The following is a 144,179-nucleotide window of genomic DNA, read 5'->3' as shown; positions in this document are numbered from 1 at the left end:
TTAACTTGGAATCACCCATAACACAATTGCACTACTCTTCAACTCTTCTTTTATCTGACTCAACTTCATATTTTTCCTTGTCATCTCTCTCAAGCCACACCCATGCATCATCACATCTCACTTCCTTCTTTTTTTCATGTCTTTGCAAGTGACTTTATTCCTCCTCCTTTAATGTTCATCTTTTCCCTATAAATCTTGCCTCTTTCCTACACCCTCTCTGTCAGATTTCATCCCATTCGAAGTTGTTTGGGTCAGGTTTAAAAATGATTGAAGTTTGAGAATAATTCAAACTCTAATTATTTTTCTACCTTCTAAAAATGCCAGAGAAATTTATTCAAACCTACATAAATCCAGGTTCGAGGTATATATTTATATATCTCATATCCCTAACCAAAAACCCCTGGATTTCCCCCTTTGTTGATTGTTTATTTATATAAACAATAAATTAAATAAACGAAAGAATTTGGAGGGAGTGGAGAGCCCAGGAGCCTCCCTCTCCTCTGGGCCAGCCAGCCAGTCCGCCCTGCTCCCCTCAGCCCACCAGAGGCCCAACCGGCACCCCCCATCCTAACCCTAGCCTGTCTCCCACGCTCCCTCTCGTCCTCCCGATATCGCCGCCACCCACGCACGCAGGTAGCCCAGAACCGCTCGATCTCCTCGATCCCCATCGCTCTCTCCCTCACCTTCTCTCTCACACACGCAGGAGCCCTCGTGCTCGATCCCGATCCCACAGCAACCGCTCTTCCTTCCCGAGGCCGCCGCCGGTGCCCCAAGTTTCCCCTCGTCCTCGACCCCCATCTCTCCCTCGACCCGGCTCACTATCGACGCCCTTCACGCGGCCCCCTTCCTCTGTATCGCCTCCCACTGCGCCCTGCTGCTGCATCCATACGCCGCCGCCATCAAGCTCCGGCCTGGAGGTCAACTCCGGCGCCCTCTGCCTCGCGTCGTCCCACCGCCTCCGTCGCGCCGATTGTGACGCCCCCGATTTGACCGTACACTAATCATACACGCAAACGTGTACAATCACGATCAGGGACTCACGGAAGATATCACAACACAACTTACAAATAAAATAAGTCATACAAGCATCATATTACAAGCCAGGGGCCTCGAGGGGTCGAATACAAGAGCTTGATCATAGACGAGTCAGCGGAAGTAACAATATCTGAGTACAGACATAAGTTAAACAAGAATGCCTTAAGAAGGCTAGTACAAACTGTGATACAGGTCGAAAGAGGCGCAAGCCTCCTGCCTGGGATCCTCCTAAACTACTCATGGTCGTCGTCAGCGGGCTGCACGTAGAAGTAGGCACCTCCAGTGTAGTAGGAGTCATCATCGACGGTGGCGTCTGGCTCCTGGGCTCCATCGTCTGGTCGCAGCAATCGGGTATAGAAAGGGGGAAAAGGGGGAACAAAGCAACTGTGAGTACTCATCCAAAGTACTCGCAAGCACAGTGCTACACTACATATGTATGCATTGGTATCAAATGGAAAAGGGGGTATCATATGTGGACTGAACTGCAGAATGCCGGAATAAGAGGGGGATAGCTAGTCCTGTCGAAGACTACGCTTCTGGCAACCTCCATCTTGCAGCATGTAGAAGAGTAGATGGTAAGTTCACCAAGTATCATCGCATAGCATAATCCTACCCGGCGATCCTCCCCTCGTCGCCCTGTTAGAGAGTGATCACTGGGTTGTATCTAGCACTTGGAAGGGTGTGTTTTATTAAGTATCCGGTTCTAGTTGTCATAAGGTCAAGGTACAACTCCGGGTCATCCTTTCACCGAGGGACACGACTATTCAAATAGATCAACTTCCCTGCAGGGGTGCACCACATTTCCCAACACGCTCGATCCCCTTTGTCCAGACACACTTTTCTGGGTCATGCCCGGCATCAGAAGATCAACACGTCACAGCCCTACCTAGGCACAAAAGAGAGGTCAGCACGCCGGTCTAAATCCTATGGCGCAGGGTCTGGGCCCATCACCCTTTGCACACCTGCACGTTGCGAACGCGGCCGGAAGTAGAACTAGACCCTTAGTACAAGAGCAGGCTTCCAGTCCAATCCGGCGCGCGCCGCTCAGTCGCTGACGTCATGAAGGCTTCGGCTGATACCACAACGTCGAGTGCCCATAATTGTCCCTGCATAGATGGTTAGTGCGTATAGGCCAGTGGCCAGACTCAGATCAAATACCAAGATCTCGTTAAGCGTGTTAAGTATCCGTGAACGCCGACCAGGGCCAGGCCCACCTCCCTCCTAAATGGTCTCAACCTGCCATGTCGCTCCGCCACAAAGTAACAGTCAGGGGCCGTCGGGAACCCAGGCCCACCTCTACCGGGATGGAGGCACCTGCCCCTTCAGCCCCCATCTCCCAACAGTATCATAAGTAATGTAACAGTATAAAGTATATAGCATATGCCCGTGATCACCTTCCGAAGTGATCACGGCCCAGTAGTATAGCATGGCAGACGGACAAGATTGTAGGGCCACTGATGGAACACTAGCATCCTATACTAAGCATTTAGGATTGCAGGTAAGGTATCAACAGTTGTAGCAGCAATGACAGGCTATGCATCAGGAAAGGATTAACGGAAAGCAGTAACATGCTACACTACTCTAATGCAAGCAGTATAGAGAAGATTAGGCGATATCTGGTGATCAAGGGGGGGCTTGCCTGGTTACTCTGGCAAGAAGGAGGGGTCATCTCCGATGTAGTCGAACACACGGACATCGGCACCGGTCTCGGAGTCTACCGAAAAGGAGTAATGGAGAGGGAACACAATAAATAATAGAGCAATCAAATGTAACACAAAGCAAGTCGCGGCAATACGTTGTGCTAGGGGTGACCTAACGTAGGGATAGGCGATACCGGCGAAGGAGGGAAACATCCAGGAAAGTATTCTCGGTGTTTCGTGTTTTCGGACAGATGAACCGGAGAGGGAAAGTTGCGTGTTCTCTATGCTAGGGATGTGTGACGGACGAATGGGCTGCGTATTCGGATTCGTCTCGTCGTTCTGAGCAATTTTCATGTATAAAACTTTTTCATCTGACTTGCGGATTATTTTATATGAATTTTTAAAGCTTTAATAATATTCTAGAATTTTTGGAATTGTTTTGAATTTGAAAGTTAATTTCTAAAGTGCAGTCAACCCAGTCAACTTTTGACTAGTCAAAAGGGATAGCATGACCCACATGTCATGGTCATAGGTGTAGATTACTTAAGCTAAATTAATTTAAACTAGGCGGCCATATGTCATTGTTTATATAGACTAATTAGCACTAAATTACATCATACCTAAACTAGCCCTAATTAAGCCTAGCCTAATTAAACCATGGGCCGTCCGGTGGCATAGCCAGCCGTGGCTGTGTACACACACGCACACACGGAACACAATAGCGAGGGGTTACTTCTGTTCCCTGTTAACAGAATAAAACATTTTATGATTTTTATAGAATTTAATCCATGTCGTATTTGAATTTGGTCCAATGAAATAATTTGGAGGTTGTCATGTGAACTCCTAACACAAATTAATTTCAACGAAGTTAGACTTTATACGACCATAGTTTTGTCGCCATCTAGAGAGCTAAGAAGGTAGAAATAGAAAAAGCCAGCCAGCGCTACAGTAACATTCAGTTACTGTAGCAGCGGCAGCAGAGCAGCGAAACGCAGCGGCATGAGCGGCGAGGGTGCGGCGGCAAGCAGGCAAGCAGCAGCAGTCAGCGGCATGGCGCGTACGCGGCCAGGCAATGCCGCGCACGGCCGGGATGCGGCCCGGGCAGCGTTGCCGGAGCCAGTGGTAGGCGGAGGCGACGACAACGCCGAGCGTGGGCGGGAGACTGCGGAGGCGCGCGCGTGGCCAGGGGGTGGCGCGGGGATGGACATGAGAAGGAGCAGACGCGCACCGGAGCACGAGTGCGGCCACGGCGTGGTCCGGCCACGACGGCCATGGGCGGATGCACGGCTGGGCTCTTTCGATCGGGCATGACGAGCTGCGTCGAACGATGGCAGCATCAAGGCAGAAGGCAACCGAAACTATGCCGACGACGTGCTAAGGCAGAGGCAGGGGCTCCGGTTCAATGGAAATCGAGGACACGACCATGTTGTTGACGAACCAAAGGAGCTACGCGTATGTTTCACTAGAGCACCAGAAGCACGGCAGTAGTTTCAACTCATCCCGAGGTGGACAAGGACGACGACGGTGAGCTCGACAACGGCGGCGGAGCAGCAGTAATGGCGACGACAACTAGAGGGCAAGATTGATGGCGCTAGCAGAGGGGAAATGTTGGGGTGCTTACGTAGGAGCACACGGTGGCTCATTGGAAGGTTAGGAGCGGCAGAGGGCGACGGGATCGTCGACGAACGCCGGCGACAGCAGAGGAGGAGATCGGCTCGATCCGTCGACTTGGGACTCTCCTGCTCGATCTGCTCCTCGAGGAAGACGTACTGGACGACGAAGGAGCGGCCGGGCATGGCCTCACCGCACGGGGACGACAGCGGGGGTGAGGATGACGAAGGCCATGGCGGGCAGCGCTTGGGCGCGAACAAAAATGACGATGACGGCGCGAGAGAGGGAGATGATGGGGACTAGGGTTCATGTACAGGGTCGAGGGGGCCTTATAGATGTCAGGGAGGGGCTGGATGCTCGGCACGTGGCCATCCATGGCCACGGACGTGGGCGCGGCGTCCACCCAGCCTCTGATGAACAGAGAGGTTGGGGACGAGCTCTAGGTGGGTTGGGCCTTGCCTGTTTATTTCAAGGCCCAGGTACACAGTAGTTTAGTTTCTGTTTTCTTTTCCTTTTATTGCTCCTGTTTTTTTTCAATTAATTTTTGTATCAAATGAATTTTGTTGCCATTAAAACTTTGCCCAAAAACACTTTGTATTATTAGGAGCTATCACACAATTTTTGGTCGCAATTGGAGTTAAATAAATAATTGCTTATTTTGAAAAGGCTATTTTTATTTTCTGTTAGAATACTTATTAATTTCCTAGGAATTTATTTGTGAGCCCAACAAAGTTGGTTTCAACATCAAGATGATCAGGGAATTTATAGAACTATTCGAACATTTTAGTTTTACTGTTTGAAGAACTAATTATTTTGACTTGATTTTAAAATTTGAACTTGAACTCGGTTTGGACCAAAGTGCCGTTTAGCAAATTAGGTGCAATGACATGGCACCGTTAGGGTGTGATTACTGTAGCTTATCTACTATGGTGTTACAAATCTCCTCCACTACAAGAAATCTCGTCCCGAGATTTAAGAGGTGGAGTAAGGGGAAAGTGCTGGTTACGAAATTCTAACGAGTGTTCCCGGTCTTGGTTGCTCTTCTCGAATAGGTCGACCCACTACGTTGATGTCTTCATTTCCCTACTCCGGGTCATCATGATAAAGTCGTCATCCTATCTTCGGAAAACTCCATCGTACTTACGGAAGAATAAAGGGTGGGCATTCTGGGAGAACAGACCTCTGCGAGGTCGACTTTATGGTTGATAATATCGAGGAAGGTGGTGGAAGTAACTCTCGAATTGAAACTTACAAAAATATCGAGAGCAAAGTAAGGAGGTATCATGGGAAGTTTCGAGCGGGCAGGCAATCGTTCGATGCCTGAAACAGGGCGTGAAAAGGGGTTCAAAGCAATGGGAATAAGTATTGTGTCTGATACCAGAATTGATGATCTCTCGGAAGGTGGCTCGTGAATCACATACGAGGCCAAGTGTGAGGAATTAACTTTGGAAACCGGGGGTGTATAGGAGAGTCAGGTTTCGATCCTGTGGAACTGTGGGTTATGGGCCCACCATGTGGTTAAACATAGGGAAGGCATTGACACCTTGCACGGTCATGATAGCAAGACATGTCAAAGGGTAGCCTATCAGTTATGTCGACAACAATGTCGATACCAAGGGCGAGGGACGAAGAGAACCATTTTCCTACTCGTTGAACGAGGCGGACCATTAGGCAAAGTTCTCGTCCATCGGTGGCTATCGGAATGTAATCAACAAAAGTAACATGGTCTTTCTGGCAGAGTGGTACAACGAGGTGTTTACATAAGCAGGGATATATTACTGCTTATATAATATAGATCACAAGAAGGTTTAAACAAACCAATGGAAAGGAAAAGTGATTATCAGGTTTAAACAGAACAATGGAAAGGAAAATGTGTTTAGACACATATTTCAAGGGTATATCCTTCCCAAGGACAAGCAGAGCATGATATCCATGAAAGGATATAATGTAGAAAACTCTTTAGGTAAGGTGAGAGAAATTTCATGACATTACCCATACAATGGTGTTTGGATAATTGAGCAAGAAACATTTAGCATTGGGATTCAAATGTTCTTTGTTGAAAATTGGAGTACCATAGACATGCTTCGAGATAGCGTTGGCGTGGTCTTCAAGCAAAGGTTAGACTCAGGATGCCTGAGAAGAGGTGCGACAAAAATCGACGAGATGACATTATAAGATTCTCAGGAAATGAACTATAGGAGCAAGTTCCGAAACAAGGGTTCATCAGTAAACCATGGAGAGGATGAGGAGGTGGCGGATGGACACAGCGGCAATTCATCGAGGCTTCCAAAAATATGGATTTCCACAATTAAGTGAACAAGGTGATAGCATTGGACACATCGAAGTATATAATGAGGTATGTTTGATGATAACATCCACAATTAAATATTGAATGAAAATGCACCTGGAAATATGGACTAAGTAGGACGATCAAAGTTAGAATGGTGATTTGATAACTAAACTATCGGCCATTCACTTCTAAACAATAGGGTTGCTAGAAGTTTCGAAGTCGCACATCATAGATCAATTGTCGGTTTTCCGGTTAGAAACAACACGGTGAACAAGGAGCGAACGGATATGGCAAGGAGTATCACCTGTATCAAGAATTCTTAAGAGGTGGTGAAATTCTCACGACATTCTTGACATAAAAAATGGTAATACTCCAAGGTAAAGAACAAATGCTGGATAGTAAGGATCTCAAGGTATATCACGAAACACGAACAAGTTTGTGTTGAACAGAAGGCAATAAAGTGGTCGGTGATAACACAAATCATTGAGGGCAAGGATGGTACTTCTCATCATGAATTCAATTGATATCCTGGAAGGAGTCAAAATGTTGACAATGATCACGACAAATTTGTCGAGAGGTTTCAAGAAGATATAGTCGATCGGTGATGACATCAAGTCAATAGAACGATGAAGCAAAAAATTATTGGAACCATGAGTACGACACAAACTCGAAATCAGGCTTGTTGTTCAAGACGAAATGATATGACGAGGAAAATCGACGTAAGCTTAGCTCATCGTCAAAAGTGGTGCTCCGGGGATAAGGCCCAGGTAGCATAGTTAAAAATTAGCCCAATAATGGTATAGCCGATCAGGCTAGGAATGACGGGAAGGATTATTAAACTCATAAGCAACGAAAATTAACTAGGGTTATCAAACCGGAATGAGGAATCGGTTCACATATCGGTGTTCTCGGTTGACGACAACCCAGAACCCAGAAAAATTGAAATCGGTGAGAAATAACAGTTGATGAAGAACCCATAAGAAGTTATGCAGTTCCATGACATTATCAAGATATCCTAGTGTAATACTCGATGGTAGATGAAAGTAAAGGTTGGACAGGTGCAATGATCTACACAAGACAAGTACTTAACTTGTCCGATAAATGGTATTAATGAGAAAATATGGTCGGAACCATTATTGCAAAGGACCAAACATAGATACAGGATGAACTTATAACAAGGGGGTTAATATCATTTACAAGAAGCTTCGATGATAAGTTTCACATCGGGTCCATGGGCATGAACGCAAAGGCTCAAGGTCCACTCCCACTTCTTCCGTGCATAACCTTTCATTTTACTTCTCGCTTTTGATGAAGTTGTGTACAAATTTTATTTAGCAAAATACCATAAGAGTATGGAATGAATTCAACAATATAACCATCGCATAAAGCATTCTTTTCATGATCTACAAGCATAGAATATTTACTACTCTCCACATAAGTAAAATTCTTCTTATTCAGAATAGTGGGAGTATCATAAGAAACTCGAATACTATAAATTGTTTCCACATTAAAAGAGTAATGTTCAGGAAAAGGGTAATCATAATCATGACAAGTTTTATAAATATAATCATCACTACTTTTTATAGCATAAGTATCATCACAATAATTATCATAAGTAGCAACTTTGTTCTCATCATAATCGATTGAAACCTCTTTCAAGATAGTGGAATCATTACTAAATAAAGTCACGACCTCTCCAAATCCACTTTCATAATTGTCAAAATAATATTCAACATCCTCCAAAATAGTGGGATCATTACTTCCTAAAGTTGACACTCTTCCAAACCCACTTTCATCAATATAACCACGTAGAAGCTTCCGGGTTTACACGGATTAGAAAAGGCATAGCTTCAACCCATCGGGGCATCATAGAAACATATACCACAATCTTCAAGAGTAAATAGCACCAGCTCAAAAGCAGAGAATGGTTGGCCAAACACAGAATAGGATTTACTAATGGCATTATATATCATAGGAAGAACTTCCAAAGTGATTGAATATGAAGGACGTTGTCGGGTAAAATCTAACAAAGGATCCGATGGTCCTCAAGGGATCTGATGTAAGCATCGGTATTCAACCAGAGGAAGAAAGAATCCAAGGAGATCAAATTATAGAAACAACTGACTTAATTCAAAGCTCAATTGCAAAGGAAGTATGAATTCCAAAACAAGGGATCAGAAGCAATGCTCTGATTAGGGATGGATAAGTTGAATAGACTTAGGGGTACATTCGACGACAACTTGATTGGTCGAGGACCAGCTCATGTTCAAAATGACGTCTGAGCCAGAAGGATGAATCCTGGGGTCTGATTAAGGAATGTGAGAATTCCCAACATAATGATTCAACAGACTCAAACTGATAATGACTAAGGATGCCAATAAGATTACCGGACTTATGAGGTTAATCATAATGCAAGCAAGCAAGAATTTCAAGAGCAAATAGGTTGTTGAGGATTTTCAGGGATCGAATGGTATTTCTAAGACTTTTGTGAAATACATGAATCAACTGGGGATGAGCGGATACTTGATAACTGCGAGAAATTATCCGCAAGGGTATGTCTGCGGCAAAGAGCTGCAAAGCGGTGGGCACAAAGGATTCTCGAATTATCGAAGAAATTTTCAGGGTATCAAGTAATAACAGGGGAAACTAGGAACAAAAGTAAGAACGACAAGTGTAAGCAGTTATCCATAAGGATTTATCGGTGGTCGGGAATAGCAAAAGTGGTGGGCACAAGGTCTCGAAAGAATAACGGAGAGTATCTTCGGAATCTTCTGGTGAAGCAGGCCATCATCTGGAATGAAGGGGCTCTTCGGGAGAAAGTATTAACGAGAACCTAGAGTTAGAGTTAGCAAAATCATTTAACCCAAATAGAAGAGAGTTCAGAGTCCCAGAGTAAGGATCGAGGACTAAAAGATCCTAATACCACCCAAATGGTGACGTGGTCCCGTAAGACACACAGCCATGTTAGTAAAAAGTTTTATAATGTCTAGACTCGACTTCGGCCAAGGAGTGTGGAAGGGGGATTCCTACAGGCAGTCGGCTCTGATACCAACTTGTGACGCCCTCGATTTGACCTTACACTAATCATACACGCAAACATGTACCATCATGATCAGGGACTCACGGGAAGATATCACAACACAACTCTACAAATAAAATAAGTCATACAAGCATCATATTACAAGTCAGGGGCCTCGAGGGCTCGAATACAAGAGCTTGATCATAGATGAGTCAGCGGAAGCAACAATATCTGAGTACAGACATAAGTTAAACAAGAATGCCTTAAGAAGGCTAGTACAAACTGGGATACAGGTCGAAAGAGGCGCAAGCCTCCTGCCTGGGATCCTCCTAAACTACTCCTAGTCGTCGTCAGCGGGCCGCACGTAGTAGGCACCTCCAGTGTAGTAGGAGTCATCGTCGACGGTGACGTCTGGCTCCTGGGCTCCATCGTCTGGTCGCAGCAATCGGGTATAGAAAGGGGGAAAAGGGGGAACAAAGCAACCGTGAGTACTCATCCAAAGTACTCGCAAGCACGGAGCTACACTACATATGTATGCATTGGTATCAAATGGAAAAGGGGGTATCATATGTGGACTGAACTGCAGAATGCCGGAATAAGAGGGGGATATCTAGTCCCGTCGAAGACTACGCTTCTGGCAACCTCCATCTTGCAGCATGTAGAAGAGAGTAGATGGTAAGTTCACCAAGTATCATCGCATAGCATAATTCTACCCGGCGATCCTCCCCTCGTCGCCCTATTAGAGAGCGATCACCGGGTTGTATCTGGCACTTGGAAGGGTGTGTTTTATTAAGTATCTGGTTCTAGTTGTCATAAGGTCAAGGTACAACTCCGGGTCGTCCTTTTACCGAGGGACACAGCTATTCGAATAGATCAACTTCCATGCAGGGGTGCACCACATTTCCCAACACGCTCGATCCCCTTTGTCCGGACACACTTTTCTGGGTCATGCCCGGCCTCAGAAGATCAACACGTCGCAGCCCTACCTAGGCACAACAGATAGGTCAGCACGCCGGTTTAAATCCTATGGCGCAGGGGTCTGGGCCCATCGCCCTTTGCACACCTGCATGTTGCGAACGCGACCGGAAGCAGAACTAGCCCCCTTAATACAAGAGCAGGCTTACGGTCCAATCCGGCGCGCGCCGCTCAGTCGCTGACGTCACGAAAGCTTCGGCTGATACCACGACGTCGAGTGCCCATAACTGTCCCCGCGTAGATGGTTAGTGCATATAGGCCAGTGGCCAGACTCAGATCAAATACCAAGATCTCGTTAAGCGTGTTAAGTATCCGCGAACGCCGACCAGGGCCAGGCCCACCTCTCTCCTAGGTGGTCTCAACCTGTGACTCCCGGATAATCTTGCTACAGTAATCCCATGCTAATCGTGCCATGACACCTCAGTTACTGTTGCTATCCTCGCAAAATTCGAAACCGTTCAAAATTCAAATTCAAATTAGTACAACAATAAAAGTTTTCAAAAATTGAAACAAAAATGTTCAGTGGTTGCCGAATATTACCAGGGTAATTATGATGCAACAAACACATTTTTATAAAATGGCTAGATGGTTTGAAGTTAAATAAAAGAAAGAAAATACAAAAGGAGAAAACAGAGAACAAAAATAGAAGGAGAACACCCCCTTCCCTGGGCCGTGGCCCAACTGGGCCAACCCACCTAGCCCAGCCGGCCCACCCCCGGCTATAACCCCCCCCCCCCACTACCAGAAACCCTAACCCCATCCACCCCCACTCCCCCCCCCCCCCGCGCAGAAATATCTCCCTCCCCCCCCCATCTCTCCCGATTGGATCGGGAGGAGACGGCCGCCCCGACGCCCGTCGTTGCCGGCCCCGCCAATCGCCGCCGCCGCCCGACGCAGCCCGCTCCGACCTCGCCGCGCCGCCGCCTGCCATCGACGCCCGCCTCCTCATCTCCTCCCGCACGGCCGCGCCCGACGCAAGCCACCACTCCGGCCACCGCAGCCGGCGCCGGTGCCGCCCCCAGGGCCTCCTCTGCGCCCCTGCGTCCTCGTCGCCAACCCCGCCGACCTCATCGCCTCCCCATCGAGAACGGCGCATCGGTCCCGTTGCCAACGTCGCCCGTCGCCGAACCTCCCCGCCGGATCGCCGCCGTCCTCCTCATCCTCCTCCCCAGGCCGCTTCCTCGCGCCTCACCGCCCCTCTCCTCGGCAACGAACGTGAGCCGCGCCCCCTCCCTCGTTCCCCCTCGGTCGCTATGCCGCTCCCCGCGCCGCATCGCCCGCTGCCCCGCTACGTGACCACCGCCGCTGTTTAGCTCCTCCCCGCGTCGCCCCCCTTGCTGCTTGCTGCGGCCCCGCTTCCCCTGGCCAGCGCCTCACAGCGCCCGGTGGCCATCACCGTCCACGACCTCGCCGCTGCCACCTCAGGCGACCGGCCTCGCCGTGCCGATGGCCGCCCCTGTTGACCCGGGTATATGCCCAATCGGGCTGGGTGCCCGCGCCCACAAGGCCCCTCTGGCCTATGACATGTGGGGCCCTACCCTCCCACAGAACGTTTAAATAAAAATAAAAATAAAAAAATAGAAAAAAAATTAATTAATTAATTAATTAAAGAATTAATTAACTTAATTAATTTTGATTATTTAAACTAATCAAATAACTAAACTAATTAAGCTGTTAGTCAATTAATTAATTAGTATGACCGTGGGCCCCCCACCTAATTAATACTAATTAGGTTAATTAATATGTCTAATTAAAATGTGTCACTGGCCAGTGGGACCCACTGGTCAGGTTGACCAGTCAACCCTGTTGACTGCTGACATCAGCATGACATCATGCTGATGTCATAAATCCTTTTTCGAATTAAATTAAATAATTAATTAAATTCCAAACATTAATAAAATCTTTAAAAAATCATATCTTTTAATCCGTGACTCGGATTAAATTATTTTCAACATGAAAGTTGCTCAGAACAACGAGACGAACCCGGATACGCAGCCCGTTCATCCGCCACACACCCCTAACGTATCAAACACGCAACTTTTCCCCCCTCCGGCTCCTCTACCCGAAAACGTGAAACACCGGGGATACTTTCCCGGATGTTTCCCCCCTTCACCGGTATCACCTCATACCGCGATAGGGCACCCCTAGCACCGATACTTGTCATGTCATGCATCACCATGCATCTGTTTGCTTAAATATTTATTGTTTCTTCCCGCTCTTCTCTCGCTAGACACCGAGACCGACGCCACTGCTACCCAGTACGACTACGGAGTTGACGACCCCTCTCTCTTGCCAGAGCAACCAGGCAAGCCCCCCCTTTGATCACCAGATATCGCCTACTCTTCTCTATACTGCTTCCATTAGAGTAGTGTAGCAAGTTACTGCTTTCCGTTATTCCTATCCTGATGCATAGCCTGTCCTTGCTACTACCGTTGTTACCATTACCTGCTATCCTACTGCTTAGTATAGGATGCTAGTGTTCCATCAGTGGCCCTACACTCTTGTCCGTCTGCCATGCTATACTACTGGGCCGTGATCACTTCGGGAGGTGATCACGGGCATATACTATATACTGTACACAGTTACATTACTTATGATACTGTTCGGAGATGGGGGCTGAAGGGGCAGGTGGCTCCATCCCGGTAGAGGTGGGCCTGGGTTCCCGACGGCCCTCGACTGTTACTTTGAGGCGGAGCGACAGGGCAGGTTGAGACCACCTAGGAGAGAGGTGGGCCTGGCCCTGGTCGGCGTTCGTAGATACTTAACACGTTTAACGAGATCTTGGTATTTGATCTGAGTCTGGCTACTGGCCTATACGCACTAACCATCTACGCGGGGACAGTTATGGGCACTCGACGTCGTGGTATCAGCCGAAGCCTTCGTGACGTCAGCAACGGAGCGGCGCGCGCTGGATTGGACTGGAACGCCTACTAGGCTAGGTCTGCTTCCGGCCGCCCACGCAACGTGCAGGTGTGCTAAGGGCGATGGGCCCAGACCCCTGGGCGCTTAGGTTTAGACCGGCGTGCTGACCTCTCTGTTGGTCTAGGTGGGGCTGTGACGTGTTGATCTTCCGAGGCCGGGCATGACCCAGGAAAGTGTGTCCGGCCAAATGGGATCGAGCGTGTTGGGGTATGTGGTGCACCCCTGCAGGGAAGTTAATCTATTCGAATAGCCGTGATCTTCGGTAACAGGACGACTTGGAGTTGTACCTTGACCTTATGACAACTAGAACCGGATACTTAATAAAACACACCCTTCCAAGTGCCAGATACAACCGGTGGTCGCTCTCTCACAGGGCGACGAGGGGAGGATCATCGGTTAGGATTATGCTACGTGATGATACTTGGAGGACTTCAGTCTACTCTCTTCTACATGCTGCAAGACGGAGGCTGCCAGAAGCGTAGTCTTCGAAAGGATTAGTTATCCCCCTCTTATTCTGGCATTCTGCAGTTCAGTCCACATATGATACCCTTATTCCATTTGATACCCATGCATATGTAGTGTAGCTCCTTGCTTGCGAGTACTTTGGATGAGTACTCACGGTTGCTTTCTCCCCCTTTTCCCCCTTTCCTTTCTTCCTGGTTGTCGCAACCAGATGCTGGAGCCCAGGAGCCAGACGCCACCGTCGACGACGACTCCTACTACACCGGAGGTGCCTACTACTACGTGCTGCCCGCTGACGACGACCAGGAGTAGTTAGGAGGATCCCAGGCAGGAGGCCTGCGCCTCTTTCGATCTGTATCCCAGTTTGTGCTAGCCTTCTTAAGGCAAACTTGTTTAACTTATGTCTGTACTCAGATATTGTTGCTTCCGCTGACTCGTCTATGATCGAGCTCTTGTATTCGAGCCTTCGAGGCCCCTGGCTTGTAATATGATGCTTGTATGACTTATTTTATTTGTAGAGTTGTGTTGTGATATCTTCCCGTGAGTCCCTGATCTTGATCGTACACGTTTGCGTGTATGATTAGTGTACGATTGAATCAGGGGCGTCACACAACCTGCCCTGTCGCTCCACCGCAAAGTAATAGTCGGGGGCCGTCGGGAACCCAGGACCCACCTCTACCGAGATGGAGCCACCTGCCCCTTCAGCCCCCATCTTCGAACAGTATCATAAGTAATGTAACAGTATAAAGTATATAGCATATGCCCGTGATCACCTCCCGAAGTGATCACGGCCCAGTAGTATAGCATGGCAGACGGACAAGAGTGGAGGGCCACTGATGGAACACTAGTATCCTATACTAAGCATTTAGGATTGCAGGTAAGGTATCAACAGTTGTAGCAGCAATGACAGGCTATGCATCAGGAGAGGATTAACGGAAAGCAGTAACATGCTACACTACTCTAATGCAAGCAGTATAGAGAAGATTAGGCGATATCTGGTGATCAAGGGGGGGGCTTGCCTGGTTGCTCTGGCAAGAAGGAGGGGTCATCTCCGATGTAGTCGAACACACGGACATCGGCACCGGTCTCGGAGTCTACCGGAAAGGAGTAATGGAGAGGGAACACAATAAATAATAGAGCAATCAAATGTAACACAAAGCAAGTCGCGGCAATACGTTGTGCTAGGGGTGACCTAATGTAGGGATAGGCGATACCGGCGAAGGGGGGAAACATCCGGGAAAGTATTCTCGGTGTTTCGTGTTTTCGGACAGATGAATTAAAGGGGGAAAGTTGCGTGTTCTCTATGCTAGGGATATGTGACGGACGAATGGGCTGCGTATTCGGATTCGTCTCGTCGTTCCGAGCAATTTTCATATATAAAACTTTTTCATCTAACTTGCGAATTATTTTATATGAATTTCTAAAGCTTTAATAATATTCTAGAATTTTTGGAATTGTTTTGAATTTGAAAGTTAATTTCTAAAGTGCAGTCAACCCAGTCAAATTTTGACTAGTCAAAAGAGATAGCATGACCCACATGTCATGGTCATAGGTGTAGACTACTTAGGCTAAATTAATTTAAACTAGGGGGGCCACATGTCAGTATTTATATAGACTAATTAGCACTAAATTACATCATACCTAAACTAGCCTTAATTAAACCTAGCCTAATTAAACCATGGGCCGTCCGATCGCATAGCCATCCGTGGCTGTGTACACACTAACACACACGGAACCCAATAGCTAGGGGTTACTCTGTTCCCTCTTAACAGAACAAAGCATTTTGTGATTTTTATAGAATTTAATTCATGTCATATTTGAATTTGGTCCAATGGAATAATTTGAAGGTTGTCATGTGAACTCTTAACACAAATTAATTTTAACGAAGTTAGACTTTGTTTGATCATAGTTTTGTCGCCGTCCAGAGAGCTAAGAAGGTAGAAATAGAAAAAGCTAGCCAGCTGTAGCAGCGGCAGCAGAGCAGCGAAACGCAGCGGCATGAGCGGCGAGGGTGCGGCGGCAAGCAGGCAAGCAGCAGCAGTCAGCGGCATGGCGCGTACGCGGCCAGGCAACGCCGCGCACGGCCGGGATGCGGCCCGGGCAGCGTTGCCGGAGCCAGCGGCAGGCGGAGGCGACGGCAACGCCGAGCGTGGGCAGGAGACTGCGGAGGCGCGCGCGTGGCCAGGGGGTGGCGCGGGGATGGACATGAGCAGGAGCAGACGCGCACCGGAGCACGAGTGCGGCCACGGCGTGGTGTCCGGCCAAGACGGCCATGGGCGGATGCACGGCTGGGCTCTTTCGATCGGGCATGACGAGCTGCGTCGAACGATGGCAGCATCATGGCAGAAGGCAACCGAAAACTATGCCGACGACGTGCTAAGGCAGAGGCAGGGGCTCCGGTTCAATGGAAATCGAGGACACGACCATGTTGTTGACGAACCAAAGGAGCTACGCGTACGTTTCACTGGAGCACCAGCAGCACGGCAGTAGTTTCAGCTCATCCCGAGGTGGACAAGGGCGACGACGGTGAGCTCGACAATGGCGGCGGAGCAGCAGTAATGGCGACGACAACTAGAGGGCAAGATTGATGGCGCTAGCAGAGGGGAAATGTCGGGGTGCTTACGTAGGAGCGCACGGTGGCTCGTTGGATGGTTAGGAACGGCAGAGGGCGACGGGATCGTCGACGAACGCCGGCGACAGCAGAGGAGGAGATCAGCTCGATCCGTCGACTTGGGACTCTCCTGCTCGATCTGCTCCTCGAGGAAGACGTACTGGACGACGAAGGAGCGGCCGGGCATGGCCTCACCGCACGGGGACGACAGCGGGGTTGAGGATGACGAAGGCCATGGCGGGCAGCGCTCGGGCGCGAACAAAAATGACGATGACGGCGCGAGAGAGGGAGTTGATGGGGACTAGGGTTCATGTACAGGGTCGAGGGGGGCCTTATAGACATCAGGGACGGGCTGGATGCTCGGCACGTGGCCATCCATTGCCACGGACGTGGGCGCGGCGTCCACCCAGCCTCTGATGAACAGAGAGGTTGGGGACGAGCTCTAGGTGGGTTGGGCCTTGCCTGTTTACTTCAAGGCCCAGGCACACAGTAGTTTAGTTTCTGTTTTCTTTTCCTTTTATTGCTCCTGTTTTTTTTATATTAATTTTTGTATCAAATGAATTTTGTTGCCATTAAAACTTTGCCCAAAAACACTTTGTATTATTAGGAGCTATCACACAATTTTTGGTCGCAATTGGAGTTAAATAAATAATTGCTTATTTTGAAAAGGCTATTTTTTATTTTCTGTTAGACCACTTATTAATTTCCTAGGAATTTATTTGTGAGCCCAACGAAGTTGGTTTCAACATCAAGATGATCAGGGAATTTATAGAACTATTCGAACATTTTAGTTCTACTGTTTGAAGAACTAATTATGTTGACTTGATTTTAAAATTTGAACTTGAACTCGGTTTGGACCAAAGTGTGGTTTAGCAAATTAAGTGCAATGACATGGCACCGTTAGGGTGTGATTACTTTAGCTTAACTACCGGGGTGTTACACCGGTGACCTTGGCCCGCCATGGATGGCCGGCTCTGCCAGGCCAGGACTCCCTCGCTGTCGCTCCTGCTACCCGCCTCTGCTCTGCACGGACGGCCCCTGCGTCCGTGGCTTCGCCTCCGCCGAGCTCGCCCCGCCGCCTCCATTCTACTCCGTCCAGATCGCAAGGCCGGCCTCCTGCAGCTCGTCGTTGCCGGAGTTCTCCACCACCAGCAAGCAGCCGCGCCATGACCCTCCTCGCGTGGCGTCTCCACCTTCCGGTCCATCCGCGAGCAAGCTGCCCCTGTTGCCTCTTGGTCTTGGCCGCAAAGATCCTTCGACGACCCGTGTACCTTGTCGTGACGCTGGTGGAATTCCTTAATCCTTCGGCCGCCAAGACCGCAAGGCCGCCACTAACCGAAGGAGCCCACGACCACCACATCAACCTGCCCCTCTTGTCGTTGCCAAAACCACCAGTCCAGGAAACTCCAAGACCAAACGTTTTTGTTTTTGCCAAGTTCCGTCAAACTGACTGTGTATGTCTACCGTCGCCGTGGGTTCTTTTTTTCATCAAGTTCGACTACAACACGAAGATGTGAACAACTACGCGGAGTCGCGGAGAACGACTACACATGGGACCCATCAAGTTCTTCTACGCGCGTGTACGACTACACATCTGAGATGCGTTGAGTACCTCTACGAAAGACCCGAACGTCTACGATCCGTGTACCACGACCGTTGCCAAAGACCGTCAAGTGAACAACTACCCTCATCGTGGACTCGACAAGACAATGTGTACAACTACTTCCACGACGACCGTGCTCCACTACCGTCGCAAGAACGAGATCGACGAGTCCGAAAACCCCTAGTATCATGACAACCCCGAAGGGACTCGGATTCTTCAAGTTCATCTTCGACAAGTGTACCACTTCTTCCTACGACCGTCCCGAGAACGTCTACTTCCTCTACGCCGACTTGATCCGTTCCGAAAATGCACGCTTCAAAGGTATAAACACCGAGACGACCACCAGTGGACCGAATGCATGTGACATGTGTATGAGATGGTTTCATGTAACTGTTTCTCACCGCGTACGATGTGTCTCTTGCGCATTATCCGTTTTTGAGCCATCGACACGTGGGAACCCAGTAACCGGGAGCACCCCACCGTTCATCGCATGATGCGCTCCTGTCACCACTTTCTTTTGCACCGGCATCTCAACTAGTTGTCGGATCATCGGAACGTTGCCGTGGCACCATTTCCGTTTTCGCCGCCATGACACCCCTTTCTTTCCGTCGTGGTGAACAAATGTTCGCATCATGCTCTTATCAACACTTTCATAAAACTTGCATAAACTTGCACAGGTCATCCGCTTCATGATAACAACATCAAGTATGTTTACAATTGTTGTTGCATTTAATTGCTAATGCATATGGGGATTTACCAGAATTGTTGTTTGTTCCGACCTCATTTTAAACTTGTTTAGATAGAGATTTTGCTTTTGCTTCTTCTCTTGCCATGTTTAACAACATTTAATATTGTTGGGTATCTAATCGAGAGAGAACTAAATAATTGATGTGGTGTTCCGTCAATATGCATCCCTATGCATATTGGGCTCCATTTAACTTGTAGTGTTGTTTGTGCACTTTGCCATGCCATGCATATTTAAACCGGACATGCATCATACTTGGTTGTGCATCATGCCATAATTATGTGATGGTCATTTACCATGTTGTTTGCTTCTTTCCGGTGTTTCTTCTTCGGGTTAGTTCTTGTAACATCACGTTTGTGAGGATTCATTCGACTTCGTCCGTTTGTCTTCTTCATGGACTCGTTCTTCTTCCTTGCGGGAGCTCAGGCAAGATGACCATACCCTTGAAATCACTTCTATCTTTGCTCGCTAGTTGCTCGCTCTTTTGTTATGCCGCGATACCTACCATTTGCTATATAGTGCCTCCCATATTGCCATGTCAAGCCTCTAACCCACCTTGTCCTAGCAAACTGTTGTTTGGCTATGTTACCGCTTTGCTCAGCGCCTCTTATAGCGTTGCTAGTTGTAGGTGAAGATGAAGTGTGTTCCTTGTTGGAACATGGTTATTGTTGGGATATGTTTATGTTGGGATATCACAATATCTCTTATTTAATTAATGCATCTATATACTTGGTAAAGGGTGGAAGGCTTGGCCTTATGCCTGGTGTTTTGTTCCACTCTTGCCACCCTAGTTTCCGTCATACTGGTGTTATGTTCCTTGATTTTGCGTTCCTTACGCAGTTGGGTTATAATGGGAACCCCTTGATAGTTCGCCTTGAATAAAACTCCTACATCAAGGCCCAACCTTGGTTTTACCATTTGCCACCTAAGCCTTTTTCCCTTGGGTTCTGCAGACTCAAGGGTCATCTTTATTTAAACCCCCGGGCCAGTGATCCTCTGAGTGTTGGTCCAAACTAGAGCACCGTGCAGGGCCATCCCTTGGCAACTTGGGTTACGCCGGCTCCTGTACTCTTAGCTTATCCGGTGTGCCCTGAGAACGAGATATGTGCAGCTCCTATCGGGATTTGTCGGCACAGCAGGTGGTCTTGCTGGTCTTGTTTTACCATTGTCGAGATGTCTTGTAACCGGGATTCCGAGTCTGATCGGGTCTTCCTGGGAGAAGGAATATCCTTCGTTGACCGTGAGAGCTTGTGATGGCCTAAGTTGGGACACCCCTGCAGGGTTTTGAACTTTTGAAAGCCGTGCCCACGGTTATGGGCAGATGGGAATTTGTTAATGTCCGGTTGTAGAGAACTTGACACTTAACTTAATTAAAATGCATAAACCGCGTGTGTAGCCGTGATGGTCTCTTCTCGGCTTGGTCCGGAAAGTGAACACGGTGTTGGAGTTATGCTTGAACGTAAGTAGTATGAGGATCACTTCTTGATCACTTCTAGTTCACGACCGTGCTTTGCTTCTCTTCTCGCTCTCATTTGCGTAAGTTAGCCACCATATATGCTAGTGTTTGCTGTAGTTCCACCTCACTACCTTTTCCTACCCATAAGCTTAAATAGTCTTGATCGCGAGGGTGCGAAATTGCTGAGTCCCCATGACTCACAGATTACTTCCAAAATCATTTGCAGGTTTCGATGATACCAGTGCAGGTGACGCAACCAAGCTCAAGGAGGAGCTCGATGAAGATCGTGTGCGTTGTGTTATTTCGTTTCCAGTTGATCAGTAGTGGAGCCCAGTCGGGGCGATCGGGGATCTTTTGCTTTAGGGGTGGTCTTTCTTTATTTGGTTCCGTAGTCGGACCTTGATTGTAACTGGATGATGTAATGCTATATTTACGTATTGTGTGAAGTGATGATTGTAAGCCAACTCTTTATCTCTTTCTTATTCAGTACATGTGATGTGTAAAGATTACCCCTCTTGCGACATGCCTACAATGCGGTTATGCCTCTAAGTCATGCTCCGACACATGGGAGATATAGCCGCATCGTGGGTGTTACATCTATATGCATATTTGGCTGGTGGAGGCTCTAAGTTTAATTTTGCATAAAGCTAATTTTTCCCTACAACAAAGGAATACATTTTTATTTACTACTAAGTTAAATTACCCATATTGAGAAAGGTAACCCCAACTCAATCCCAAAACTCTAACCCAATAATTTCATTAAATAGAGTGATGAGATCAACCAATAATTCAAATACCAGATACTCAAAATGTCCATAATCGGGGACACGGCTAATCATGATTAGTTTGTACACTCTGTAGAGGTTTGTGCACTTTTCCCCACAAGACTCGATCTCCTCCGTTGAATTCCTCGCACAACCAGGGATAGTCTTTCCGAAGAGGTCCCCTTAACCGATAGATAGGCCGGTACACCTACAATTCCCCTACATCTGCTAGCCCATCATGGAAAGGTTTCCCACAACTTTCTTAACTATTCCAGAACCCATAATGGCTTATGGCTGCACATGGAAGCGTCTGGGCATGAAGAATCTTATGATTCCTTTCAGCCTGGGTGGCATTCCATAGGATGATCACACGGGTAACCCGGGATCTCCTAGGACAACACTGAATTCCTCAGGTGCATTGAATCTGCTTAGAAAGTTGTGTAACAACTCTTTGGTGGACTAGTACAGTAACTGGCTAGGATCAAAATTATATGTTGGAAAGATGACACTAATTGTGTGAACAGAAAGATTACTTCAATACGAATCTGATGCAGTTGGGTTTATCGGAAACAGAGCTACGGATAAAAAGATATGATAAAAAAATTGAATATGAATCTGAACAAATTTCAAAATTTGAAAATTGCAAAAAGTTTATTTGATAGATTTACTAGATAGGTGAAATCAAGACGAAAATGTAGACGTTGGATCTATCTAATTTGGATGAACGAGTAAAAAGTTATGGCTATTTGAAAAATCAGAACCAAGCTGTTTTATGGACGAGAAATAGCTATTGCTAAAAGATTTCTACGCCTAAAGTGTAAATACAGAGACTAATTAATAATCTAATTATTCTATCGTACTAGTCTAGAAATAATAAGTTATGGGAGTATATAAAAATACGAAGAAAGATACCTTTATAAGGTAGAGAAAATAAGACTTCGGAGAGTGGAGACAACTTTTACAAGTCCCGCAGGGGAGAAGAAATATATTTTTCTTTAGTGGATCGAGTCAAACCAAAATATTTATTTAATCCGAATTGGATGATTTTTGGAGGCTATATGGATCTATATTTATACGTGGAAAAGAGGCTTAGGGTCAAAGTCTAGGCAGTGTGGGGCTAAACATATACATACATGGAAGACATTGAAAAAGATCATGCGCATGGGCTAAGAGTTCAGCCCGCCCGCGCGCATACACTGTGCGGCAATTTTTTTATTTTCTTTCACTTTTCATAAATAAATAAATAAAATAACATAAAAGAAAATTGTAAACCTTAACGAAAATAGAAAGAGAAATAGAAAAATACAGGCTGTCCTATCTACTATGCTGCGCATGTGGGTGACAGATAATTATGAGCCGCACGTACAGTTTTTCTTAATTAGAAACAAAAAGGAAAACTGAATAAGGAAAAAAATTATATAGGCATATTATATATAAAAAAATTCATAAAAAGATTTCGCAAAACATGAACATATTTTTAGCGGCAAATAAATTCCACAAAAATTTAGAGAAAGCAAATAATACTGCTTGTTCAATTAAAAACCAGATAAAAATATTTTTAAAATATAAAATAATTTCAAATTTATTTCTCTCAATTTTTATATTATAGGGAATCATTTTAACCTATTTTCCATATATTTTATTTTTGTATAAAAATAATTTGAATAAGAACCAAATATCTCCAAATTGAAAATGAGTTTCAAAATAACTTCAAAGGACTTTCAATTTGATTCTTTGAAACTTCCAACTCTCTTTCTTAGAATTTGCAGAAGTCATTTTATCTTCTCTCATGAAACTCATTGGGTTGCATAAATTTTCTAAATTTGAAATATTTTCAAATGGAATTCAAACCTTTTCAAAACCCCTTTTTCATTTAATTAAATGGAAGAAGTCATATCGTCTTCTCTCTAGGGTTTTGTGATGAAATGAATTTGAATTCATGGAGATCATAAATGCAAGGTGAAAGTTTTGGGAAAGTCATTTTATTCCCTCTCATTCAACTTCCAAAAAGTTTCAAATTCCACTCAATTTCACAAAAGCAACCACACCACAATCAAACAATCGATCAAAACTATTTATTTAATATAACATTCCAAAATTTAGAATTTTGGGATTGTAACGCCCGGATAATCTTGCTACAGTAATCCCACGCTAATCATGGCACGTCATCCCGATTACTGTTGCTATCCTCGCAATAATTCGAAACCGTTCAAATTCAAAATTCAAATTGATGAAAACAATAAAAGTTTTCAAAAATTAAAATAAAATTGTTCGGTGGTTGACGAATATTACAAAGGTAATTATAGTGCAACAGACATATTTTTATAAAATGGCTAAATGGATTAAATGATTTAAATAGAAAAGAAATAATAAAAGAAAATACAAAAGGAAAGAAAAACAGAAAATCAAAAAAGAAAAAAAAGAGAACACCCCCTCCCCCCCACTGGGCTTCGGCCCAGCAGGCCACCGGGCCGCCTGGCAAACCCACCCCTCTCTCCTTATTCCCCCCGGGTGAGACCCCGAAACCCTAGCCACCCCCCACTCGCATCCACTCTCCCCCCTCCCTCCCGATTGGATCGGGAGGATAACAGCGCCGCGCCCCGGCCTGCCCCCGTCCTCCTCGCCGTGGAACGACGCCGCCGCCCGGAGCTCCTACCCCGCCGGCCTGCTCCCCGTCGCCCGCTCGTCCCTGGCGGCCTCCCCAACCTCCCCCGAGCTCGCTCCCGAGACCCTACGCGTCCCTCCCCGTGAGCTCCTCTCCTCCCTTTCCCCTCTGTCGCCGGCGACGTCCGCACCCAGTCGCCGCGCCCGACGGCGTGCGCCGCGCGCCCCTCGCGCGTCCAGGCCACGCGCCCGACGCCTCGACCTCCTCTACCGCGCGCACGCGCGCTCACCGCGTTCGGGCCGCGCCCTGGCCGCGCGCCGTCGCCCCGTCCCGACGCGTCTCGCCTGGTCAACCGCCCGCACGGGCGCCCCTCCTCCCTGCTCGCCCCCCCCTCCGTGCCGACTGCGCCATGGCCTCGCGCGCCCCGGCCGTCCTCCCTCGCCGTGGCCCGCGTCCCGCTTCGTCTCCCCTCGCCTTGGCCTCGCCTCTCCACGCCGGCCTGCGCGTGGCTTTGGTCGCCGACGCCCGCGGCCGGCCACCACCGCTACCTGCCGGCCTCACCCGCCTGTGCCCCGCCTCCTCTGCACACGGCGCCCGGCCCCGTGGCGCCCCTGTTTCCCCCGCTCCGCCCTGTGCGCCGTCGCCGCCGCCGGCGAGCCTGCGCCCCGGCTCGCCGTGCCCCCCCTTCCCCGTTGGCCGCGGACGGGCGCCCGCTGCGCCAGTTCGGGCGGGTGCCCAGCGCCCGCTAACACCGAAACCACTCTGGCCACTAGTGCCAATGACATGGGGGCCCCACGGCCCCAGAACGTTTTATTAAAAAAAAGGAATTAAAATTAATAATAATAAAATTAATTAATTAATTAATTAAGGAATTAATTAAGTTAATTAATCATAATTAGATTAATCAAATTAACTAATTAGTCTAATTAAACTGTGATTAGTTTAGCTAAAACCTGATTAGCCTAAACAGGGTATGACAGGTGGGCCCCGCTGGACCCACACGTCAGTTTGACCAGTCAACGCCCCTGTTGACTGCTGACGTCATGCTGGCGTCATGATGACGTCAGCAAACACTGTTTTGGATAATGTTAGATTTAAATAATTAATTAAATTCCAGAAATTATTAAAATCTTTAGAAAATCATATCTTTAATCCGTAACTCGGATTAAAATATTTTCAACATGAAAGTTGCTCAGAACGACGAGACAATTCCGGATACGCAGCCCGTTCGTCCGCCACACATTCCTAACCTATCCAACTCGCAACTTTCCCCCTACGGCCCCTCTGCCCGAAAACGCGAAACGCCGGGGATACTTTCCCGGATGTTTCCCCCCTTCACCGGTATCACCTCATACCGCGTTAGGGCACCTCTAACGCCGTTACTTGTCATGTCATGCATCACTATGCATCTGCTTGCTTAAATATTTATTGTTTCTCCCCCCCTCTTCTCTCGATAGACACCAAGACCGACGCTGCTGCTGCCCCGATCGACTACGGTGTTGACGACCCCTCTCTCTCGCCAGAGCAACCAGGCAAGCCCCCCCCTTGATCACCAGATATCGCCTACTCTTCTCTATACTGCTTGCATTAGAGTAGTGTAGCATGTTACTGCTTTCAGTTAATCCTAAACTGCTGCATAGCCTGTCCTTGCTACTACTGTTGTTACCTTTACCTGCTATCCTACTGCTTAGTATAGGATGCTAGTATTTTCATCAGTGGCCCTACATCCTTGTCCGTCTGCCATGCTATACTATCGGGCCGTGATCACTCGGGAGTTGATCACGGGTATATACTATATGCTTTATACATGATACATGTGGTGACTAAAGACGGGTCGGCTTGTGGAGCACCCGCGAGTGATTCACGGATTGGGGGCTGAAAGGACCTTTGTCCCAACGGCCCTCTGTGTGGATCTTTGAGGCGGAGCGACAGGGCAGGTTCCGACCACCTAGGAGAGAGGTGGGCCTGGCCCTGGTCGACGTTCGCGGATACTTAACACGCTTAACGAGATCTGGGTATTTGATCTGAGTTTGGCCATTTGGTCTATACGCACTAACCATCTACGCGGGAGTAGTTATGGGTATCCCGGCGTCGTGGTATCAGCCGAAGCCTTCGTGACGTCAGCGACGGAGCGGCGCGCGCCGGATTGGACTGGAACGCCACTAGGCTAGGTCTGCTTCCGGCCGCCCACGCAACGTGCAGGTGTGCTAAGGGCGATGGGCCCAGACCCCTGGGCGCTTAGGTTTAGACCGGCGTGCTGACCTCTCTGTTGGTCTAGGTGGGGCTGTGACGTGTTGATCTTCCGAGGCCGGGCATGACCCAGGAAAGTGTGTCCGGCCAAATGGGATCGAGCGTGTTGGGGTATGTGGTGCACCCCTGCAGGGAAGTTAATCTATTCGAATAGCCGTGATCTTCGGTAACAGGACGACTTGGAGTTGTACCTTGACCTTATGACAACTAGAACCGGATACTTAATAAAACACACCCTTCCAAGTGCCAGATACAACCGGTGGTCGCTCTCTCACAGGGCGACGAGGGGAGGATCATCGGTTAGGATTATGCTATGCGATGTTACTTGGTGAACTTACCTTTTGCTCTCTTCTGCTTGCTGCAAGATGGAGGTGGCCAGAAGCGTAGTCTTCGATAGGACTAGCTATCCCCCTCTTATTCCGGCACTCTGCAGTTCAGTCCACATATGATACCCTTACTCCATTTGATACCCATGCATATGTAGTGTAGCTCCTTGCTTGCGAGTACTTTGGATGAGTACTCACGGTTGCTTTCTCCTCCTTTTCCCCCTTTTCTTTCATTCTGGTTGTCGCAACCAGATGCTGGAGTCCAGGAGCCTGACGCCACCGTCGACGACGACTCCTACTACACCGGAGGTGCCTACTACTACGTGCTGCCCGCTGACGACGACCAGGAGTAGTTAGGAGGATCCCAGGCAGGAGGCCTGCGCCTCTTTCGATCTGTATCCCAGTTTGTGCTAGCCTTCTTAAGGCAAACTTGTTTAACTTATGTCTGTACTCAGATATTGTTGCTTCCGCTGACTCGTCTATGATCGAGCTCTTGTATTCGAGCCCTTGAGGCCCCTGGCTTGTAATATGATGCTTGTACGACTTATTTTATTTGTAGAGTTGTGTTGTGTTATCTTCCCGTGAGTCCCTGATCTTGATCGTACATGTTTGCGTGTATGATTAGTGTACGATTGAATCGGGGGCGTCACAAGTTGGTATCAGAGCCGACTGCCTGTAGGAACTCCCCTTCCACACTCCTTGGCCGAAGTCGAGTCTAGACATTGCAAAAACTTCTACTAACTTGGCTGTGTGCCTTATGGGCCCACGTCGCCATCGGGTGGTACTAGGATCTTTTACTCCTCGACCTTTACTCTGGGACTCTGAACTCCCTTCTACTCGGGTTAAACGAATTTACTAACTCTGACACTAGGATCCCGTTATGACATTCACCCCAAAGTTGGATAAGCCCTAGTTATTCTTTAGAGTAGTACTTGAACATTATCCACATTGTCATTTGACTCCTGTGAAAACAACTTTGTTTTCAGATGGAACCCACGAGGCAGGTCGTGCGCCACACGACGGCCATTTGTGCCTCAGGATCACCTGCTGTGTTGGCTGAGATGATGACCTATCTGGGTTATCGCTGGCACCCTGAGTACACCGTCTATGAGGAGTATCAGGACTTCAACCAGGAGTAGTACCGTGCCATCGTCCACCTCTACTCTCGAGAGTATGACTCCACTACCGTGCTGCACACTGCTCATGGTGTTGGAGTGACTATCGATATGGCGGTCCACGATGCTGCTTATGCTGCTCTGACACGTCTCCGTGGAGAGTATCAGGAGTTGGACACCTCCCCCTTCAGGCACATTGCTATTGCATCCGATGTTGGTGCGGAGGGTTACTACACTGCTGCCTACTCCACTGTCACCCGAGAGCCATTCTACCATCAGAACCTGGTTCTGCATGCTGATGGGCTGGATAGAGCTAACCGAGCTCTTCGCCACGAGTTGTACACCACCCGTCAGCACCTGTATCGTGCTCTGACGCTGTTGCACCCCTCTGTCCGCTCTGGTAATCTGTCGCGTTCTGCGATCTACCCTGCCCGGACCGTGATGCCCCAGGGCATCGGCTGGCCAGATGTGGGAGGCTACTCTCCTGCATTGGGCCCTCTCCTGCCACCTGCGCAACGGGTTCCGCACCAGAGTATCCGCGGACCCCAGGCTACTCGCGTGGAGGTCTTCCCTTCGCGTCACTACCAGCTGTCGGGCTACACCTACCTCCGCAGTACCGCGTGGGACTGATGTAGACTTGCTTGTTAGTGTTAGATGCATTCGCCGCGAGCCTGCGTGCCGCCTATGATGTCTTAGTCTATGTACCAAAAACTCTGTGTAACGAACTCCATGCATGATCTCTTTTGTAAGATATGCCGACTACTATGTAGTATCTATCGTGCTGCTTTCGTTGTGCATGTTTCATCATGAATGACTCTTGTTATTTTTGCAAATTTCTCAATGCTGAACTATCCCTGTTAAATATTAGCAGGATGGTTAGACCAGGTGGTCGTGGTCGTGGTGGCAACGCCCCACCACCGCCTGAGTACATGGCTGGTATGATCCAACAGCTTGAGATGAATCGCCAGTTCATGGAGAATATGATGGCTCAGTTTCCTCGCCCCAATATGAACCAGCAGCCAACCCCAGTGACTCTGCAGGATTTCATGCGCCTGAACCCAACTGTGTACCGCAGCTCAACTCAGCCTCTGGATGCTGATGACTGGCTCCGTGACATCACCTATGAGATGGAGTCTGCTGATGTAGCCCCTGCCAGCTATGTCACCTTTGCTTCCTTCTTCCTGAAAGGACCCGCGGCTCAATGGTGGGACAGCCACAGGCGTACTCTGCCAGCTGGAACAATCATCACCTGGCCAGACTTCCAAGCTGCCTTCCGTGCTCGCTTCATTCCTCAGGGAGTTATGGACCGGAAGAAGCGTGAGTTCCGCAACCTCACCCAAGGCAACAGAACTGTGGAAGCTTATCAGCGGGAGTTTCTGGACTTGTCCCGCTATGCTGAAGAAGACATTGCAACTGATGCACGCAGACAGGAGAAGTTCCGTGATGGCCTTCAAGCTGACATCAAGCTCGCACTTCTAGTGCATGACTTTACTGATTTCGCCACCTTGGTGAACAAAGCCATCAACGTCGAAACTGGTCTGCAGGAATACCAGAGCTCTCACAGGCGCAACCGTGACACGGGCTCATCTTCGGGCCCGTCCTCGCAGAAGCGCAAGATATGGATTCCCAATAGCTTGTACCAGCCGGATGCACCTACCCCAAGGCAGACCTATGCTGCACCTCGTCTGCCTACTCCTCCGACTAGGCGGCCAAGACTCCCAGCTCCACCACCACAAGCTCCTGTTCCCACTCCCAATAATGGATTGTGCTTCAGGTGTGGACAACCAGGGCATCGTGCTAGGGAATGCAACCAGAACCCGAATCAACTGGCCCTTCCAGCAACTGGCCGTGGAAGCAACCAGCCCCGCAGCAACAATGCCAAGTCTTATGGTCGTGTTCATGCCAACCACGTTGATCTGAGCGAAGCTCAAGACCAGCCTGCTACTGTGATGGGTACCCTCCTCGTAAATTCAGTACCAGCATCCGTTTTATTTGATACAGGTGCATCGCATTCTTTCATGTCAGAAGGTTTTGCATGCTTGCACGACATTAAATGTGAGAACATGGATGCTTCACTATTAGTACACACCCCTGCGGGCCAATGTCGAACCTCCATGATTTGCAACGACGTCCCTGTAGAAATCCAAGGACTGGAATTCCTTGTCTCTCCCATCGTACTGAAGTCCTGTAGCATTGATCTCATTCTGGGAATGAATTGGTTAAAAGCGCATACTGCTTCTATAGTTTGCGCCACTAAGGTCGTCCATTTGCTACACCCTTCTGATGAAATAATAGCTTATCAAGCTCATCTAGTTCAGAACGCCGAGGCACGACTTTATGCCTTGAATGCGTTGAACGCTGCACCACTCGAGGGCATTGAAAACGTTCCCGTCGTTCGTGAATTCCAAGATGTATTCCCAGAAGAACTTCCAGGGATTCCCCCTGCTAGAGCTGTCGAATTCATCATCGACTTGAAACCCGGCACTACCCCTATAGCTAAACGACCCTACAAGATGCCGCCGCATGAACTCCTTGAGCTTAAGGAGGAAATCGACAAATCTCTTGTCAAAGGTTTCATTCGCCCAAGTTGCTCTCCTTGGGGAGCACCTTCTCTCTTTGTTAGGAAGAAGGATGGGACAAACCGATTGGTCCAAGACTACCGTCCTATAAACCAAGCTATCATTCAGAATAAATACCCTCTTCCTCGGATCAATGATCTTTATGATCAACTGGCTGGTTCATCAGTGTTCTCCAAACTCGACTTGAGGTTGGGTTACCACCAGATCCGTGTTCGTGAAGAGGACATCCCAAAAACCGCCTTCGTGACTCGGTATGGGTCATATGAGTACACCGTCATGTCATTCGGCTTAACGAATGCTCCCGCCACCTTCTCTCGTCTGATGAATTATATATTCATGGATTACCTCGACAAGTTCGTCGTGGTTTATCTGGACGATATCCTTGTATTTTCCAAGAACGAGGAAGAACATGCTGGACATCTGCGTCTTGTGCTAGAGAAGCTTCGAGAACATCAGCTGTATGCTAAGTATTCCAAGTGTGAATTCTGGCTTCCCGAAGTAACCTATCTTGGGCATGTCATCTCCAAAGATGGTATTGCCGTCAACCCTGAACGAGTTCAGGCTATTCTCGATTGGACTCCTCCGAAGAATGTGAAGCAAGTCCGAAGTTTTCTCGGTCTCGCCAGCTATTGCCGTCGATTCGTCGAGAACTTCTCCAAGATTGCCAGGCCTCTGACTAATTTGTTGCATAAGGGTGTCAAGTTCGACTGGACAGACAAGTGTCAGGAAAGTTTCCAGGCGCTCAAAGACAAGTTGACTTCTGCCCCCGTGCTTGCACCACCTGATACTAAGAAGGACTTCGTCATTTACTGCGACGCTTCCCGCCAAGGATTAGGCTGTGTCCTAATGCAGGAGCGCAGAGTGATTGCTTATGCCTCTCGTCAATTGCGCCCTCACGAAGAAAACTACCCGGTTCACGACCTCGAGCTTGCTGCTGTCATTCATGCACTGAAGCAGTGGCGACATTACCTTCTCGGTAATCGTTGCGAGATCTTCACCGACCATCAAAGTCTGAAGTATCTGTTTACTCAGCCAGATTTGAACCTACGCCAGTAGAGATGGATGGAGACTGTTGCAGACTTTGACGTGGATATATCATATACCCCCGGCAAGGCTAATGTGATGGCTGATGCCTTGAGCCGCAAGTCTTACTGCAACCACCTCCAGGTTCATAAAGTTCAGTCCTCGCTTACCGAAGAATTTAGAAGGCTGAACCTCCATATTGTTCCCCCGGGATCACTCGCTCCCCCTCCCGAAGGTTTCCCCAAACAGAACCTCCATGTTGTTTCCAAGGGTTCTCTCAATACCCTGGTTGCGAAACCAGATCTTGTGGACACCATCAAATGGTTACAGAAATGTGACGATGAAGTCCTCAAGATTAAGCGCGACCTCAAAAGGGGAAAGCCCTCATTCTTCACGATCGCCGACGATGGCGCCTTGTATTTCAAAGGCCGCTTAGTGGTACCATGTTCGAAGAAAAACCTGGATAAGACTAAAAGGGTTATGCAAGAAGCCCATGATACGCCTCTGTCCATCCATCCTGGTAGTACAAAGATGTACCAGGATATTCGTCAAAGATTCTGGTGGTCTAATATGAAGCAGGACATTGCTTGTTATGTTGCTGAGTGTGACATTTGTCGCCGAATCAAAGCAGAGCATCAAAGGCCTGCTGGAACTCTGCAACCTATCTCTATTCCTGAATGGAAATGGGACCATGTTGAGATGGACTTCGTCACTGGTTTTCCCAAATCGCAGAAAGGTAATGATGCTATTCTTGTCGTCATTGACCGGCTTTCCAAAGTTGCCCATTTTCTGGCGGTCAAAGAGACAATCACGGCTAGTCAGCTTGCTACTCTCTACATGGCCAGAATTGTTTCACTTCACGGTATCCCACTGGTTATCAGCTCAGACCGTGGCAGCTTATTCACTTCAAGGTTTTGGGCGAGTTTCCAAGAAGCTATGGGAACTCATCTGTCGTTCAGTACTGCGTTTCATCCGCAGTTACAAGGGCAAGTTGAACGTGTCAACCAAGTTCTCGAAGACATGCTTTGAGCTTGTGTAATCTCATTCGGCAAGAAATGGGAGGAATCTCTTCCATATGCCGAGTTCTCTTATAATAATAGCTATCAAGCTAGTCTGAAGATGTCCCCCTTCGAAGTGCTTTATGGACGAAAGTGTCGAACCCCTCTGAACTGGTCAGAAACTGGGGAACGCCCACTCTTCGGTCCGGATATTATCCAACAGGCCGAAGAACAAGTTCGCATTATTCGCGAGAATCTCAAGACTGCTCAGTCACGACAGAAAAGTCAGTATGACCGTCATCACCAAGACATGGTCTATCAACCTGGCGAAAAGGCTTATCTTCGAGTTACACCAATGAAGAGTGCTCACCGCTTCGGGATCAAAGGCAAGCTAGCTCCTCGCTATATCGGTCCCTTCACTATTTCGAAAGGCGTGAAAAGGTGGCATATCAACTGGAGCTTCCGCCGAACCTTTCTCAGGTTCACGATGTGTTCCATGTGTCACAACTCCGCCGTTGCTTCAAGGATCCAATCCGAACGGTGGATCATGAAGTGCTTGAATTGCAGCAGGACCTCTCCTATAAAGAGCATCCGGTCCGCATTCTCGACCAAGCTGAACGCCGCACACGCCAGAAGGCGATCAAGTTCCTCAAGGTCCAGTGGTCGAATCACTCTGAAGACGAAGCCACCTGGGAACGCGAGGATCGCCTGCGTGATGAATACCCCGCACTGTTTCCTTCTACCTCCTAAAATCTCGGGACGAGATTTCTTGTAGTGGAGGAGATTTGTAACGCCCGGATAATCTTGCTACAGTAATCCCACGCTAATCATGGCACGTCATCCCGATTACTGTTGCTATCCTCGCAATAATTCGAAACCGTTCAAATTCAAAATTCAAATTGATGAAAACAATAAAAGTTTTCAAAAATTAAAATAAAATTGTTCGGTGGTTGACGAATATTACAAAGGTAATTATAGTGCAACAGACATATTTTTATAAAATGGCTAAATGGATTAAATGATTTAAATAGAAAAGAAATAATAAAAGAAAATACAAAAGGAAAGAAAAACAGAAAATCAAAAAAGAAAAAAAAGAGAACACCCCCTCCCCCCCCACTGGGCTTCGGCCCAGCAGGCCACCGGGCCGCCTGGCAAACCCACCCCTCTCTCCTTATTCCCCCCGGGTGAGACCCCGAAACCCTAGCCACCCCCCACTCGCATCCACTCTCCCCCTCCCTCCCGATTGGATCGGGAGGATAACGGCGCCGCGCCCCGGCCTGCCCCCGTCCTCCTCGCCGTGGAACGACGCCGCCGCCCGGAGCTCCTACCCCGCCGGCCTGCTCCCCGTCGCCCGCTCGTCCCCGGCGGCCTCCCCAACCTCCCCCGAGCTCGCTCTCGAGACCCTACGCGTCCCTCCCCGTGAGCTCCTCTCCTCCCTTTCCCCTCTGTCGCCGGCGACGTCCGCACCCAGTCGCCGCGCCCGACGGCGTGCGCCGCGCGCCCCTTGCGCGTCCAGGCCACGCGCCCGACGCCTCGACCTCCTCTACCGCGCGCACGCGCGCTCACCGCGTTCGGGCCGCGCCCTGGCCGCGCGCCGTCGCCCCGTCCCGACGCGTCTCGCCTGGTCAACCGCCCGCACGGGCGCCCCTCCTCCCTGCTCGCCCCCCCTCCGTGCCGACTGCGCCATGGCCTCGCGCGCCCCGGCCGTCCTCCCTCGCCGTGGCCCGCGTCCCGCTTCGTCTCCCCTCGCCTTGGCCTCGCCTCTCCACGCCGGCCTGCGCGTGGCTTTGGTCGCCAACGCCCGCGGCCGGCCACCACCGCTACCTGCCGGCCTCACCCGCCTGTGCCCCGCCTCCTCTGCACACGGCGCCCGGCCCCGTGGCGCCCCTATTTCCCCCGCTCCGCCCTGTGCGCCGTCGCCGCCGCCGGCGAGCCTGCGCCCCGGCTCGCCGTGCCCCCCCTTCCCCGTTGGCCGCGGACGGGCGCCCGCTGCGCCAGTTCGGGCGGGTGCCCAGCACCCGCTAACACCGAAACCACTCTGGCCACTAGTGCCAATGACATGGGGGCCCCACGGCCCCAGAACGTTTTATTAAAAAAAAGGAATTAAAATTAATAATAATAAAATTAATTAATTAATTAAGGAATTAATTAAGTTAATTAATCATAATTAGATTAATCAAATTAACTAATTAGTCTAATTAAACTGTGATTAGTTTAGCTAAAACCTGATTAGCCTAAACAGGGTATGACAGGTGGGCCCCGCTGGACCCACACGTCAGTTTGACCAGTCAACGCCCCTGTTGACTGCTGACGTCATGCTGGCGTCATGATGACGTCAGCAAACACTGTTTTGGATAATGTTAGATTTAAATAATTAATTAAATTCCAGAAATTATTAAAATCTTTAGAAAATCATATCTTTTAATCCGTAACTCGGATTAAAATATTTTCAACATGAAAGTTGCTCAGAACGACGAGACAATTCCGGATACGCAGCCCGTTCGTCCGCCACACATTCCTAACCTATCCAACTCGCAACTTTCCCCCTACGGCCCCTCTGCCCGAAAACGCGAAACGCCGGGGATACTTTCCCGGATGTTTCCCCCCTTCACCGGTATCACCTCATACCGCGTTAGGGCACCTCTAACGCCGTTACTTGTCATGTCATGCATCACTATGCATCTGCTTGCTTAAATATTTATTGTTTCTCCCCCCTCTTCTCTCGATAGACACCGAGACCGACGCTGCTGCTGCCCCGATCGACTACGGTGTTGACGACCCCTCTCTCTTGCCAGAGCAACCAGGCAAGCCCCCCCCTTGATCACCAGATATCGCCTACTCTTCTCTATACTGCTTGCATTAGAGTAGTGTAGCATGTTACTGCTTTCAGTTAATCCTATACTGCTGCATAGCCTATCCTTGCTACTACTGTTGTTACCTTTACCTGGTATCCTACTGCTTAGTATAGGATGCTAGTATTTTCATCAGTGGCCCTACATCCGTGTCCGTCTACCATGCTATACTATCGGGCCGTGATCACTCGGGAGTTGATCACGGGTATATACTATATGCTTTATACATGATACATGTGGTGACTAAAGACGGGTCGGCTTGTGGAGCACCCGCGAGTGATTCACGGATTGGGGGCTGAAAGGACCTTTGTCCCAACGGCCCTCTGTGTGGATCTTTGAGGCGGAGCGACAGGGCAGGTTCCGACCACCTAGGAGAGAGGTGGGCCTGGCCCTGGTCGACGTTCGCGGATACTTAACACGCTTAACGAGATCTGGGTATTTGATCTGAGTTTGGCCATTTGGTCTATACGCACTAACCATCTACGCGGGAGTAGTTATGGGTATCCCGGCGTCGTGGTATCAGCCGAAGCCTTCGTGACGTCAGCGATGGAGCGGCGCGCGCCGGATTGGACTGGAACGCCACTAGGCTAGGTCTGCTTCCGGCCGCCCACGCAACGTGCAGGTGTGCTAAGGGCGATGGGCCCAGACCCCTGGGCGCTTAGGTTTAGACCGGCGTGCTGACCTCTCTGTTGGTCTAGGTGGGGCTGTGACGTGTTGATCTTCCGAGGCCGGGCATGACCCAGGAAAGTGTGTCCGGCCAAATGGGATCGAGCGTGTTGGGGTATGTGGTGCACCCCTGCAGGGAAGTTAATCTATTCGAATAGCCGTGATCTTCGGTAACAGGACGACTTGGAGTTGTACCTTGACCTTATGACAACTAGAACCGGATACTTAATAAAACACACCCTTCCAAGTGCCAGATACAACCGGTGGTCGCTCTCTCACAGGGCGACGAGGGGAGGATCATCGGTTAGGATTATGCTATGCGATGTTACTTGGTGAACTTACCTTTTGCTCTCTTCTGCTTGCTGCAAGATGGAGGTGGCCAGAAGCGTAGTCTTCGATAGGACTAGCTATCCCCCTCTTATTCCGGCACTCTGCAGTTCAGTCCACATATGATACCCTTACTCCATTTGATACCCATGCATATGTAGTGTAGCTCCTTGCTTGCGAGTACTTTGGATGAGTACTCACGGTTGCTTTCTCCTCCTTTTCCCCCTTTTCTTTCATTCTGGTTGTCGCAACCAGATGCTGGAGTCCAGGAGCCAGACGCCACCGTCGACGACGACTCCTACTACACCGGAGGTGCCTACTACTACGTCCTGCCCGCTGACGACGACCAGGAGTAGTTAGGAGGATCCCAGGCAGGAGGCCTGCGCCTCTTTCGATCTGTATCCCAGTTTGTGCTAGCCTTCTTAAGGCAAACTTGTTTAACTTATGTCTGTACTCAGATATTGTTGCTTCCGCTGACTCGTCTATGATCGAGCTCTTGTATTCGAGCCCTCGAGGCCCCTGGCTTGTAATATGATGCTTGTACGACTTATTTTATTTGTAGAGTTGTGTTGTGTTATCTTCCCGTGAGTCCCTGATCTTGATCGTACATGTTTGCGTGTATGATTAGTGTACGATTGAATCGGGGGCGTCACAGGGATGTTACAAGAATAGGACGGAGAGAGTCTTAGGGCATATTTCTCCCTTTGTGGTTTTGGTGACTGACGATAATACTTTTGCGGACTAATCGTGTGCATTGAGCATTTCAGATATTCTATCATATGGCATGACGATTAGACCCCTCTGAGTTTTAAAGTGAAGATGGTTTATTTTCCTTCATTTCAGTTTTGGTGGACTTTAGTCGTAGGAAAAATTGTACTATCAGGAGGGGGTTCGCTTCGGAAAGGTTTGGGTGGAATCAACACGTACACGTCTCCATTTGCACCCTACATATCTTTCCGCTTCGTTGGAGTTTCACCTACCGTTACTTGAGTGCTTTGGTGAGCCGCCAGCGGTAGTACCGCGGATAGCAGTGGTAGTACCGCTCCCAGTACCGTTGGTATTGCCGCCTCGACTCGGGTCTCGATTTTTCGTGTCGGGTTCAGAGGTAGTCCAGCGGTGGTCCCACTTACATACGACCGCCGGTCCCACTTTGACCTAGTTGGGCAAGTAGAGTGCAGTGGTTGGCGGAAGTACCGAGGTCTCTGATACGTCTGTGACGTATCTACTTTTCCGAACACTTTTGCCCTTGTTTTGGACTCTAACTTGCATGATTTGAATGGAACTAACCCGGACTGACGCTGTTTTCAGCAGAATTGCCATGGTGTTATTTTTGTGCTGAAATAAAAGTTCTCGGAATGACCTGAAAATCAATGGATATTATTTTGGAATATATAAAAAATACTGGAAGAAGAATCCACGTCAGGGGCCCCACACCCTGTCCACAAGGGTGGGGCGCGCGCGCCCCTACTTCGTGGGCCCCCTAATGCTCCATTGACCTCAACTCCAACTCCATATATTCGTGTTCGGGGAGAAAAAAATCAGAGAGAAGGATTCATCGCGTTTTACGATACGGAGCCGCCGCCAAGCCCTAAACTCTCTCGGGAGGGCTGATCTGGAGTCCGTTCGGGACTCCGGAGAGGGGAATCCGTCGCCATTATCATCATCAACCTTCCTACATCACCAATTCCATGATTCTCACCGTCGTGCGTGAGTAATTCCATCGTAGGTTTGCTGGACGATGATGGGTTAGATGATATTTATCATATAATCGAGTTAGTTTTGTTAGGGTTTGATCCCTAGTATCCACTATGTTCTGAGATTGATGTTGCTATGACTTTGCTATGCTGAATGCTTGTCACTAGGGCCCGAGTGCCATGATTTCTGATCTGAACCTATTATGTTTTCATGAATATATGTGAGTTCTTCATCCTATCTTGCAAGTCTATAGTCACCTACTATGTGTTATGATCCGACAACCCCGAAGTGACAATAATCGGGACCACTCCCGGTGATGACCGTAGTTTGAGGAGTTCATGTATTCACTATGTGTTAATGCTTTGGTACGGTACTCTATTAAAAGGAGGCCTTAATATCCCTTAGTTTCCAATAGGACCCCGCTGCCACGGGAGGGTAGGACAAAAGATGTCATGCAAGTTCTTTTCCATAAGCACGTATGACTATATTCGGAATACATGCCTACATTACATTGAATTGGAGCTAGTTCTGTGTTACCCTATGTTATAACTGTTGCATGGTCGATCGCATCCGACATAATTCTCCATCACCGATCCAATGCCTACGAGCTTTTCATATATTGTTCTTTGCTTATGTACTTTTCCGTTGCTACTGTCACAATCACTACAAAACCCCAAAATATTACTTTTGCTACCGTTACCACTACTATCACATTACTTTGCTACTAAATACTTTGCTGCAGATATTAAGTTTCCAGGTGTGGTTGAATTGAAAACTCAGCTGCTAATACTTGAGAATATTCTTTGGCTCCCCTTGTGTCGAATCAATAAATTTTGGTTGAATACTCTACCCTCGAAAACTGTTGCGATCCCCTATACTTGCGGGTTATCAAGACCATTTTCTGGCGCCATTGTCGGGGAGCATAGCTCTATTCTTTGAGTCGCTTGGGATTTATATCTGCTTATCATTATAAAGAACTTGAAATATCAAAGAACCAAGATTTTTCCCTCAACTACGAGGGGAGGTAAGGAACTGTCATCTAGCTCTGCACTTGATTCACCTTCTGTTATGAGTAAACTTGCGACACCTACACATGCTATTGATTCTGATAGGTCGCATGTTATTGATGATGCCACTTCTGCTTTGCATGATAATTATGATGAAACTACTTCTATGCTTGATACTGCTGTGCCACTTGGTGAATTTCTTGATGAACAACTTGCTAGGGCTAGAGAGAATGAAATTATTGAAACTGATAATATTGATGAAAGTGATGATGAAGATTCTCCCCCTAGATATGAATTGCCTATTATGCCTGAGGGTTATGTTATGGATGAAGAAACTGCTAGAGACTTTCTTGCCTGCAATGATAGAAGTGATCTTAAGAAACTATTAACTAAGCTGAAAGAAAAATCTCTGAATGCTAGAATGAAATATGATCCTACTTATGCCACTTCACCTATCTTTATTACTGATAAGGATTATGATTTCTCAGTTGATCCTGATATAATTACTTTGGTTGAATCTGATCCTTTCTATGGCTATGAATCTGAAACTGTTGTGGCACATCTTACTAAATTAAATGATATAGCTACCGTGTTCACTAATGATGAGAAAACTCGCTACTATTATATCCTTAAATTATTTCCGTTCTCATTAAAGGGTGATGCTAAAATATGATTTAATTCTCTTGATCCTGGTTGTGTGCGTTGTCCCCAGGATATGATTTATTACTTCTCTGCTAAATATTTCCCCGCTCATAAGAAACAAGCTGCTTTAAGGGAAATATATAATTTTGTGCAAATTGAAGAAGAGTGTCTCCCACAAGCTTGGGGGAGGCTCCTCCAATTACTTAATGCTTTGCCTGATCATCCTCTCAAGAAAAATGAAATACTTGATATCTTTTATAATGGACTAACCGATGCTTCCAGAGATTACCTGGATAGTTGTGCCGGTTGTGTTTATAGGGAAAGAACAGTTGATCCAGCTGAAATTCTATTGAATAATATGTTGACCAATGAAAATAATTGGACACTTCCTGAACCAACTCCTAAGCCAACTCCGAAGAAAAGGGGTATTCTATTTCTCAGTCCTGAAGATATGCAAGAGGCAAAGAAATCTATGAAAGAAAAAGGTATAAAAGCTGAAGGTGTTAAGAATTTACCTCCTGTTGGAGAAATATACGGGCTTAATTCATCACCTATTGAAGAAACACATGGTCTCGATAACCCGACACAGGTAGTAAAGGTAAACTCTCTCTATAGATATGATAAAGCTGGAATCTCTCCTGCTAGGTTTGCTAGCCAATGTTTGGATGAATTTGATAACTTTATGGTTAAGCAAGAAGATTTTAATGCTTATTTTGGTAGACAGCTGAAACGCAATGATTATATGATTGAACACTTGAGTTATTATATGGCTAGTGTTAAAGGTGAACTTAAGCTTATTAGTAAACATGCTTCTATGGTTACCACTCAAGTAGAACAAGTACTTAAAGCTTAGAATGATTTTCTCAGTGAATTAAATAGTAAGAAGAATGATAATGTTGTTAGAGTTATGACTAGAGGTGGTAAAATGACTCAGGAGCCTTTGTATCCCGAGGGCTACCCTAAGAGAATTGAGCAAGATTCTCAGAGAACTACTATAGATGCACCTAGTCCTTCTAAAAGGAAGAGAAAGAAAAATGATAGGACTTTGCATGCTTCTAGTGAACCTGTTGTTGACACACCTGAGAAACCCAATGATATTTCTATTTCTGATGCTGAAACACAATCTGGTAATGAACATGAACCTAGTGATAATGTTAATGATGATGTTCATGTTAATGCTCAACCTAGCAATAATAATGATGTAGAAATTGAACCTGTTGTTGATCTTGATAACCCACAATCAAAGAATCAACGTTATGATAAGAGAGACTTTGTTGCTAGGAAGCACGGTAAAGAAAGAGAACCATGGGTTCAGAAACCCATGCCTTTTCCTCCTAAACCATCCAACAAAAGGGATGATGAGGATTTTGAGCGCTTTGCTGAAATGATTAGGCCTATCTTTTTGCGTATGTGTTTGACCGATATGCTTAAAATGAATCCTTATGCTAAGTATATGAAGATATTGTTACAAATAAGAGAAAGATACCAGAAGCTGAAATTTCCACCATGCTTGCTAATTATACTTTTAAGGTTGGAATACCAAAGAAACTTGGAGATCCAGGAGTACCAACTATACCATGCTCCATTAAAAGAAACTATGTTAAAACTGCTTTATGTGATCTTGGAGCCGGTGTTAGTGTTATGCCTCTCTCTTTATACCTTAGACTTGATTTTGAATAAGTTGACACCTGCTGAAATATCTTTGCAAATGGCTGATAAATCAACTGCTATACCTGTCGGTATTTGTGAGGATGTGCTTGTTGTGGTTGCAAACGTTACTATTTTAACGGACTTTGTTATTCTTGATATTCTCGAGGACGATAGTATGTCTATTATCCTTGGAAGAACTTTTTTGAATACTGCAGGGGCTGTTACTGATTGCACCAAAGGCAATATCACTTTTCATGTTAATGGTAATGAGCATACGGTACACCTTCCAAGGAAACAACCTCAAGTCCACAGTATCAATTCTATTGGAAAATTTTCAACAATTACTATTGGAGATTTTGAATTTCCTCTTCCTACTGTCAAGAAGAAATGTGATATTCTTATTGTTGGGGAGATGCATATCCCCATTGAGATAACCTAGTGTTATTCAAAATTTCTCCGGTTTCATGTTACTCGAAATGAGTTTGTTAACAAGACTTGATCAACCTTGTTAGTGGATTCCTTTTGATGAGCATGATATGGGTGAATTTAGAAAACACAACTCTCTGTACCCTCTTTTTACTTTCTGTCATTTATATTAAATAAATCAAAAATAGTAATTTCTGCCAGTTTTTTGAATTATCCATGCAATAAAAAATACCCCGAAAATAAAAGTTCTCCAAATGCCCTGAAAATTAAATATGATTTTTTCTAGAATATTTGAGAATATGTGGCACTGAGAACACTTCAGGGGGAGCCAGCACCTGGCCACGAGGGTCCAAGGCGCGCCCTACCCCCCTGGGCGTGCCCCCTGCCTCATGGGCCCCTGGTGCCCCCCGTCCACTTATTCTAACCACCACACACTCCTTCTTCCTCCCAAAAAAATCACCAACCAACTCAAGCACGAGTTCTAGCTCATCTTGCTGCCATTTTCGATCTTCTAGCTCAAATCTCCATTCACAAAACTGCTTTGGGGGATTGTTCTTTGGTATGTGACTCCTTCAATGTTCCAATTAGTTTTTGTTCTAGTGTTATTTATTGCAAATTTTTACTACTTAGGTGACCTTGTTCTTGAGCTTGCATGTCAAATTTATGTGGTCAAAAGTAGTTTTAATGCATGATATGGCCTCTAGGCACTTGTGGGGGTAGTTGCTATCAATTTTGTTGAGTTTGGTTCACTTTTATTTTGAGTTGCTAAAAATTTCAGAAATTTTTCAGAGGACGAAATATGTTTAGGAAAATGTACCAAGGTGGTTCTTCAAGGAAGCAAGGACCCAGGCCCGCAATCCGTGAGCCGGACGATGAACCACCGAGGGACGCTCAAGTGCGGCCCTGTGAATGGCCGTCAGAAGATTTCATGGTCCAAGCAGGAATCAAGGAGGAATTTGACGCATATGTGCGTAACGCCGATCTTGAGAGCTTTGTGGCAGATAAGTGCCGTCAGTACCACTACCTCACTGATTCCTTTGTGCGAAGGCAAAAGGGAGATATGTTATAACCAGGGAGGAGGCGACCGAGTACGAGAGGAGGACGGAGGCAGCCCGCCTCCATGCTGCAGCTCTTCAGGCAGTAGCTGATGCATCTCAGTACGACCCCAGCTTCAACTTCGGATATCCACCAGGCCATCCATGGGCATATACCAACTTAGGCCAAAAGCCTAAGCTTGGGGGAGTACGTATTTCTCACCAACATTACATTCATGTTCACACACTCATGCTAGTTGTCGGTGCTCATACTTTTTCATTGTATCATCCATGCTAGTTTATTTTCGTTTTCTTGCTTTCTTCTTGTGTGTTTGAAAAACCTTAAGAAAAACCAAAAAAATTAGTTGTAGCTTTTAGCTAGTTTACTTTCCATGACTGTAGTAGTAGTAATTAAAAAGAAAACCCAAAAATATTTCTCGTTCTTCTTTTGCTTGTTGGGAGCTTTCCTGGGTAAATAGTTTTGTTTCTTTTCTTTGGGGGTCGAGAGGAGAAGACCATAATGAAAATGTTGTGTGGCTCTCATGTGCATTATTGTTGATATAACAAAGAGCCCATATTACCTTGTCTTCTCTCTTGAATTGAATGCTTGCAGATTCCAGCTTAGTCCAATGCACATGCACTATTATTATTATCCACACTATTCGGTCGTGCAAGTGAAAGGCAATAATGATGATTATATGATGAACTTATTGAGATGAGAAAAGCTGGTATGAACTCGACCTCTCTTATTTTTGTAAATATGATTAGTTAATCATTCCTGATTCAGCCTATTATGAAAGAAACATATTTGCAATGACAATTAGGGATTATAGTTGCTTATGCCATGCTTAATTAGCTAGGAGCTTATAATGGTTTACCTTGCATGCCAACATGCTATTAAAATGGTTGTGATGTGGTATGATAGGGTGGTATCCTCTTTTGAATGATTCGAGTGGCTTGACTTGGCACATGTTCACGCATGTAGTTGAAACAAAATCAACATAGCCTCTACGATATTTATGTTCATGGTGCATTATATCCTACTCATGCTTGCATTCGGTGTTGATTAATTTTAATGCATGCTCATGACTGTTGTCGCTCTATAGCTGGTCGCTTCCCAGTCTTTTTTATAGCCTTCACTTGTACTAAGCGGGAATACTGCTTGTGCATCCAATTCCATAAACCCCAAAGTTATTCCATATGAGTCCACCATACCTTCCTATATACGGTATCTACCTGCCATTCCAAGTAAATTTGTATGTGCCAAACTCTAAACCTTCAAATAAACATTCTGTTTTGTATGCTCGAATAGTTCATGTATCAACTAGGGTTGTATGTATCCTCCATGCTAGGCGGGTTATTCTCAAGAGGAGTGGACTCCGCTCCTAACTCACGAGAAAATGGCTGGTCACCGGGATGCCCAGTCCCATGCTTTAAGCAAATCAAATCAAAATAATTGCAAACAAAACTCCCCCAGGATTGTTGTTAGTTGGAGGCACCCGTTGTTTCAGGCAAGCCATGGATTGATGCTTGTTGGTGGTGGGGGAGTATAAACTTTACCATTCTGCTTGGGAACCGCCTATAATATGTGTAGCATGGAAGATATCGAGATCTCTCGGTTGTTATGTTGACAATGGAAGTATACCGCTCAAAATATTATTCATATCTATTTCAAAACCGAGCTCTGGCACCTCTACAAATCCCTGATTCCCTCTGCGAAGGGCCTATCTATTTACTTTTATGTTGAGTCATCATCCTCTTATTGAAAAGCCCCAGTTGGAGAGCACCGCTGTCATTTGCATCCATTACTATTAGTTTACATTGAGTATGACTTGACTGGATCTCTTTTACAATGAATTACAATGGCTAGTCAGTCCTTGATCTTTAAAGGTGCTCTGCATTTATGTGTTGCGGTCTCATAAAGGGCAAGCGAGATACCATCTTGTTATATCATATTATGATTGTTTTGAGAAAGTGTTGTCATCTGAGATTTATTATTATTGCTCACTAGCTGCTTATGCCATTGATATGAGTAAACATGAGACCTAAATGTTATTGTGAATATGCTTAGTGAATATGGTTAGTTCATAATCTTTGCTGAGAACTTGAATGCTGGCTTTACATATTTACAACAACAAGAGCAAATAGAGTTTGTAAAAGTTTTTCTTTATCACTTTCAGTTTATCAACTGAATTGCTTGAGGACAAGCAAAGGTTTAAGCTTGGGGGAGTTGATACGTCTCCGACGTATCTACTTTTCCAAACACTTTTGCCCTTGTTTTGGACTCTAACTTGCATGATTTGAATGGAACTAACCCGGACTGACGCTGTTTTCAGCAGAATTGCCATGGTGTTATTTTTGTGCAGAAATAAAAGTTATCGGAATGACCTGAAAATCAACGGAGATTTTTTTGGAATATATATAAAATACTGGAAGAAGAATCCACGTCAGGGGGCCCACACCCTGTCCACGAGGGTGGGGGTGCGCCTAGCCCCCTGGGCGCGCCCCTGCCTCGTGGGCCCCCTGACGCTCCACCGACCTCAACTCCAACTCCATATATTCATGTTCGGGGAGAAAAAAAATCAGAGAGAAGGATTCATCGTGTTTTATGATACGGATCTACCGCCAAGCCCTAAACTCTCTCGGGAGGGCTGATCTGGAGTCCTTCCGGGGCTCCGGAGAGGGGAATCCGTCGCCATCATCATCAACCTTCCTCCATCACCAATTCCATGATGCTCACCGCCGTGTGTGAGTAATTCCATCGTAGGCTTGCTGGACGGTGATGGGTTGGATGAGATTTATCATGTAATCGAGTTAGTTTTGTTAGGGTGTGATCCCTAGTATCCACTATGTTCTGAGATTGATGTTGCTATGACTTTGCTATGCTTAATGCTTGTCACTAGGGCCCGAGTGCCATGATTCCAGATCTGAACCTATTATGTTTTCATGAATATATGTGAGTTCTTGATCCTGTCTTGCAAGTCTATAGTCACCTACTATGTGTTATGATCCGGCAACCCCAAAGTGACAATAATCGGGACCACTCCCGGTGATGACCGTAGTTTTGGGAGTTCATGTATTCACTATGTGTTAATGCTTTGGTCCGGTACTCTATTAAAAGGAGGCCTTAATATCCCTTAGTTTCCAATAGGACCCCGCTGCCACGGGAGGGTAGGACAAAAGATGGCATGCAAGTTCTTTTCCATAAGCATGTATGACTATATTGGGAATACATGCCTGCATTACATTGATGAATTGGAGCTAGTTCTGTGTCACCCTCTGTTATAACTGTTGCATGATCGATCGCATCCGACATAATTCTCCATCACTGATCCAATGCCTACGTTCTTTTCATATATTGTTCTTCGCTTATTTACTTTTCCGTTGCTACTGTCACAATCACTACAAAATCCCAAAATATTACTTTTGCTACCGTTACCACTACTATCATATTACTTTGCTACTAAACACTTTGCTGCAGATATTAAGTTTCTAGGTGTGGTTGAATTGACAACTCAGCTGCTAATACTTGAGAATATTCTTTGGCTCCCCTTATGTAGAATCAATAAATTTGGGTTGAATACTCTACCCTCGAAAGCTGTTGCGATCCCCTATACTTGTGGGTTATCAGGCTTCGGTGAGGCAAGGCTTCTGGCTGTGATTGGGCGGTGTCTCCGGTGAGTCCCCAGCATCCGCGAGGTCTCCAGTCAATGCGGCAGAGCTGACGGTCATGTGTGTGGCATTGGGGTGGGATTAGGGGGTCAGAGTTGACGGTGAGGGAAACAATGGTGCGGTGGCAGAGGTGGAGCTCTAATGAGAAATAGCGGGCATAGGAAGGCGTCGAGGGGGAGGGGGGTGTTCTAGGGTAGGACCGAACGAGGGGGAGAGGATTTTATAGGGGAGGAAGCTTGGACGAGGGGCATGATACGTCTTTGTCGTATCTTTAATTTTTTATTGTTTCATGCCAATATTATACAACTTTCACATATTTTTGGCAACATTTTATATGATTTATTGGACTAACATATTGATCCAGTGCCCAGTGTCAGTTCCACTTTTCTGTATGTTTTTATTTCAAAGAATATCCATATCAAACAAAGTCCAAATGCGACAAAAATTTATGGAGAATTATTTTGGAATATTTGTGATTTTGGGGAGATGGAATCAACGCAAACTAGGGCCCACAGCCACCACAAGACACCTAGGCGCGCCAGGTAGCACAGGTGCGTGGAGGTGGGTTGTTCCCTCCTCGTAAGTCGGCTGGAGCTCTACTTCGAGTGCAAGGAATCTTATATCTAGAAAAAAACTGCGTTGAAATCTCAGCGCAATCGGAGTTACGGATCTCCGGGAATATAAGAAACGGTTTTTGGCTAGAAAAAAGAAGATGAAACAGAAGAGAACAGAGAGGGAGATCCAATCACGGAGGGTCTCCTGCCCCTCCGCCGCCATGGAGGCCATGGACCCAAGGGAGAAATCTCCTCTCATCTAGGGAGGAGGCCAAGGAAGAAGAAGAAGGATGGGGGCTCTCTCGCCCTCTCCCCCGATGGCGCCGGAACGCCGCCAGGGCAATCATCATGTCACGGCGATCTACTCCAACAACTCCGTCATCTTCACCAATATCTTCATCACCTTCCCCCATCTATCTACAGCGGTCCACTCTCCCGCAACCCATTGTACCCTCTACTTGTCCATGGTGCTTTATGCTTCATACTATTACTCAATGATATGTTGCCATCATATGATGTCCTAGTAGATTTTTGTTGTCCCATCGGTAATTGGTGAATTGCTATGGTTGGTTTAATTTTCTTGTGGTTATGTTGCTGTCCTTTGGTGCCCATATATGAGCGTGCGTGTGGATCACACCATAGGGTTAGTTGTACGTTGATAGGACTATGCATTGGAGGGAAAGGGTGACAGCAACTTCAGCCTAAGCATAGAAATTGATACGTACGGGATTGAAGGGGGCCAATATATATATCTTAATGCTATGGTTGGGTTTTACCTTAATGAATTTTAGAAGTTGCAGATGCTTCCTAATAGTTCCAATCATAAGTGCATAGAATTCCAAGTAAGGGACGACATGCTAGTAGTGGCCTCTCCCACATAAAAACTTGCTATCGGTCTAGCAACATAGTCAATTGCTAAGGGACAATTCTGCAAATCCTACCACCACTAATCCACACTCGTTTTTAGTAAACTTAATTGTTTCTTTATTTAAACATAACTGAACTTTTATTTTCACATTCTTTATTATCTTGCAAACCTATCCACACCTACAAAGTACTTCTAGTTTTATTCTTGTTCTAGGTAAAGCAAATGTTAAGCGTGCGTAGAGTTGTATTGGTGGTCGATAGAACTTGAGGGAATATTTGTTCTACCTTTAGCTCCTCGTTGGGTTCGACACTCTTATTTATCGAAAAAGGCTACAAATGACCCCTATACTTGTGGGTTATCACGGCACGGCCAGAATCGGAAGGAGATCGGCTCGGGGTGGGTTTGCCGATGCGGTGCTCCGATGAGGAAGGAAGGTAAACGGGAGGTTGGAAAAGGTGAGCACGGGCAAGGGGCGATCGGACGGTGGGGTCCGTGTGTAAGAGAGAGAGAGAGAGAGAGAGAGGGATCCGATCGGATCGGTCGACCAATCCGATCCAGATTCGGTGTGGGCGCGCTTAGTTGGTCCGGATCCGTGAGGTGGGCTGCGGGCTTATTTCATTTTAAAGGAAATTGCCTTCCTATTGTAAAATAAAATAGAGAAAGGAAATAAAATAAAGAAAAGAAATAAAAACTTTACCTAGACATATTTTATACCAAAATATTCAGAAAAGTACAAAGAATAAGATGGACTATTTTTCAAGTTCAAATAAAGTCCACAAAAATTCAAACAGTGCTAATGTTGCAATAAAAACCAATGACAATATTTTTACAATACCAAAATGATTTAAATTTATTTTCTCCTAATTTTTCATTGAAGGGAACCATTTTACTCTTATTTACATAGATTTATTAATAGGAGAATTTTTTTGAATAAAACTTCAAATGAGTTTGAATTTGAATTTCAAACCACTTGTAATACTTTTCTCTTTTTCATTGACCAAATCTATTCCTAATTACCTCTGAATTTTGAAGTGGCATATACCTTCTCTCATTTTAAATATTTCCAGAGAATTTGAATTTTGGAAAGTCAAATAACTTCAAATTGAAAATGGGTTTTTAGAAAACTTGAAAAGGGACTTTCAGAATGGTTCCTTTAAACTTCCAACTCTCTTTCTTATAATTTGAAGGAGTCATTTTATCTCCTCTCATGAAAATCATTGAGTTGCATAAAGTTTCTGAATTTGAAATATTTTTAATGGAATTCAAGTCTTTTCAAAAAAAACTTTTTCATTTCAAATGGAAGAAGTCATGTCATCTTCACTCTAGGGTGTTGTGTTTTAAATGAATTTGAATTCATGGAGATCAAAATGTAAGATGGAAGTTTTGGGAAAATCCTTTTATTCCCTCTCATTCACGTTTCAAAACTTTCAAGTTTTCACTCAATTTCACACAAGCAATCACACAACAATCAAACAAACAATATAATTATTTATTTAATATAACATTCCAACATTTAGAATTTTTGAACGTTACAAACAACCACCCTTAAAATGAATCTCGTCCTCGAGATTCGGAGAGGCTAGAAAGAAGGTTAGGTTTGGAGGGTTCTTCTTGAAAATTCATTGATCATCACAAAGGTTCAGGATGCTACCACCCTTAGAAGCATGGTTACGGTTCCAACAAAACCCATGTACTATATCCTTAGGGTTGACGGTGTCAGTCTTCTCATTTTCTCCGGGGTAACTCTTTCACTGGTGCTATTCCGGTAAAGGCATGACCCTTTTCTCAAAATCTCGAGTCCTTACATCAAAATAAGGTCCTTTCGAGACTGGATCTTCTTGGCCGACAGATCAGTCGCTAATACTAAACAACTATCAACACTCTCATGGTGGTCAACAATTACTAGTTCCTGCAAGAAAAATGGTTTGGGTTTAATCTCATCGTATATCCTATGATTTGCAACCGTTTCCAGTACATGGATAAATCGTCCTACCATTCTAAGGTTTTTCACATCGTCGTCTCTCTACTATGGGTTAGTCACTCTAGATTTACCATTCTAAATAGCAAGAGTGAATGACAAGAGTAAGTCGGTATGGTGATCAATCCATTCCGCACCCAAACTGTTACCATGTATAAGGTTTAGCGAATCTCGCTTGCTAACACTCGAGCATTCTCACAAGCATTGCAGAATTTCTCTTGTCCATGAACTAGGTTCGGATAAAACCCATTGATTCCTGCAAGCCAACAAATCATCTATCGTTTCTTCACAACTCATGGTTTTTTTGCGTAAACTCCTATGATACGTCTGCCGATGAAATTACAGATTCTTCCAGATTTCTTCCTTCAACAAGGTTATGTCTACTCCTTATCAAATCATGGGCATGTGGGTTATGGACCACTTCATACTTGTACATCTCTGTCTTGTGTTCGAGAATTATCTGTTCCATATTCCAACATTTAACTTTCTTAGTATTCTTAATTCCAATTGTACTCCATTCCTTCATATTCTTGGAGAAATCATCATATCAAAACAAAACTCCAGCTTATTTGGTCCAAACACCGCTCTATGGATTAACATTTTAGTTTTTATTGGTCAAGTGTTCTCACAGGGTACTAACGCCCTTAAAATGAAATGCACAAATTCATCCATAGACTGTATTTATCATATCCTCGAAAATTGTCGAAATCTTTGTTTATAGAGTAATAACTCTTAATATTTACACATATGAGGTTCCAGACACATTAACTTTATTTATTCATGAATCATTACAATCTCCAAGACTTCCATTACATAACTCAACTCCACATTCTCATGACTATAATAGTGCTTCCTACTACATTTATTATATTCTTTATTCCAGTAATCAAATCTGAAATACTCAGTTCAAGCATTCTTCTTGTCTGGACATTCCTGGCAAAATGTGCTGTTTCGTGGCAACATAAACAGATGACTTCCGACAAGTCTTAGGGCTTCTTGGTGATTGTGTCTGCTCCTTGGGTTCTTGCCCTCTTGGCTCCTTTCCTGGGCACGTACTGGCGTAGTGACCCGAGGTCTTGTACTTGAAACAAGTGATATAACTCAGGTCCTTCCGTGTAGGAATTGGGTGGTTCTTGGTATACTTTCTCTTCTTCTTCGTCGATGTATTCGTACTGATCAAGGCTTCTATTTCCTATGGGTCATACTCAAACTCCACTATCTGGAACTCTCCCAGATACTCTTTACACTCCTTCGGGCAATTCTGAGAGTATTTCCTTCTTCTCCACAGGAATAGCATGTCTTCATGCAGTGCTTGGTTGGTTTGTCTTCAGGTGTATCTTTAACTTCTTCCTTTATAATAGGTACTTCCGGTTGGTTCTAGAGGGATTCTTTTATTCCTTCTTTTTGTTGCCGGATGATTTGTTGTACCTTGGGGTAAATGTGACAGTGAGTAGGGTAGTGTGTAGTTCCTTCACACAGGAAACAAGTAACCTGCCCAGTCGAGCATTCTTCAGCTGGGTGATTTCCTTCACAATGAGGGCATCCATCCTTTTGTTCTTCATGGGTGTGTGCTATTTATCCACAGATCTTGCATGCACAAGGTTTCTACATTTTACTATCACGGGGCTTCTGGATGAGATGAGATCTTAGTAGAGTCATCTTGAATTCCTCTCGGGTTTTTGCTCCGTTCCATCCTTGTATAGCTTGATGCATCTTTCACCATGTTAAAGCACCTTGTGTGAAGTACCATAGGGAGTACAGAATCATATACGCGCTTCCAACACTGTATTTCCTTCATGTGATCTAACATGTTCTGCACCCACTCTTCTACCTCCAGCTGAGTCATTGATCAAGGAAATACGAGTCCATCCCCATTCATCATTTATTGGGTCCAAGGGCTTTGGGGTGAGATAAGAGAGAGAGAGAGAGAGAGAGAGATACCCAGACAAACAAACTATTTTTGAAAATTGGTTTTATCCGCGGTTGTCGAAAAAACATCACAAAATGACAGCTCACAAATCATCATATCTAACGTAAGTATATAACAGGGGTTTGATCTTCTAAAGGTCATATAAGTATTGGGATTCTCTAGGGTCTTCGGAGTCTTCAACTATTGTAGCTGCAATTCTGCATGATGGAATCCTTTTACTCCGAAGTGATCCTTAATTAGTTGATTCTCTGTGAGGTGAAAAGGGAAAGGGGTATATTCTAACTATCTGAGGTAAGAGGGATTATTTATAAAATTAGAGAAGACGAGAAATAAAGGATTTTTTGAAAAATAAAGTTTTGGAGATATCTTGTCCTAGGGGCTTTCCAGTTTCTAGGGTCACGTCCTACAGTCAACATGTTATCCAGTACCATCTCTGTAGCGACCCGACCCAATACGGTCAAGTCTCCGTGCTTTCTATGCCATCCCAGGATCAGTATGCTGACACACACAGTACTTTGATGAAATACCATAATATCACATGTAAAATAAATACCATAGATCTAGAGTATACCTTATATATCACAATAGAAACAAAGCATAAGGGTGTGGGGTCTCATCAACACCAACGGCAATTTGAGTGTAGATCGTAACCGTATATCGTAACTCTTACTCGACATAGAGATATCTTCAACATGATAAGTTGCAGCCATCTAGGTCAGTACATTGAATGTACCGGCAAGATCACAATAGAAAGCATATGAAAACTCTATACTATATGCAGTATGGCCGTGGTAGCTCTAAGTATGAGTTTTTTTTGCGTAAAAGCTGGTTTTTATTTTTCCTACAACAAAGGAATGTCAGGACTATCCACTATAGAGTTATCTAATATGTCATGGTTCCGCCAACCAATTCTCATAGCCCATAATTATCGGTTGCCCACAATTAATTATCAGTCCGGTGTTGGGAGTTGTGAGATAGATCCGGGTCCAAAGGCTCCAATTGTCCCTAACCTGGGACATGGCTAATCGATTAGGTTTTACTCTGCAGAATTTGGTGCAATTTACCCACAAGATTCGATCCCTCCTTTTTCATTCTTGCACTAGATGGTGTTTGAGAACATGATGACTGAAACATGGTCTTTCAAAGAGTTTCCTGATAGGTCTCCAAATCTATAATTTTTTTATTGTTCCATGCTGTTATATTATCATTCTTGGATGTTTTACAATCATTTTATAGCAACTTTATATCATTTTTTGGGACTAACCTATTGACATAGTGCCCAGTGCCAATTGCTGTTTTTTTTTCTTGTTTTTTACTTCGCGGAAAATCTATACCAAACGAAGTCCAAATGCAGGGAAACTTTTTGGAGCTTTTTTTTGGACAGAAGACACAAGATGGGTCAAAGAAGTACCAGAGGGGTGCCCCGAGGGGGGAACAACCTACCTGGGCGCGCCCTGGTGCCACCTCGTCCGACTCCCACATCGCCTCTTTGCTCTATAAATACCCCGAAAATCCAAAATCCATAGGGGAGTCGACAAAACACAATTCCAGCCGCCACAAGTTTCAGAAACCACACATCCAATCTAGACACCATCTCGGAGGGGTTCATCATCCTCATTGGCGCCTCTCCGATGATGCATGAGTAGTTCATTGTAGACCTACGGGTTCGTAGGCAGTAGCTAGATGGCTTCCTCTCTCTCTTTTGATTCACAATACAATGGTCTCTTAGAGATCTATTTGATGTAACTCTTTTTTTGCAGTGTGTTTCTTGGGATCCGATGAACTTTGAGTTTATGATTAGATCTATTTTATTCATGAAAGTTATTTGAGTTTTGATCTCTTATATGCATGATTGCTTATAGCCTCGCATTTCTTCTTCGAATCTTTGGTTTAGTTAGGCCGACTAGATCGATTTTTCTTGCCATGGGAAGAGGTGCTTTGTGATGGGTTCTATCTTACGATGCTCAATCCCAGTGACAGAAGGGGACATGACACATATGTATTGTAGCTATTAAGGATAACAAGACGGGGTCTATTCCTACATGAATAGATCTTTTCTAAATCATGTCATTGTTCTTATTACATTACTCTGTTTTTCCATGAACTTAATACACTAGATGCATGCTGGATAGTGGTCGATGTGTGGAGTAATAGTAGTAGATGCAGGCAGGAGTCAGTCTACTAATCTTGGACGTGATGCCTATATAACGATCATTGCCTGGATATCATCATAATTATTTGAAGTTCTATCGATTGCCCAATAGTAATTTGTTTACCCCATATGCTAATTTTCTCGAGAGAAGCCATTAGTGAAATCTACGGCCCCTAGGTTTCTTCTTTATCATATTTGCCTTTGAGATCTATTTTTATTCGCTTTTATTTTTAGATCTATTAATCCAAAAACCCAAAAATACCTTGCTGCAACTTTTTGTTATTTATTTAATTTCGCGTTTCCGCAAGATCTATTTATCCAATCTACTGGAAATTTATCTATCCTTTTACCCGGGAGGGATTGACAACCCCTCTTACACGTCGGGTTGCAAGTATTTTTCTTTGTGTACAGGTACCGTTTACATAGTGTTGCATTGTTCACCTACTGGTTCGATAACCTTGGTCTCATTACTAAGGGAAATACCTACTGTAGCTGTGGTGCATCATCCCTTCCACTTTGGGGAAATATTGACGTAGTTGAAGCCGCATCAAAAGGAATTTTTGGCACCGTTGCTGGGGAGACATCGTGAACATCTATCAGGTTCCTAATCACAAATCTCATCTCCTTGCAATTTACATTATTTGCCATTTTCCTCTCGTTTTCATCTCCCCCACTTCACAAAAATTTGCCATTTTATTCGCCCTCTTTTTCATTTGCCTTTTTTTCTGGTTCGATCTTATGTTTTATTGCAATGATCATGATTGGGGTGATAATGATTCTTATGATCTTGAAAATATATTTGAACCTCATGATGAATATGTTTGTGATAATATTAAAAGTGGGTTTGGAAGAGTGTCAACTTTAGCTAAAAATAATCCCACATATTTGGAAAGTGTTCAATCTTACGATTTTTTTTAATAAAAGTGGGTTTGGAGAGGTCAAGACTTTAGTTGATGTTAATCCCACTATTTTTGAAGAGTGTCAACTTTGCATGCATGTGGATCACGAAGAGAATATTTTATGTGATAGTTATATTGTTGAATTTGATTATGATCCTACATGTAATCATTATGAGAGAGCATAATATGGTTGTAGAAATTTTCATGCTACTAAATTACCTCTTGTTATGTTGAGATCGTCAATATTTTATCCTCTTCTTTGCATATGTTAGATGTTTCTTGTCTTGATAATTTGTTTGCATATAAAACTCCTATGCATAGAAAGTATGTTAGACTTAAATGTGTTTGTCATATGTTTTATGATGCTCTCTTTGTGTTTCAATTCTTATCTTTCGTGTGAGCATTTCTACTTCTTGAGTTTGCGTTGTTTTTTCCCTTGAAGAGGAAAGGGTGATGCAGCAAAGTAGAGTAAGTATTTCCCTCAGTTTTGAGAACCAAGGTATCAATCCAGTAGGAGACAACGCACAAGTCACCGAATACATGCACAAACAAGCACCAACTTGCACCCAACGCGATAAAGGGGTTGTCAATCCCTTCACGGTTATTTGCAAAGTGAGATCTGATAGAGATGGATAATCGGTAAAGTAATATTTTTGGTATTTTTGGTTTATGGAACAAAAAGTAAAAGATTGCAAAGGAAGTAAATAGGAAACTAAAATTGTAGATCAGAAACTTATATGATGGAAAATAGACCCAGGGGCCATAGGTTTCACTAGAGGCTTCTCTCAAGATAGAAAATATTGCGGTGGGTGAACAAATTGCTGCCAAGCAATTGATAGAAAAGCGTAAAGTTATGACGATATCTAAGGCAATGATCATGAATATAGGCATCACGTCTGTATCAAGTAGACCGACTCCTACCTGCATCTACTACCATTACTCCACACATCTACCGACTCCTGCCTGCATCTAGAGTATTAAGTTCATAGAATAGAGTAACACATTAAGTAAGATGACATGATGTAGCGGGATAAACTCAAGCAATATGAAAACACCATCTTGTTATCCTTCATGGCAACAATACAGTACGTGTCGGTTCCCCTTCTGTCAGTGGGATCAAGCACCGCAAGATTGAACCCAAAGCTAGGCGCTTCTCCCATTGCAAGAAAAACCAATCTAGTTGGCCAAATCAAATCGATAGTTCGAAGAGACTTGCAAAGATATCAAATCATTCATATAAGAATTCAGAGGAGATTCAAATAATATTCATAGATAAGCTGATCATAAATCCACAATTCATTGGATCTCGACAAACACACCGCAAAAAGAGTATTACATCGAATAGATCTCCAAGAACATCGAGGAGAACATGGTATTGAGAATCAAAGAGAGAGAAGAAGCCATCTATACTAGCTATGGACCCGTAGGTCTGTGGTAAACTACTCACACTTCATCGGAGAGGCAATGGTATTGATGTAGAAGTCCTCCGTGATCGAATCCCCCTCCGGAAGGATGTCGAAAAAGGCCCCTAGATGGGGTCTCGCGGGTACAGAAGGTTGCGGCAGTGGAAAAGTGTTTTCGTGGCTCTCCTAGTTGGTTTGGGAATATTTGAGAATATATAGGCGGAAGAAATAGGTCGGTGTAGTCAGAGGGGCCCACAAGGGTGGGGCGCGCCCTCCGTCCTTGTGGCTGCCTCGTGGCTTCCACGACGTGTACTCCAAGTCCTCTAGATATCTTTTGGTCCAAAAAAATCACCGCGAAAGTTTCATTCCATTTGGACTCCATTTGATATTCCTTTTTTCCGAAAGTCTAAAATAAGGAAAAAAACAGGAACTAGCACTGGGCTCTAGGTTAATAGGTTAGTCCCAAAAGTAATACTCCCTCCGTTCCTTGATGTAAGGTGTATAGATTTTTGAGAAAAAGTCCGAAATATAAGGTGTATTGCATTGCACCACTCGTTTGGATATTTTTTAGGGGTTTGATTACATTTTCTTATATCGAGCAAGCTCCTCTATTTCCTCATGTCAATTAGTCAGGTGAAATCTTGCCCAAAACTTGTGAAATTTTCCCTCCACATGCGTTCTTTAATTTCCATGCCAAAAACTATACACCCTATATCTAGGAACGGAGGGAGTATAAAATAGCATATTAATGCATATAAAACATCCAAAACAGATAATATAATGGCATGGAACAATCAAAAATTATAGATACATTGGAGATGTATCAAGCATCCCCATGCTTAATTCCTGCTCGTCCTCGAGTAGGTAAATGATAAAAATAGAATTTTTGACGTGGAATGCTACCTAACATATTTATCCATGTAATTTTCTCTATTTTGGCATGGATGTTCAGATCCGTAAGATTCAAAGCAAAAGTTTAATATTGACATAAAAACAATAATACTTCAAGCACACTAACAAAATAATTATGTCTTCTCAAAATAACATGGCCAAAGAAATCTCATCCCTACAAAATCATATAGTCTGGCTATGCTCCATCTTCATCACACAAAATATTCAAATCATGCACAACCCTATGACAAGCCAAGCAATTGTTTCATACTTTTGATGTTCTCAAACATTTTCAACTTTCACGCAATACATGAGCGTGAGCCATGGACATAACACTGTAGGTGGAATAGAAGGTGGTTCTGGAGAAGACAAAAAGGAGGGAGATGGTCTCACATCAACTAGGCTTATCAATGGGCTATGGATGCCCATTAATAGATATCAATGTGAGTGAGTAGGTATTGCCATGCAATGGATGCACTAGAGCTATAAGTCTATGAAAGCTAAAAAAGAAACTAAGTGAGTGTGCATCCAACTTGCTTGCTCATGAACACCTAGGGCAATTTGAGGAAGCCCATCGTTGGAATATACAAGCCAAGTTCTATAATGAAAATTCCCACTACTTTATGAAAGTGACAACATAGGAGACTCTATATCATGAAGATCATGGTGCTACTTTGAAGCACAAGTATGGAAAAGGATAGTAACATTGCCCCTTCTCTCTTTTTCTTTTTTCTTTCTTTCCTTTTTTTCTTCGTTCATTTTTTTCTTTCTCTCTTTTTTTCTTTCTTTTATTTCCTCACGTGGGACAATGCTCTAAAAAGGAAAATCATCATACTTCTAATTACTTACAACTCAATACTAGAACAAGATATGACTCTATATGAATGCCTCCGGTGGTGTACTGGGATGTACAATGAATCAAGGGTGACATGTATAAAAAATGAAGAACGGTGGCTTTGCCACAAATACAATGTCAACTACATGATCATGCAAAGCAATATGAGAATGATGATGCATGCCATAAAAAATGGAACGGTGGAAAGTTGCATGGCAATATATCTCGGAATTGCTATGGAAATCCATAATAGGTAGGTATGGTGGCTGTTTTGAGGAAGGTATATGGTGGATTTATGATACCGGTGAAAGTTGCGTGGTACAAGAGAGGCTAGCAATGATGGAAGGGTGAGAGTGCGTATGATCCATGGACTCAACATTAGTCAAACTCGCATACTTCTTGCAAAAATCTATTAGTCATCGAAACAAAGTACTACGCGCATGCTCCTAGGGGGTAGATTGGTAGGAAAACACCATCGCTCGTCCCCGACCGCCACTCATAAGGAAGACAATCAAAAAATATCTCATGGTCCAACTTCGTTACATAACGGTTCACCATAGGTGCATGCTACGGGACTCACAAACCTTAACACAAGTATTTATCAAATTCACAACTACTTACTAGCATGAATCTAATATCACCATCTTCATATCTCAAAACAATCATAAGGAATCAAACTTCTCATAGTATTCAATGCACTTTATATGAAAGTTTTTATTATATCCCTCTTGGATGCCTATCATATTAGGACTAATTTTATAACCAAAGAAAATTACCATGATGTTTAGAGACTCTCAAGATAATATAAGCGAAGTATGAGAGTTCATCAGTTTCTGTAAAATAAAACCACCACTGTGTTCTAAAAAGATATAAGTGGAGCACTAGAGCAAAATTGCCTAGCTCAAAAGATATAAGTGAAGCACATAGAGTATTCTACTAAATCATGATTCATGCGTGTGTCTCTCAAAAGGTGTGTACAGCAAGGATGATTGTGGCAAACTAAAAATCAAAGACTTAAATCATACAAGACGCTCCAAGCAAAACACATGTCATGTGGTGAATAAAATATAGCCTCAAGTAAAGTTACGGATAGACGAAGACGAAAGAGGGGATGCCTTCCGGGGCATCCCCAAGCTTAGGCTCTTGGTTATCCTTGAATATTACCTTGGGGTGCCTTGGGCATCCCCAAGCTTAGGCTCTTGCCACTCTTTATTTCATAGTCCATCAAATCCTTACCCAAAACTTCACAACAAAACTCAACAGAAAATCTCATAAGCTCCGTTAGTATAAGAAAATAAATCACCACTTTTCGTACTGTTGTGAACTCATTCTTTATTTATATTGGTGTAATATCTACTATATTCTAATTTTTCCATGGTTCACACCCCCCGATACTAGCCATAGATTTATCAAAATAAGAAAACAACACAAAGAAAACATAATCTGTCAAAAACAGAACAATTTGTAGCAATCTGGCTGTTTCGAATACTTTTGTCACTCCAAAAATTCTGAAAACTTAGGACGACCTAAGAAATTTCTTTATTGATCTTCTGCAAAAGGAATCAATATTTTTATCACTCTTTTGCTAAAAATGAGAATTATTTTGCTGAGCGCAAAAGTTTTTGTTTTTCAGCAAGATCAAATCAACTATCACCGTAAGCTATCCCAAAGGTCTTACTTGGTACAAACACTAATTAAAACACAAAACCACATCTAACTAGAGGCTAAATGAAATATTTATTGCAAAATAGAACCTAAAAGTAAAAAATAGGGTTGCCTCCCAACAAGCACTATTGTTTAACGCTCTTAGCTAGGCATAAAAAACTAATGGATATAAGTATTATCATCTTTGGCATGCAATCCATAAGTGACTCTCATAATAGATTCATAAGGCAATTTAATTTTCTTTCTTGGGAAGTTTTCCATGCCTTTCCTTAACGGAAATTGAAATCTAATGTTTCCTTCTTTCATATCAATAATTGCACCAATCGTTCTAAGGAAGGGCCTACCAAGAATAATAGGGCATGTAGGATTGCAATCTATATCAAGAAAAGTAAAATCTACGGGTACATAATTCGTATTTGAAACAATAAGAACATCATTAATCCTTCCCATTGGTTTCTTAATAGTGGAATCCGCAAGATGCAAATTTAAAGAACAATCATCAAATTTACGGAAACCTAACACATCACATAGTTTTTGGAATAGTGGAAACACTAGCACCCAAATCACACAAAGCATGTCATTCATAATCTTTAATCTTAATCTTAATAGTAGGCTCCCACTCATCATAAAGTTTTCTAGGAATAGAAACTTCCAATTCAAGCTTTTCTTCAAAGGATTGCATCACAGCATCAACAATATATTTAGTAAAAGCTTTGTTTTGATTATAAGCATGAGGATAATTCAACATGGATTGCAACAAGGAAATACAATCTATTAAAGAACAATTGTCATAATTAAATTCCTTGAAATCCAAAAGAGTGGCTTCATTGCTACCTAAAGTTTTGACCTCTCCAATCCCACTTTTATCAGTTTTGGCATAAGATCTAAAAACTTCGAATCATTGGGACGCCTTCTAACTAAAGTTGACTCATATCCAGTCCCATCTTTATCAAGATTTACATTTGAAAACAAAGATTCAATAGGAGTCACATCAATAACTTTAAGATCTTCATCATTATTTTCATGGAAACTAGAAGAACATGCTTTTATAAACCAATCTTTTTTAGCACGCATCTTAGCGGTTCTTTCCTTGCACTCACCAATGGAAATTCTCATAGATTTGAGAGACTCATTGATATCATGCTTTGGTGGAATAGATCTAAGTTTCAAAGAATCAACATCAAGAGAAATTATATCCACGTTCCTAGCCAAATCATCAATCTTAAGCAATTTTTCTTCAATCAAAGCATTGAAATTCTTTTGCAAACTCATAAATTCTTTAACACTATTCTCAAATTCATAGGGCATATTATTATAATTTCCATAAGAGTTGTTGTAGGAATTACCATAATTATTAGAGGAATTACTAGGAAACGGCCTATGATTGAAATTACCTCTATACGCGTTATTACCAAAATTGTTCCTACCAAAAAAATCACATCCATAGATTCATTATTATTCTTAATAAAAGTAGACAAAGGCATATCATTGGGATCAATCGTAGTAGTCTTGCTAGCAAATAATTTCATAAGCTCATCCATCTTTCCACTCAACACATTAATTTCTTCAATTGCGTGCACTTTTTTACTTGTGGAAGATCTTTCGGTATGCCATTGAGAATAATTAACCATAATATTATATAGGAGTTTAGTAGCTTCTCCTAAAGTAATTTTCATAAAAGTACCTCCCACGGCCGAATCTAAAAGATTTCTAGAAGAAAAATTCAATCCGACATAAAAAATCTGTATAATCATCCACAAATTCAAACCATGCGTAGGGCAATTTCGTATCATCAACTTCATCCTGTCCCAATATTGTGCTACATGGTCAAGATCAAGTTGCTTAAAATTCATAATATCGTTCATAAGGGAGATGATCTTAGCGGGAGGAAAATACTTGGAAATAAAAGCATCTTTACACTTATTACATGAATCAATACTATTTTTAGGCAAAGATGAAAACCAAGTTTTAGCACGATCTCGAAGTGAGAACGGAAATAGCTTCAATTTAACGATATCATTATCCACATATTTTTCTTTTGCATATCACACAAATCGATGAAATTATTAAGATGGGATGCGGTATCTTCACTTGGAAGGCCGAAGAATTGATCTTTCATAACAAGATTCAGCAAAGCAGCATTAATTTCACAAGATTCCGCATTAGTAGCGAGAGCAATCGGAGTACTAATAAGATCATTATTATTGGTGTTGGAAAAGTCACACAGTTTGGTATTCTCTTGAGTTATCGTAACAAGCAAGCAATCCAACACACGAGCACACAAAAGGCAAGCGAAGAAGACGAAAGGAAGAGGGGCAAAGAAAAGGCAAATCTTTTGAAAAATCGTTTTAGAAGTGGGGGATAGGAAAATGAGAGGCGAATGACGAATAATGTAATGCGAGAGATGAGAGTTTGTGATGGGTACTTGGTATGTGTTGACTTGGCATAGATCTCCTTGGCAACGGCGCCGGAAATTCTTCCTGCTACTTCTTGAGCTTGCGTTGGTTTTTCCCTTGAAGAGGAAAGGGTGATGCAGCAAAGTAGAGTAAGCATTTCCCTAAGTTTTGAGAACCAATGTATCAATCTAGTAGGAGATGCACAATTCATCGAATACCTACACAAACAAACACCAACTTGCACCCAACACGATAAAGGGGTTGTCAATCCCTTCACGGTTATTTACAAAGTGAGATCTGATAGAGATGGATAATCGATAAAGTAATATTTTTGGTATTTTTGGTTTATGGAACGAAAAGTAAAAGATTGCAAAGGAAGTAAATAGGAAACTAAAATTTTAGATCAGAAACTTATATGATGGAAAATACACCCATGGGCCATAGGTTTCACTAGAGGCTTCTCTCAAGATAGAAAATATTATGCTGGGTGAACAAATTACAGCCGAACAATTGATAGAAAACGCAAAGTTATGACGATATCTAAGGCAATGATCATGAATATAGGCATCATGTCTGTATCAAGTAGACCGACCCCTGCCTGCATCTACTACTATTACTCCACACATCGACCGACTCCTGCATGCATCTAGAGTATTAATGTAACACCCTGGTAGTTAAGCTATAGTAACCTCACTCTAATGATGCCATGTCATCACCGTTTTATTAAGCTAATTGTCACCTGATTAAAATTCAAGACAAATTAAAATTGAAATAACAAGTCAAGTTATTAATTCTTCAAACATTAAAATAAAAATGCATGTTAGGTAGCAAGTATTCACTAATTAATTTTCATGAATAACACAACATTTTTGGAGATGTTTAGAATGCCCCGGGCAAATAAAACAGTGCCCAAAACAGCCCCATTAATCCGTTTTCATTTGTATAAAATTTAAATGAAATCTCATTGCCTCCAAACTTTTGTGGCGGTACTAAATAATCCCTAGTACTTGTTTTGTCAAGTGTGATTTTTTACAAAATTCATTTGGTGGCTCAACTTAACACAAAACAGTAGCTAATAAAAGAAAGGTTTAAAGAAAATGAAAGAGAGGAAAAGGGCACTATGCTCTTACGAGGCCCGGCACACACTGTGCTCATAAAGCCTATTGCTACAGTGCATAAGGCCCAACTCGCGTTGGCCTTTTCCCCAACCTCTCTCACCAGAGGCAGAGAGGCCATGGCGCGTACGCCGTCCACCCGTCGATTGCCTCGCTGTCGAGCATCCCGCGGCCCTCTGGTGGATAAGGAGACCGTCCCCGACGCCGCTGTCGAACCCTACCCTATCCACTTCTTCCCCCTCGCTCTCGTCCCTGATCTGGAGAGGCACCCGTACGCAGCCGTCGACGCCGCCTCGTCGTTGACACGCTCCGACACCACCCCTTCCCGCTCGAAGGCGCCCAGGAGCTGTGCCTCGACGTCCTCTACCTCCACGACAACACTCACGAGCACGGACGTACTGTACGGTAGCCATCGAGCTCACCTTCGCGTACATCGTCGCCGTCCGCCGTCGTTTGCCGCTACTCCGGTCCGTCCCCGGCCACCCCGACCACGTTCCGGAGTCCACTGTGAGCTCCTCTGCCCGCTCCCCCTTCTCACCCCCTCGATTCCGTGCCTACCGTTGCTGCTGCCATGGCCGTCGGAGCTCAACACCGCCGCCGTTTTAACTGTCGCTGCTATTGTGCTCCTTTGGCCCAGCCAAGCGCGCCGCCCCGCTCGTGGCCCCGCGTAGATGTTGCCCGTGCCCCTGGTGAGCCAGCTGTGTGCCTATGGCTTCGATCTACATCGAGCCCAGATGCGTGCACTGCTCGCCCCGCCGCTCATGCCCACCCGTGGCCGCACCCGACCTCGAGCGCGCGGCATGTCCTGCCCATCTCTGCGCCCACGCGCGCGTGCCTGCAGCCACCTGCTGTTGCCTTCCCGTCGCTGCTTGCTGCTGCACTACCGCTGCTGCTGCCTTCGCTTGCTGATGCCGCTGCTTCGTACTGCTCTTGCTGCTGCCTTCTATCGCTTGCTGTTGCCCGTGCTCGGCCGCCCGCTACCGCCTGCTGCCGTCAATTGCATGATGCCGCCGCCGCTGCTCGCCGGCCCATGGCCTTCTGCTTGCGCTCGTCGTGCTATGCTTCGGCCATGGACGACCATGCATTCGTGCACACGAGCATCCAACGCTTCTGCATATGCGTTGCATGCTCTTGTGCATGCCTACAGCCCGCCAAAACTTTGGTTTAATACTAGGATTTGTTTAGTACCCCCGTATTAGGTAGACTTAGTTGGCCCAATGACATGTGGCCCCCTCTAGTTTATTTTAGTCTAACTACTTTTGATAGCACATGTGATACTTACATGCAGTAGCGGTCCCAGGTAAAAGTGACGCCCCAGGCAAACAACGTATGTACAGTGTCAAACAGTGAAAATACTGTAGCTATGCCTGCATCCGACGAAGCAACGGCCAGCCACGCCCCAGGCCGAGGCCCTGGCTGCCTGGGGCCTGGGTCGGCCACTGCTTACATGTGGGCCACCTTTACCATTTTGACCAATCAACATTAACTGGTCAACTGTTGATTAACCCACCTGACTGGACCACCCCTGGCCCCACTGTCTTACACATAGGCCAGGGTAGCACTGGGTGACAAAAGTGTTTATTATTTTATTTCGAATTAAATTGAATCAGGAATTTCAGAATATTGTTAAGACTTTGAAAAATCATATAAAATAATCTAAAATAATCCGTAAGTCGGATGAAAATAGTATATATATGAAAGTTGCTAAGAAAAATAAGGTGAATCCGGATATGCGCTCCGTCCATCTATCACATGCCTCTAGCATGATGAACATGGAACATTTTCCCCTCTTTCGTCTGTCCGGAAAATGCCAAACTCCGGGAAAACATTCCCGGATGTTTTCCCCTCCGTCTATATCAAGTAGTACCGCGTTAGGTCACCCCTAACGCAGCGTATTTCCATGTCTTGCCTTATGATGCAATTGTTTGCTCTGTTATTTATTGTGTTCCCCCTTCGCTACTTCTTTTCCGGTAGACGCCGAGACCGTTCTTGATCCGGTGATCGACTACTCCACCGTCGATGATCCGTATCTGTCTGTAGAGCTTCCAGGCAAGCCCCCCTTTTGATCACCAGATATCGCCTACTCTTCTCTCTACTGCTTGCATTAGAGTAGTGTAGCATGTTACTGCTTTCCGTTAATCATATACTGTTGCATAGCCTGTCATTGTTGCTACAACTATTGATACCTTACCTGCCGTCCTAGATGCTTAGTATAGGTTGCTAGTACTTCATCAGTGGCCCTACATTCTTGTCCGTCTGCCATGCTATACTATCGGGCCGTGATCACCCAGGAGATGATCACGGGTATATACATACATATATACATGCTATACAGGTGGTGACTAAAGTCGGGTCGGCTCGTTGAGTACCCGCAAGTGATTCGTATGTGGGGGCTGAAGGGGCAGGTGGTTCCATCCAGGTAGTGGTGGGCCTAGGTTCCCGACGGCCCCCGACTGTTACTTTGAGGCGAAGCGACAGGGCAGGTTGAGACCACCTAGGAGAGAGGTGGGCCTGGCCCTGGTCGGCGTTCGCGGTTACTTCAAAATAACACGCTTAACGAGATCTGGGTATTTGATCTGAGTCTGGCTACTGGCCTATACGCACTAACCAACTACGCGGGAACAGTTATGGGCACTCAACGTCGTGGTATTAGCCGAAGCCTTCGTGACGTCAACGACTGAGCGGCGCGCGCCGGGTTGGACTGGAACGCCTGCTCTTGTATAAGGGAGGCTAGGTCTGCTCGCCGGCCGCGTACGCGACGTGGAGGTGTGTAATGGGCGATGGGCCCAGACCCCTGCGCGCATAGGATTTAGACCGGCGTGCTGATCTCTCTGTTGTGCCTAGGTGGCGCTACGACGTGTTGATCTTTCGAGGCCGGGCATGACCCAGACAAGTGTGTCCGGACAAAGGGGATCGAGCGTGTTGGGAAATGTGGTGCACCCCTGCAGGGAAGTTAATCTATTCGAATAGCCATGATCTTCGGTAACATGACGACTTGGAGTTGTACCTTGACCTTATGACAACTAGAACCAGATACTTAATAAAACACACCCTTCCAAGTGCCAGATACAACCGGTGATCGCTCTCTCACAGGGCGACGAGAGGAGGATCACCGGGTAGAATTATGCTATGCGATGATACTTGGTGAATTTACCATCTACTCTCTTCTACATGCTGCAAGATGGAGGCGGCCAGAAGTGTAGTCTTTGTCAGGACTAGCTATCCCCCTCTTATTCCGGCATTCTGCAGTTCAGTCCACATATATTACCCCCTTTCATTGATACCAATGCATATGTAGTGTAGCTCCTTGCTTGCGAGTACTTTGGATGAGTACTCACGGTTGCTTTGCTCCCCCTTTTCCCCCCTTTTCTATACTCGATTGCTTCGACCAGACGATGGAGCCCAGGAGTCAGACGCCATTGTTGATGACGACTGCTGAGGGAGTCCTGAATTAGGCGGTGTCCGGATGGCCGGACTATACCTTCGGCCAGACTCCTAGACTATGAAGATACAAGATTGAAGACTTCATCCCGTGTCCGGAAGGGACTTTCCTTGGCGTGGAAGGCAAGCTTGGCGATACGGATATGTAGATCTCCTACCATTGTAACCGACTCTGTGTAACCCTAGCCCTCTCCGGTGTCTATATAAACCGGAGAGTTTTAGTCCATTGGACGAATAACAATCATACCATAGGCTAGCTCCTAGGGTTTAGCCTCTCTGATCTCGTGGTAGATCTACTCTTGTACTACCCATATCATCAATATTAATCAAGCAGGACGTAGGGTTTTACCTCCATCAAGAGGGCCCGAACCTGGGTAAAACATCGTGTCCCCTGCCTCCTGTTACCATCCGACCTAGACGCACAGTTCGGGACCCCCTACCCGAGATCCGCCGGTTTTGACACTGACATTGGTTCTTTCATTGAGAGTTCCTCTGTGCCGTCGCCATCAGGAAGGATGCCTCATCCCGTCTTTAAAGACGGCACTGTTGCTAAGGGAGCTTTGGGTGTCGGCCAAACTCTCCGGCTAGGCGGTTTCCTTATGACCGCCTGTTCGGCTGCTGCGCCGACGATGACCTCTCGGGTCATCGAAAGCAATCTTCACGTCAGCTCGGAATTCGCCGAGCAGCTAGATCCAATGGAGCTCTCTTCCCTAAACGAGCTCTTGGATCGCATCGCCGCCCTGGGAGTCGCTACGGATTACGACCAGATTGGGCCTAAACCCGATCTGAGAGAGATTAACTCTCCCCAGGTCACCCATCACGTTGCCGTGGTAGAGGGACAGTGCGGCGACCCTTCATCTATCTTAAGGACTAGCTATGTCCGGATTCCCGATCCCTCCAAGCCGGATACCCTCGGAGGGGAGGATATCACTCAAGTCCTGAACTTAAAGTCAGGCGATGGACTATATTCATTGGGCCGCATCCAAGAATCCCAACGCCCGAGTTCAGAAACTCCCTGGTCCCTGGGTCTCAGATTGGGTGAGGTTTCGGATTTGATTCCACCCACCCACCCGTACATAAGCGATCTATCCCAAATTAGGCAAGAGCCCGAAGAAACAGTACATCATTACTGGGCCAGATTCCTCCTGGTTATGAACAGGATAAAGGACTACCGCGAGGAAGACGCAATTTCATTTTTCTGCAATAATTGCACGGACAAGGGAATCCTCAACGCCATAAGTCACCGTGATATTACACGCTTTGCTGACTTGGCGTCCATAGTACGAAAGTACTATGCGATGGAAAGCGCCTGGAAAACCGAAACAAAATTTTGGGACAATCCGGCCTTGAATACAAACCCGGTCCAAAATAAAAGGGTGCATCATCGTCAGACACCCGGGTTCAATACCAAAAAGAAAAAGCCCTCTATAGGGCACGGAACCGTACTTGAAGGATGGCTTGATGGAACCTGTAAAATTCAAAGTGCAGAGGGCGCCACACCAACTCACAGCCTTAGAGCATGTTGGATACTCCGGCAGGTGGCAAAAATTGGCGAAGATCTTCTAATTCCAGAAGCCACAGAAAGTCACCCCAAAGAAACCAGTACGGTATTAAGAGTCTTCGAGACTTTCGCATCAAATAATATGTGAAAAAGAACACTCCGCGGCCTTGCTGAAGTCTACCAAGTAGCAACAATAAACCCATGGAGTGACACGGCTATTACTTTTAACGCCAGTGACGAACCTGAATTCCGAACAGCCCGAGCACCAGCTGCATTGGTCCTCAGTCCAATAGTGGACGGCTTTCGTCTTACCAAGGTACTCATGGATGGCGGCAGCGGATTGAACCTCATTTATGAGGAAACCCTTCAAAAAATGGAAATAGACTGGAACCGCATTGAGCGAAGCAGCACAACCTTTAGAGGAATAATCCACAGTCGGGAAGCACGCTGCACAGGAAAAATCACACTAGATGTGGTGTTCAGCACACCGGATAATTACAGGTCTGAAGAGGTCACGTTCCAGGTGGCCCCGTTCAGTAGCGGATATCACGCTCTGCTAGGGCGGATCAAATTATTGACGCTACCGCAAGACACGATTCATTGTGTTTCCTCGACGCATACTCTGGCTACCATCAAATAAAGATGGCAGAGTCAGACCAAGCTGCAACGGCATTCATCACACCATACGACCCATTCTGCTTCAACATAATGCCCTTCGGGCTCAAAAACGCCGACGCAACATATCAGCGCATGATTCAGACATGTCTGGCAAACCAGATCGGCAAAATAGTGGAGGCATACGTAGATGATGTGGTCGTTAAAACAAGACATGTCGAATCTCTAGTAGACGACTTGAGGCTAACATTTGATAACCTCCGAACATACGACATCAAGCTCAACCCGGAAAAATGCGTTTTCGGCGTTCCAGCCGGAAAGCTCTTGGGCTTCATTGTATCCGGTAGAGGAATTGAAGCAAATCCAGCCAAGATCCAAGCTTTGTCACAATTGGATATCCCGAAGGACCTCAAACAAATACAAAAATTAACCGGATGCATGGCGGCTCTAAGCCGCTGTATCTCCCGCCTAGGAGAAAAGGCCTTACCCCTTTACCTCCTCCTTCGGCGCACCGAACACTTCGAGTGGACGGATGCAGCCACGGCCGGACTCGATGAAATAAAATCCATCTTGGCAACAAACCCAGTCCTGGCCGTGTCAAACATTGGCGAACCAATGCTATTATACATTGCAGCAACCCATCAGGTCGTAAGCGCAGTGCTCGTCGTCGAACGAGAAACGGATGGACACAAATTCCCCCTTCAAAAGCCGGTCTATTACGTGTCCACTGTCCTTACTCCGTGCAAGTCACGGTACCCGCATTATCAAAATATTGCATACGCGGTATTTATGGCATCTCGGAAGCTGCGACACTACTTTCAAGAGTGTTCAATAACAGTAGCCTCGGAAGTGCCACTTAACGATATTATAAATAACCGCGACGCGACGGGCCGGATTGCAAAATGGGCCATTGAGCTCCTCCCGTTTGATATAACTTACAAGCCACGACGAGCTATCAAGTCGCAAGTTTTGGCCGACTTCGTCGCAGAATGGACGGAGGCCGAACTCCCTAAAGAGTACGGCACATATTCAAACTGGGTCATGCACTTCGACGGCTCCAAAATGTTGGCCAGTCTAGGGGCTGGCGTCGTTTTGACGTCCCCCACAGGAGACACAGTTCAATATGTCCTCCAGATAATGTACACAGACTCCAACAATGCAGCCGAATATGAGGCCCTTTTACATGGTCTCCGGATGGCAGTATCCATGGGCATTCAACGCCTAGAGGTGCGCGGGGACTTGAACCTCGCAATATCCCAAATAAATGGAGACTTTGATGCCAAGGATCCAAAAATGGTAGCTTATCGCAACGCCGTCCTAAAAATGTCAGCTCGGTTCGAAGGGCTCGAATTTCACCATATAGCCCGGGAAAATAATCAGGCGGCAGATGTCCTGGCACGCATCGGCACAAAACGCGATGTTGTCCCCCCCAACATCTTCTTGGAAAGGCTGTTCAAGCCGTCCGTAGTATGGGAAGGGGAACCTGGCAATAACAGCCCAGACCCAACCGCACTGCCCGACACCGAACACTCTGACATAATTGGAGGCTCTGCCAATGAAATAACACCTTCAGCCCACGTAATAATGGCCGTCATCACCCCGTGGACAAAACCATTCCTCGCCTACCTTACCAGGCAGGAACTCCCTGAGGACCAAAATGAGGCACGCTACATAGTGTGGCGATCTAAAGCCTATAAAGTCCATGAGGGAGAGCTTTATAAGAAAAGCACTACCGGAGTCCTTCAAAGGTGCATCTCCGAAGAGGAAGGGCGGAACCCCCTGGCTGAAATTCATGCCGGACTCGGCGGACATCACGCTGCAGCTCGGTCCCTTGTAAGCAAGGCCTTCCGTACAGGCTTTTATTGGCCGACGGCCCGGGCAGACGCCCAGGACTTAGTCCAACGATGCGTTGGTTGCCAGCTTTTTGCAAACCAAAGCCATATGCCACCCACCGCCCTCCAAACTATCCCCATCACCTGGCCCTTCGTGGTCTGGGGGCTTGACATGGTTGGACCGCTTAAAGGCGGAACCCACAAGAAAAATACTTACTGGTCATGGTGGATAAGTTCACCAAATGGATAGAAGCCAAGCCTGTTAAGAAGGCCGAATCCGGACCGGTGGTAGACTTTATATCCGGGGTTGTACACCGTTACGGCACCCCCCCACAGCATCATCACTGATAACGGCACGAACTTTACGGCCGACGAGGTAAAATTCTGGTGCAAAAACATGGGCATCAAGCTCGATTATGCTTCCGTCTATCACCCACAAACCAACGGCTAGGTCGAACGTGCAAATGGTCTTATCATGAGCGGCATCAAACCCAGATTAGTGCGGTCCCTTAAGGAATCTAATACGCACTGCGTAGAGGAGCTCGACTCCGTACTCTGGGGGCTGCGGACCACGCCGAATTGCACCATCGGATACACACCATTCTTCATGGTGTACGGCGCAGAGGCAGTTCTGCCCTGCGACATAATTCATGACTCACCTCGAGTGCGCATGTACGAAGAAAGAGCAGCCGAGCTCGATGGGCAGGACAGTTTGGACGCCTTGGAGGAAGAGCGAGACGTGGCAAAAGCCCGTTCCGCATTCTATCAACAGCAGGCTCGAAGATACCAAAGCAGAGAAGTACAGGCCAAAAATTACAATGTTGGTGAATTAGTTCTACGCCTGCCGGACAAGAAAAAGGACAAACTCAAGCCCAAGTGGGAAGGTCCCTTCATAATTGACCAAGTCCTGACTGGTGGAGCGTACCGCCTGCGAGATGCATCGGATAACCGACTCGAGCCGAACCCATGGAACGCAGCCCGTCTCCGAAGATTCTATGCCTAGCGCCGGACTCTGTGTTCGTCTCCTTCCTCTGTCCATTTTTTACATACTTTCTGTCTTACATTTCTCTCCTTCTCCTCTCTCTCTTATAGCCTTTAAAGGCTCATAAAATGATGCGCTATCCGCGCTCATTAAACCCGGGGGCTTCTTTAAACAGAAGCTTATTTATACGGGCATCATGCCCAACACATGTGTCACACTTCCGCATGTACCTTTTATTCGCCATGATATGCATCGATATGACTTAAGTTTTGGCCAAGATGGGTTGCCTGGCTCCTGTGCTTACCCCTACGTTCCGGATTGTTCGGCTAGGTGGTAAAGGGAGCACCTCTGTGATTGTTACTGTCGGGTCAGCCGGATGTGTACCTCAGACTGGGTGAAGCCGAAAGCTAGCGTTCTTAAGGGAATATTCGGTCGGTGAACTAAAGATGATCTTTTCTTATTTTTTATCTATACACCCCCAGATGTTTTTCCTGCGCCTCTTTTCGCAGAATGGACATGCACTTTAGGGCATGCCTCCCAGGGAAAGGAACCCCTAACGGAACTATTCTCCCTGGAAGATGTTTCTTACTAACCATGTAATATAACATAACTAGTTGGGCACTTGTCTGTTCAAGCACTAATGACCCTTACGCCTGGTCTCCATGCATACCCCGGTTCTTATATAACTGCAAGGGTATTCAGACACACTCAGGACCGTTAGGTCCCGAGGTTGAAGCGAAAAGGTCGGCCATGAAAAACAATCTACAATCCGGCTAGAAGGCATTACACATGTCAATTAAAATTACATAGTCAATCTGACTGATTGTATTCCTCTTCAATACCATCTAACAGGCTGTCTAGTTAACAGTCCTGTTGGGAATACTTTGCGGCCAACTCTACTTGGCCGTATACTAAGCTCACATGGATCTCCTTCCCATCGGGCCCTACGGGTCCGACCTCGGCCATGTGATTTGGATCAGCCTTCGTGTACCGCGTCTTCACCATGGCCCAGGCCTCCCTGGCGCCTTGACGGCAGGCCGACATCTTCCACAATCGGAAGCGCCGCCGCGCTCCCTTCAGCTTCTCTACAAGCTCCCCAAGGCCTTCGGGCATGGAGACGGATGGCCACAAAGCCTGGGCGACGCCTTGCATCACCTGCCGAACTCGTTCGTGCAGTTGTGAGAGCTCGGGAAGAAGGTCACCCGTAGAACCGGGCATTTCCTCTGTAGGACGACCTGTTAGCATACCTACTGTAACACCCTCGATGCGACTATAGCTCCCACGTGTCGAGGCACGACTTGGAGACATAATCGCATTGAAGGCATATGTCGCAAATTAGGCAATCTTCACAACATCCCATGTAATATGATAATAAAAGGGGAGATAACATAGTTGGCTTACACTCGCCACATCAATCAAGTACATAAATAACATTACATCATCCAAACACTCATGGCCCGACTACGGCGCCAAAATAAAAGAGAACCCAACATGCGACACGGTCCCAATCACCCCCAACTGGGCACCACTACTGATCATCGGGAAAGGAAACATAGTAACGTTGAGAGTCTTCGTCGAACTCCCACTTGAGCTCATACGCGTCTCCTGGAGCGGAATCATCAGGCCCTGCATCTGGTGTAATAGTAATCTGTGAGCCACATGGACTCAGCAATCTCGCACCCTCGCGATCAAGACTATTTAAGCTTGTAGGTAAGGCAAGGTAAATATAGGTGGAGCTGCAGCAAGCGACTAGCAAATATGGTGGCTAACTTATTCACAAAAGAGAGCGAGAAGAGGAGGCAAAGCACGAGCGAGAAACTAGAGAACAACCTTCGCAAACATTACTCCAACACCGTGTCCACTTCCCGGACTCCGCCGAGAAGAGGCCATCACAGTAACACACTCAGTTGATTCATTTTAATTAATTAAGGTTCAAGTTATCTACAATCGGACATTAACAAATTCCCATCTGTCCATAACCGCGGGCACGGCTTTCGAAAGTTCAATTCCCTGCAGGGGAGTCCCAACTTAGCCCATGACAAGCTCTCACGGTCAACGAAGGAATAAACCTCCTCCCAAGATGTTCCGATCAGACTCGGTATCTCGGTAATTCAAGACAACTCCGACAATGGTAAAACAAGTCCAGCAACACCGCCCGCTGTGCCGACAAATCTCGATAGGAGCTGCACATATCTCGTTCTCAGGGCACACCGGATAAGCTAAGCGTACGGGAGCCAACTTAACCCAAGTTGCCAAGGGACGGCCCCGCACGGTGCTCTAGGTTGGACCAACACTCAGAGGAGCACTGGCCCGGGGGGGGGGGGGGTTAAAATAAGATGACCCTTGAGTCCGCGAAACCCAAGGGAAAAAGGCTAGGTGGAAAATGGTAAAACCAAGGTTGGGCATTGCTGGAGAAGTTTTATTCAAGGCGGACTGTCAAGGGGTTCCCATTATAACCCAACCGCGTAAGGAACGCAAAATCCGGGAACATAACACCGATATGACGGAAACTAGGGCGGCAAGAGTGGAACAAAACACTAGGCGAGAGGCCGAGCCTTCCATCCTTTACCAAGTATATAGATGCATGAAGATAACAAAGTAATATAATGATATCCCAACAAGTAAATAAATGTTCCAACAAGGAACGACCTCCAATCTTCACCTGCAACTAGCAACGCTATAAGAGGGGCTGAGCAAAGCGGTAACATAGCCAATCAACGGTTTGCTAGGACATGGTGGGTTAGAGGTTTGACATGGCAATTTGGGAGGCTTGCAAGCAAGTGGTAGGCTTCGTAGCAATGGCATAGCAAAAGAGCGAGCAAACTAGCATAGCAAAGATAGTAGTGATTTCGAGGGTATGATCATCTTGCCTGCACAGTTGTCAGAGTTGACTGGATCCTCGAAAGCAAACTCAACGGGCTCCTCGTTAGCAAACTCGTATCCCGGCTCTACCCAAACAAGACAAACAAGCAACAAGGATACAATCAACCACGTGCAAACGCAAACAACACGATGCAAAGATGATATGCTATGCGGGATGCGATGTGGGATGCAAAATGCAAGATATGACAGGAAATGCATGAACCTGGCCTCAACTTGGAATTCCAAGTGTTCCACTAGAAAGATGAGATGAAATCTCTTGAAAACGATATAAAGAACGCCGGAATCGGAGTTACGGTTTGGAAATGGCAAGCGATTCAAAATGACACCGCTCTGCGATTTACAGCAAGTAGGCATCTAAATGCAATGAGATAAACATGCTACAGCACCCAAACACGACAACAAAATACATGGCAGGGATACACACAAGATGCTTAACAAAAGTCTAGCACTGAGCTTCGGCCAATTCATCCATTAATAGGTTCAAACAAGCATGGCAAAAATGCAAATGGCAAACAGATCTCAGACTTAGTGAAATTAACACTTGTCTAGAATTTCAGATCAGGTAGCCCTCTTCGGAGCAACAAAACTACATGCTACAGGACCTGAACATGGCAAAGTAAAGCATGGCATGGAGCTACTCAAAGAGCTTAACAAAAGTCCCTTAGTGACCTTGAGCCAAAAGGGATCAGAAAATACAATTGCAAGCATGTGAACATAGCAAAAACATAATCAGTTTTCAGACTTAGTGAAAACTGACACATGCTGAAATATAACTCAAGTAGGCATGTTTACGAGCTCTATGCGCTCACTACGGTGCAAGTCATGGCAAGACAAGCATACATCCATCAAGAAGGCACAAAATGCAAGCTAGACATGGCAAGAACAATAGCATAGCATGCACGGATCAACTACAACATCACCGGCAAAATTGCAAACAAGTTGACAATCTGCCCAGATTCACAAAGTAGCAAAAGTGGAGCTCGATTGACTCAAGCTAGGGTGCTCCATAATTGCAAACAAAGACATGGATGGATAGAGCACTACAAGATTAACAAAACTCCCTTACCGATCATCCTCAAAAGAGGTACGGATCACTAGGAAACAACATGAACATATGGCATCATGAGATGAACAGCTCCAGGACTTAGTGAAATCACTAAGTCCCTGAAAACAGAATTAGCAAGTGCACCACTTTGCAAGCTTGCACAAGTCACCACACACATCCTAAAAATACATGGGTTGCACCTCTGGAAAGATGACAAAACCCTTAACAAAACATATGTAGAGCACACGGGCATATCATGCACACAATAATCATGGCAAAAATGACAAAAGTGCTAAACGGAGTAGCAGATCTGACAATTAACTCAAGTAGCCCTCTTCTAACAGCATTTCGGGCATCAAGATGAACTCAAATGAAAATCATGCAATGGAATGAAATGATGTACTCTCTGAGATAAACATTTTGATATGCTATATACATGAATCGGAGCTACGGATGCAAAGTTACGGAGCCGAGAATAGGAGCACTTGAACTGAAAATATCCGGGACTTGGTGAAAAAAAATCAACCTCTCCGGGACAGATCTAGGGTTTGCACAGAAACCGAGGCGCGGCCGGGGCACTGTAGCAGCTCGAGGACCGCCGGAAAAAAAGGAGTCGCGGCGGCCGGATCTCTCACCGGAGAGGCCCCCGGCGACGAGGAGGCGGTCGCCCGGAGCTTCACGGAGGCGGGGCGTCGCGTCGCGGGGCGCGGGGCTTCCGGCGTCGAGCTTGGCGGCGGAGGCGGCGAGTGGCGGGGCGGCGGTCACCGGCCGGTGCGGCGAGGCCGGCAATGGCGCGCGGCGGCGCCGGCCACCGGGCGTGGGGACGGAGGAGGCGCGAGGCGCGGGGCGGCTCGGGCCCGATCCGGCCCAGGGCGGGCTCCCCGTGGGCCGAGCGGGCCGCGGCGGCGGTGGGTGGCGTGTTGGGGAACGTAGCAGTAATTCAAAATTTTCCTACGTGTCACCAAGATCTATCTCATCTGGAAGTTGAAAGATCGTCGTGACAAGAGGATAAAATATCTATGATATGATCATAGAGATGAATATCTGAATTTGGAGAAACATCACTATCTCATCTGGAAGATCAACTCCCACTTGATTCAAATGATTGTTGTACTCAGACAATCTGAGCACAAGCTCAACAATTGAGCTTTTCTCCCTTAGTTTGCAGGTTAAGAAAATCGTCGGAGGTCTTATACCTCTTGACGTGGGCACGAGCCTGAAATTCCAATTTCAGCCCTCAAAACATCTCATATGTTTCGTGACGTTTCAAAACGTCTTTGGTGCCTCAACTTTAAACCGTTTAACTGAACTATCATGTAGTTATCAAAACGTGTATGTCAGATGTTCGCAACATCCACAGACAACGTTCGAGGTTCAGCACACTGAGCGGTGCATTAAGGACATAAGCCTTCTATGAAGCAATGAGGACAATCCTCAGTTCACGGACCTAGTCCGCATAATTGCTACTATCAACTTTCAACTAATTTTTCTCTAGGAACATATCTAAACAGTAGAACTAAAGCGTGAGATACGACATAATTTGCAAAAAACTTTTGACTATGTTCAGGATAATTAAGTTCATCTTATGAACTCCCACTTAGATAGACATCCCTCTAGTCATCTAAGTGATTACATGATCCGAGTGAACTAGGCCGTGTCCGATCATCACGTGACACGGACTAGTCAACGTCGGTGAACATCTTCATGTTGATCGTATCTTCTATACGACTCATGCTCGACCTTTGGGTCTTCTGTGTTCCGAGGCCATGTCTATGCACATGCTAGGCTCGTCAAGTCAACCTAAGTGTATTGCGTGTGTAAATCTGTCTTACACCCGTTGTATGTGAACGTAAGGATCTATCACACCCGATCATCACGTGGTGCTTCAAAACGACGAACTGTAGCAACGGTGCACAGTTAGGGGGAACACTTTCTTGAAATTATAATGAGGGATCATCTTATTTACTACCGTCGTTCTAAGCAAATAAGATGTATAAACATGATAAACATCATATGCAATCAAATAATAGTGACATGATATGGCCAATATCATATAGCTCCTTTGATCTCCATCTTGGGGCTCCATGATCATCTTGTCACCGGTATGACACCATGATCTCCATCATCATGATCTCCATCATTGTGTCTTCTTGAAGTTGTCTCGTCATCGACATGCAAGTCGTGATTCCCTTGACAAGAACATGATCAATCTCATACATCACATATATCATTCATCACATCCTTTTGGCCATATCACATCACATAGCATACCCTGCAAAAACAAGTTAGACGTCCTCTAATTGTTGTTTGCATGTTTTACGTGGCTGCTATGGGTTTCTAGCAAGAACGTTTCTTACCTATGCAAAACCACAACGTGATATACCAATTGCTATTTACCCTTCATAAGGACCCTTTTCATCGAATCCGATCCGACTAAAGTTGGAGAGACAGACACCCGCTAGCCACCTTATGCATCTAGTGCATGTCAGTCGGTGGAACCAGTCTCACGTAAGAGTACGTGTAAGGTCGGTCCGGGCCGCTTCATCCCACGATGCTGCCGAATCAAGATAAGACTAGTAACGGCAAGCATATTGAACAAAATCAACGCCCACAACTACTTTGTGTTCTACTCGTGCATAGAATCTACGCAATAGACCTAGCTCTGATACCACTGTTGGGGAACGTAGCAGAAATTCAAAATTTTCCTACGTGTCACCAAGATCTATCTATGAAGAGACTAGCAACGAGGGGAAGGAGAGTGCATCTACATACCTTTGTAGATCGCTAAGCGGAAGCGTTCAAGTGAACGGGGTTGATGAAGTCGTACTCGTCGTGATTCAAATCACCGATGATCAAGTGCCGAACGCACGGCACCTCCGCGTTCAACACACGTACAGCCCGATGACGTCTCCCATGCCTTGATCTAGCAAGGAGAGAGGGGGAGGTTGATGAAGATTCAGCAGCACGACGGCGTGGTGGTGGATGCAGGGCGTCACAGTAGCAGGGCTTCGCCTATACTACGAGAGAGAGACGTAACGGGGAGAGGGGAAAGCACCAAAGGCTGAGGTATGAAATCCCTCCTCTCCCCCATTATATATAGGAGGGCCAAGGGGGGGTGGTGCGCAGCCTAGGAGATCCAATCTCCTAGGTGCGGCGGCCAGGGGAGGTTTCCCTCCCCCCCAAGGCACTTAGGGGTGCCTTCCACTAGTGGGACTCCTCCCCCATGGAAACCCTAGGCGCATGGGCCTAGTAGGGCTGGTGCCCTTGGCCCATGTAGGCCAAGGCGCACCCCCTACAGCCCATGTGGCTCCCCCGAGACAGGTGGCCCCACCCGGTGGGCCCCCGGGACCCCTCCGGTGGTCCCGGTACAATACCGATAACCCCGAAACTTGTCCCGTTGGCCGAAACAGCACTTCCTATATATAATTCTTTACCTCCGGACCATTCCGGAACTCCTCGTGACGTCCGGGATCTCATCCGGGACTCCGAACAACATTCGGGTTACTGCATACACATATCTTCATAACCCTAGCGTCACCGAACCTTAAGTGTGTAGACCCTACGGGTTCGGGAGACATGCAGACATGACCGAGACGTTCTCCGGTCAATAACCAACAGCGGGATCTGGATACCCATGATGGCTCCCACATGTTCCACGATGATCTCATCGGATGAACCACGATGTCAAGGACTTAATCAATCCCGTATACAATTCCCTTTGTCTAGCGGTATGTTACTTGCCCGAGATTTGATCGTCGGTATCCCTATACCTTGTTCAATCTCGTTACCGGCAAGTCTCTTTACTCGTTCCGTAACACATCATCCCGTGATCAACTCCTTGGTCACATTGAGCATATGATGATGTCCTACCGAGTGGGCCCAGAGATACCTCTCCGCTTACACAGAGTGACAAATCCCAGTCTCGATTCGTGCCAACCCAACAGACACTTTCGGAGATACCTGTAATGCACCTTTATAGTCACCCAGTTACGTTGTGACGTTTGATACACCCAAAGCACTCCTACGGTATCCGGGAGTTGCACAATCTCATGGTCTAAGGAAATGATACTTGACATTAGAAAAGCTTTAGCATACGAACTACACGATCTTTGTGCTAGGCTTAGGATTGGGTCTTGTCCATCACATGATTCTCCTAATGATGTGATCCCGTTATCAACGACATCCAATGTCCATGGTCAGGAAACCGTAACCATCTATTGATCAACGAGCTAGTCAACTAGAGGCTTACTAGGGACATGGTGTTGTCTATGTATCCACACATGTATCTGAGTTTCCTATCAATACAATTATAGCATGGATAATAAACGATTATCATGAACAAGGAAATATAATAATAATCAATTTATTATTGCCTCTAGGGCATATTTCCAACATGGCGGCGTCCACGTGGCAGCGCGCTAGTGGGCGCGGGCGGCGGCGGACGTTGTCCGGCCCGCTCCGGACACGTCCGGCCGCGGCGGTGGATGGATCTAGGGTTAGGGGGGGAGTGGAACCGCGAATTTGAAGGAGGGGGTCTATATATAGGCATAGAGGGAGCTAGGAGAGTCCAAATGAGGTGCGGTTTTCGGCCACGCGATCGTGATCGAACGCTCTAGGTGATGGAGCAGAGTTAGGTGGTTTTGTGCCAAATTGGAGGGGTGTTGGGCTGCAACACACACGAGGCCTTTTCGGTCCCTCGGTTAACCGTTGGAGTATCAAACGAAGTCCAAATGATACGAAACTTGACAGGCGGTCTACCAGTAGTAAACCAAGGCCGCTTGGCAAGTCTGGGTCCAATCCGGAAATGTTTAATCCCCACACACGAAAGAAAGGTAGAATTGACCACCGGAGGAGAACGAAGCACCGGAATGCAAAACGGACAACGGGGAAAATGCTCAAATGCATGAGATGAACACGTATGCAAATGCAATGCACATGATGACATGATATGAGATGCATGACAACGACAACAACACACGGAGACAAAAACCCGAACCCGAGGAAATAAATATAACTTAACGCCGGAAACGGCAAGAGTTGGAGTACAAATAGGGAAAGTTACATCCGGGGTGTTACAACACTCCACCACTACGAAAGGATCTCGTCCTGAGATCTAGGACTGAAAGAACGCCGGTACTCAGAACGGAGGTGATCCTCGCGTTCCCAGGTAGCTTCACGGTCGGAATGGTGTGACCACTTGACTTTGAGAAATTTGATTGACCTGTTGCAAGTCTTGCGTTCAGTCTCTTCGAGAATAGCAACTGGGTGCTCACGATAAGAGAGATCTTCTTGGAGCTCAATGTCCTCGAAGTTGACGGTACGGTCAGGAGTCTCGAAGCATTTTCGAAGCTGAGAGACATGGAACACATCATGAACATTTGCAAAGTTTGAAGGAAGCTCGAGTTGATAGGCGAGGTCGCCTCTCTTGCTGACAATCTTGAAAGGTCCCACGTATCTAGGGGAAAGCTTCCCTTTGATACCGAAGCGACGAGTACCTTTCATAGGAGAGACACGGAGGTAAACATGATCTCCGATCTCGAAAGCCAAATCGCGGTGCTTACTATCATAGTAGCTCTTCTGGCGGGATTGGGCTGCTTTGAGGTTATCTCAAATGACTTTGCACATTTATTCTGCTTCTGTGATTAAGTCATTACCCAAAAGCTGACGTTCACCGGTTTCAGACCAGTTGAGAGGGGTACGGCACTTCCTGCCATACAGAATTTCAAATGGGGCCTTGCCCGAACTTGCTTGAAAACTGTTGTTGTAGGAGAATTCAGCATAAGGAAGACAATCCTCCCACTTCATGCCGAAGGAGATCACACAAGCCCTGAGCATATCTTCAAGAATCTGGTTGACACGCTCGACTTGACCGCTAGTTTGAGGATGGAAAGCTGTGCTGAAGCGGATGTTTGTGCCCATGGCCTTCTGAAAAGAATCCCAAAACTTTGAGGTAAATATGCTGCCACGGTCTGAAGAGATCACTTGTGTGTGGAATGCCGTGCAGAGAGACAATACGAGAGGTATAGAGTTCCGCCAATTGGGCTGCAGTGATCGACTCTTTGATAGGCAGAAAATGAGCCACTTTGGTGAGTTTGTCGATGACAACGAATATAGCATCATTGCCACGCTTGGACTTTGGAAACCCAGTTACGAAGTCCATTTCAATGTGGTCAAACTTCCATTCTGGAATGGCAAGAGGTTGGAGGAGACCTGCTGGCCTTTGGTGTTCTGCCTTCACTCTTCTGCAGACATCACATTCATTCACGAATTGAGCGATCTCGCGCTTCATTCGAGTCCACCAATAAGCTTGCTTATGGTCCTGATACATCTTCGTGCTCCCAGGGTGGATGGAGAGGAGAGAATTGTGAGCCTCGTTCATGATCACTTTACGAAGTTCACCTTTGGGTACCACAATTCGATCCTCGAAGAAGAGAGTGTCCTTGTCATCAAGGCGGTAGCACTTGTACTTGGACTGACTCTTGGCAATCCCAATCTTCACCTTTTTCACCATAGCATCGAGAAGTTGGGCTTGGCGAATCTGGCCTTCTAAGGTAGGAGAGACTTGAAGGTTGGCGAGGAAACCTTGAGGAACAACTTGCAGGTTAAGTTTCCGGAAAGCTTCACAAAGCTCGGGTTGATAAGGCTTGAGAATCAGACTGTTGCAGTAAGCTTTCCTGCTCAAAGCGTCAGCAATCACATTGGCCTTTCCTAGAGTATACTCAGTACTCGGATTATACTCTTGAATCATTTCGACCCATCGAGTTTGCCTGAGGTTGAGATTAGGCTGAGTGAAGATGTACTTGAGACTCTTGTGATCAGTGAAAATGTCCACTTTTCTTCCCAATAGAAGATGTCTCCAAGTCAAAAGAGCATGCACAACTGCCGCCAACTCGAGATTGTGAGTGGGGTAGTTCTTCTCATTAGGCTTCAACTGGCGAGATGTATAAGCAACAACTTTCTTCTCTTGCATTAAAACTGTGCCAAGACCTTGGAGAGAGGCATCATAAAAGACCTCGTACGGCTTGGATTCATCAGGCGGAGTCAGAACTGGAGCAGTGATCAATTTCTCTTTCAAAGTGTTAAAAGCAATATCACACTCCGGAGACCAAACGTACTTGACGTGCTTCTGGAGAAGATTAGAGAGAGGCTTCGCGATCTTGGAAAAGTTTTCAACAAATCTTCGGCAATAGCTTGCGAGACCGAGAAAACTGCGGAGTTGCTTCACATTCTGAGGAGGTTCCCAATTCACAATTGCAGACACCTTCTCAGGATTCACGGCAATGCCCTTGGCAGAGATGATATGACCAAGATAAAGAACCTCATCAAGCCAAAATTCACACTTGGAGAACTTGGCGTAGAACTGATGTTCCCTGAGCTTATCAAGAACCAAACGCAAGTGCTTGGCATGATCTTCCTTGTTCTTCGAGAAAACCAGAATGTCGTCGAGATAGACCAAAACGAAGTCATTGGTGTAGGCATTGAAGATGAATTTCATCATGCGAGAGAACGTTGGAGGAGCGTTGGCGAGGCCAAAAGACATGACAGTGTATTCATAAGAACCAAAGCTTGTCCTGAAAGCCGTCTTGGGAATATCTTGCTCACGGATTCGAATCTGATGATAACCCATACGGAGATCAAGCTTGGAGAATACTTGGGCACCTTTGAGTTGTTCGAACAGCTCATTGATGTTGGGAAGTGGATATTTGTTCTTGATGGTCTTCTTGTTCACTGGACGGTAATCAACACAAAGTCGGTCCGTTCCATCCTTCTTCTTCACAAAAAGAACACCACAACCCCATGGAGAAGAACTAGGCCGGATGAGACCCATTTTCTCTTGAATATCGAGTTGCTTCTTCAGCTCCTTCAACTCTTCAAGTCCGAGCTTGTAAGGATGCTTGCACACAGGTTCCGTGCCAGGCTCAAGATCAATGACAAATTCAACTGGCCGGTGCGGAGGCATTCCTGGAAGCTCTTCTGGAAAGACGTCTTGATATTCGCAAACGACTGGAATTTGCGAGATAGCTTCGAGTTCACCCTTCTCATTGAGAGAAAACAGAAGGATGGTATCGTCATTCGCGGCAAAGACAATTACATCCTCAGACGAATGAGTTAATTGAATCTGCCTAGCTGCACAATCAAGCTGATCCTTGTGCTTAGAAAGCCAACCCATCCCGAGAATAAGACCAATATCCGAGTTACCAAGAACCATTGGAGAAGCCAGAAACTTGAAATCACCCATCATGATAGAAACATCCGGGACTATTGAAGTAGCCCTCATAGACTTAGCCGGAGAAACCACTCCCATAGGTTTACCCAACATTTGTGAAACGAAGTCATGCTTGGAAACAAATGATCTTGACATGAAACAATGCGATGCACCAGTGTCAAATAGAACTTTTGCTGGAAAAGAGTTAACTGGAAAGTTACCCATGATGACATCTGATGATTCCTCTGCCTGAGCTGCATTCAGCAAGTTGACCTTGGCGTGCTTGGGGTTATGCTTGACCACAGCTATACTTGCCGATCTGACAGGAGGAGGAGGAGGAAGACGCCTCTGGTTGAAACACTTGTTGGCATAGTGACCCTTCTGTTGGCACTTGTTGCACGTGACCTCTGAAAGCGGACGGTGATACGGAGCACTCGATCTTGGAGCTTGAGACGAAGTCTTGTTCTGAAAGTCAGGGTTGGGTGGGTGGGAAGAACCACTGCCACCTTTGCTCTTCTGCTGATACGGCTGACGGAACGGAGGAGGAGGAAGCCAATACTTCTGCTGCTTGGCCACTTGAGTAGAGGAAGAAGGAGTAGCATCTCTGACTCGCTTCTTGGAAGCATCACACCTCAACTGAGCAGCCTCTTGCTTCAGTGCCATGTTGTAGAACTCATCGTATCTCAAGGGCTCAAAGAGGACAAGAGCTAGCTGAATTTCTTCTCTGAGACCACCCCTGAACTGATATATCATGCTCTTGTCATCAGGGACGTCCTGCTTAGCAAAGCGAGCGAGCTTCTGGAACAACTTGTTGTAGTCATAGACAGACAAAGAGCCTTGCTTCAGATTGCGGAATTCCTCACGCTTGCTTTCAACCATGCTCTGGGGAATATGATGAGCCCTGAAATCTCGACGGAAATCATCCCAAGTGATAACACGTCCACCTCTGGAGTCCTTGTACTGCTGGAACCATTCTGCAGCTTGATCTTTGAGTTGGAAGGAAGCGAACTTAACAAAGTCCTCAGGCCTGACGTTACTGCACTCGAAATGCTTGCACAGATCCACAAGCCAATCGTCAGCATCGGTTGCCTCAACACAATTGCTGAAAGTCTTTCGCCCATTAGCAAGGAACTGGTTGAGTGTAGCAAAGTGACTTTGATTGATGCCTTGATTCCCTTGACTGCCTTGATTGCGCTCTTGAAGAATTTGCATGATCAACTGTGTGTTTGCATTGGTTGAGGCCATCACAGCTTGCCATGCCTCCGGAGGAGGTGGAGGTGGTGGCGGATCAGGATTCGGAGTCGCGCGCGTTGGAGGAGCCATCCTGAAGAGGTTGACCACCATTAGCACATTGATAGACAATTATTGAAGCTGAATCACCCAGAATGAAAATTGCAACATATAGTCTTCACATCCGAACAAAATGAACGAATGCATTCCTCTTGAAATGGTCACATATCCATAAATTGAGAAGCCATGTAGAATTAAGGTAGAGAAATAAATCAACAAGGTACGGATCAAGAACGAATAATCGGTAAGAAATCCCAATCTCAAACCAATATCCGTGGAAGAAGAACTAGAGCTACTAGAATTCCCACCTATGAAACTCCCGAACCTTTCCGGTTATGCAATCAGGTGTTGGGGATACAGGGGAAGCATAATATCTCACCCAAACTAGCAAATCCTACATCCAGCTGTATCCATCCTTCAACACATAACCAAGAAACCTTCGGAAACCATCTACCTCAACCTTCGAAAAGCATCCGTTATACAAGTTATGGCGATACTCCCGAACTCCCGCCCCAGTACTGGGTGGCGTCGAGGTTATCTCACCAACGAACTGCATAAAAAAGATTTTCGATGTCGGCGTACTGAACTCAGGTATTCCAGAACTGCAACGATAAAATTACAATGACAACACCTCAGAGCTCAACTCCCCGGGACACTTCCACTAAACCCCTGACAGGAGGCACCAAGACAATGTTCTCATCATAAAACCATCAGAACGATTCCAAGATACCCGCTGATCCTAAATTTTTTTAGTGAAATTTGAGAAGAGAAGAGTCAAAACTCTACGTCAGGATGCCTTACCAGAGCGATCAGGAGACTGGGAAGTAAAAAGAATTCCTAATCTCTCCGATATATAATTCCTAAATGACTCAAAACATTTTTCTAAACACAACTCGGCCGCTAAAAACGATCAAGCAATGGGGCTCCTAAGGTCGGGGAAGGCTCTGATTACCAACTTGTAACACCCTCGATGCGACTATAGCTCCCACGTGTCGAGGCACGACTTGGAGACATAATCACATTGAAGGCATATGTCGCAAATTAGGCAATCTTCACAACATCCCATGTAATATGATAATAAAAGGGGAGATAACATAGTTGGATTACACTCGCCACGTCAATCAAGTACATAAATAACATTACATCATCCAAACACTCATGGCCCGACTACGACGCCAAAATAAAAGAGAACCCAACATGCGACACGGTCCCAATCACCCCCAACTGGGCACCACTACTGATCATCGGGAAAGGAAACATAGTAACGTTGAGAGTCTTCGTCGAACTCCCACTTGAGCTCATATGCGTCTCCTGGAGCGGAATCATCAGGCCCTGCATCTGGTGTAATAGTAATCTGTGAGCCACATGGACTCAGCAATCTCGCACCCTCGCGATCAAGACTATTTAAGCTTGTAGGTAAGGCAAGGTAAATATAGGTGGAGCTGCAGCAAGCGACTAGCAAATATGGTGGCTAACTTATTCGCAAAAGAGAGCGAGAAGAGGAGGCAAAGCACGAGCGAGAAACTAGAGAAAAACTTGCGCAAACATTACTCCAACACCGTGTCCACTTCCCGGACTCCGCCGAGAAGAGGCCATCACGGTAACACACTCAGTTGATTCATTTTAATTAATTAAGGTTCAAGTTATCTACAACCGGACATTAACAAATTCCCATCTTCCCATAACCACGGGCACGGCTTTCGAAAGTTCAATTCCCTGCAGGGGAGTCCCAACTTAGCCCATGACAAGCTCTCACGGTCAACGAAGGAATAGACCTCCTCCCAAGACGTTCCGATCAGACTCGGTATCTCGGTAATTCAAGACAACTCCGACAATGGTAAAACAAGTCCAGCAACACCGCCCGCTGTGCAGACATATCCCGATAGGAGCTGCACATATCTCGTTCTCAGGGCACACCGGATAAGCTAAGCGTACGGGAGCCAACGTAACCCAAGTTGCCAAGGGACGGCCTCGCACGATGCTCTAGGTTGGACCAACACTCAGAGGAACACTGGCCCCCGGGGGGGGGGGGGGGGGGGGGGGTTAAAATAAGATGACGCTTGAGTCCGCGAAACCCAAGGGAAAAAGGCTAGGTGGCAAATGGTAAAACCAAGGTTGGGCATTGCTGGAGAAGTTTTATTCAAGGCGGACTGTCAAGGGGTTCCCATTATAACCCAACCGCGTAAGGAACGCAAAATCCGGGAACATAACACCGATATGACGGAAACTAGGGCGGCAAGAGTGGAAGAAAACACTAGGCGAGAGGCCGAGCCTTCCACCCTTTACCAAGTATATAGATGCATTAAGATAACAAAGTAATATAATGATATCCCAACAATTAAATAAATGTTCCAACAAGGAACGGCCTCCAATCTTCACCTGCAACTAGCAACGCTATAAGAGGGGCTGAGCAAAGTGGTAAAATAGCCAATCAACGTTTGCTAGGACATGGTGGGTTAGAGGTTTGACATGGCAATTTGGGAGGCTTGCAAGCAAGTGGTAGGCTTCGTAGCAATGGCATAGAAAAAGAGCCAGCAAACTAGCATAGCAAAGATAGTAGTGATTTCGAGGGTATGATCATCTTGCCTGGACAGTTGTCAGAGTTGACTGGATCCTCGAAAGCAAACTCAACGGGCTCCTCGTTAGCAAACTTGTATCCCGGCTCTACCCAAACAAGACAAACAAGCAACAAGGATACAATCAACCACGTGCAAACTCAAACAACACGATGCAAAGATGATATGCTATGCGGGATGCGATGCGGGATGCAAAATTCAAGATATGACAGGAAATGCATGAACCTGGCCTCAACTTGGAATTCCAAGTGTGCCACTAGAAAGATGATATGAAATCTCTTGAAAACAATATAAAGAACGCCGGAATCGGAGTTACGGTTTGGAAATGGCAAGCGATTCAAAATGACACCGGTCTGTGATTTACAGCAAGTAGGCATCTAAATGCAATGAGATAAACATGCTACAGCACCCAAACATGACAACAAAATACATGGCAGGGATGCACACAAGATTCTTAACAAAAGTCTAGCACTGAGCTACGGCCAATTCATCCATTAACAAGAGGAGACAAGAGGATAAAATATCTATGATATGATCATAGAGATGAATATCTGAATTTGGAGAAACATCACTATCTCATCTGGAAGATCAACTCCCACTTGATTCAAATGATTGTTGTACTCAGACAATCTGAGCACAAGCTCAACAATTGAGCTTTTCTCCCTTAGTTTGCAGGTTAAGAAAATCGTCGGAGGTCTTATACCTCTTGACGTGGGCACGAGCCTGAAATTCCAATTTCAGCCCTCAAAACATCTCATATGTTTCGTGACGTTTCAAAACGTCTTTGGTGCCTCAACTCTAAACCGTTTAACTGAACTATCATGTAGTTATCAAAACGTGTATGTCAGATGTTCGCAACATCCACAGACAACGTTCGAGGTTCAGCACACTGAGCGGTGCATTAAGGACATAAGCCTTCTATGAAGCAATGAGGACAATCCTCAGTTCACGGACCTAGTCCGCATAATTGCTCCTATCAACTTTCAACTAATTTTTCTCTAGGAACATATCTAAACAGTAGAACTAAAGCGTGAGATACGACATAATTTGCAAAAAACTTTTGACTATGTTCAGGATAATTAAGTTCATCTTATGAACTCCCACTTAGATAGACATCCCTCTAGTCATCTAAGTGATTACATGATCCGAGTGAACTAGGCCGTGTCCGATCATCACGTGACACGGACTAGTCAACGTCGGTGAACATCTTCATGTTGATCGTATCTTCTATACGACTCATGCTCGACCTTTCGGTCTTCTGTGTTCCGAGGCCATGTCTATGCACATGCTAGGCTCGTCAAGTCAACCTAAGTGTATTGCGTGTGTAAATCTGTCTTACACCCGTTGTATGTGAACGTAAGGATCTATCACACCCGATCATCACGTGGTGCTTCAAAACGACGAACTGTAGCAACGGTGCACAGTTAGGGGGAACACTTTCTTGAAATTATAATGAGGGATCATCTTATTTACTACCGTCGTTCTAAGCAAATAAGATGTATAAACATGATAAACATCATATGCAATCAAATAATAGTGACATGATATGGCCAATATCATATAGCTCCTTTGATCTCCATCTTGGGGCTCCATGATCATCTTGTCACCGGTATGACACCATGATCTCCATCATCATGATCTCCATCATTGTGTCTTCTTGAAGTTGTCTCGTCATCGACATGCAAGTCGTGATTCCCTTGACAAGAACATGATCAATCTCATACATCACATATATCATTCATCACATCCTTTTGGCCATATCACATCACATAGCATACCCTGCAAAAACAAGTTAGACGTCCTCTAATTGTTGTTTGCATGTTTTACGTGGCTGCTATGGGTTTCTAGCAAGAACGTTTCTTACCTATGCAAAACCACAACGTGATATACCAATTGCTATTTACCCTTCATAAGGACCCTTTTCATCGAATCCGATCCGACTAAAGTTGGAGAGACAGACACCCGCTAGCCACCTTATGCATCTAGTGCATGTCAGTCGGTGGAACCAGTCTCACGTAAGAGTACGTGTAAGGTCGGTCCGGGCCGCTTCATCCCACGATGCTGCCGAATCAAGATAAGACTAGTAACGGCAAGCATATTGAACAAAATCAACGCCCACAACTACTTTGTGTTCTACTCGTGCATAGAATCTACGCAATAGACCTAGCTCTGATACCACTGTTGGGGAACGTAGCAGAAATTCAAAATTTTCCTACGTGTCACCAAGATCTATCTATGAAGAGACTAGCAACGAGGGGAAGGAGAGTGCATCTACATACCTTTGTAGATCGCTAAGCGGAAGCGTTCAAGTGAACGGGGTTGATGAAGTCGTACTCATCGTGATTCAAATCACCGATGATCAAGTGCCGAACGCACGGCACCTCCGCGTTCAACACACGTACAGCCCGATGACGTCTCCCATGCCTTGATCTAGCAAGGAGAGAGGGAGAGGTTGATGAAGATTCAGCAGCACGACGGCGTGGTGGTGGATGCAGGGCGTCACAGTAGCAGGGCTTCGCCTATACTACGAGAGAGAGACGTAACGGGGAGAGGGGAAAGCACCAAAGGCTGAGGTATGAAATCCCTCCTCTCCCCCATTATATATAGGAGGGCCAAGGGGGGGTGGTGCGCAGCCTAGGAGATCCAATCTCCTAGGTGCGGCGGCCAGGGGAGGTTTCCCTCCCCCCCAAGGCACTTAGGGGTGCCTTCCACTAGTGGGACTCCTCCCCCATGGAAACCCTAGGCGCATGGGCCTAGTAGGGCTGGTGCCCTTGGCCCATGTAGGCCAAGGCGCACCCCCTACAGCCCATGTGGCTCCCCCGAGACAGGTGGCCCCACCCGGTGGGCCCCCGGGACCCCTCCGGTGGTCCCGGTACAATACCGATAACCCCGAAACTTGTCCCGTTGGCCGAAACAGCACTTCCTATATATAATTCTTTACCTCCGGACCATTCCGGAACTCCTCGTGACGTCCGGGATCTCATCCGGGACTCCGAACAACATTCGGGTTACTGCATACACATATCTTCATAACCCTAGCGTCACCGAACCTTAAGTGTGTAGACCCTACGGGTTCGGGAGACATGCAGACATGACCGAGACGTTCTCCGGTCAATAACCAACAGCGGGATCTGGATACCCATGATGGCTCCCACATGTTCCACGATGATCTCATCGGATGAACCACGATGTCAAGGACTTAATCAATCCCGTATACAATTCCCTTTGTCTAGCGGTATGTTACTTGCCCGAGATTCGATCGTCGGTATCCCTATACCTTGTTCAATCTCGTTACTGGCAAGTCTCTTTACTCGTTCCGTAACACATCATCCCGTCATCAACTCCTTGGTCACATTGCGCATATGATGATGTCCTACCGAGTGGGCCCAGAGATACCTCTCCGCTTACACAGAGTGACAAATCCCAGTCTCGATTCGTGCCAACCCAACAGACACTTTCGGAGATACCTGTAATGCACCTTTATAGTCACCCAGTTACGTTGTGACGTTTGATACACCCAAAGCACTCCTACGGTATCCGGGAGTTGCACAATCTCATGGTCTAAGGAAATGATACTTGACATTAGAAAAGCTTTAGCATACGAACTACACGATCTTTGTGCTAGGCTTAGGATTGGGTCTTGTCCATCACATGATTCTCCTAATGATGTGATCCCGTTATCAACGACATCCAATGTCCATGGTCAGGAAACCGTAACCATCTATTGATCAACGAGCTAGTCAACTAGAGGCTTACTAGGGACATGGTGTTGTCTATGTATCCACACATGTATCTGAGTTTCCTATCAATACAATTATAGCATGGATAATAAACGATTATCATGAACAAGGAAATATAATAATAATCAATTTATTATTGCCTCTAGGGCATATTTCCAACATGGCGGCGTCCACGTGGCAGCGCGCTAGTGGGCGCGGGCGGCGGCGGACGTTGTCCGGCCCGCTCCGGACACGTCCGGCCGCGGCGGTGGATGGATCTAGGGTTAGGGGGGAGTGGAACCGCGAATTTGAAGGAGGGGGTCTATATATAGGCATAGAGGGAGCTAGGAGAGTCCAAATGAGGTGCGGTTTTCGGCCACGCGATCGTGATCGAACGCTCTAGGTGATGGAGCAGAGTTAGGTGGTTTTGTGCCAAATTGGAGGGGTGTTGGGCTGCAACACACACGAGGCCTTTTCGGTCCCTCGGTTAACCGTTGGAGTATCAAACGAAGTCCAAATGATACGAAACTTGACAGGCGGTCTACCAGTAGTAAACCAAGGCCGCTTGGCAAGTCTGGGTCCAATCCGGAAATGTTTAATCCCCACACACGAAAGAAAGGTAGAATTGACCACCGGAGGAGAACGAAGCACCGGAATGCAAAACGGACAACGGGGAAAATGCTCAAATGCATGAGATGAACACGTATGCAAATGCAATGCACATGATGACATGATATGAGATGCATGACAACGACAACAACACACGGAGACAAAAACCCGAACCCGAGGAAATAAATATAACTTAACGCCGGAAACGGCAAGAGTTGGAGTACAAATAGGGAAAGTTACATCCGGGGTGTTACAACACTCCACCACTACGAAAGGATCTCGTCCTGAGATCTAGGACTGAAAGAACGCCGGTACTCAGAACGGAGGTGATCCTCGCGTTCCCAGGTAGCTTCACGGTCGGAATGGTGTGACCACTTGACTTTGAGAAATTTGATTGACCTGTTGCAAGTCTTGCGTTCAGTCTCTTCGAGAATAGCAACTGGGTGCTCACGATAAGAGAGATCTTCTTGGAGCTCAATGTCCTCGAAGTTGACGGTACAGTCAGGAGTCTCGAAGCATTTTCGAAGCTGAGAGACATGGAACACATCATGAACATTTGCAAAGTTTGAAGGAAGCTCGAGTTGATAGGCGAGGTCGCCTCTCTTGCTGACAATCTTGAAAGGTCCCACGTATCTAGGGGAAAGCTTCCCTTTGATACCGAAGCGACGAGTACCTTTCATAGGAGAGACACGGAGGTAAACATGATCTCCGATCTCGAAAGCCAAATCGCGGTGCTTACTATCATAGTAGCTCTTCTGGCGGGATTGGGCTGCTTTGAGGTTATCTCGAATGACTTTGCACATTTATTCTGCTTCTGTGATTAAGTCATTACCCAAAAGCTGACGTTCACCGGTTTCAGACCAGTTGAGAGGGGTACGGCACTTCCTGCCATACAGAATTTCAAATGGGGCCTTGCCCGAACTTGCTTGAAAACTGTTGTTGTAGGAGAATTCAGCATAAGGAAGACAATCCTCCCACTTCATGCCGAAGGAGATCACACAAGCCCTGAGCATATCTTCAAGAATCTGGTTGACACGCTCGACTTGACCGCTAGTTTGAGGATGGAAAGCTGTGCTGAAGCGGATGTTTGTGCCCATGGCCTTCTGAAAAGAATCCCAAAACTTTGAGGTAAATATGCTGCCACGGTCTGAAGAGATCACTTGTGTGTGGAATGCCGTGCAGAGAGACAATACGAGAGGTATAGAGTTCCGCCAATTGGGCTGCAGTGATCGACTCTTTGATAGGCAGAAAATGAGCCACTTTGGTGAGTTTGTCGATGACAACGAATATAGCATCATTGCCACGCTTGGACTTTGGAAACCCAGTTACGAAGTCCATTTCAATGTGGTCAAACTTCCATTCTGGAATGGCAAGAGGTTGGAGGAGACCTGCTGGCCTTTGGTGTTCTGCCTTCACTCTTCTGCAGACATCACATTCATTCACGAATTGAGCGATCTCGCGCTTCGTTCGAGTCCACCAATAAGCTTGCTTATGGTCCTGATACATCTTCGTGCTCCCAGGGTGGATGGAGAGGAGAGAATTGTGAGCCTCGTTCATGATCACTTTACGAAGTTCACCTTTGGGTACCACAATTCGATCCTCGAAGAAGAGAGTGTCCTTGTCATCAAGGCGGTAGCACTTGTACTTGGACTGACTCTTGGCAATCCCAATCTTCACCTTTTTCACCATAGCATCGAGAAGTTGGGCTTGGCGAATTTGGCCTTCTAAGGTAGGAGAGACTTGAAGGTTGGCGAGGAAACCTTGAGGAACAACTTGCAGGTTAAGTTTCCGGAAAGCTTCACAAAGCTCGGGTTGATAAGGCTTGAGAATCAGACTGTTGCAGTAAGCTTTCCTGCTCAAAGTGTCAGCAATCACATTGGCCTTTCCTGGAGTATACTCAATACTCGGATTATACTCTTGAATCATTTCGACCCATCAAGTTTGCCTGAGGTTGAGATTAGGCTGAGTGAAGATGTACTTGAGACTCTTGTGATCAGTGAAAATGTCCACTTTTCTTCCCAATAGAAGATGTCTCCAAGTCAAAAGAGCATGCACAACTGCCGCCAACTCGAGATTGTGAGTGGGGTAGTTCTTCTCATTAGGCTTCAACTGGCGAGATGTATAAGCAACAACTTTCTTCTCTTACATCAAAACTGTGCCAAGACCTTGGAGAGAGGCATCATAAAAGACCTCGTACGGCTTGGATTCATCAGGCGGAGTCAGAACTGGAGCAGTGATCAATTTCTCTTTCAAAGTGTTAAAAGCAATATCACACTCCGGAGACCAAACGTACTTGACGTGCTTCTGGAGAAGATTAGAGAGAGGCTTCGCGATCTTGGAAAAGTTTTCAACAAATCTTCGGCAATAGCTTGTGAGACCGAGAAAACTGCGGAGTTGCTTCACATTCTGAGGAGGTTCCCAATTCACAATTGCAGACACCTTCTCAGGATTCACGGCAATGCCCTTGGCAGAGATGATATGACCAAGATAAAGAACCTCATCAAGCCAAAATTCACACTTGGAGAACTTGGCGTAGAATTGATGTTCCCTGAGCTTATCAAGAACCAAACGCAAGTGCTTGGCATGATCTTCCTTGTTCTTCGAGAAAACCAGAATGTCGTCGAGATAGACCAAAATGAAGTCATTGGTGTAGGCATTGAAGATGAATTTCATCATGCGAGAGAACGTCGGAGGAGCGTTGGCGAGGCCAAAAGACATGACAGTGTATTCATAAGAACCAAAGCTTGTCCTGAAAGCCGTCTTGGGAATATCTTGCTCACGGATTCGAATGTGATGATAACCCATACGGAGATCAAGCTTGGAGAATACTTGGGCACCTTTGAGTTGTTCGAACAGCTCATTGATGTTGGGAAGTGGATATTTGTTCTTGATGGTCTTCTTGTTCACTGGACGGTAATCAACACAAAGTCGGTCCGTTCCATCCTTCTTCTTCACAAAAAGAACACCACAACCCCATGGAGAAGAACTAGGCCGGATGAGACCCATTTTCTCTTGAATATCGAGTTGCTTCTTCAGCTCCTTCAACTCTTCAGGTCCGAGCTTGTAAGGATGCTTGCACACAGGTTCCGTGCCAGGCTCAAGATCAATGACAAATTCAACTGGCCGGTGCGGAGGCATTCCTGGAAGCTCTTCTGGAAAGACGTCTTGATATTCGCAAACGACTGGAATTTGCGAGATAGCTTCGAGTTCACCCTTCTCATTGAGAGAAAACAGACGGATGGTATCGTCATTCGCGGCAAAGACAATTACATCCTCAGACGAATGAGTTAATTGAATCTGCCTAGCTGCACAATCAAGCTGATCCTTGTGCTTAGAAAGCCAACCCATCCCGAGAATAAGATCAATATCCGAGTTACCAAGAACCATTGGAGAAGCCAGAAACTTGAAATCACCCATCATGATAGAAACATCCGGGACTATTGAAGTAGCCCTCATAGACTTAGCCGGAGAAACCACTCCCATAGGTTTACCCAACATTTGTGAAACGAAGTCATGCTTGGAAACAAATGATCTTGACATGAAACAATGCGATGCACCAGTGTCAAATAGAACTTTTGCTGGAAAAGAGTTAACTGGAAAGTTACCCATGATGACATCTGATGATTCCTCTGCCTGAGCTGCATTCAGCAAGTTGACCTTGGCGTGCTTGGGGTTATGCTTGACCACAGCTGTACTTGCCGATCTGACAGGAGGAGGAGGAGGAAGACGCCTCTGGTTGAAACACTTGTTGGCATAGTGACCCTTCTGTTGGCACTTGTTGCACGTGACCTCTGAAAGCGGACGGTGATACGGAGCACTCGATCTTGGAGCTTGAGACGAAGTCTTGTTCTGAAAGTCAGGGTTGGGTGGGTGGGAAGAACCACTGCCACCTTTGCTCTTCTGCTGATACGGCTGACGGAACGGAGGAGGAGGAAGCCAATACTTCTGCTGCTTGGCCACTTGAGTAGAGGAAGAAGGAGTAGCATCTCTGACTCGCTTCTTGGAAGCATCACACCTCAACTGAGCAGCCTCTTGCTTCAGTGCCATGTTGTAGAACTCATCGTATCTCAAGGGCTCAAAGAGGACAAGAGCTAGCTGAATTTCTTCTCTTAGACCACCCCTGAACTGATATATCATGCTCTTGTCATCAGGGACGTCCTGCTTAGCAAAGCGAGCGAGCTTCTGGAACAACTTGTTGTAGTCATAGACAGACAAAGAGCCTTGCTTCAGATTGTGGAATTCCTCACGCTTGCTTTCAACCATGCTCTGGGGAATATGATGAGCCCTGAAATCTCGACGGAAATCATCCCAAGTGATAACACGTCCACCTCTGGAGTCCTTGTACTGCTGGAACCATTCTGCAGCTTGATCTTTGAGTTGGAAGGAAGCGAACTTAACAAAGTCCTCAGGCCTGACGTTACTGCACTCGAAATGCTTGCACAGATCCACAAGCCAATCGTCAGCATCGGTTGCCTCAACACAATTGCTGAAAGTCTTTCGCCCGTTAGCAAGGAACTGGTTGAGTGTAGCAAAGTGACTCTGATTGCTGCCTTGATTCCCTTGACTGCCTTGATTGCGCTCTTGAAGAATTTGCATGATCAACTGTGTGTTTGCATTGGTTGAGGCCATCACAGCTTGCCATGCCTCCGGAGGAGGTGGAGGTAGTGGCGGATCAGGATTCGGAGTCGCGCGCGTTGGAGGAGCCATCCTGAAGAGGTTGACCACCATTAGCACATTGATAGACAATTATTGAAGCTGAATCACCCAGAATGAAAATTGCAACATATAGTCTTCACATCCGAACAAAATGAACGAATGCATTCCTCTTGAAATGGTCACATATCCATAAATTGAGAAGCCATGTAGAATTAAGGTAGAGAAATAAATCAACAAGGTACGGATCAAGAACGAATAATCGGTAAGAAATCCCAATCTCAAACCAATATCCGTGGAAGAAGAACTAGAGCTACTAGAATTCCCACCTATGAAACTCCCGAACCTTTCCGGTTATGCAATCAGGTGTTGGGGATACAGGGGAAGCATAATATCTCACCCAAACTAGCAAATCCTACATCCAGCTGTATCCATCCTTCAACACATAACCAAGAAACCTTCGGAAACCATCTACCTCAACCTTCGAAAAGCATCCGTTATACAAGTTATGGCGATACTCCCGAACTCCCGCCCCAGTACTGGGTGGCGTCGAGGTTATCTCACCAACGAACTGCATAAAAGAGATTTTCGATGTCGGCGTACTGAACTCAGGTATTCCAGAACTGCAACGATAAAATTACGATGACAACACCTCAGAGCTCAACTCCCCGGGACACTTCCACTAAACCCCTGACAGGAGGCACCAAGACAATGTTCTCATCATAAAACCATCAGAACGATTCCAAGATACCCGCGTGATCCTAAATTTTTTTAGTGAAATTTGAGAAGAGAAGAGTCAAAACTCTACGTCAGGATGCCTTACCAGAGCGATGAGGAGACTGGGAAGTAAAAAGAATTCCTAATCTCTCCGATATATAATTCCTAAATGACTCAAAACATTTTTCTAAACACAACTCGGCCGCTAAAAACGATCAAGCAATGGGGCTCCTAAGGTCGGGGAAGGCTCTGATTACCAACTTGTAACACCCTCGATGCGACTATAGCTCCCACGTGTCGAGGCACGACTTGGAGACATAATCGCATTGAAGGCATATGTCGCAAATTAGGCAATCTTCAGAACATCCCATGTAATATGATAATAAAAGGGGAGATAACATAGTTGGATTACACTCGCCATGTCAATCAAGTACATAAATAACATTACATCATCCAAACACTCATGGCCCGACTACGGCGCCAAAATAAAAGAGAACCCAACATGCGACACGGTCCCAATCACCCCCAACTGGGCACCACTACTGATCATCGGGAAAGGAAACATAGTAACGTTGAGAGTCTTCGTCGAACTCCCACTTGAGCTCATATGCGTCTCCTGGAGCGGAATCATCAGGCCCTCCATCTGGTGTAATAGTAATCTGTGAGCCACATGGACTCAGCAATCTCGCACCCTCGCGATCAAGACTATTTAAGCTTGTAGGTAAGGCAAGGTAAATATAGGTGGAGCTGCAGCAAGAGACTAGCAAATATGGTGGCTAACTTATTCGCAAAAGAGAGCGAGAAGAGGAGGCAAAGCACGAGCGAGAAACTAGAGAACAACTTGCGCAAACATTACTCCAACACCGTGTCCACTTCCCGGACTCCGCCGAGAAGAGGCCATCACGGTAACACACTCAGTTGATTCATTTTAATTAATTAAGGTTCAAGTTATCTACAACCGGACATTAACAAATTCCCATCTTCCCATAACCACGGGCACGGCTTTCGAAAGTTCAATTCCCTGCAGGGGAGTCCCAACTTAGCCCATGACAAGCTCTCACGGTCAACGAAGGAATAGACCTCCTCCCAAGACGTTCCGATCAGACTCGGTATCTCGGTAATTCAAGACAACTCTGACAATGGTAAAACAAGTCCAGCAACACCGCCCGCTGTGCAGACAAATCCCGATAGGAGCTGCACATATCTCGTTCTCAGGGCACACCGGATAAGCTAAGCGTACGGGAGCCAACGTAACCCAAGTTGCCAAGGGACGGCCTCGCACGATGCTCTAGGTTGGACCAACACTCAGAGGAGCACTGGCCCCGGGGGGGGGGGGTTAAAATAAGATGACCCTTGAGTCCGCGAAACCCAAGGGAAAAAGGCTAGGTGGCAAATGGTAAAACCAAGGTTGGGCATTGCTGGAGAAGTTTTATTCAAGGCGGACTGTCAAGGGGTTCCCATTATAACCCAACCGCGTAAGGAACGCAAAATCCGGGAACATAACACCGATATGACGGAAACTAGGGCGGCAAGAGTGGAACAAAACACTAGGCGAGAGGCCGAGCCTTCCACCCTTTACCAAGTATATAGATGCATTAAGATAACAAAGTAATATAATGATATCCCAACAATTAAATAAATGTTCCAACAAGGAACGGCCTCCAATCTTCACCTGCAACTAGCAACGCTATAAGAGGGGCTGAGCAAAGCGGTAAAATAGCCAATCAACGTTTGCTAGGACATGGTGGGTTAGAGGTTTGACATGGCAATTTGGGAGGCTTGCAAGCAAGTGGTAGGCTTCGTAGCAATGGCATAGAAAAAGAGCCAGCAAACTAGCATAGCAAAGATAGTAGTGATTTCGAGGGTATGATCATCTTGCCTGGACAGTTGTCAGAGTTGACTGGATCCTCGAAAGCAAACTCAACGGGCTCCTCGTTAGCAAACTCGTATCCCAGCTCTACCCAAACAAGACAAACAAGCAACAAGGATACAATCAACCACGTGCAAACTCAAACAACACGATGCAAAGATGATATGCTATGCGGGATGCGATGCGGGATGCAAAATGCAAGATATGACAGGAAATGCATGAACCTGGCCTCAACTTGGAATTCCAAGTGTGCCACTAGAAAGATGATATGAAATCTCTTGAAAACAATATAAAGAACGCCGGAATCGGAGTTACGGTTTGGAAATGGCAAGCGATTCAAAATGACACCGGTCTGTGATTTACAGCAAGTAGGCACAAAATACATGGCAGGGATGCACACAAGATTCTTAACAAAAGTCTAGCACTGAGCTACGGCCAATTCATCCATTAACAGGTTCAAACAAGCATGGTAAAAATGCAAATGGCAAACAGATCTCAGACTTAGTGAAATTAACACTTGTCTGGAATTTCAGATCAGGTAGCTCTCTTCGGAGCAACAAAACTAAATGCTACAGGACCTGAACATGGCAAAGTAAAGCATGGCATGGAGCTACTCAAAGAGCTTAACAAAAGTCCCTTAGTGACCTTGAGCCAAAAGGGATCAGAAAATACAATTGCAAGCATGTGAACATAGCAAAAACATAATCAGTTTTCAGACTTAGTGAAAACTGACACATGCTGAAATATAACTCAAGTAGGCATGTTTACGAGCTCTATGCGCTCACTACGGTGCAAGTCATGGCAAGACAAGCATACATCCATCAAGAAGGCACAAAATGCAAGCTAGACATGGCAAGAACAATAGCATAGCATGCACGGATCAACTACAACATCACCGGCAAAATTGCAAACAAGTTGACAATCTGCCCAGATTCACAAAGTAGCAAAAGTGGAGCTCGATTGACTCAAACTAGGGTGCTCCATAATTGCAAACAAAGACATGGATGGATAGAGCACTACAAGATTAACAAAACTCCCTTACTGATCATCCTCAAAAGAGGCACGGATCACTAGGAAACAACATGAACATATGGCATCATGAGATGAACAGCTCCAGGACTTAGTGAAATCACTGTCCCTGAAAACAGAATTAGCAAGTGCACCACTTTGCAAGCTTTCACAAGTCACCACACACATCCTAAAAATACATGGGTTGCACCTCTGGAAATATGACAAAACCCTTAACAAAACATATGTAGAGCACACGGGCATATCATGCACACAATAATCATGGCAAAAATGACAAAAGTGCTAAACGGAGTAGCAGATCTGACAATTAACTCAAGTAGCCCTCTTCTAACAGCATTTCGGGCATCAAGATGAACTCAAATGAAAATGATGCAATGGAATGAAATGATGTACTCTCTGAGATGAACATTTTGATATGCTATATACATGAATCGGAGCTACGGATGCAAAGTTACGGAGCCGAGAACAGGAGCACTTGAACTGAAAATATCCGGGACTTGGTGAAAAAAAATCAACCTCTCCGGGACAGATCTAGGGTTTGCACGGAAACCGAGGCGCGGTCGGGGCACTGTAGCAGCTCGAGGACCGCCGGAAAAAAAAAGGAGCCGCGGCGGCCGGATCTCTCGCCGGAGAGGCCGCCGGCGACGAGGAGGCGGTCGCCCGGAGCTTCACGGAGGCGGGGCGTCGCGTCGCGGGGCGCGGGGCTGCCGGCGTCGAGCTTGGCGGCGGAGGCGGCGAGTGGCGGGGCGGCGGTCACCGGCCGGAGCGGCGAGGCCGGCAATGGCGTGCGGCTGCGCCGGCCACCGGGCGCGGGGACGGAGGAGGCGCGAGGCGCGGGCCGGCTCGGGCCCGATCCGGCCCGGGGCGGGCTCCCCGTGGGCCGAGCGGGCCGCGGCGGCGGTGGGTGGCGGCGTCCACGTGGCAGCGCGCTAGTGGGCGCGGGCGGCGGCGGACGTTGTCCGGCCCGCTCCGGACACGTCCGGCGGCGGCGGTGGATGGATCTAGGGTTAGGGGGGGAGAGTGGAACCGCGAATTTGAAGGAGGGGGTCTATATATAGGCATAGAGGGAGCTAGGAGAGTCCAAATGAGGTGCGGTTTTCGGCCACGCGATCGTGATCGAACTCTCTAGGTGATGGAGCAGAGTTAGGTGGGTTTTGGGCCAAATTGGAGGGGTGTTGGGCTGCAACACACACGAGGCCTTTTCGGTCCCTCGGTTAACCGTTGGAGTATCAAACGAAGTCCAAATGATACGAAACTTGACAGGCGGTCTACCGGTAGTAAACCAAGGCCGCTTGGCAAGTCTGGGTCCAATCCGGAAATGTTTAATCCCCACACACGAAAGAAAGGTAGAATTGACCACCGGAGGAGAACGAAGCGCCGGAATGCAAAACGGACAACGGGGAAAATGCTCGAATGCATGAGATGAACACGTATGCAAATGCAATGCACATGATGACATGATATGAGATGCATGACAACGACAACAACACACGGAGACAAAACCCAAACCCGAGGAAATAAATATAACTTAACGCCGGAAACGGCAAGAGTTGGAGTACAAATAGGGAAAGTTACATCCGGGGTGTTACACCTACAGACATTACTCTGTTAGTCGACTTCCTCGCCGAACTCTTTTTCGAAAGTTCATTTAAGCACTTACTATATATGCCGCGTCGAAGCCGCCGATTCTCCTTCACGGAGTCCGACAGCTGGGCACGAACGTCCTTCAGTTCAACGCCCAGCTTGCTGTTGGCATCTTGGAGATCGTTCTTCTCCCTCCTCACCTTGGTCAGCACGCTCTCACCAGCCTTCAGCTGGCGTCGGAGTTGTTGCACTTGCGGATTTAATCCGGCGCCATCTGTAATTTCATTTGTCAGATTTGCACCCACGCCGCACTTTGCAAAATACTTATCTTTCGAAGCGTATATTACCAGAGGGGGTCTCCTTGGGCTCCCCTGCCACGGCTAGTGCGGCCTCAAGTTGGGCTTTGCACTCTTCCAGCTCCTGGGACAACATGGTATTCTTTTCTGTAAGAACCTGCATAACAGATGATCCTTAAATCAGTTATTCTAACTGTTTCAAGTCTCGGGGGCTACTGGTATATATATATATATATATAATTACCAAATTTTTCTTACCCGTATGTCTTTCACATACTGCTCCATGGCTTTGGCTAGACCATTTTGAGCGGCACGGAGGTACGCGTCTCCCGAATTGAAGGCATCCAATGCCTCTTGGGAGAAACAAGCATCACGAAGAATAGTCCGGCGACGCCTGTGGTTCATGGCACTCTCCACCTCGGAATTGGTGACAGACAGCCTGTCTGCATCCTCTGTCGGAGGAGCGTCCGGTGCGCACCTTGTGTTCGCTTCCGCTTCCGGACCAGGCTTTGGAGCCTGGCTGGTGGAGGCGCGATTGGCAACCTCTCTGGATATAGTCCGGCGAGGTCTCTTCGTCTTGAAGAAAGCATGAGCGTTAGTATGCCTTGAAGGAATAACACCTGGGAATCGGATGGCGCGCTATACCTTTGCGCCGGCGTCTCAGTCTGGACCGCACTTCTTTTCAGCCCACGGGGCCTCGCCGCCCCTCGTTGGCTAGTCGCCGCAGGCTCGGCCTCCCGTCTCAAGGACCTCCCCTGCAAAACATGGTTGTCATACGACAGTCAAATACACGCGAGGACAGATCCCTTTTCAAAGTGTTGGGACTTTGGTCTCAGTTACCTGTGAGGCTGGGAGTAACCCTGGGTAATCGTCCGTAATGGCCACCAAGGCGTTGTCCTTGCTCAATTGATGAAATACCCCATCAATCAGCTCCACAGATAAGACGGATCCTCTTGAGAGGACGGGTCGAGGGACCTTCCTGGGTCCTCGGGTTGTGGAGGAGGGATGTTTATTTCTTTAGCAGCCTGGCGCAGTTCCTGCGTTGAAGTCATTAGACTGAATATTTAACAATGGGAATATGAAATGGATGGGCAAGTAAAAGTGACCACTTACCCAGCTTGGGGGATTGTACATAGGAAATCCACCCTGTGGGTTGACGCGGAGAAATTCCTCCTCTTCTCCCTTGTACAAAGTGGACAAGATCTTTAGTAGAGCGGTAGCCGAATCCGGCCCCTTACGGCCGTAGCGGGTGGCGTCGTCCTCCCCATTGAAGTCCCACATGGGGTGGCCTCTATACTGAAGCGGCTGCAGCCCCCGCATGATGCATTCGGCCATAACCCCGATCATGGTTAGTCCGGAATGGGCTAACAATCTTATCCGGCCCATCAGGTAAATGACGTCCCTGTCACTTTCCCTCTGGGGGCTCCGTGGACGCCAGCTTAGGCGCTTCTTTAGGGGAGCACTGTCGAACTCAGGGAGGCCGATCCGGACAGGATCCGGCAGCGGGATGTCCTCTATATAAAACCATTCCGAAGGCCAGTCTTCGGACGCCTTCTTTGGGGTTCCGGATAGATATCCGGTCCCGGCGATGCGCCACACTTCGGCTCCGCCCACTTGATATATTGACCCCTCCTTAGAGCGGGGCACAAGGCAGAATAGCCTTTTCCACAGCGCGAAATGAGCCTCGCAGCCCAACAGCAGCTCGCAAAGGGCTACGAAGCCCGCGATATGCAATATGGAGGCAGGCGTGAGGTTGTGCAGCTGGAGGCCATAGAACTCCAGAAGCCCCCGGAGAAACGGATGAATTGGAAATCCGAGCCCTCTTATTAAGTAAGGGGCAAGGCATACCCGCTCTCCTTTGGAGGGACTGGGGCGCTCTCCGCTTGCTCTCCGCCATTATAGGCGGCAAGTCCGGCTCGAACCGGGACCATATAGGCCGGGGGGAGAAATCCCTTGGTCTAGAGCTTCACTAGCTCGCTGTGCAGGATGGAGCACCTCTTCCAATCTCCGGGCTGAGGGCTGGAAGGGCGAGAGGAGGAGTTGCGGCGGCTGGCCATGATAGAATGGACCTCTATAGGATACGCCCCGATGAATACTCGCGGAAGGGAGAAGGTGTGATTTGGATCTAAATCCTCGTCCACTTAAATAGGCGGCTCATTCACGCGGCTAGGGGTGTAAATATAAAAAACACCCTGACTTTTCGTATTCGTTTGACACGTGGAAAATGGCCATTATTGGGCGTAGAAGCCAAGGAGCACTACATTTACAAGAAACCGGACACTATTCAACAGGTACATGGAATTTGGAGGAGAACCCGCCTTTCAATGCTGAAGACAATCTGTGCGCCGGACTCGTCGTCATTGAAGCCTGGTTCAGGGGCTACTGAGGGAGTCCTAGATTAGGGGGTGTCCGGATGGCCGGACTGTACCTTCGGCCAGACTCCTGGACTATGAAGATACAAGATTGAAGACTTCGTCCCGTGTCCGGAAGGGACTTTCCTTGGCGTGGAAGGCAAGCTTGGCTATACAGATATGTAGATCTCCTACCATTGTAACCGACTCTGCGTAACCCTAGCCCTCTCCGGTGTCTATATAAACTGGAGAGTTTTAGTCCGTAGGACGAACAACAATCATACCATAGGCTAGCTTCTAGGGTTTAGCCTCTCTGATCTCGTGGTAGATCTACTCTTGTACTATCCATATCATCAATATTAATCAAGCAGGACGTAGGGTTTTACCTCCATCAAGAGGGCCCGAACCTGGGTAAAACATCGTGTCCCCTGCCTCATGTTACCATCCGACCTAGACGCATAGTTCGGGACCCCCTACCCGAGATCCGCCGGTTTTGACACCGACAACTGCTACTACTCTGGAGGTGCCTACTACTACCGCAGCCCGCTGACGACAATCAGGAGTAGTTTAGGAGGATCACAGGCAGGAGGCCTACACCTCTTTCGATCTGTATCCCATTTTGTGCTAGCCTTCTTAAGGCAAACTTGTTTAACTTATGTCTGTACTCAGATATTGTTGCTTCTGCTGACTCGTCTATGATCGAGCTCTTGTATTCGAGCCCTCGAGGCCCCTGGCTTGTAATATGATGCTTGTATGACTTATTTTGTTTGTAGAGTTGTGTTGTGATATCTCCCCGTGAGTACCTGATCTTGATCGTACACGTTTGTGTGTATGATTAGTGTACGATTGAATCGGGGGCGTCACAAGTTGGTATCAGAGCCGACTGCCTGTAGGAATCCCCCTTCCACACTTCTTGGCGGCAGTTGAGTCTAGTCATTAAAAAACTTTTACTAACATGGTTGTGCGGCTTATGGGCCCACATCGCCATTGGGTGATATTAGGATCTTTTACTCCTCGTCTATACTCTGGGACTCTGATCTCTCTTCTATTCGGGTTAAATGTACCAAATCTGACTCTAGGTTCTCGTAACTACTTCTTCCGGAGAACCCCTTGTCACATATGATGGCCTGCTTCACCAGAAAATTCTAAAGATACTCTCCGTTATTCTCTCGAGACTTTGTGCCCATCACTTTTGCTATTCCCGACCACCGATAAATCCTTATGGATAACTGCTTACACTTGTCGTTCTTACCTTTGTTCCCAGTTGCCCCTGTTATTACTTGATACCCTAAAAATTTCTTCGATCATTCGAGAATCCTTTGTGTCCACCGCTTTGCAGATCTTTGCCACAGAAATACCCCTACAGATAATCCCTCACACTTATCGAGGATTTGTTCATCCCTAGTTGATCATGTGTTTCACAAAATTCTTTGAATGCTATTCGGTCTTTCGAAAATCCTCAGCACACTATTGCTCTTGAAATTCTTACCTGCTTGCATTATGGTTAATACCATATGTCTAGTAGTCTTCTTTGACATCCCTTGCCCTTGCCATTTTGAGCCTAATGAATTATTGTCTGGGAATGTACGCAGTCATTAGTTGACCCTTATAAATTATCCTTCCGGCTCAGACGTCATTTTAAACATGAGCTGGATCTCGGCCAATCAAATTGCCATCGATTGTACCCCTAAGGCTATTCTACTTATCCTTCCCTAATCAGAGCTTTGCTTCTGAACCCTTGTCTTGGAATTCATAAATCCTTTGCATTTGAGCTTTGAGTTAGTCAGTTGTTTCTATCATCTGACCCCCTTGCATTCTTTCTTCTTCTGGAAGAGTACCGATACTCACATCAGCTCCCTTGTGGATCGTCAGATCCATTGTTGGATTTCATCCGACATCATCCTTAATATTCAATAACCTTGTGAGCCTTTCCACAGTTATATAATGCCTTTGGTAAATTGTATCCTCTGCCTTGTCAACCATGCTCTACTTTCGAGCTTGTGTTATTTACTCCTGAAGTTTGTGATATATGTTCCTAAGATACCCGATGGTTTGAACTAATGCCTTCCCTAATCTGTGCAAACCAGGAAGATTTCACGGGTCATACCTATCTGGTATTGCACCAGGTAAAACTTTCAACAACTAATGTCATTTTCAAAATATGAGAGGTGAATGAAAGGTTATGCGTTGAACAAGTGGGAGTCGACCTTGAACCCTGTGTTCATGCCCATGGAAACGATGTACACCTTATCATGGAAGCTTCTCTTAAAATAATTATCCCCTTGTTATAATTTCATCTTGTATCTGTGGACATGGTTCCGACCATGTTTCTCCTTGATTCCATTTCTCGTGCAAGTTTGAGCACTTGTCTTCTGCAGAGCATTACCCTAGTCCAACCTCTACTATGATCTGTCGTCGAGTATTACCCCCTGGTATCTCGAGATTATCATCGAACTACATACTTCTTATGAGTTCTTCATCAAGTGCTACATTCTCACTGATTCCAATTTTTCGCGGGCTCTGAGTTATTAAACACTCAAAGACACCGATAACTGACTGAAGTTCGCACCGTGATTAAACAAATCTTGGTAACCTTCATGACTCACAAGTTTGAACTCGATCACGTCATTCCTAGCCTGCTTGGCTATATCCTTGTCGTGCCGATTTTAACTGTGCTACCTGGTCCTTCTTCCCGGAGCAAAAATTTCGACGGTGAGCTAATCTTACGTCAATCTTCCTCGTCATATCAATTGTCCTTGAACAACAAGCTTGATTTCGAGTTTGTGTCGTACCCATGGTTTCAAGAACTTTTCGCTTCATCATTCCGTTGACTTGATGTCATCGCTGATCGGTTACATCTTCTTGAAACCTCTCGACAAATGTGTCATGATCATCATCAACATTCTAAGGTCTTCTAGGATATCAATTGAATTCATGATGAGAAATACCATCCTTGCCCTCGATGATTTGTATTCTCATCAACCACTTTATTACCTTCCCACCAACACAAACTTGTTCTTGTTTTGTGTTATGCCTTGAGTTCCTTGCTATCCAGCAATTGTTCTTCTTACCTTGGAGTATTACCATCTCTTATGTCAAGAATGCCGTCAGAATTTCACCACCTCTTAAGAATTCTTGATATAGTAATACTTATCGCCATCTCCGTTCTTATCTTGGTCCCCGTGTTGTTTCTAACCGGAAAACCGACAATTGAACTATGATGTGCGACTTCAAAACTTCTAGCAACCCTATTGCTTTCAAGTTAATGGTCGATATTTCATTCTTAGACCATTGGTTATCGAATCAGCATTCTAACGTTTATCGTACTACCTAAGCCCATATCCCGGGTGCGCTTTTCAACCAATGTTTAATAGTGTGTGTTTTCCTCGAGCATACCTCATTTTATCATTTGATCTGACAAATGTTATCTCCTTGTTCACATAATTGTGGAATTCCATCTTTTGGGAATCCCAATGAATTGTTGCTGAGTTCATCAGCCACCACCTCGTCCTCTCCTTGGTTAAATGATGAACTCATGATTCAGAACTTGGTTCCATAGTTCATTTCCCGAGAATCCTACAATGGCATCTCGTCTATTTGTGTTGCACCTTCCTTCTCAGGCATCTTGAGTCCGAGGTATCCTGGCACCAATCAGATCTGATTCTCTGTCAGATATGATGGTTGGGACATATTCCCAAGAGTTATAACATTGATCTATATATGACCCGATAAGGTGATGTCCTACCTAGAATACCTGGCCGGAGGACCTATTGTTATAGTATCCTTTTTAGCCAGGTTAGCCATTCTTCCATGAGGAAATTGTAAGACTTATTCAATAAGTTGTTCATGATGAATCATTTGTGTATCCAAAGTCTGACCTTTGCTTAAAGACCATGTCAATACTATCTCGAATCATGTCTATGGTACTCCAATATTCGATAAGAACATTTAAAGCACTATGCTGAAATTTCTTTATCAATTATCCAAACACTGTTGCATGGGTAATGTTATGAAATTCCTCTCCCCTTACCTGAAATGGTTTTCTACTTCTATCCTGTCATGGATATCATGCTCTGTTTGTCCTTGGGAAGGATATACCCCTGAAATATGTGTTTAAACACATTTTCCTTTCCATTGTTCTGTTTAATTTGATAATCATATTATCCTTTCCATTCTTTTGTTTACCCTTTCTTGTGATCTATATGACTGAAGCGGTAATATTTCCTTGCTTATGTAAACACCTTGGTGTACAACTCTGTCAGTAAGACCCTGTTACTATTGTTGATGACATTCTGGTAGCCACCGATGGACGAGAACTTAGCCTATTGGTCTGCCTCGTTCAACGAGCAGGAAAATGGTTCTCTTCGTCCCTCACCCTTGGTACCGACGTTGTTGCCGATATAACTGACATGTCTTGCTTACATGATCGTGCAAGATGTCACCGCCCTTTCTATTCTTAACCCACATGGTGGGCCCATAACCCACAGTTTTTCAGGATCAAAACCCGACTCTCCTGTACACCCCTATTTCCAAAGTTATTCCTTGCACTTGATTCATATGTAGTTCACGGGCCACCTTCCTAGTGATCTATTCTGATACCAGACGCAATACTTATTCTCGTTGTGTTGGACCTCTTTTCACACTTTGTTTCAGACGTTGAACGATGGTCTATCCGTTTGGAACTTCTTATTATTACCTTCTTACTTTCCTCTCGACATGCTTTATTGGTTCAACTCGAGAGATAATCTTGTGCTCATTCATGGGATATCCCCCAGATGATTAACCCTTATAGCATCCTATCGTTGTCAAGCTGTCCCTTACCTATTTGTAAGTACGATGAACACCCTGAAGGAAGGACGACAACTTCATCCTGATGCAATGAAGTAGAGAATTGGAGACATAATCGAAAGAGATCAACTTTGAGAAGAGCAACCAAGAGCAAGAGGACTCGTTAGAATTTCATAGCCACACCTTTCCCCCTTACTCCACCTCTTAAAATCTCGGGACGAGATTTCTTGTAGTGGAGGAGATTTGTAACACCCTGGTAGTTAAGCTATAGTAATCTCACTCTAATGATGCCATGTCATCACCATTTTATTAAGCTAATTGTCACCTGATTAAAATTCAGGACAAATTCAAATTGAAATAACAAGTCAAGTTATTAATTCTTCAAACATTAAAATAAAAATGTATGTTAGGTAGCAAGTATTCACTAATTAATTGTCATGAATAACACAACATTTTTGGAGATGTTTAGAATGCCCCGGGCAAATAAAACAATGCCCAAAACAGCCCCATTAATCCGTTTTCATTTGTATAAAATTTAAATGAAATCTCATTGCCTCCAAACTTTTGTGGCGGTACTAAATAATCCCTAGTACTTGTTTTGTCAAGTGTGGTTTTTTTACAAAATTCATTTGGTGGCTCAACTTAACACAAAACAGTAGCTAATAAAAGAAAGGTTTAAAGAAAATGAAAGAGAGGAAAAGGGCACTATGCTCTTACGAGGCCCGGCACACACTGTTCTCATAAAGCCTATTGCTACAGTGCATAAGGCCCAACCCGCGTTGGCCTTTTCCCCAACCTCTCACCAGAGGTAGAGAGGCCATGGCGTGTACGCCGTCCACCCGTTGATTGCCTCGCTGTCGAGCATCCTGCGACCCTCTGGTGGATAAGGAGACCGTCCCCGACGCCGCTGTCGAACCCTACCCTATCCACTTCTTCCCCCTCGCTCTCGTCCCTGATCTGGAGAGGCACCCGTACGCAGCCGTCGATGCTGCCTCGTTGTTGACACGCTTCGACACCACCCCGTCCCGCTCGAAGGCGCCCAGGAGCTGCGCCTCGACGTCCTCTACCTCCATGACAACACTCACGAGCACGGACGTACCGTACGGTCGCCATCGAGCTCACCTCCACGTACATCGTCACCGTCCGCCATCGTTTGCCGCTACTCCGGTCCGTCCCCGGCCACCCCGACCACGTTCCGGAGTCCACTGTGAGCTCCTCTGCCCGCTCCGCCTTCTCACCCCCTCGATTCTGTGCGTACCGTTGCTGCTGCCATGGCCGTCGGAGCACAACACTGCCGCCGTTTTAACTGTCGCTGCTATTGTGCTCCTTTGGCCCAGCCAAGCGCGTCGCCCCGCTCGTGGCCCCGCGTAGATGTTGCCCGTGCCCTTGGTGAGCCAGCCATGTGCCTATGGCTTCGATCTACATCGAGCCCAGATGCGTGCCCCGCTCGCCCCGCCGCTCATTCCCACCCTTGGCCGCACCCGACCTCGAGCGCGCGGCATGTCCTGCCCATCTATGCGCCCACACGCGCGTGCCTGCAGCCACCTGCTGTTGCCTTCCCGTCACTGCTTGCTGCTGCACTACCGCTGCTGCTGCCTTCGCCTGCTGATGCCGCTGCTTCGTACTGCTCTTGCTGCTGCCTTCTATCGCTTGCTGTTGCCCGTGCTCGGCCGCCCGCTACCGCCTGCTGCCGTCAATTGCATGATGCCGCCTGTCGGAGTGATGGGCCACGGGTAGGCCAACCCGAGCCCCAGAACCTTTCAAGACATCGGGCAGGCTGCGCCCCTCAAGACTCCAGGATGAAGAGCCGCCTTCCGAGAAGTCGGCGGCAAGACGACCGACTGCCCACTCACGGCCGAGTCTCGGGGACGACTTCAGGGTAAGTCGACTCCTGACTGGCGACTTCCAGAGAAGCCGGCCTTGGGGAGTCGGCCCACGACTCTAGCAAAACCCCATGTCCTCATCAAGTGGGACATGACAGGGGAGTGGCTACAGAGAAGACTGCTCCCACCCCTTTCCCGAGGCAGGCATGGCTACAGTACGCCGTACTCGTGGAGATCTCCGTGCGGCGTGGCACTGTTGCCATGCCAGCCCTGCCATCAGCACCGGTGGACCGAATCCTGCGCCCACGACGGATTGTCCGTACGGCCTTGGGGCAGCGGGTCCCACCAGCCAGCGGGACCCCAGAAGACGGCAAGTGCGCCACCAGTCGGACTCGTTGGGAGTCGGCCCCCGAGAGTCGGCCAGCTCCTCCCCCGGGGCCCACGCGCCATTAACCAGATGTGACGGAGAGTGGCAATAGTGATCGCCCGCCAGGCGGCGGGGCTGTTGCCACGACTCCATGACGAAGCCTACGTCATTAGAAGCACGGCTACATTAATCAGCAGCCGGCAAGACCCGCCCGCGGCGGACATGGCCTGTCGGCTCCGTACCTGGCCAGTCAGCGGGGCCCAGCAGTCGGCGGGCCCCAGCAGTCGGCGGAGAAGACGGAAGCCAGAGGCACTGACGGCTGGGCCCGCGTCCAGCCGGATTACCATTGTACCCCTGGGGGGGTAGGTCTATATAAACCCCCCAGGGCACCCATGCAAAGTGTTGGAACCTATTAGCTTTAGACCAGATCATATAGGAGGGAGAGAGCTAGCCTTACCCTCTCCTACCTCCAGGAAACAACTCAAGGAGCGATCGTGTAAACACTTTGCTATAGTGATCATGCGGAGACCCCGTAGAGCAGCAGTAGGGATATTATCTCCCCGGAGAGCCCTGAAGCTGGGTAAGATTCGTCGGCGTGCATGTCTACGCCTCATCCCGTTTCCAGGCACCGGCGACGTTCTACTCGCCCCCACCATGATAAGCCATCCTTTGGCATATGTCGCACCCAACCCTCGACATTTGGCGCCCACCGTGGGGCCTGGTGCACCGCCGTCCGGAGACCTGTTCTGGACGGGAACCCTTTTCCTCCCTGGCGAGCGCAACCAGCCAGGCACGCCAGACGGAGTTTGCACCGACGCACTGCATGGCGTTGAGATCGCCTGTGCAGCCAGCTGCCTCGCCGAACTTGTCGGCGAGGTTCGCCTCTCCGGCGAACCTGCATCCAACGCGGGCACGGGCGGCTCCGAGAGCCTCCTCGCGGGCCTCCTCGATCAACTCCACGTCTCCGGGGAGCCTGCCGTGGACGTGGAGTCTGTAGGCTCCATCGACCCGATGCTGGTCGACTCCGACACCGTGTCGCTCGACGCGTTCCCCACTAATGTGGTGGTCTACGACGAACATCTCCCTCGCACGGAGAGCGACGGAAGCACCATCATCGAGGTGCTCGTCATCAGTCATGACGAGCTCCCCGGTGGAGGAGCGCATGATCCGCTCGGCGCGGCGCTACAAGACCTGACTGCGCCCATTTCTGAAGACGCTGACGCGGAGACGTTGGAGGCGCGCCACCTTCAGCTCATCGAAGGCGCGAAGAAGCTGGCCAGCATGAGACGCTTGTTGGAAGCCTACCAGCGAGAGATGGATCGTGCTGTTGGCGGCTCGCCGGCCCCAGCGGGGCCCAGCCGCCTTGGCGCGGTCCAGCTGCGCGGCGTAGCCATCACCGACCTGTTCGGGGCAAGCCGCCCCGTGTACACTACACCAGCGGAGAACATCCGAGCCACCCAGGCGGCGGCGGACGAGCTGGACAATTTCGAGGGCGAAGAACGCCGCCTGATGATGGAGCGAGTCCAGCGGCTCCTCGACGCGGCTGCCGTGCAGAACGAGGCCGGCTGCTGCACGGAGGCGCCGCAGCGGCAAAACGACGACCTTCGCCGAGATCAAGGCGCGACGTCTCGAACGCCAACTGGCGGCGCCCGAGGAAGAAGTGAAAAGGATCTGGCTGTCAGCCACATTTGGACTCACATTACCATAGAGCGCGACCGAGACGGCTGCCCGAGAGCAGTGGAACGATGGGACGACTATCCGCCTCCTCCTCCTCGCAAGGAGAGGCGAGTCTCCCCACCTCCTGTTGACCATCCGACTCTCGGCGACCGCCTTTGCCGCCGAGAGGGAGTCAGAGAAAATGATGCCCGCCACCGGATCGACCGACTTCACCGATCCCTGGCGCTGGAAGAAGAGGAGTTGGGTCCGCCTTGTTTCGGGCCCCGCATTCGAGACGAGCCCTTTCCCAAAGGGTTCACGCTCCCAAGAGACACGCCCAAATACACCGGCTCCATGAAGCCGGAAGACTGGCTAGTCGACTACTCTACGGCTGTCAGCATAGCGAACGGCAACAAGCGTGTCGCCGTAAAGTACGTTCCGCTCATGCTCCAGGGCACGGCCAGGACATGGCTGAACAGCCTGAAGCCCCGCAACATCAACAGCTGGGTCAACTTCACCAAAGCATTCGTCCGCAACTTCACCAGCACGTACAAGCGTCCTCCCAAGCCTCGACAGCTCTCCTTGTGCATGCAAGGTCCCGACGAGTCAACTCGCGACTAGCTCACGCGTTGGGCCGAGCTTCGGAACTCCTGCGAGGGCGTGCACAAGGTGCAGGCTATCGAGTACTTCACCACCGGGTGCAGAGAAGGCACCCTCCTCAAGCACAAGCTCCTCTGCGACGAGCCAGAAACCCTCGACGAGCTGCTGATCATAGCAGACAAGTACGCCACAGCCGACTCCTCCATGAAGGCGGAGATTCAAGTCAGCGCAACTGGCAAAGTGGCCCCTCAAGCTCCAAGAACTCCGGCGGGAGATGCCAGTCGGCGACAACAGCAGGGCGACCACAAGCGCAAGGCCCCGCAGCCGGCTTCCAGCAGCCGGCAGGTCGCAACAGTTGAAGCCCAACAGCCGGATGGGCAGCCTCCGCCCAAGCGGCAGAAAGGCAGCAAGCCCAACTGGTTGCCGGCCTTCTCCTACGAGCAGACTCTGGATGGACCTTGCAAGTTCAATAGCGGCGCAAAGCCGTCGAATCACTCCACCCGGAAGTGCCACTGGCTCACCAGGATTGCCAAGGGAGACGGCCTCCTGCCTCCCCCTCCTGCTGGGCAGCCGCCTCCGCCTCCGCCCCAGCAGCCGGCTGTCAGGCCAGTTGGCGCAGTACAAGACGAATACCCCGAAGAGCACGGAGCCTACGTGGTATTTACCAGTATGGCTGATGATCGACGCAGCAGGCGGCTGCAGCGAAAAGAGGTGAATGCGGTAGCGTCAGAGACGCCAGAGTTCATGCACTGGTCCGAGAAGCCTATCAGCTGGAGCGGGGCTGATCACCCGGAGGTGATGCCGAGTCCGGGCTCCTATGACTTGGTCTTGGATGCCACCTTTGCCACGGATAGGCGAGCCGCTTGTTTCTCGCGAGTTCTGATAGACGGAGGCACCAGCATCAACGTCCTGTACAAAGACACCATGGAGAAGTTAGGAATCAAGCAAAGACAGCTTCAGAACAGCCGGACTGTGTTCCACGGCATTGTTCCTGGGCTTTCCTGCTCACCAATCGGCAAGATCCTGATGGACGTCCTCTTTGGAGACAAAGATCACTTCCGCCGAGAGTCAGTTTGGTTTGAGGTGGTGGACCTTGAGAGCCCATACCATGGGCTACTCGGCCGACCCGCCTTGGCCAAGTTCATGGCGGTCCCCCACTACGCCTACCTCAAAATGAAGATGCCCAGTTCCAGGGGAATTCTGACTGTAGCCGGCGACTACCGGAAGTCGTCTGCCTGTGCGGCTGAGAGCAGTCGGCTAGCCGAGTCCCTGGTGATCGCAGCCGAGAAGCGGCTCCTGGAGTGGGTTGTGGCGATGGCCGGCAAGCAGCTAGAGGTGTCACCCAACCCAAAGGAGTTGGGGGCTGAGGGTTCGTTCAAGCCGGCCAAAGAGACAAAGAAGATACCCCTGGATCCGGAGCACCCGAAGAGGCACGCTGTCGTAGGCGCAAACCTTGACAGCAAATAGGAAGGCGAGCTCATCGATTTCCTCCATGAGAATCGGGACATCTTCGCATGGTCCCCCAAAGACATGCCAGGTGTACCAACGGAATTCGCCGAGCACAAGTTACATATCCGATCTGATGCAAAGCCGGTCAGGCAGCCCCTGCGCCGCCTATCAGAAGAGAAGAGAAGAGTTGTCGGAGAAGAGATAACCCGACTCCTAGCAGCCGGCTTCATTATGGAAGTGTTCTTTCCAGAATGGCTAGCAAATCTGGTCCTGGTACTGACGAAGAACAAGCAGTGGCGAATGTGTATTGACTACACGAGCCTCAACAAGGCTTGCCCCAAGGACCCGTTTGCTCTACCAAGAATTGATCAGGTGATAGACTCCACAGCCGGATGCGAGCTATTGAGTTTTTTGGATGCATACTCAGGATATCACCAGATCAAGCTGAATCCGGCTGACAGACTGAAGACTGCCTTCATCATGCCGTTTGGAGCCTTCTGCTACCTCACCATGACGTTCGGCTTGAGGAATGCCGGCGCCACCTTTCAGCGTTGCATGCAGAAGTGCCTCCTCAAGCAGCTCGGTAGGAACGCCCACGTCTACGTGGACGACGTGGTGGTGAAGACGGAAAAGCGTGGAACACTGCTGGAGGACCTCAAGGAGACCTTTGAGAACCTACGCCGATTCCAGATCAAGCTCAACCCCGAGAAGTGTGTCTTCGGAGTACCAGCCGGCCAGCTCCTTGGCTTCCTAGTCTCTGAACGCGGCATAGAATGCAACCCTGTAAAGATCAAGGCCATTGAGAGAATGGAGGTACCCAGCCGACTGCTGGATGTGCAAAAGTTCACCGACTGCTTGGCGTCCATCAGCCGATTCATCAGTCGGCTGGGCGAGAAAGCTCTCCCCTTATACCAACTCATGAAGAAGACCACTTTTTTCGAGTGGAACCACAAGGCGGACGAAGCTTTTCTCTAGTTGAAAAAGATGCTGACTACTCCACCCGTTCTGGCGGCTCCGACTCCTAAGGAACCTATGCTCCTGTACATCGCCGCCACCAGCCGGGTAGTCAGCACGGTCATTGTAGTGGAACGCAAGGAGGAAGGCAAGGCGTTACCTGTCCAGAGACCAGTATATTACCTGAGCGAAGTACCGTCGACCTCCAAGCAGAACTACCCCCACTACCAGAAGATGTGCTATGGCGTACACTTTACCGCCAAGAAATTGAAGCCTTACTTTCAAGAGCATCCAATCACTGTGGTCTGCACGGCCCCACTTGCCGAGATCATCGGAAGCCGAGATGCTTCCGGCCGAGTGGCCAAGTGGGCCATAGAGCTGGCTCCTTACACCATCCACTACCAGCCCCGCACCGCCATCAAGTCACAAGCACTGGCCGACTTTCTCGTCGACTGGGCCGAGACCCAGTACCTGCCTCCAGCGCCCGACTCCACCCATTGGCGGATGCATTTCGACGGCTCCAAGATGCGCACCGGCTTGGGAGCCGGCGTCATCCTCACTTCCCCTAAAGGCGACAAGCTCAAATACGCACTGCAAATCCATTTTGCCGCCTCCAACAACGTCGCCGAGTACGAGGCACTCATTCACGGGCTCTGGCTTGCCAAAGAACTTGGCATTCGCCGGATCCTGTGTTATGACGACTCGGACTTAGTGGTCCAACAGTCATCTGGCGACTGGGACGCCAAAGATGCGAACATGGCGAGTTACCATTTCCTCGTGCAGCAACTCAGCGGGTATTTCGAGGGGTGCGAGTTCCTCCATGTGCCAAGAGACGACAACGACCAAGCAGACGCCTTGGCACGAATCGGCTCTACCCGCCAAGCAATAACATCCGGCGTTGCCCTTCAACGCCTCCTCAAGCCGTTTGTCAAGCCTTCACCAGAATCAGATTCCATCTTTGTGCCGGCTCCTCCCGAAGAAGTCGGATCCGACTCCAGAGCCTCGGTAGACGGCATGGGGATTTTGGCAGATGGCTCCAAAGCCGGCACAGTCGAGGCCGGCCCAGGGACCGCAGTACCCGGCCCGGGGACTGCGGCGGCGGACTCGAAGACTCCAGAACTCGGCCCAAGAACCGCGCCAGTCGGCCTGGGGACTTCATTAACCTAGCAAGCGGTTGTTGATTCCAACCCACCGCCTCCCAGCCCAACCGCCCTCGTCCAAGTCGCAGTTCTGGCAGTCGAAGAAATAGCAGCACCCTCATGGGCCCAGCCCATCCTCAAATTCCTGGTGAACAAAGAGCTGCCGACTGATGAGACCTCAGCTCGGCAAGTACAACGCTGAGCGGCAGCCTACACCATAGTCAACAGAGAGCTGGTCAAGCGCAGCGTCACTGGTGTCTACCAGCGCTGCGTAGAGCCAGAGCAAGGCCAAGAAATTCTCAAAGATATCCATCAAGGCGAGTGCGGCCACCATGCGGCTTCAAGAGCACTCGTCGGAAAATCCTTTCGACACGGTTTCTTCTGGCCGACTGCCTTAGAAGAGGCCAAGGAATTGGTCCAAAAATGCAAAGGGTGCCAGAAGTTCAGCTCCAAGCCGCACCAGCCGGCTTCTGCACTCAAGACCATCCCCATTGCCTGGCCTTTCGCAGTTTGGGGTCTAGACATGGTGGGACCATTCAAGACAGCACGAGGTGGCTTAACTCACTTACTTGTCGCAGTGGACACATTCACCAAGTGGATAGAAGCGAAGCCAATCAAGAAACTGAACGGTCCGACTGCCGTGACTTTCATCTCCGATATCACAATTCGGTACGGCATACCACACAGCATCATCACCGACAACGGCACAAATTTTGCCAAAGGCGCCTTGGCCCGTTTTTGCGCAACACAGGGCATCCGAATGGACCTAGCGTTCGTCGCCCATCCACAGTCAAACGGCCAGGTGGAGCGAGCAAACGGCCTCATCATGTCCGGCATCAAGCCCCGGTTGATCGATCCTCTGGAGCGCTCAGCTGGCTGCTGGCTCGACGAGCTGCCAGCCGTCCTCTGGAGTCCGCGCACGACTCCAAACAAGTCAACCGGCTTCACGCCTTTCTTCCTCGTCTACGGTGCCGAAGCCGTCATCCCAATGGACATAGAGTTCGACTCCCCACGAGTCACCATGTACACTGAGGAGGAAGCAGAAGAAGCACGTCAAGACGGCGTCGATCTGCTGGAAGAGGGCCGGCTCTTGGCACTCAGCCGGTCCAGCATCTACTAGCAGAGCTTGCGCCGATACCACAACAGGAAGGTCAAGCCAAGATCTTTCCAAGAAGGCGACCTTGTGCTCCGGCTGATCCAGCGAACAGCCGGCCAGCACAAGCTGTCGGCGCCTTGGGAAGGCCCTTTCATCATCAGCAAAGTGCTGGGCAACGACTCCTACTACCTGATTGACGCTCAGAAGCCCCGAGCACGCAAGAGGGACGACTCCGGCAAGGAGACAGAACGGCCATGGAATGCAAATCTCCTCCGAAGATTTTACAGTTGACGCAGTATGTACCACGCCACCTTTTGTATTTAAGTACCAAGACTTCGGGCCCCCCGAGACGAGCTCGGGGACTGCCCTCTTTTGTCTGTATGATAAAAATTATGCCTACAAGTATGTTACTCTTTGTTATGCCGCTTGGCACCGGGCTCGACAAGTCGGCCCGGGGACTTGCCGCCTTGCACTATGAAATGCTTCCTGCAGCCGGACAAGTAGTGTGTAACTCCTAAACCGTCTCCTGTCAGAAGCCGCAGCTTGCAGAGCGACTGTACGGTGAGCAGGAGTAAGGTAGAATGGGCGCTCGCATGAAAAATGGCTAAGGACTCAAAGCATAAAACATAGCTCAAGCCGGCTTCTAGCCTTTTTCTCGCAAACCGACTGTTAACCAGTCGGCTCACCGCCTCCTATTCAACTTGCTCAGAAACTCTAAAACGGCTAAGTACTTGCCTTCCCAAAGTAGCCAAGCATTTGATCCAGCGGCAGTCCGCAGAGCGGCTGTCCGATTGGCAAGGCAGGCAACTAAGAAAAAGCGGCAACGAAAAAAAAAGCCAAAAGAGCAATGAGCAAGAAAAGATAGAATTCAGATAAATATTTACATAACATAGGCCCTTGGCCGAATCTTCGAGCAGAAGTTCAAAATACACCCCGCGGGTGGAATTGTGCGAATTAACAAGTTCTTCAGAGACTACTAAAGCAGATAAAATAAAGATAAAGCGGCAGCCTAAGATGCGGCAGACGGATTCGGAGGGTCGGAGGAGGAGGCGGCGTCAGGCGTTGGGGCGGCCGGCCGGGCAGTCTCGGCTTGATCGCCTCCGGCAGCAGTCGGCTCGGTCGCACGCGGCTCGTTGCTGGAGGCGCGGTCGAGCTAAGGCTGGTCGTCCGCTCCGTCTTCTGGTGCCTCCGTCTCGCCTCCGTCCTCCGCCTCGCCTTCCTCCTTGACGCTGGAGCCGATCACCTCCACCGAGTCCTCGCCGTAGTCTGGGTTCATCCCAAACCACTCCGGCGGTACCTCCTTGCCGTCTTCAGACCGCTCGGGGACGAAGATGCTGGTGTCGGTGTACTCGGCGATCACCGCAGCACGCTTGACGAGGGCGTCTTCCACAGCTGCCAGCTCCGGCTGGGCCTCTGACCGGAGGGTGGCCAGCCGGTCTAGATCCAGCCTCGGATACCACGCCTTGATGAACTCCAAGGCCTGGCGCGCTCTAGCTCGGGCTGAGGAACCCTTCCAGGTCTCAAGATGACCAGCCGCGACCTCTAGCCAGTCGGCAGTCAGGCTGGGGGTGCGCGGAGCCTACATGTCCGGCCACAGGGCGGCAATCGCCTGGGCGCCGACACGTTGAAGCCGGCGCAGCATCCGGTGAGTCGGCCGAAGGCGAGCCTCGATGCTCAGGATATGCTCATTAAGGGTTCGGGGGGCGTCAGCGGCGATCTCTGCACCTTCCGCCCTTCGACCTTCACGGCCAGCCTCGATGGCTTGGATGGCGTCCTGTGAGTGCCCAGGGAAGAAGTCTGCCAAGACGGAAGAAACGAAGAAGCAAGTCAAAAACCAGGAGTCGGCACAACTTATAATCGGCAGCTCGAAGAAAGAAAGTAAAGAAACTCACCATCAACGATGTCTTCAATCTCATGGAAGCCGGAGGCCAGCATCGCCTCCTTGTCAGTCCAGGAGGAGCGCTCGCTCGCGAACTCGGCCAGGAGGGCGGTTTCCGCCTCCTTCGCCTCCTTCTGCGTCTTCGCAAGCAGCCCCCTTTGCTCTGCCAATTGTGTGGCCAGCAGATCGCGCTCTGTGGCGAGCTTGCTGCACTCCTCCCCCTTGGCGCGCAACACGGAGTTGGTGTCGCTCAGCTGCTGTTGAAGAACAACGTTGGCTTCTGAAGAGAAGGAAGAAAGAAGGCGTTAAGTCATCAATAAAGAAGGTCGCCGGGGAGATCCGGCCCGACTGCTCAGCAGTCGGCCCGAATCTCGGGGATTACAGCCCGCGGGTGCGCCAGCGTGCCCCCGCAAAGAAGAAAAAAGGACTTACTTCGGCTCTCCGACAAGTCGGCGGTCCGCTTGCCCAGCTCTTCAATGTTACGGTTGAAGGCAGTAACGCGGAGGTTGTGGTAGTCCCGCGACAAGTGTTTCAGACAAAAGTTAGTACCCGGAGCTCACCAATTGGAGTTCTGGGCCGCCTGCTCAGCAGCCGGCCCGAAACTCGGGGACTACACCCAGTGGGTGCGCTGGCGCGCCCCCACAGAGAGGAACAAGAAAACAAGGACCAAAGAAAAAACATACCCGGACGACTGCCCGCGATGCCAGGTGCGCCTTGGTGCAGTTTTGGATGGCGTCGCCCTCAGCTCGAAGCTTCGCCTGGACGTCCAGAAGCGCCTGGTTCAGCGGCCCTATGCCGCCTCCTCGCACCCACCCAATGGGCGCGACGCTCGTCGCTTCGGCGTCTGGGATCGCCGAGCTGGCGGTGTTGGCCTCCAGGGGGCAGGGTGCCGAAGTCGCCTTCTCCAGACGGCGGCGCGTTGGCGAGCCGACTTGGAGGAGTAACCTCGCCACGGCCTTGTCTTCGGTCGGCGGCACCAGAGGGTCCGCTGGCTGTTTGCCCTGCACACTCCCAGACGGAGGTGGAGGCGGCGGTAGAACGATCATGTCCGGCGTAGAGGAGTCGCCGCCTTCCTTCTCCATGATGGGGTTCTCGCGGCCGGCTTCCCCAGTCTGCCCCGTGAACTCTGGAGGCGGCGGCGCAGAGTTCAGCGGGGTAACAAGCACCGCCGATTGGCGGCGCGCGGCCTCCTCAGCCTGCCGCTTCATCGCGACGGCGGCTTCGGCCTCCGCCAGTTTCTTCTTGGCGGAGGCCTCCGCCTTATCGGCCTCCGCCTTCTCCAGGCGGGCGGCCTCTTCCTCGTTGCGCTTCTCCTGCGCATTCCGCTCCATCGCCTCCCGGAGGTCAGCAGCGGGGTCAATCCGCCGAGTGGTCGCGGACGTCTCCGTTGACCCCATGACGGAGGCGGCGGCAACCCTCTCAATTGTGAGGGGAGCCCTGAAGCAAGGGAAGCAAGTAAAAGACTCAGACAAAGCCACAAAGAAAGAATAAAGCATGGAGACGGAATACTCACGCGGAGACCAGTGGCGGCTTCTTCACTTCCTTACGGAAGCGGATGGCCTTCACAGCCGCCTCGTCCCGCCGGGTCGCCGCAGCCGAATCCTTGGGCTTCTTCGGCCGATTGACGAACAAGGTCGGCACGGCCCTACGCTTCTTCCTGCCGCCTGGAGCACCCGGCGCGGCAGAAGAGCCTGCGCCAGGCTGGCTGGCTCCTGGCCGTTGGCGGGGAGCGACTTCTCCCTCGGCCTCGTCGTCAGGCCAGTCGGCAAAAGTGGCCGAAGGCCTGGAGCCACCTGCTGCTCCTCCTCCTCCCTTTGCGTCGTCTTCTAAAGCCGCCGCTCCCAGATCGGGGTCGTCGACGTCGCTCTCTGCCCGGTCAGCAAGGAACTCGCGGGCCGGCCCCGAGGTGCCGGCTGGTGGATGGAGGAGGGGTTTCTGACCAAGGCCGACTGGTCAGGTCGCACAAAACAGACTCGGCAAGAAAGAAGACAATCCAAAGAAAGAAAAGGCAACTCACTACGGGTGGGGGGGAGGGGGGGTTGGCGCGGGAGTACGGCTCCTTGCCGAACCGCCAATCCTCGAGGAGCTTGCTGTCCGAGAGGTAGTTCACCATGTAGGCCACCTCCTCGTGAGGCATGTCCTTGGTGCACATCCGACTCGGGTCACGGTGCCCGCTCATTTGGCATATCATGTGGGGGCGACCTTGGAGCGGAAGAACTCGGCGCGCCACGAAGGCGGCCAGCAGGCCTGGACCAGTCAAGCCCTCCGACTGCGTCAGCACTCAGAGTCGCGTGACGGTGCCGGCTCCCGCATGCGTCAGTGACTTGGCCCGGTACGACCAGTTGGGCAGTCTCCCAGCCGGCGGGCTGGCTTCGAAAGCCAGCAGGTTGACCCAGTCGCCCCTCGCGGAGATGCTCCTGACGTAGAAGTACGACCGCTGCCACATCTTCACCGACTTTATCGGCAAGATGGCGGGGAAGGGGTTGTCGGCCCCTGACCTTCGCACGGCGATGGAAGCGCCGCATTGAGCCGGCACGCCTGTAGCCTGGGTGCCGAGCTTGGAGAAGAAGAAATCCCCCCAGAGCTCGAGGGTGGGGAGGACTCCAAGGAAGCCTTCGCACAAGGCCACGAAGGCGGACAATAGCACCACCGTGTTGGGCGTGAGGTGGTGCGGCTGGAGGCCGTAGAACTCCAAAAAAGAGCGTAAGAAGCTGCTCGCCGGCAGCCCCAACCCGCGCAGGCAGTGCGAGCGGAAGATGACCCGCTCGCCCTCCTGCGGCGCGGGGGAAATCTCCCTCCTCGGCGCAAGACGCACCCGCACGTGATCTTCGCCGGGGAGCCGACGAGTCTTGCGAAGGAACTCAATGTGGTCATCATGAACTTCTGAGCCGTCCCAGGTGCCGGAGCGCACAGGGGAGGCGCGGCGGCAGAAGAAGAGCTCATCGTGAGCTGATCGCCGCGGCGTTCGTCGGAGCTTGGGCGCACGGCGGGGAGAGGAAGAAGAAGAAGAAGGAGAAGAGCAAGGCGTAGTGGTAAGGAGGGGCGCGCGAGCCCTGCCGTGCCCCCCTCCTCCCCCTACTTATAGCCTCATGGGCTGCGAAGCCGAGGGGGCGGTCGTGGGATTTACTGCGCTCACGACCCCACGACCCCCACGTTTCCACGACAAAGTTACTGCGCGCAGTAACTCCACGGGAATCCCAACCATTCGCCTGGGCCACAGCGGATCCGCTCGGGCGCCGAGGCGCGGTAGTGGCGGGCCCCGCCTACGGGCCTGTCCCATCGCGCGCGTAGGCTGGCAGAATGGCCCGGCCACGTGTTATCACGTGACAGGCCTGGAACGGGCGGCAGCGTGGAGGCTTAGCCAGCACGCTACTTGGATCCTGCCGCGACGTTCAAAATATTGTGCGAGTCGGAGTTGGGCGAGTCCGACTCCTTCTAGCCGGCCCGGCAGAAGTCAGCCAAGAACCATGTGTCGAGCACCCGGAAAGAGAAACTGCTGAGGCTTCTCGGCCGATCGTCCGCGGCGCTTCACCAGCTTCGGGGACTATTGTCGGAGTGATGGGCCACGGGTAGGCCAACCCGAGCCCCAGAACCTTTCAAGACATCGAGGCAGGCTGCGCCCCTCAAGACTCTAGGATGAAGGGCCGCCTTCCGAGAAGTCGGCGGCAAGACGGCTAACTGCCCACTCGCGGCCGAGTCCCGGGGACGACTTCAGGGTAAGCCGACTCCTGACTGGCGACTTCCAGAGAAGCCGGCCTTGGGGAGTCGGCCCACGACTCCAGCAAAACCCCATGTCCTCATCAAGAGGGACATGACAGGGGAGTGGCTATAGAGAAGACTGCTCCCACCCCTTTCCCGAGGCAGGCATGGCTACAGTACGCCGTACTCGCGGAGATCTCCGTGCGGCGTGGCACTGTTGCCATGCCAGCCCTGCCATCAGCACCGGTGGACCGAATCCTGCGCCCACGACGGCTTGTCCGTACGGCCTTGGGGCAGCAGGTCCCACCAGCCAGCGGGACCCCAGAAGACAGCAAGTGCGCCACCAGTCGGACTCGTTGGGAGTCGGTCCCCGGGAGTCGGCCAGCTCCTCCCCTGGGGCCCACGCGCCATTAACCAGATGTGACGGAGAGTGGCAATAGTGATCGCCCGCCAGGCGGCGGGGCTGTTGCCACGACTCCATGATGAAGCCTACGTCATTAGAAGCACGGCTACAGTAATCAGCAGCCGGCAAGACCTGCCCACGGCGGACACGGCCTGTCGGCTCCGTACCTGGCCAGTCAGCGGGGCCCACCAGTCGGCGGGCCGCACCAGTCGGCGGAGAAGACGGAAGCCAGAGGCACTGACGGGTGGGCCCGTGTCCAGCCGGATTACCATTATACCCCTGGGGGGTAGGCCTATATAAACCCCCCAGGGCACCCATGCAAAGGGTTGGAACCTATTAGCTTTAGACCAGATCATATAGGAGGGAGAGAGCTAGCCTTGCCCTCTCCTACCTCCAGGAAACAGCTCAAGGAGCGATCGTGTAAACACTTTGCTATAGTGATCATGCGGAGACCCCGTAGAGCAGCAGTAGGGGTATTATCTCCCCGGAGAGCCCTGAAGCTGGGTAAGATTCGCCGACGTGCATGTCTACGCCTCATCCCGTTTCCAGGCACCGGCGACGTTCTACTCGCCCCCACCATGATAAGCCATCCTTTGGCATATGTCGCACCCAACCCCCGACACCGCCGCCGCTGCTCGCCGGCCCATGGCCTTCTGCTTGCACTCGTCATGCTATGCTTCGGCCATGGACGACCATGCATTCATGCACACGAGCATCCAATGCTCTTGCATATGCGTTGCATGCTCTTGTGCATGCCTACAACCAGCCAAAACTTTGGTTTAATACTAGGATTTGTTTAGTACTCCCGTATTAGGTAGACTTAGTTGGCCCAATGACATGTGGCCCCCTCTAGTTTATTTTAGTCTAACTACTTTTGCTAGCACATGTGATACTTACATGTGGGTCACCTTTACCATTTTGACCAGTCAACATTAACTGGTCAACTGTTGATTAACCCAGCTGGCTGGACCACCCCTGGCCCCACTGTCTTACACATAGGCCAGGGTAGCACTGGATGACAAAAGTGTTTATTGTTTTATTTCCAATTAAATTGAATCAGGAATTTTAGAATATTGTTAAGACTTTGAAAAATCATATAAAATAATCCGTAAGTCGGATGAAAATAGTATATATATATGAAAGTTGCTCAGAAATATAAGGCGAATCCGGATATGCGCTCCGTCCATCTATCACATGCCTCTAGAATGATGAACATGGAACATTTTCCCCTCTTTCGTTTGTCCGGAAAATGCCAAACTCCGGGAAAACATTCCCGGATGTTTTCCCCTCCGCCTATATCAAGTAGTACCACGTTAGTTCACCCCTAACGCAGCGTATTTTCATGTCTTGCCTTATGATGCAATTGATTGCTCTGTTATTTATTGTGTTCCCCCTTCGCTACTTCTTTTCCGGTAGACGCCAAGACCGTTCTTGATCCGGTGATCGACTACTTCACCGTCGATGATCTGTATTTGTCTGCAGAGCTTCCAGGCAAGCCCCCCTTTTGATCACCAGATATCGCCTACTCTTCTCTCTACTGCTTGCATTAGAGTAGTGTAGCATGTTACTGCTTTCCGTTAATCCTATACTGTTGCATAGCCTGTCATTGTTGCTAGAACTGTTGATACCTTACCTGCCGTCCTACATGCTTAGTATAGGTTGCTAGTACTTCATCAGTGGCCCTACATTCTTGTCCGTCTGCCATGCTATACTATTGGGCCGTGATCACTCGGGAGGTGATCGCGGGTATATACATACATATATACATGTTATACAGGTGGTGACTAAAGTCGGGTCGGCTCGTTGAGTACCCGCAAGTGATTCGGATGTGGGGGCTGAAGGGGCAGGTGGTTCCATCCAGGTAGAGGTGGGCCTAGGTTCCCGACGGCCCCCGACTGTTACCTTGAGGCGAAGCGACATGGCAGGTTGATACCACCTAGGAGAGAGGTGGGCCTGGCCCTGGTCGGCGTTCGCGGTTACTTCAAAATAACACGCTTAACGAGATCTGGGTATTTGATCTGAGTCTGGCTACTGGCCTATATGCACTAACCAACTATGTGGGAACAGTTATGGGCACTCGACGTCGTGGTATCAGCCGAAGCCTTCGTGACGGCAGCGACTGAGCGGCGCGTGCCAGGTTAGACTGGAATGCCTGCTCTTGTATAAGGGAGGCTAGGTCTGCTCGCCGGCCGCATACGCAATGTGCAGGTGTGCAATGGGCGATGGGCCCAGACCCCTGCGCGCATAGGATTTAGATCGGCGTGCTGACCTCTCTGTTGTGCCTAGGTGGGGCTGCGACGTGTTGATCTTCCGAGGCCAGGCATGACCCAGACAAGTGTGTTCGGACAAAGGGGATCGAGCGTGTTGGGAAATGTGGTGCACCCCTGCAGGGAAGTTAATCTATTCGAATAGTCGTGATCTTCGATAACAGGACGACTTGGAGTTGTACCTTGACCTTATGACAACTAGAACCGGATACTTAATAAAACACACCCTTCCAAGTGCCATATACAACCGGTGATCGCTCTCTCACAAGGCGACGAGGGGAGGATCACCGGGTAGGATTATGCTATGCGATGATACTTGGTGAACTTACCATCTACTCTCTTCTACATGCTGCAAGATGGAGGCGACCAGAAGTGTAGTCTTCATCAGGACTAGCTATCCCCCTCTTATTCCGGCATTCTGCAGTTCAGTCCACATATATTACCCCCTTTCATTGATACCAATGCATATGTAGTGTAGCTCCTTGCTTGTGAGTACTTTGGATGAGTACTCACGGTTGCTTTGCTCCCCCTTTTCCCTCCTTTTCTATACTCGATTGCTACGACCAGACGATGGAACCCAGGTGCCAGACGCCACTGTCGATGACGGCTGCTACTACTCTGGAGGTGCCTACTACTACCGCAGCCCGCTGACAATGACCATGAGTAGTTTAGGAGGATCCCAGGCAGGAGGCATGCGCCTCTTTCGATCTGTATCCCAGTTTGTGCTAGCCTTCTTAAGGCAAACTTGTTTAACTTATGTCTGTACTTAGATATTGTTGCTTCCGCTGACTCGTGTATGATCGAGCTCTTGTATTCGAGCCCTCGAGGCCCCTGGCTTGTAATATGATGCTTGTATGACTTATTTTGTTTGTAGAGTTGTATTGTGATATATTCCCGTGAGTCCCTGATCTTGATCGTACACGTTTGTGTGTATGATTAGTGTACGATTGAATTAGGGGCGTCACAATTAAGTTCATGGAACAAAGTAACAGATTAATTAAGATGACTTGATGTAGCGGGATAAACTCAAGCAATATGATGAAAACCCCATCTTGTTATCCTCGATGGCAACAATACAATATGTGTCGGTTCCCCTCCTGTCACTGGGATCGAGCACCGCAAGATTGAACCCAAAGCTAAGCACTTCTCCCATTCCAAGAAAAACCAATCTAGTTGGCCGAACCAAATCGATAGTTCAAAGAGACTTGCAAAGATATCAAATCATGCATATAAGAATTAAGAGGAGATTCAAATAATATTCATAGATAAGCTGATCAGAAATCCACAATTCATTGCATCTCGGCAAACACACCACAAAAAGAGTACTACATCAAATACATTTCCAAGAACATCGAGGAGAACACGGTATTGAGAATCAAAGAGAGAGAAGAAGCCATCTAGCTACCAGCTATGGACCCGTAGGTCTGTGGTAAACTACTCACTCTTCATCGGAGAGGCAATGGTGTTGATGTAGAAGCCCTCCGTGATCGAATCCCCCTCCAACAGGATGCCGGAAAAGTCCCCTAGATGGGATCTCACGGGTACAGAAGGTTGTGCGGTGGAAGTGTTTTCCTGGCTCTCCTGATTGGTTTGGGAATATTTGAGAATATATAGGTGAAAGAAATAGGTCGGTGGAGTCACGAGGAGCCCACAAGCATGGGGGGGCGCACCCTACCCCCTGGGCATGCCCTCCATCCTTGTGGCCACCTCGTGGCTTCCTTGACGTGTACTCCAAGTCCTCTGTATGTATTCTGGTCCAAGAAAAATCATCACGAAAGTTCCATTCCGTTTGGACTTCGTTTGATATTCCTTTTCTGCGAAACTCTAAAACAAGGAAAAAAAATAAGAACTGGCACTAGGCTCTAGGTTAATACGTTAGTCCCAAAAATAATATAAAATAGCATATTAATGCATATAAAACATCCAAAACAAATAATATAATAGCATGGAACAATAAAAAATATAGATGCGTTGGAGACATATCAAGCATCGTTGAAATATTATGCCTAGCTAGGGGCGTAAAATGATAGCGCTTGTTGGGAGGCAACCCAATGAATAAAATTTATTTTTGTCTTCTTTTCTTGTTCTTGAGTGTTTGCACAATTATGCTACTGTTATGATTGTGTTTCTTGTGTTTAAATTAGTGTTTGTGCCAAGTAAAGCCTTTGGGATCATGTTCGGTGATAATTGATTTGATCTTGTTGAAAAACAGAAACATTTGTGCCTAGTAAAACAATTTTAATATTTCATAGAAGCGCGATAAAATACTCATTTTCTTATAGAAGATTGATATCCAAATTTCCCACGTTGTCCTAATTTTCAGAATTTTGAGAAGTTTTCAGATTGCTACAACTGTTCTGTTTTTGACAGATTCTGTTTTCTTTGTGTTGTGGGCTTGTTTTGATGAATCTATGGTTTGTATTGGAGGGTATAAGGTATATGAATATAGTAGATATAATGCAAAAATTAAATATGAATGGGTTTTCAAGAGTACTTAGAGTAGTGATTTGCTTTGTTATACTAACGGATCTCACGAAGGTTTTGTTGAGTTTTGTGTGATTAAAGTTTTCAAGTTTTGGGTGAGATCACGATGGATGAAGGAATAAGGAGTAAGAAGAGCCTAAGCTTGGGGATGCGCATGGCACCCTGATGTCTACTATGCAACTTTATTCTTGTAGACTCGTGTTGGGCCTCCAAGCGCAGAGTTTTGTAGGACAGTAGCAATTTTCCTTCAAGTGGATGACCTAAGGTTTATCAATCCGTGGGAGGCGTAGGAAGAAGACGGTCTCTCTCAAACAACCCTGCAACCAAATACAAGAAAATCTCTTGTGTCCCCAACACACCTAATACAATGGCAAATTGTATAGGTGCACTAGTTCGGCGAAGACATGGTGATAAAAGTGTAATATGGATGGTAGAAATATATTTTTATAATCTGAATAAATAAAAACAGTAAGGTAGCAAATAGTAAATGGGCACAAAACGGTATTGCAATGCTTGAAACCGAGGCCTAGGGTCCGTACTTTCGCTAGTGCAATCTCTCAACAATGCTAACATAGTTGGATCATATAGCCATCCCACAACGCGCAACGAAAAATCACTCCAAAGTTCCTATCTAGCGGAGAACATACGAAGAAATCGTTTGTAGGGTACGAAACCACCTCGAACCTATTCTTTCCGATCGATCTATCCAAGATTTAGTACTAAACTAACACCAAATAATTCCAGGTTCATGATACTCAATCCAACACAAAGAACCTCAAAGAGTGCCCCAAGATTTCTACCGGAGAAACAGAAGATAAGAACGTGCATCAATCCCTATGCATAGATTACCCCAATGTTACAGAGGGAATCCGCAAGTTGAGTGCCAAAACACATATCAAGTGAATCAATATGATACCCCATTGTCAGCACGAGTATTCATATGCAAGACATATATCAAGTGCTCTCAAATCCATAAAAGTATTCAATATGATAACAATGAAATATCAAAGGGAAAAACTCAGTTCATCACAACAATATAGAGAGGGGGGAAACATCATATGATCCGACTATATTAACAAAGCCCGTGATACATCAAGATCGTGACATCTCAAGAACACAAGAGTGAGAGATTAAACACATAGCTACTAGTACAAACCCTCAGCCCCGAGGGTGGATTACTCCCTCCTCATCGTGTTGGCCGTCGGGATGATGAAGATGGCCACCGGTGATGATTTCCCCCTCCGGTAGAGTGCCGGAACAGGGTCTAGATTGGTTTTCGGTGGCTATAGAGCTTTGCGGCAGCGGAACTTCTGATCTAGGGTTACCCCCAGGGTTTTTGGGATATTTGGTGATTTATAGGGCAAAGAGGGGGTGTGGGAGGCCACCGAGGTGGGCATAATCCTCCAAGCGAGTTTGGGCCCCCAGGCGCGCCCTGCTGGGTTGTGCCCCTATCAGGGCACCCCCCAGGTGCTGCTCTGGCCCACTGGTGGTCTTCTGGTCCATAAAAAATCCACAAAAAGTTTCGCGGTGTTTGGACTCCATTTGATATTGATTTCCTGCGATGTAAAAACAAGCAAAAAACAGTAACTAGCACTGAGCACTGGGTCAATAGGTTAGCCCCAAAAAATGATATAAATTTGCTATAAAATGATTGTATTACATCCAAGAATGATAATATAATAGCATCAGTACTTCATAAATTATAGATACATTGGAGACGTATCAGCATCCCCAAGCTTAATTCCTACTCGTCCTCGAGTAGGTAAATGATAAAAATAATAATTTATGAAGTGTGAATGCTAGCAAAGTGCACAAGTTTGATCAATGACAATTTCAATCACTTTTCCTAGCATCATAATAGCAATTCTTTCTTATAAAACTTCTCATGTTAAAGTAGCAACCAATTCACATGTTAAGGTTCAAACAATGAATTCCCTTGAAACTCAACAACCTATGTTCTCAGTCACCAAGCAATTGTAATTCAACTTAGTCAACAGAGTTTAAGTAAGAGCTCCACATACTCAACCATCATATAGTCTTCTATGATTTCTAACACTCACCGCATACACATGAGCAAAACGTTTCAACCGGACACATAGAAAGATAGGGGCTTATAATTTCGCCTCCCAACGTATTCACCTCAAGGGTGATGTCAACAATAATAACTCATGCTACCCATATCCAACTGGATATATGTGCCAAGATCTTTCCTCATCACATGATGCTTGCCAAAAGAGAAAAATAAAAAGGAATAGAGAGAAAAACTTTGACTCTTGCATGAAAGTAAATACATAAAAGTAAAAGGTAGGCCCGTCGCAGAGGGAAGCAGAGGTTGCCATGCACTTATTTGTTTATATGCTCAACCCCTTAGTGCAAAAGAATGTCACATTATATTGTCCCTTATGATAGAAACCTATATTATGCAGTCTGTCGCTTTTATTCTTTGCCATCACAAGTTCGTACAACGCTCAATTTTCTCTTACACTAAATGATCTAACACTTTTAGAAGCAATTTTTATTGCCTTATTGCACCGATGACAACTTACTTGAAGGATCTTCCTCAATCCTTAGGTAGGTATGGTGGACTCTTGAAAATAAGATTTGGGTTGAAGGGTTTTTGGATGCACAATTAGTATCTCTACTTGGTGCGGATTTTTTGTGTAGCAAGGATGGAGGGCAAGCACCACATGTTGAAGGATCTATGACAATATAACTTCCATGTGAATATGAACAAACACAAATCATTGCGTTGTCTTCCTTGTCCAACGTCAACAATTTTGGCATATATATTTTGATGGGGGCTCACAATCACAAAAGATTTCCAAGATAGTGTATTTGCATGTGAAAGTTCTCTTCCTTATAGTAATCATTCATGAATTGCTTGTATGACCAATATTGTGATTGTCAAGCTTCAAAATATTTCACTTTCTAAACCCAATGTGAAGCTACTACTAGGCATGATATGAACATATAATTTCAACTTCATGATATTCAATTCATTCAACAATTTACTCACGGGATATAAGTGAAGCACAAGAGTAAATGACAAGCTACTCCAAAAAGATATAAGTGAAGATCAAGCGAGTAATTAACTAAATAGGTAGCTATGTGAGGACTCTCTCTTATTTAAAAATTTTCAGATCTAAGTATTTTATTAAAACATCAAGCAAAACAAGACAAAATGATATTCCAAGAATAGCACAACTCAAGTGAAGAAGCAAAAACTTAGGCTCAACCGATACTAACCGTTAATTGTTGAAGAAGAAAGGTGGGATGCCTACCGGAGCATACCCAAGCTTAGATACTTGAGACTTATTGAAACATTATCTTGGGGTTCCTTGGGCATCCCCAAGCTTGAGCTTTTGTGTCTCCTTAATTCTTCTCATATCACGGTTTTCCTAAATCTCAAAAACTTCATCCACACAGAACTCAACAAGAACTCGTAAGATAAGTTAGTATAAATCAATGCAAAACCTTATCATTCTCTACTGTAGCAAATCACCATAATTATTATTCAACATTGCATACTAAATGCCTCTGCATATTTAATACTCCTATCCTCAAATAGAATCATTAAACAGGCAAACATATGAAAACAATGCAAACATAACAGCAATCTGCCAAAAAAGTACAGTCTGTAAAGAATGCAAGAGTATCAATACTTATTAAACTCCAAAAATTATGAAAATTTACCAAACTGTACAAAATTTATCAGAACTTATTGTGCAAAAAGTTTCAACATTTTATCACGTACTGACTTTTCTAGAGAATTTTTCAACAATGATAAACTTTCTGTTTTGAAACAGCAACTCATATACTTGCAAGATAAGCATGACAATGCTATCCTTGCCACTTTTATTGGAATAAAAGATGCAAAACATTATTATAAGTAACAGGAATCAAATTCTAATAAAATAAATGACACTCCAAGCAAAACTCATATCATGTGACGAATGAAAATATGGCTCCAAGTGAGGTTACAGATAATGTTGAAGACGGAAGAGGGGATGCCTCCCGGGGCATCCCCAAGCTTAGTTTCTTGGATCTTCCTTGAATATTACCTTGAGGGTGCCTTGGGCATTCCCAAGATTAGGGTCTTGTCACTCCTTATTCTCCTCATATCGACATCTCACCCAAAACTTGAGAACTTCAATCACAGAAAACTTAACGGAACTTCGTGAGATAGGTTAGTATGATAAAGAGCAAACCATTTCACTTTAGTACTGTAAAAAACAAGATTCATAATTTTTTACACACAATGATTACTGTATAATATCATTTCCACAATTTATATTGAGCAATATAAGCCATAGAAACTAGAAAACAAGCAAACTATGCATTGAAAACAGAATCTGTGAAAAACAGAACAGTCTGTAGTAATCTGTACTCCAACCATACTTATGCTACTCCAAAAATTCTGAAAAATTAGGAAAACCTGGGAAATTTATATATTAATCTTCTGCAAAAAGAATCATCATTTTATCACGCATCTGTTAAAAATTAGAATTATTGTTCCGAGCACAAAAGTTTCTATTTTTCTGCAAGATCAAATCAACTATTACCATAGACCATCCTAAAGGTCTTACTTGGCACTTTATTGAAACGAAAGCTATAAAACATGATTACTACAATAGTTTAATCGTGTGAACACACAAAAAATAGTAGGTGTAAATGTTGGGTTGTCTCCCAACAAGCGCTTTTCTTTAATGCCTTTTTGCTAGGCATGATGATTTCATTGATGCTCGCATAAAAGATAAGAATTGAAACATAAAGAGAGCATCATGAAGCATATGACTAGCAAATTTAAGTCTAACCCACTTCCTATGCATAGGTATCTTGTGAGCAAACAACTTATGGGAATAATAATCAACTAGCATAGGAAGGCAAAACAAGCATAACTTCAAGATTTTCAACACATAGAGGGGAAACTTGATATTTTTACAATATGTAAAAGCATATGTTCCTCTCTCATAATAATTTTCAGTAGCATCATGAAGAAATTCAACAATATAACCATCACATAAATCATTCCTTTCATGACAAGAAAGCATAGAAAACTTATTACTCTCCACATAAGCAAATTTCTTCTCATCAATAGTAGTGGGAGCAAACTCAACAAAATAACTATCATGAGAGTGAAAATTAAAATCATGATGACAAGTCTCATGGTTATCATTATTCTTTATAGCATACATGTCATAAACATAATCATCATAGATAGCAACTTTGTCATCATAGTCAATTGAAGCCTCATCCAAAAGGGTGGATTCATCACTAAATAAAGTCATGACCTCTCCAAATCCACTTTCATCATTATAATCATCATAAATAGGAGGCATGCAATCATTATAATAAATTTGCACATCAAATCTTGGGGGACTAAAAGTTTTATCTTCATCAAACATACCTTCCCCAAGCTTATCGTTTTGCATATCATTAGCATCATGAATATTCAAAGAAATTCATACTAACAACATTGTAATCATGCTCATCATTCAAAGATTTTTTATCAAACATTTTATAAAATTCTTCTTCTATAAATTGAGCATAATTTTCCTTTCCATCATTTTCATGAAAGTCATTATAAAGATGAATAATATGATGCAACCTCAATTCCATTTTTTGGTACTTTTCTTTTTATGAACCAAACTAGTGATAAAACAAGAAAATAAAAGATTCGGTTGAAAGATCTAAAGATATAACTTGAAGCACTCACCTCCCCGACAAGGGCGCCAGGAAATAGCTTCATTGATGGGATGTGAGTGCCGCTTACCTAACCTCCTCGGCAATGGCGCTAGAAAAGAACTTGATGTCTACTATGCAACTTTATTCTTGTAGACTCGTGTTGGGCCTCCAAGCGCAGAGTTTTGTAGGATAGTAGCAATTTTCCCTCAAGTGGATGACCTAAGGTTTATCAATCCGTGGGAGGCGTAGGAAGAAGATGGTCTCTCTCGAACAACCCTGCAACCAAATACAAGAAATCTCTTGTTTTCCCAACACACCTAATACAATGGCACATTGTATAGGTGCACTAGTTCGGCAAAGAGATGGTGATAAAAGTGTAATATGTATGGTAGAAATATATTTTTATAATCTAAATAAATAAAAACAGCAAGGTAGGAAATAGTAAACGGGCACAAAAACGGTATTGCAATGCTTGAAAATGAGGCCTAGGGTGCGTACTTTAGCTAGTGCAATCTCTCAACAATGCTAACAAAATCGGATCATATAACCATCCATCAACGTGCAACGAAGAATCACTCCAAAGTTCCTATATAGCAGAGAACATACGAAGAAATCGTTTGTAGGGTATGAAACCACCTCGAAGCTATTCTTTCTGATCGATCTATCCAAGAGTTCGTACTAAAATAACACCAAATAATGTCAGATTCATGATACTCAATCCAACACAAAGAAGCTCAAAGAGTGCCCCAAGATTTCTACCGGAGAAACAAAAGGCGAGAACGTGCATCAACCCCTATGCATAGATTACCCCAATGTCATCGCGCGAATCCGGAAGCGCCAAAACACATATCAAGTGAATCAATATGATACACCATTATTACCACGAGTATTCATATGCAAGACATATATCAAGTGCTCTCAAATCCATAAAAATATTCAATCTGATAACAACGAAATCTCAAAGGGAAAAACTCAATTCATCACAACAAGATAGAGAGGGGAAACACCATATGATCCAACTATATTATCAAAGCCCGCGATACATTAAGATCGTGACATCTCAAGAACACGAGAGAGAGAGAGAGATTTAACACATAGCTACTGGTACAAACCCTCAGCCCCGAGGGTGGACTACTCCCTCCTCATCGTGGTGGCCACCGGGATGATGAAGATGGCCACTGGTGATGATTTCCCCCTCCGGCAGAGTGCCGTAACATAGTCTAGACTGGTTTTCAGAACTTCTGATCTAGGGTTACCCCTAGGGTTTTTGGAATATTTGGTGATTTATAGGGCAAAGAGGGGATGCGGGAGGCCACCGAGGTGGGCACAACCCACCTGGGCGCGCCTAGCCCCCCAAGCGCGCCTTGGTGGGTTGTGCCCCCCTCGGGGCACCCCTCAGATGCTGCTCTAGCCCACTGGTGGTCTTCTAGTCCATAAAAATCCACAAAAAGTTTCGCAGTGTTTGGTCTCCGTTTGATATTGATTTCCTGCGATGTAAAAAACAAGCAAAAAAACAGCAACTTGCATTGGGCACTGGGTCAATAGGTTAGTCCCAAAAAATGATCTAAAGTTGCTATAAATGATTGTAAAACATCCAAGAATGATAATATAACAACATGAATACTTCATAAATTATAGATACGTTGGAGATGTATCACACCCCAAGTTATTATCCAAAGAGGAACAAGCAACTAAGCTTGGGGATGCCCCTGAGTGGCACCCCCTCTTTCTTCTAACGACCATCGGTATTTTACTAGGAGCTATATTTTTATTCGTCACATATCATGAGTTTTGCTTGGAGGGTCTTGTATTATATGAGTCTTTTTTTGTTTTGATTTTTGTTTTGAGTCAAATATCCTTGCTGGACACACCTATTTGAGAGAGCCAAAATTATGCTATGATTGTTTAGAATTGCTCTATGTGCTTCACTTAAATTTTTTGAGCTATGGAATTGCTCTAGTGCTTCACTTATATCTTTTTGAGCACGGTGTGCTTTAATAATTTTTAAGAAATTCTCTCATGCTTCACTTATATTATTTTGAGAGAAGAATTTTTTTATGCTCATGTTCTTCACTTAGATTTGTTTGAGCTATCAAAAGAAACATATGAAATTGGTCCCAAAGTGATAGACATTCAAGAGGGATATAATAAAAACTTTCATGAAGATCATTGGACAAAATAACTTGATTCTTTGTAATAGTTTTGCGGTATGATGATATAATATGTGAGTCATCTAGATGAGTAATTATGGTTTATTAAGAATATTGGTGCTAAGGTTTGTGATTCCCTTTGCAAGAACGAAAGTCAATAGTTATGCAATGAAATTACATCCTACTTGTGGTGCATTATTCGGTGTTAGTTATGCTTAATGCTTGCTTATGAGATTTTTTGTTTCTTGGTTGGATGCTTCTCAATCTTTTTGCTAGCCTTCACTTGTACTAAGTGGGATTACTACTTGTACATCCAAAATCCTTAATCCAGTTTTGCCACATGAGTCCATTATACCAAACTATGTGTGGTATTTTCGTGCCGTTCTAAGCAAATTTGTATGTGCCATCTCTAATTTTCAAAATAATTTCCTTTTTGTGTGCTCGTATCGCTCATGAAATGGTAGGGGGTTGCCGATATTTTTCCATGCTAGATGTGTTAGTCTCAAGATGAGTGTTTATTCACTTGTCATTGCACGAGAGTACATCAAAGGTATTAGGGATGCCCAGACCCGAAATGAAAAATGAATTTACTTTATGTTATCAAAGCCGGGGAATGTGAAAGTATGGTGGGAAAAGGAATAAACTTTATTTTCTATTTGGGAACCGCCTATGATATATCTAACATGGAAAGTATTGGGAACTACTCGATCGTTTTCGTTGACAGGAAAGGCATGCCACCCAAAATGTTTTATCTCTATCTTTTTTCCGCTTTGAGCTCTGGCACCTCTACAAATCCCTACTCCCCTCTGTGAAGGGCCTTTCTATTTACTTTATGAAATTTTTACTTTTATTTGAGTCTCCATCTTCTCTTATAAAGCACCAACTAAGTGGCATATGATCGTACTTGAGCATTGAGTGTAGCTAATATGCGAGTATGTTTCATGAATGGATCAATGATTGAGCATAATGGGCTAGGGATAACTTGCTTTAGTATTGATATTTTGAAAGACATGGTTGCTTGTTGATTTGCTTGAGTATTGAAATCTTCGTGTCAAAACTAGACTATTGCTTTGAATCATATAAAAGTCCAAATGTCCATGCTACAAAAGAAAAGAATATGTGGTAAACATGTTAGGCAGCATTCCACATCAAAAATTCTGTTTTTATCATTTACCTACTCGAGGACGAGCAGGAATTAAGCTTGGGGATGCTGATACGTCTCCAACGTATCTATAATTTTTGATTGTTCCATGCTGTTATATTATCATTCTTGGGTGTTTTAGAATCATTTTATAGCAACTTTATATCATTTTTTGGGACTAACGTATTGACATAGTGCCCAGTGCCAGTTGCTGTTTTTTTCTTATTTTTTACTTCACAGAAAATCAATACCAAACGGAGTCGAAACACAGCAAAACTTTTTGGAGAATTTTTTTGGACCAGAAGATACAAGATGGGCCGAAGAAGTACTAGAGGGATGCCCCGAGGGGGGCACAACCTACCTGGGCGCACCTGGGGGCCCAGTCGCGCCCTGGTGGGTTGTGCCCACCTCGGCCGCCTCCTGCACCGCCTCTTTTCTCTATAAATACCCCAAAAATCTAAAAACCCTAGGGGAGTCGACGAAACACAATTCCAACTGCCACAAGTTCCAGAAACCACAGATCCAATCTAGACACCATCATGAAGGGGTTCATCATCCTCATTGGTACCTGGTACGTCTCGAATGTATCTATAATTTTTTATTGTTCCATGCTGTTATATTATCAATCTTGGATGTTTTATAATCATTTTGTATCATTTTTTGGTACTAACCTATTGACATAGTGCCAAGTGCCAGTTGATGTTTTTTTTGTATTTTTTTACATCCCATAAAATCAATACCAAACGGAGTCCAAATGCCACGAAAACTTACGGAGATTTTTTATGGACCAGAAGACACCTAATGGGCCAAGGCTGCGCCTAGGGGGGTGCTCCGAGGAGAGCACAACCCACCAGGGTGCGTCGGGACGCCCAGGCGCGCCCTGGTGGGTCGTGCCCACCTTGGGTGCCCCCGGACCGCCTCTTTGCTCTATAAATAAACCAATATTCCAGAAACCCTAGGGGAGTCGAAAAAAATCAATTCCAGCCGCCGTAGAGTCCAGGACCACCAGATCCAATCTAGACACCATCATAGATGGGGTTCACCACCTCCATTGGTGCCTCTCCGATAATGCGTGAGTAGTTCTTTGTAGACCTTCGGGCCCGCTAGATGTCTTCCTCTCTCTTGTTTGATTCTTAATACAATGGTCTCTTGGAGATCCATATGATGTAACTCTTTTGCGGTGTGTTAGTTGGGATCGGATGAACTTCGAGTTTATGATCAGATCTATCTTTTTATATCCATGAAAGTATTTGAGTTTCTTTGATCTCTTCTATGCATGATTTCTTATAGCCTCGTATTTCTTCTTCGATATTTGGGTTTTGTTTGGCCAACTTGATTTATTTATCTTGCAATGGGAAGAGGTGCTTTGTAGTGGGTTCGATCTTACGGTGCTTGATCCCAGTGACAGAAGGGGAACCGACACGTATGTATCGTTGCTACTAAGGATAAAACGATGGGGTCAATCTCTACATAAATAGATCTTGTCTACTGATGACCCACAAGTATAGGGGGTCAATTGTAGCTCTTTTTGATAAGTAAGAGTGTCGAACCCAACGAGGAGCAGAAGGAAATGACAATTAGTTTTCAGCAAGGTAATGTTTGCAAGTGCTGAAATTGCAAGTAGTGGAATAGTTTGATAGAAAATAATTTGTAACGAGCAAGTAACGATAGTAGTAACAAAAGTGCAGCAAGGTAGCCCAATCCTTTTGAGGCAAAGGACATGCCAAAATGGTCTCTTATGATAAGCAAAGCATTCTTGAGGGTACACGGGAATTTCATCTAGTCACTTCCATCATGTTGGTTTAATTCGTGTTCGGTACTTTGATAATTTGATATGTGGGTGGGCCGGTTCTTCGGTGCTGTTCTTACTTGAACAAACCTCCTACTTATGATTAACCCTCTCGCAAGCATCTGCAACTACAAGAAAAGTATTAAGAATAAATTCTAACCATAGAATTAAACTTTTGGATCCAATTGGTCCCTTACGGAATAGCGCATACACTAGGGTTTAAGCTTATGTCACTGTAACGCCCCGGACACACCCGCCGGTGGTCGTTACTCCTGGCGGGATCTAGACTGGCCCCACAGATCAATACTAGTCTTTTCTGCGCACTTTGTCCTCACTCGTGCGCACCCGGGAGCAACTTCCCGGTCGGTCACCCATCCTGACACTACTCCAAGCTGAGCACGCTTAACTTTGAAGTTCTGTCCGAATGGGCTACCGAAAAAGAAGGAATTCCTTATTGATATGAGTAGTCTATCATCCCTAATAAGCCAGGCCATCACAGTCACTCTCGCAACCCATCATCTAATTGCTACTCCACAATGCATTCTCTTAGGCCCAATTACGGTGAAGTGTCATGTAGTCGATGTTCACATGACACCACTAAGGGAATCACAACGTACATACTATCAAAATATCAAACACATATCAAATTCACATGATTACTTGCAACATGATTTCTCCCGTGACCTCAAGAACAAAGGTAACTACTCACAAATATAAACAAGCTCATGATCATAGGAGTATTAATTAGCATAATGGATCTGAACATATAATCTTCCACCAAATAAACCATATAGTAATCAACTACAAGATGTAATCAACACTACTAGTCACCCACAAGCACCAATCTATAGTTCCGGTAACAAGATTGAACACAAGAGATGAACTAGGGTTTGAGAGGAGATGGTGCTGTTGAAGATGTTGATGGAGATTGCCCTCCCCAAGATGGGAGAGTTGTTGGTTAGGATGATGTCGATGATTTCCCCAAGATGCGGTTCCTTATGAGTAGCAAATGATTCACAAAAGGAGGCTACTATCTCAGAGTCAAGTCCATATTTAGTGCTAAACTTTTGAAAAGCATCGGTATCCATAAAAGATTTAACACAATCATACTTAAGTTTAATACCTGACTCTTTACCTTCGTCGAGTTCCCAATCTTCAGAGTTGCGTTTAATTCTTTCCAAAAGATCCCGTTGGAATTCAATAGTCTTCTTCAAAAAAGAACCAACACAAGAAGTATCAAGCATGGTTTGATCATTACGAGAAAGCCGAGCATAAAAGTTCTGGATAATAATTTCTCTTGAGAGCTCATGATTGGGGCATGAATATAACATTGACTTAAGCCTCCCCCAAGCTAGAGCGATACTTTCTCCTTCATGAGGCCAAAAATTACATAGATAATTCCGATCACGTTGAACTAGATGCATAGGATAAATTTTTTGGTGGAACTCCAATTTCAAACGATTCCAATTCCAAGATCCAATATCATTGCATAGCCTATACCATGCCAATGCTTTTCCCTTCAAAGATAAAGGGAAAACATTTTTCATAACTTCATCCCTGGGTAAACCTGCAAGCCTGAAAAATCCACAAATTTGTTCTACATATATCTGAAGGAAATATGCCCTAGAGGCAATAATAAAGTTATTATTTATTTCCTTATTTCATGATAAATGTTTATTATTCATGCTAGAATTGTATTAACCGGAAACATAATACATGTGTAAATAGATAGACAAACATAGTGTCACTAGTATGCCTATACTTGACTAGCTCATTGATCAAAGATGGTTAAGTTTCCTAACCATAGACATGAGTTGTTATTTGATCAATGGGATCACATCATTAGGAGAATGATGTGATTGACTTGACCCATTCCGTTAGCTTAGCACTTGATCGTTTGTTTACTGCTATTGCTTTCTTCATGACTTATACATGTTCTTATGACTATGAGATTATGCAACTCCCGAATACCGGAGGAACACTTTGTGTGCTACCAAACATCACAACGTAACTGGGTGATTATAAAGGTGCTCTACAGGTGTCTCCGATGGTACTGGTTGAGTTGGCATAGATCAAGATTAGGATTTGTCACTCCGATTGTCGGAGAGGTATCTCTGGGCCCTCTCGATAATACACATCACTATAAGACTTGCAAGCATGATAACTAATGAGTTAGTTATGGGATGATGTATTACGGAACGAGTAAAGTGACTTGCCGGTAACGAAATTGAACTAGGTATTGGATACCGACGATTGAATCTCGGGCAAGTAACATACCGATGACAAAGAGAACAATGTATAGTGTTGTGCGGTTTGACCGATAAAGATCTTCGTAGAATATGTTGGAACCAATATGAGCATCCAGGTTCCGCTATTGGTTATTGACCGGAGACGTGTCTCGGTCATGTCAGTTCTCAAACCCGTAGGGTCCGCACGCTTAAAGTTCTGTGACGATCGGTTTTATGAGTTTATATGTTTTGATGTACCGAAGGTAGTTCGGAGTCCCGGATTTGATCACAGACATGACGAGGAGTCTCGAAATGGTCGAGACATAAAGATTGATACATTGGAAGCCTACATTTGGACATCGGAATAGTTTCGGGTGAAACCGGGATTTTACCAAAGTACCGGAGGGGTTACCGGAACCCCCCGGGGACTAATGGGCCTTGTTGGGCCATAAGGGAAAGAGAGAGGGGCCGGCCTAGGGCAGGCAGAGCGCCCCCTCCCCCCTGTATGAATTGGACTAAGAGAAAGGGGGGCGCCCCCCTTTTGTTCTCTTTCTCTCCCTGCCTTTCCCCCTCCTAGTAGGAGTAGGGAAGGGAGGAATCCTACTCCTACTAGGAGGAGGATTCCTCCTCCTAGGCGCACCAACAAGGGCCGGCCAGCCACCCCCTTGCTCCTTTATATACAGGGGCAGGGGCACCTCTAGACACACAAGTTGATCACAAAGATCTCTCCCAGCCGTGTGCGGTGCCCCCCTCCACCATAATCCACCTTGGTCATACTGTAGCGGTGTTTAGGCGAAGCCCTGCTGCGGTAGCTTCATCAACATCGTCACCACGCCATCATGCTGATGAAACTCTTCCCCGAGCTCTACTGGATCGTGAGTTCGCGGGACGTCACCGAGCTGAACGTGTGCTGAACATGGAGGTGTAGTACGTTCGGTACTGAGGATCAGTCAATTGTGAAGACGTACGACTACATCAACCGCGTTGTCATAATGCTTACGCTTAACGGTCTACGAGGGTACATAGACGACACTCTCCCCTCACGTTGCTATGCATCACCATGGTCCTGCGTGTGCGTAGGAATTTTTTTGAAATTACTACGTTCCCCAACAATATCAAGTGCATATCAGGATGTTCGGTTCCATCTGCTGCATAAGGATTAGCTAGCAGTTGTTCTATCATACCCAAAGGAATTTCATATTCAATATTTTCTGTAGTTGCAGTAGGTTGAGGGGTAGCTAATTGTGGTTCCGGTCAAGGTGCAGATACCCCGAACAAACCCCTCAAAGGATTGTTTTCCATAGTAACAAGTGACAATAAATTTCAGCACACTATATAAATGTTTCCTTACCAAAGGCGCTTCACTCCCCGGCAACGGCGCCAGAAAATAGCCTTGATGACCCACAAGTATAGGGGATCAATTTTAGCTCTTTTCGATAAGTAAGAGTGTCAAACCCAACGAGGAGCAGAAGGAAATGACAAGTAGTTTTCAGTAAGGTAATGTCTGCAAGTGCTAAAATTCTAAGTAGTGGAATAGTTTGATAGCAAGATAATTTGTAACGAGCAAGTAACGATAGTAGTAACAAAAGTACAGAAAGGTAGCCCAATCCTTTTGAGACAAAGGACATGCCAAAACGGTCTCTTATGATAAGCAAAACGTTCTTGAAGGTACATGGGAATTTCATCTAGTTACTTTCATCATGTTGGTTTAATCCGTGTTCGGTACTTTGATAATTTGATATGTGGGTGGACCGGTGCTTAGGTGCTGTTCTTACTTGAAAAAACCTCCTACTTATGATTAACCCTCCTGCAAGCATCCGCAACTATGAGAAAAGTATTAAGAATAAATTCTAACCATAGCATTAAACTTTTGGATCCAATTGGTCCCTTACGGAATAGTGCATAAACTGGGGTTTAAGCTTCTGTCACTCTCGCAACCCATCATCTAATTTCTACTCCACAATGCATTCCCTTAAGCCCAAATATGGTGAAGTGTCATGTAGTCGACGTTCACATGACACCACTAAGGGAATCACAACATACATACTATCAAAATATCGAACACATATCAAATTCACATGATTACTTGCAACATGATTTCTCCCGTGACCTCAAGAACAAAGGTAACTACTCACAAATGATAAACATGCTCATGATCAAAGGAGTATTAATTAGCATAATGGATCTAAATATATAATCTTCCACCAAATAAACCATATAGTAATCAACTACAAGATATAATCAACACTACTAGTCACCCACAAGCACCAATCTATAGTTCCGGTAACAAGATTGAACACAAGAGATGAACTAGGTTTCGAGAGGAGATGGTGCTGTTGAAGATGTTGATACAGATTGCCCTCCCCAAGATGGGAGAGTTGTTGGTAAGGATGATGTCGATGATTTCCCCCTCCGGGAGGGCAAAAGTGCTCTTGCCCAAGTTCTGCCTCGAGGCGGCGGTGCTTTGTCCCAAAAGTCCTCTCCTCATTTTTTCTAGGTCAAAATGACCTATATACTAGAAGATGGGCACCGGAGGTGGGCCTGGGTGAGCACAACCCACCAGGGCGCGCCTGGGCTCCCTGGCGCGCCCAGGTAGGTTGTGCCCACCTGGTGGACCCCCCTCTGGTAGTTATTTGCTCCAATAATTCTTAAATATTCCATAAAAAATCTCCATGAAGTTTCAGCTTGTTTGGAGTT

The 144,179-nt window shown here is 46.8% G+C and overlaps 1 long non-coding RNA gene across 1 annotated transcript; it reads left to right on the top strand.

The window, feature by feature from the left end:
- Window positions 1-62,871: 62,871 nt before the first annotated feature.
- Window positions 62,872-126,870, top strand: LOC147965516 (uncharacterized). The gene is made up of 3 exons (XR_015608383.1): window positions 62,872-63,193; window positions 64,661-64,735; window positions 126,573-126,870. It is a non-coding gene; the product is annotated as an uncharacterized LOC147965516 (long non-coding RNA).
- The last annotated feature ends 17,309 nt before the right edge of the window (window positions 126,871-144,179 follow it).

This window comes from Triticum urartu, chromosome 6A, assembly GCF_056163025.1.
Source record: "Triticum urartu cultivar PI428250 chromosome 6A, HENAU_Tu73, whole genome shotgun sequence".
NCBI lineage: Eukaryota > Viridiplantae > Streptophyta > Magnoliopsida > Poales > Poaceae > Triticum > Triticum urartu.
This window is presented reverse-complemented; position numbering and strand designations above follow the sequence as displayed.